This window comes from Equus caballus, chromosome 19 (assembly GCF_041296265.1).
Source record: "Equus caballus isolate H_3958 breed thoroughbred chromosome 19, TB-T2T, whole genome shotgun sequence".
Lineage (NCBI taxonomy): Eukaryota > Metazoa > Chordata > Mammalia > Perissodactyla > Equidae > Equus > Equus caballus.
This window is the reverse complement of record NC_091702.1, coordinates 5,870,503-6,005,133: the sequence shown is the minus strand read 5'-3', so window position 1 is coordinate 6,005,133 and position 134,631 is coordinate 5,870,503. Positions and strand designations below refer to the sequence as shown.

The following is a 134,631-nucleotide window of genomic DNA, read 5'->3' as shown; positions in this document are numbered from 1 at the left end:
GCAGAGAACTATCCAGTAGGAGTCAAAGAAAAACTCTACACCCTCCTCTCTGGATGTAGATGAGTTTATATAATTTGGAAGGTACAAATTCTAATCAAGTGGACGCAGGGTTACTATCCTCCTTATATTCCTGTATTTATTTTTTAAAATGGTATTGAACTTTTATTGTGTGCCGTGGACACTGGTGAATAACAGTAGGCTTGATACTGCTCTCGTGATGCAAACACCAGCAGAAGAGACACAAATATGTAATAATAATGGAAATAAAGGTAAACTGCAGCATTATGTAGGAGAGACTAAATAAAACACAAATAGTAATGTGGTGCTTTTTAATCTGAAAAGTAATTATACAGAAATCAACAACATGAAAAGAACAGCATAAAATATAATTTTGAAAGTCAATTCTAATAATCATTATATATATATTTTACACACACACTATATACACCTATATATGATATCTTTTATATTATATATAATGTAATTTATCAGACAGGATGATGCCACAAGGAAATTAATATGGATAGAAAATAAAGGAGTCAAACTACTGAGTCTTGTCACATTACAAAATTAACGGCCAGAGAGACAAGGAGGGCATATGAAGTAGATCATAGATCAGCAGTAGTTAGTAGCTGTTGGTGACTTAGCAGGAAAACCTGTCTTCTCTTGTAAGATAGATTTTTCCCCCTAGTTCACCATTTCATTGAGGGTTTAGATCTCCATGGTCTCAAGTTTATTTTGGGGCTTGGTTCACTAATCTAAATATCTCATCTTGTTTGGTCTGCAGGCTCCCTTGCCTCTGAAGTGGCTATAGAAACCAAAGCCTTTGGTCACAGTTGATCGGTGGATATTCCCACCGGAACCACTAGCTTATTGAAGCAATATTTGTTTACTTCTCTGGATTTTTTTTGCAGTTTCTCTTTTTTGGAGTGGAGGTGCAGAGAGGGGATTCTTTAATATTTTGTCTATATCACCCATTCATAAAAAAGTGATTTTTATCTGTTGTCTGAATTTTCAATTGTTTTGAGGAGTATGGATCTTTCATATACTTACTCTGCCACATTACTAGAAACATAAGCTCAATGTATATATTTTAAATTGATTTTTCTTTATCTTAATTAATATTGCAGCATCTTTCTGTTAAAAACAAAATCTTAAATACTGTAAGTCACATTAGCCTTCAAAAAATTCACTGCATAAATATGTATACACACAAATACATGCACCCACATACATGGGCTTCTGAAATTAAACTGATGCTTATATTATCTTTCATATGAGACTAGGGGCTATTCAGTTCATACTTATCGAGAATGGATACGTCAGTCTTTTACATCTCTCAGTATGGTATTAATACTCTTCAATGCACTGGCATGAGCCATATATTTCTTCAGCTCATTAAACTGAAGCATGACAATCACATTGTTGATAAGGCTGAAATTGAGAATAAAGAAAAAAGAGAATAATGTCTGCATTTAATGCATATTTATGTACCTATGACTTCATTTATCCAGGGAGATTCTTTGAATATTTATTCTGTGTTGGAGTCTGTGTTAGGATGTTGTGCTTGGGATACTCCAGTGATAAAAATAAGTAACCTCTTTGTCCTAATGGATCTTACAGTAAATATAGCTGAAGTTGATGAAAAATTGCAAAAAAAAGGATAAATAGCAGGATGAATCAAATCTCCTCTTGGCATTCTAATAAGTGACTGCATCGTCCTGTGTAAGTGAATTAGTTGGTGGAAAATATTTGGGAGACGGTTGAAGAGGAGGCTATGAGTGATTTATGGAAATAGCCATACACAAAGAGGTAAATTTTATTTTTAAGAGCATTATGATTGGCAACTTTTAGAGGAATCAGAAAAAGATATGATCTCAAAATTCTGTTTGCTTGTTTTTCTTAGCAAATCACAACTGGATGGTCTGCTGGTTAACAGCATACTGCATAAAAAATGTTTACCACGTTTTAAAGATTCCCAAATACCTTCTCCTAATTCTTGAAATTGCAGTTTTGTCTTTTTTGACAAATTTAACCCCATTTCCTGGATATGCCAGCAGCTCCTCCTTGGTGGCCTTTGAATCAGCTTTTTCAACTCAGTTTAAGCATTGTACTCAATAATTTTACCATCTGCTCTCTTAGAAATATAGTATTTTATTTTTAAGAGGTTATCCTTTGAAATAATTTCCTTTCTTTCCACAGAGCTCTTCAAAATTATTTAATGTTTTAGACCTCCCTTGATCTAATGGTTCTTTATTATGAATTTCCATTCAATATCTTCCCACATCACACTCAGTATATTCAAAGACTAAATGTGATCCTGTTGAATGTATGTATTGTATCTTGGTCAAGAGGCTGAAAGTATATGACATTATAAGGGGAAAATAAACATCGCAACATTAAGATGCACAAGTGACTTACACCTGACCCTGTACCATATCTGTTCTTTGCTGCGATCCCAAAGCAATTAAAGGAAAACAGAAACTTTGTACTTTGTACTTTCAGCTAATCATTTATTTTATTATATCCAGCATATAACAGGTCCCTATTCTTCACCCCTTAATGACCTATAGTTTGTAGAATAATACAGTAAACTTCTTTCTATTTAAATTTTTGGCCCATTGCCCATAAACTGATCAGTACCCTTGACTTGTTTTTCCTTAGATGTGCATGTTTCAGAAGGTTTTGTCATCCAGTATATGTAGGGTATTATGTCTTATTATACTTCTCTCTAGAGATTCTTTGCTAGATTAGAATATTTCTCTCGAATATGTGGTCAGAGAATGATTCTTCTTCTCTTAACTTATCCTTATGCACATAAAGCTGTTTTTTCTTGTAATTCCTGAGCAAGGGTATATTCATATCAGTGCTTTCAAGCTTATGTGCCCTAAATATCAGCTCCTTCATGTAATCAATACCTGGAAGTTTGATTTTACCCAGAATTATTATGTCTCATGAGAGTCTCAACTTTCCTGTGAACATCTCCTGAAATCAAATGAATGAGTCAGCCATCTTACATCCATTTTTATCTATGCATTGAGGAAGAATGTTATGTTTATTGGGGCACTGTCTAAAATTATACATATGCATATAAACCTATGCATAAACTGCCCCACAATTCAACTCTTGCGCTTCAATTTATTCGACTTCGCATAAAAGATTCCAATTCTAACCCTTCATCACTAGTGTAAACAGCCCTTCAGTTGGATTTCTTTTTCATTCCATTTGCACTAAGAAATGCCATGTAAGCCTAATCACAATACGTTTAGCAAAGGCAGAAACAAAGGAGAAAATCATGCTTACATGCTTTGTGAGGTGGCTGGTCAGCAACTGAGTTGTCTACCTCCATAGCCCAGTTGTTCATTCCCATCCAGAAGCCTCCTAAGAAACTAAAAATAGCCACATATCAATGACCTGCAGAGTCACTTGTAAATATCTGAACCTGAAAATGATGGGTCTGTATTTCCTGCGTTTCTATGATTCTTGATGCCATTGTTTAGAATCATGACCGCCATAATATTTCACTTTTTATTCAGCCTTTCTATATTATTTTTATCACAGAAGGATTTTTTCCACTCTAGGCCAATCTTTTACTTAGTTTCACAAGGAAAATCACATGTCTTCAAGTGCCTGCTGGATACTGAAAAATTAATGTGGACTTCAAGTCTTCTTTATGATTAGACTGGAGTACAACTTATAAATAACAATAATCTTAGACAAAAACATTTAGAGAAATTTCCCCTTCCAGAAGTGTTTCAATAATGTAGAAGCTCTTCTTTTCTTAAATACAAATACTGCTGTCTACAGATAAAAAAAGTGGAGGATTTGAGCTATTTTTTCCCTCAAACATCTGAAGCTCTGGTGGCTGCTTTAAGTTTCCAGCTTAATATTCTCTATTAAGAGAATATTAACTTTATATTAACTTTATATCTGCTGTAAAAATCAGTTCCATTTATTGTCAGAATAATAGACTCAACAACGTTTCAAAATTCCATGACAAGATTTTGTTTTCTATTTTGAGGACTAATAGTACTTATTTGGATCATCAGCATTTCTCTCAAAAGTAGAAATACATGCATCATTCACGGCAGTATCCACTACCAGATATCAGTTGTTTTCCTGTTGCTTTCCATTAAAAGATACTTTACGAGGAAATAAGTACCTGGAGCAATTCCCCAAGATAACACTGTGATTAAAGCATTCGATCTTTTTTCCTGTCTTCCCTTCATGGATAGGCTCATCCTTCTGCTTTTCCTCAGGATAAACAGAGAGAACAATTTATAAGTGTATAATTTGTAAGCAGGGTGATGACCAATGCCTATGCTGTGTGGAGCCCGAAATGTTCCTAGAATTCATGACAAAATCTTAATAACTTAGGACCACACACACACACACCCACCCACACACACAGGTCTATAATCAATGTACTCAGCAGACTCTTCACAATTTGCTATCTTATCTGCCTCTAGTTAGTGATTTTCTACTTTTAAAAGAAAAATTTTGTAATAGCCAAACTCTTTACTCAAGAACAAAATGTTAAGTGTAGATTCAATAAATGTCACGTGGCCCTGCACTAGCTCTGGTTCTCTGGTTAGAGGTGGGAATGTGGGCCAGTGATATGCCACAGCCTTCCTCCCCTTTCTCTGAAGATCAAATGAAAGCCCTAGTGAAAATAGATAAACAGCACAGCTTGAGCGATCTTGCTCTAGGTGTTTCCATGGCATAGAGGGAATATTTGAAAACTCTTCTTGATGTTAGCTTCTGTGGGAAGGGTAAGGACATTTTTATCGTTCTTGCTGTGGATTCTCCATGAAATACTCATTTCATCAAACTGGACAAGGAGGTATTGCAAACTCAAACAGTAACTAAAATGTTGAGTTTTCACACATTTTCACTGTGGTAACTGCACCATGAAAAGAATCAAGCAAATTTTTTAGTGTTAAATATTTTAAAAGAGGTTTTCAATGAAAATTTTCTTTTAATATTTGAGGGTGTGATCCTTATTCAAATACAATAATCAAAGCTTTATGTCAAACAAAATACACTTAAGTAGAATAAATTTATTTTTAAAATGAATGCTTGAAAAATGTGACATATATGTAAGTGTAAGCCAATTTGATTTCTTCAGGTTGAATTAGAGAGCTGTACGCCAAGTCAAGTGCTCAGGATGCAGTGAGGAGGTCCAGACAGAAGAATTAGGCTCAGAGTGCTGGGTGATATATGCTTTTAGTCCAAAAAGGGACAGAAGTATTGAAAAAGAGCACATGTTCAGAGCTTTGCAGTCTAATTTAGTGTTCCTGAAAATTTGAATTAAAGTATATCTTAAACTGAGGCATTTTCCTGAAGCCCATAGAACGAAGGAAGAAAAAAAGGAAGGAAGGAGGTGGGGGGAGGCAAAAACGTGGGTACGAGAATGCTTCACAATAATCTAAAAGTTATTCACAATGTGCTCTGCAGTGGGGGTTGGCAATAGCATCCAATAAAAGGAGCAGGAGGGGTGGAGGAAGAGGGCAAGAGGCGAGAAATTCAAGGAAGGAGAGAGGGGTCATAGATGCTTTATTTTCTGATTACTAGGGTGGGCATGTGACTGCGGAAAATGACAGAAGAACCAGCGAAAATCTTTCTCTGTTTCGTTTTGTTTTAACTAACGTGCTTCTGATGCTTTATATTTCCTTCACCCAGAGCCGGGTTTTCTATCCTGCAGCACTTTAGAACCACATGGGGATCTTTTAAAAATACCTAGACTGAACCCCGTATCAGATCAATTAATAGCATCTCAAGCAAGGGGAGACCCGGCACTAGCTTTTTGTTTTTATTATTTTAATGTTCCATAAGTTATTGTAATGTGAAGACAATTTCAAAACTTATCACCTAGACTGAGGCAAGGATTGCACTGAAATTGTGAAGTGAAGCTAAGCCTGTTGAGGGGATTTTAGCACCTTTGAAGTTCTTGCCTTCCGACAATGGCAGCTCTTCCCAGCACAGGGGTCACTGTTTACCTCCCTACCACAAATCCTATCTTAACTTCTAGAGATAGCAATAGTTCAGCCAATGCTTGTTTTTTCAATTCCTTGACACTCTCCTCTAATTCCAATCTCAGGCTCTCCTCCCATAGGCTGACCCTAGAATAGTTCTCAACAATGATTTTTCGCTATATCACCTGGGCTGCTTTTTAAAAATCACAGAAGTAAATCAGAACCTCAAAGTTCACCTCTGCAATTCTACCTGTATCTGTATCCATGAATCTGCCTTCTCACCTGCTGCAATGTCTTCACTCTTCAATCCATCATCAAACCCTCCATTTGAGCTCAAGCTCTATTGTCCTAATTCAAAAACATTGATTCTTGTAATTTCCCCCTATATATCACGCATCATCAGTCTTCTTTTTTTACTGTATCCTCCCCACGAGTATATTACGTGTGCTTGTGCATTAGGCACAGATCAGGCAGAGAGTGTTACATAACTAGATGGGATCCTACCCGCAGTAGAAGTGTCAGTGAGAGAAACTGTGTGGATCACCAGGTCAGTATTCTACTCACTGCAGAACACCCTGTGACTCCTCAGATCTTCATTATTTTGCTCATTTGCTGACAGTTTATAAAGGTTGGAACAAACTTGAATAAAAATATAAAACAGAAGTTTTAAAGTTCAATTTGGCCTTGCCTGAATATGTTAATCACATCAGTTCCTCTCCTACTAACATTAAAAATATAATGATAGTCAAGAAGATTTTAGTTTCCCTTGATTTATAGGTATAAAAGGTACACTGTAAGTACAGTCCTTTCAATAAGTGCTATATTTAAAATGATATTTGCATTTAACTCTCTTAGGTTACTTCTGATGGCTGTACAATGTATTTAGAGTTCGAGAAAATGAAGCCATTCATTTGTTACAGAAACAATATTTTTGCTATAACTATTATAAAGTTTATTAGTGTTTTTCTCCCCTGCCTGAGGAGTAGAAATATCTATGGAGCCTTTTATTTTACCCAAAATAAAAACTAAGTGATTTTATTTTATTTTAAAAACTAAGTGCTTTGAAAAATTAAAATTGTGACCCAATTTCAGAGATCACAGTACTGCGTCTCTATACCTCACAAATTTCTAAAATGACTTTGTTTAGATCCTGTTTTGAAAACTATATAGTTGATATTAAAAAATAAAATGCTTTTGATCAAATTAAGACGCCAATAACTTCGTGAAGCCCAACATTTTCTGGATTTTAATAGAAAAAAATGCCAAGGAGAAACAAAAATAAAAATTTTATAGAAGAAAATAAAGTTCCAGTGCCACACAAAATCTAGATTAATTGTCATAAAACAGTTTTATTACAATGTCTTTTATTTCAAGTTTATCATAACCCTTTCTGAAAACTTTAATTTAGGATAATTTATTATTTAAATAGTCAGAGAACAATGTAAGAAAAGCTCTATTTTATGTTTAAAATGTTATATTTTACTTTTATTTGAATTTTTCTTCAAAGAATACCTGAAAATAAGAGGGAATTGAGGTGAGGACATTGTAAGATCTGCTTTATGACCACATAAACCTAGATTTGAATTTCTGCAAAAATTGTAAAATTGGACAAGTCATTTACTTTCTCAGTGCTGCATTTTTTAACTGTAAAATTGGGGTGCAGTGCTTCTCATAAGAATTTTCTGTAGGGTCAGCCCTGGTGGCCTACCGGTTAAGTTTGACGCACTGTGCTTTTGCAGCCCGGGTTCGGGTGCCAGGCACAGACCTATACCACTTGTCTGTTAGCGGCCATGCTATGATGGCAGCTCACATAAAAAGAAAAAAGGAAGATTGGCAACAGATGTTAGCTCAGGGTGCATCTTCCTCAGAAAACAAACAGAGAAAAGAATTTGCTGTAAATTAAATTTGAGAGTACAGTAAAAGTGCTTTGCTCAATCTATTGGTTATGAGTCTGTGCTCTTACCGTTAAGGCCAGGTTCCTTTCCCAGTCAGGGAACCACACCACCTGCCTCTTGGTTGTCGTACTGTGGTGACTGCATGCTGCTGTGATGCTGAAAGCTATGCCACCAGTGTTTCAAATATCAGCAGGGTCACCCATGGGGGACAGGCTTCAGCAGAGCTTCTAGAATGAGATAGACTAGGAAGAAACACTGGCCACCCACTTCCAAAAGAACTGGTCATTAGAACCCTATGAATAACACCAGAGCCTTGTCTGATACAGTGATGGAAGGTGAGAGGATGGCACAAAAAGATCAGGCAGGGTTCCAGTCTGCTGTACATAGGGTCGCTAGAGTCAGAATTGACTGAAGGCACCCACAACAAACTTAATTCAATAACTAGCACATTAGCACACTGACGATTAACAGTCATGGTCTGGCACTGCACCCCTCCGACAGCACAGAGAACAAGGACTGCACCGTCCAACACTCTCAGGGCCCTTTCAACTTCTATTGTGAAGTCCACGTGCCCTAAATGAGACAAAGAAGTGTGGGAAAGTCTTAAAGAGCGGTCTGATTTTTTTATAACATGCAAAATTAAAAGTTTTTTATCTTTCACGACATAAGTCTTCTAATTAGAATGTGGATTTCTTTTTTCTTTTTTAAAGATTCTATTTTTCCTCTTTCTCCCCAATGCCCCCCAGTACATAGTTGTATATATATTCTAGTTGTGGGTCCTTCTAGTTGTGGCATGTGGGATGCCGCCTCGGCATGGCCCTATGAGCGGTGCCATGTCCACGCCCAGGATTCAAACCGGCAAAATCCCAGGCTGCTGAAGCGGAGCATGCGAACTTAACCACTTGGCCACAGGGCCGGCCCCTAGAATGTGGATTTCTTAAATCACTCATACCATTCACCCAGCATAAGGTCCAGAGCCCCAAATCACTTCAAAAAGATACCAGGACATGGGCACCTTTGGATCAGCTACAACACATAAAACGTGAGAACCTTCCCACTCACAAATTATTTGCACTATTTTTCAAGGAAACTACATAAGGACGAAATGCTCTAGGTCCCAAGTCAGATTTCTCTAATAGGAAATTCACAGTCACACTTTAGAGTATTATTTGATACTCAACAATGAGCTGGGTCATAGAATAGAAAAGAACTAAATGGGCTTTTGCCAAAATAAGCTGCAACAAAACCAAGAACTCAGCTTACCAGGAGTATCTATAATGTTGATGTTGACATCCTTCCACACGGTATAGGTGGCCGCTGACTGAACAGTGATTCCTCTTTGTCTCTCTAGTTCCATGGAATCCATGACAGCACCAATGCCATCTTTACCTTTCACCTAAACACAAGCACAGTGATTCAGATTTCTCTGTCCCTATATTCCAAGAAGGAAAGAAGTCTTTACTGAGGTGGAACTACAACACAGATGGTTAACTGGGCAATTTCCAAAGAAGCCTAATCACCAAGCCAGATCATCTCTTGAAATAGAAAACTGGTAATAGGTTTTACCCTCTGTGAACTGTCTAACCCTCTTTTCACTGCTGCTCCCAGCAAGGGCTCCCACAGAGCAATCACCTGGTCTGAGAGCCATTGTTGCTCCCTCTGCCCCGCTCCTGCCCTCCGGCCTCGTGTTAGTCCAGGAGCAGATGTTCAGAGAACGGGTTCTGCCCTGCTCTGCTGCATGTAGAGTCTGAGGCCCAGGTGGGAAGGATTCAGCTTTTAAAGCGTATGATTTAACAAGACGATCTTTTATCTGAAGAAATATTTTTAAATGGAAAGTTAAGTCACTCAATGATATAATAATTTCTTCAAGAGAGTTTCAAGATTTAAAAAAATTTTTTTCTGCTATATGTATTTAACTCAAGCTCATACTATATATTACTTAAAACCATTTTTTCCACTTAACATTATAAACATCTCTAAATAACATTAAAAATTATGTATATACTATTTTAATGGCTGTTGAAGGGTACATCATATTGACAACACTCTTAAAAGACAATCTACTCAGGATACCCACAGTGATGGTCTAGACGGATTCCTGAGAGCAACATTTCAGGCCAACTTGAGCAATCCTCTGTGTGATATGACTGACTAAAGATCCACGGTTACCATTCTTTTAACCTTTCAAGTTTTGTGAAGTTTATCAAACCATTAACTACAAAACAAGTAAAACCAAGCTCTAACTACTCTGGAGCCCACCACAACCACACACCTCATGCATCTTTGCAATCCTGCCGGTGTACTAAAGCACCCGTGCTGTCAATGTGGTTTTCCCAGAATCAGTGTGAGCTGAGATTCCAATATTTCGTATTTTCTCGTTGGGAATCACCCCTGAGGAACACCATCGGCAGACCTTCCAATTAACCTGAAAAGTAAGAGAGATCAATTCAGTGCACCTTTTCTAAGAGAGAGCATGGGTTCAGCGGACATCGCTCCTCCAGAGAAACTCAACGGACACAAAACACCATACGACACAGCTTGGAAAGGCTAAAGAGGGCACGTCTCCACCGCAACTCCCGCAACCAAAGGGAAGGCTGCAGGGGAGAGCAGAGAAGACACAGCCTGAAAACAAATACATAATCAACCAATCAGAAAAAGATGCTCGCATTAATTATGTAATTAATTAAAAGGGGACAACTACTTTTATCAAATGTTATAGGTTTGAAAGTATACACTGGGGATAATAAAATCAGAAAGATAGATCCTAACAACTACTTTACTAGGAACTAGAGTTTTCAGCTTAAGTTCTGCTGTTTCCCCTTCCCCCTTAGTCTCGTTCACAGCTGGCAAGGCCGTCCGAGGACTTCCGTGCTTCACGCGGTGGTACCGACAGCTCTAACGCAGCCCACAAAAGGTTTCCAATTCCTTCTACACAAAGTTAACGCCTTTTTTTTAAACTTTATTTTACTCGGGGCGGGGCGGGGGGGACAGGGCAGAATCCTGCATTTTATGGAATTAAGACACAATGTAAACCACTGCCCACAGGGCTGCACATCCAAGTGCACTGCGGTCACTTGTGGGCAGAGGGAAGCACAACTTGGAAGCGGCGGGTAAAACTAATGGGAACCCTGGCGCCGGGCGCCTCCAGAGTAAACCCAGGGAAGCCTGCGAGCCGCGCGCGCCAGGCCCGGGCACAGGGGGCCACCGCCACCCGACGCCCGCCACCCGACGCCAGCCCCCCGGCCGCGCCCCGCGGCCGGCACGGACAGGGAGAGGGGCCCGGGCCGCTCCGAGGGCCACGCGGTCAGGGGACAGTCCGGGCTCGGCCCCGCTCCCCGGGCACTCTACCTGCCTCCCCTGCCAGCCCAGCGCGGCGGGGACCCGCGGGAGCCCGCGCCCCAGCGCCGCGGCCGTCCCCAGCAGCCTCATGGCCGGCGCAGAACGGGCGCGCAGGGCCCGCGGCTCCGGGATGCGCAGCAACCGGCACCGCGGCGGGAGACCTTCAAAGTCACGCCGGCCAGCAGCGCCTGAAGAGCACTTCCGGGGCGAAGGACGCGAGCGCGGAGGGACGAAGGGAAAGAGGGAGGAGCTCCCGGATCTCAGGGCCGAGCAGCGCCCTCCGCTGCTCGGGCGCCCTCTGCCGACGAGGAAGAGGAGCTGCAGTCGCTTCACCGAGCTCATCCAGCCTTGCACGCTCCCAGAGCGCTGCAGCCTTTTGGGATGTGGTGCCAACTGTAGCAACCTGGAGAAACGTTTTTTAACAGAATTTAAGTGACAAAAAGAGCAGTTGTCATCTATGCTACCATCACAGATATGAAAAAATACTTATCTACAGGACACGACCTGAAAAGAATGTGGAAAAATGATGACTGAACTATCAATTACAAGTGCTTTTTCTCATCTCGAACGTTCCGTCGTTCTTCGGTGTTAGGCGTTTTAGGGCCAGTTCATATGGAAGACAGCCTCCTTGACGATTCCACTTGGAGGCATCGCGAACTTACTATGTCCGAAACGGAGCGTCTGATCTCCCTCCCAGCACCGTCTTCTGCAGTCGTCTTCATCTCATAAACCGCAGCCGGTGCCGCACTCAGTCGCTGTGAGCGCGCCGTCTCCTGGCAGCGCGTGCCTTAACCCCTCGCCGGGGGTCGGGGCCGCGCGCCAGCCCGCCTCTCCCGCCCCGGCCCCCTGCCCCCTGCCCCGCCCGGCCGCTCCTGCCCGCGCTTGCCCTCCGTGCAGGCGGCCGCTCAACGGGGTGCTCCAGGCCCGGCTCTTCCGCGCCCGCGAGCTCCTCCCCGTCGCTCTTCTCGTGCGGCTTCGCTCTGCAGAGCGCTTCTCAGACCAGACGTCTCACACACCTGAGCGCTGTCTCCTTTCCCAGTGAGGTCAATGCCGTGAGAACAGTGACTGGGCTGTGGATCGCTGTGTCGCCCTGCGTGGGCTAGGTGCTCAATGATATTTGTGGAACGAACGAGATCGAATAAATAGAAATCAGAGTAAATTACAAGGGACAAGTAAAACCAGAGACTCAGTAATGAATTTCGAATTTACTTTTTGTATATCATCCATATATTAATTTACAAAAAAAGATTAAGCTTCTTTGATGAGTAAATCCGTTAACACTGAATATACCATTAAATAAACTTTTTCATTTATAGACTTTCGAAGATTGTCTTAGAAGCCTTTATATGTATTTGTTTAAAATATATAAACACATAATTATGTAAATGGTAATAAAATTTTAAGATATAATTATTTAATAGTACATATAAAACAGTACATCTATTACACTGAAATTACCACTTTAACAGTTTCCTTGAGGAAAAATTCATACTCATTATCTTCTATGTGTGTATATTTTCATATTTTTCCGTAATTATTATACAAATTATATCTTATTTTTATTAATCACTTTTAACCAAAGGGATCAACTATTTTCTCCACAGAGGAAACTAAAAGACAAAAAACCAAGAAGTCTCTAGCTAAATTCTTATGTGTACACATTATATGGTACCTTTGTTAAGTTTTACAATGGCAAAATACACATATATGGTATCATCCAAAACATTTGCATATTCTTTTAATCCAGTCACTTTATAAATGTATAAGAATAAAGATACATTGAAACTATCTTTAGTGACCAAAGCTTTGTACCATTATTCACTTATAAATTATGCAAGTATCTAAGGGCTAATTGCACGTTTTCTAAGGTCTTGAGAAGTTACCTGAGGATTTGAATAATTACAACTTTAGCTAACACATTTGGTCCTTATAATTAATAAAATTACAATTTCATAAGGTCAAAACCCCTTTAAAGGATATCTGTATTACAGCTTTATTTAAACACCATTTTATATTTTGTAACCTTACATAATTGGTGAGTCAGTGATAACTTATTTGACCTATAAGGTGAATATAGGAAAGTTAGAAAATTTAAATCATGAGAAGTTCAACCTTAGTTTTATATAAGCTAGAATATTTTATTAGCATTAATTTTAAATAATAAAACCTGGAGAAGACATATAGTTGATTTAAAGAAATATTCATTCGTTTGCTCCAATTCATCCACTTACCGGAAATATTTCATAAACCTTTTTTAAAAATACTTTATAAACCTTATATTCATAATCATTAAATCATATTTAAAAGCTCCTCTTTTATCTTAAAACCTTTCTGCTTATAACCATAATAGCAAAGGCTATTATTTAAATTCGCTCGTCCACATTTTATGCAAAAGCAGCACAAATAGTTTATTGGCTTTTTTCTCTTAGCCATTTTGGATATTCATTTGCACCAGATAGTCCTAGATTGCACATATGACAAAATTATTTTTTTCTGAATTCATCTTTAAAAATTTTCAAGTGAGAGGAAAAAGAGAAATAGGAAAAAAGGTGAGCTAGAGCCAGCTTTATACCATTAAAAGATAAATTGAGGCATATTAAAATTTTTGACTTTGAGCAAAAATGGGTTGAAATCTGGCAGCACCAAATGGGAAGTGGTCAGGAACAGCCCACCAGCGGGAGCCAGGGGAAGACTTTGTAGAGAAGAGGCAGAGGCCAAGCAAGGCGATCACTCGGCGGGCTGCGGCTTCCGCGGGCGCCCTCTTTGGGAAGCCTGGTGGGTGGCTGGGGCCCGAGGGTTTGCGGTCGCAACTCTCAGCCCCGGGGCGCTACAGGCCTAGGCTTTGGTTTGCCTACAGAGGCTGCTAAGGCATTAAAGCCCCTGTCTGATGGGCCTCCTCGGTTACTGAGTTTGATACTACTACCGTGAAAGTACCCCTGGAAAAGGCTGATTGCCTTCCTCTTCACGGAGAAGAGAAAGTTGAAATGTTAGCCACACAGTGAAAAAGCCCTTAAGAATGACATGAAAGGTGAGTGGTCTACCTAAACAAAGTGGTCTCTTTTAGACGAAGGACACAGAGGCTCTCCTCTTGAGGGTTTGTCTGCTGTTTTTCTGTTGGTGTGTTCTTCTAAGGCGCCTCTCCAGTGAAAGTCCTGTTCATTTCAAAGTTCCCCAGAGCGGCCACTACGATTCCGGGCTGCAGCTGCGCCAGCAGGTAGCACAAGTCCGTCCGCTGACAGCCCCATGGAAAGCCGCCTGATGCTCTATCAAACGCAAACCACTCCATGTCTGCCTCGGGCTTTAACCCTAACGTTAGACCGCCTGACTGCTAACCTGAGAAACGTGGGGTTAGAAGGCAACGTGGGTGGACAGAAGGTCTCTCCCCAAGCCGACTTCTCATACACAAAGACTGAGGAAAGTTTTCACCGACAATAGAAGATGGTGGGCGGGCAGGCACAAGATAGGAGATGGGACTTAAAGCCAAATTCACCAGAGGACTCCGAAGTCTGATCAGATTCCCCAAACCCCAGGAGACAATAAGCATGACATCGGGGTCAAAGAGATCATCAGAATGCGGATGCACTGCAAAATCCATGTAATCAGGGACAGGGGGCCTCAAGAGGCCTCAGATATGTACATTACTGCCAAACGCAAGGTCCTAATTCACTGCAGCGAGGGTGTAGGTCAAACCTCAGCAGACTCCAAATTGTCCTAGCTCCGTCAGCCTAAGACCACTGTCTTAGTCCATTCAGGCTGCTGCAACAAAAATACCACAGATCAGCTAGCTTATAAACAGTGGAAATTTATTTCACATAGTTCTGGAGGCTGGGAAGTTGAAGATCAAGGTGCCGGGAAGATTCGGTGTCTGATGAGGGCCCGCTCCCTGGTTCATAGGCAGCCAACTTCTCACTGTGTCTCCACATGGCAGAAAGGGCAAGGGAGTCCTCTGGGGTCTCTTTTATAAAGGCACTAATCCTTTTTATGAGGGCTTCACCTTGCTGACCTAATCACATCCCAAAGGCCCCACCTCTAACACCATCACTTTGTGACATGCAGGGCACCATCTGATTCCAAGGTGCTCCTGCAACTGCCCTGTGACAGTAAAGGATAATGGAGCCATGAAGGTACAGTAATGAAAACCTCTGATACTGCCAGGTACCGGGAAAATCACTAAAGTGGCAAGGAGCCCAAGTATGCAACTTGGCCTTATTATCAAGGTCACATTCACCAAATTGTTAATATCCTTGCATTCCCAAAAGACCCAGGGTTCCAGAAACAACAACAGTCATCCATAAAGAAAAAGTATGTGAACTACAAGCTACAGAGAGCTTTCTTTTTTATATTGGTTGACTTTAGCATTACGGTAAAAATAAATTCTGAAGTCACTTTCAGCATCATGTAGACATAAAGAATTGACATTGAATCTCTATATGTCACCTATTTTATAAGTGGCACCTAGGGAGCACTGTGGCATAAGAAGAAATACATGCTTAATTCAATTTTTATTTGATTTCTATGGTAAACAAACTGGGAGGAAAGAAGTTTCTATGAATTCTCTGCTATATGATGTATAGATGTTATATTGTTCTAAGTACAATTATTTATTAAAGTGTGTTTTCATATTTGAATATAATGATTCAAGATACCATCAGCCTAATGATTTAGGGAAAAGGGGAATCATCACAGTGTCTATTGAGATTTGCTCTATCAAGTGAATTTATGCAAAAGTGTTATTTAAAATGTATGCCTTATGACAGCTTCCCAATATGTTATAGTATTTAGTATGCTAAAATATGCATGATTTTATATTCTCATAAACTTCAAACTAACTTTTATAAAAACATCTTTAAGTAATACATGCTCAATTACTTTCCATTATAAAAATGAATCGACACATACACATCTTATTTTAGTGGCAAATTAAAGGCATGAAACACTAATAAAATTAACAGGAGATGATACAGAAAATTAGAAGAGTATGAGCACAATCACATAGTTCTACTTCCAAAGTTACAAAAGGAAGACAGTAGCATGAGAGAGTGATAGCAGATTTTCTGTTCTTTTTCTCCTTGATAGAAACATTTTCTTGTTTCTTGTTGGTTTTTTTTGCGGGGAAAGATGCACCAACATCTGCTGCCAATCTCCCTTTTTCTTCTTTTCCTCCCCAAAGCCCCTGTCCATAGTTGTATATCCCAGTTGTAGGTCCTTCTAAGGCCCTCTACGTGAGCTGCTGCCACAGCATGGCTACTGACAGACAAGTGTTGTGGTTCCGTGCCCAGGAACTGAACCTGGGCTGCTATAGCCGAATGCGCCAAACTTTAACCACTAGGCCATCAGGGCTGGCTCAGAAACACTTTCTCAAACAACAAAGACTTAAGAGTTAAGATTTTATATTCTCATAAACTTCAAACTAACTTTTATAAAAACAGATTACCATGAAGTCTGGAATAAACAAGCTAGACCTGATTTTTATATATGGTATAATTAAAAAGGGAACAACTGAACTAACTATCTTGTTCAAACACACACATCATCTGTCTAAGACATTTTCAGATAACCAATCATTCAGGTTTGCAGAATATCAAATGCATTTTTCTATTTATTTATTTTAGTTGTGGGTCCTTCTAGTTGTGGCATGTGGGACGCTGCCTCAGCATGGCCCGGTAAGCGGTGCCATGTCCACACCCAGGATTCTAACAGGCGAAACCCTGGGCCGCCGAAGCGGATGACGCGAACTTAACCACTCGGCCACAGGGCCAGCCCCAAGAACTCATCTTTTTCAGTCAGGTAATATAATGCCTGTGGACTGAAGTGCATCGATCGCGTATTTTTATTGGTCCAAGCAGACACTGTTGGTGGGGAGGTAACAATATACACCACTAGATGAGGGGCAGAGTGAGTACTGGTCAGCCAGGAGCCCAGCAGCAAAAGTGAGGATGCTCAAGGGAAAGCAAGATTGCTTCAATATTATAGAATCAGTTACTATACATTAACAAATTAAAGGGGGAATATGAAATCATCATCACTATAGATGAAAAAGTAAATTCCATAAAATTAAATATTAATTCCTGATGGTAAACTAGGAGAAAAAGAGAACTACCTTAATAATATCAAAATTATGTTCCAGAAATCAATAGCACACATTGTACTTAAGAGTGAAATACCAGACTTAGACCTATTTCTGTTAAGATTAGAAATTAGGCACGGGTTTCTATTTCAACCTACAAAAACAAAAACCAGTTTAAGAGGCAAAGTGTTTATTTGGGATCAAGGAATTGCAATTGGGGAGGACAGATTCAGGTAGAAACCCAAATAGTGTCCCAATTACAGGAGAGGGGCTTAGGATTTTCATAGGAAAAATGGAGGAAGCTGAGGTGAGTTGTATCAAGAGGGTTAAGTGACACTAGATGAGGTGAGGTTGGGATGTCCTTCATAGATTGGCTTGAGGTTCAGCCATCAGGCAAAAAGGCTAGACTCGTACTTCGTTGATTGTTTAGTGATTCAGTCATCAGCAGAGTCCAATTTCATGAGTCGTAACAAACAAGATATTCTGTTTGTTAGTGACTTCTTGGAATGTTGATGGTTTGGTCTAGTTTGGAAGATAAAGAAAACAAGACATGCAAGGCAATTCCTCTGAAATGGCTGCTCTGGCTCTGTTTTAAAGATTTTATTTTTCCTTTTTCTCCCCAAAGCCCCCCGGTACATAGTTGTGTATTTTTAGTTGTGGGTCCTTCTAGTTGTGGCATGTGGGATGCTGCCTCAGCATGGCTTGATGAGTGATGTCATGTCCACACCCAGGATCCGAAACAGCAAAACCCTGGGCCACGGGAGCAGAGCGTGCGAACTTAACCACTCGGCCATGGGGCCTGCCCTTAGCTCTATTTTAACATAGTTCGATTCATATCATCTTTTACACTATCATTTTTGCTATTTTTTATCATTCTGTTGAATGTTCTAGTCAATGCAAAAGAAAAATAAAAAGCATAGTATCAGAAAGGAAAAGCAAAACTATTATTTGCAATGATATATTCTAGATATAGACCTAGGAATCCCAGGATAGTCAACTTAAAAATATATCAGACTGATGGAAAGATCAGATATCCAGATATAAGATGAATATTTTTAAAATATTAGCATATACATCATGGTCATATGGACTAAGCAGAGATTATAGGCAAGCCAACAGTGAGAAACTCACATAACATTCAAGGCTGGCATAACATTAATACGAAACTTGATGAAGTTTAGAATCACAACACCACCACCACCACATACACACTCGCAAACACACACACACACACACACACACACACACACACGCAGACCAATCTCATTTATGCAATAGCTTTTCTTTAGCTATAATTGGTAAGAAAGTATACTGGAAGGAAACTCTACTTACAATAATAACCTATAAAATAAGTAGAATAAACTTACCAAGGAATATCTGACACTAATATATTGAATTTAAAAGAAGACTTGAATAATTTGAGAAATATGTCATATTCCTGAATGAGGAGTTTCAATATTTTAAACATAACAATTCTCCCTAATAAATTCAATGCACTCCTAATCCAAACCTCAAAAAGAGTCTGGGTGGGTGTGGAGAAGAGATGAAAAATGCATTCTAAAGTTCCTCTGGGAGAATAAATTACTTAAAATCACCATGAATATTTTGAAGATGAAGATTAGTCATAGGAGACTTGCCCTACACAATATCAAAACATATGGTCATGTCATCAATTACAGTTATTAAATAGTGTGGTACTCATCCAGGAATCAATAAATAAAGTGAAATGTAGAGATTCTATGCATACTAATTGATTAATGATATGATGAAGATAGTGTATTTCCATATTTCCAGTCAAGGGGAGAATACACAGATCGTTCAATATATGTTAATTGAATAGCCATTTGAAATATATATAATATAATACAGGAGTATGTACATATTCCTACTTCATACCATACATTAAAATAATTATGAGGAATGTGAAATGTTTATATGTAAAAGGGAAAACATTGAAGTAATAGGAGAAAATATAGTCTTTGAAGGGAAGAAGTTTTGTTAGCATGTACCAAAACCAGAAATTGTAAAAAAAGATTGACAGCGAGTGCATCAAAAGACACCAAAAACAGCTAAAATGCAAAATTGAGGAAAATACTTAGGCATATATGACAGGAAATAAAGTTAATAGTCATAACGCACAAAGAGCCTTTGCAAATAAATTATGAAAAAGATAACCTACTTGATAGACAAATGAGCAAAGGACAAGAAAAGATAACTCAAAGAAGAAATGCAAATGACCAACAAGCGTTTGAAAAGACCTCAGACTCAGGAACAATCAAAGGAACGTAAATTAGAGTGAGATACCTTTTTCTTTTTCCTGTTAGGTTGGCAAAGATGAAAAGTCACGTTGGTGAGCATGTGAGGAAACAGACTTTGTTGGTAGCAATGTCAATCGGCACAGCTTTTCTAGAGGTTAGTTAGGCAATATGTGTGGAGATTTTTTAATGTGTAAGGCCTTGAATTCAGCAATTCCACTTAGAGGAGTTAATCCTAAGTAAGCATCATGTGTAAAGATGAACAAAGATGTATACTGCAGCATCAGAAACAGCTTACATTTTATGACAGGGGATTGGTTAAATGAATTAAGCTATATCCATAGAAGAGAGTACGTAACCATTAGAACTAACAACATAGGCTACTAAACATTACTAAGAGGAAAAGAACAAGTTGCACTCATATCTTGCTGGCAGGAGAGTAAACAGTAGGGCAGTTTGTCACTATCAAAAATTTAAATGCAGAAAAGCTTTAACTCAGCATTCCACTTTTCTAAATATATATAAAGATATATACAAGTTCTCTCTATGAAATTTGCCTTTTTTGCCAGACTTTATTTTTTAGAACAGTTTTAGACTTGCAGAGAAGTTGAGAAGATAGTACAGAGAGTTCCCATAAACCCCCGCACTCAGGTTCCCCTATTATGAAGATCTTACATTAGTACATTTGTTACAATTAATGAACCAATATTGATACATTATTAGTAACTAAAGTCTGTAATGTACTCAGATTTCCTTAGTTATTTTCCAGATAAAAAAGTATTATTTCTTTATTGAGAAATAATTGACATACAACCCCACGTACGTTTAAGGTATATGGCATGATGGTTTGATTTACAAATACTGTAAAATGATTTCCACAACAGGTTCAGCTAATGTCCATCATCTCACATAGATTTTTTTTTCTTGGTTTATACCTAATGTCTTTGTTTGTTCTAGGGTCTCATCCAGGATATTATGTTATATTTACTTGCCATATCTCCTTAGACTCTTCTTGGCTATGACAGTTTCTCAGACTTACCCTGTTTTTGCTTATCTTGACAGTTTGGAGGAGTACTGGTTAAGCAATTTGTAGGATACCCCTCTATTGGAATTTGTATGACATTTTTCTCATGGTTAGACTGCAGTTATAAGTTTGGGGAGGAAGACCACAGAGGTAAAATGTCACTTTGAACATATCATATCAAGTGTGCATGCTATTAACATGATTTATCACTGTTGATGTTGTTCTTGATCACCTGGCTGAGACAGTAGAGGCATTTAAAAAAGAAAGTCGTAAAACACTAGAGTTAATCTAAAATACCTATCTAGGTAAGGGATAATTGTACATGCACGCAGTGGCATATTGTGCGAAGATTAAGAATGAAGAGGTAGATCTATAAATGATATAAAAATAATCAAGTATAAAAAATGTTACGAATAGTATCATCTTATTAATATGAAAAAGAACATACATAAATATTTGTATATGCAAAAATTTTTTTCTGAAAAGATACAAAAAGAAATCTTAAAAGTGACTGTGTCTAGTGTGTGGAAATGTGAGATGGGGAGTACTTCACTTTTCAATGTAGTCCCGTCTCTCCTGTTTGAATTTCTACCCGGAGGATGTGTTACTCTTATAAGTGTGACTTTTTAAAGCAAGTTGATCCTATTTTTGTAAAATAAACCTATTTTTCTCTGTGCATTGAAAAAATGAATCTAGAAAGATAGGCATCATTATTGATAGGTTAATATCTCAGTAAATGGCAACTCCATTTTACCAGGTGCACAGGGAAAAAACCTAGGAATCATATTTGACTGTTCTCTCTCTCTCTCACCCACACTTAACCCATCAGCACATCCTGTGGGCTCTATCTTCAAAATATATACAGAATCTGACCACTTCTGTTCCCACCGTGGGTCCCTGGATTACTGCAATCCAGACTGGTCTCCTTGATTTCACCCTAGCTCATCTGCAGTCCATTGTCAACACAAAAACCGGAAGTCAAGTCATATTATTTCCTTGCCGAGAGCCTTCCAATGGCTTCCATCTTATTCTGAGTAAATGCCAAAGTCTTTACAGTGACTTAGAATGCCCTAGTTGATCTGTGCACTGTCCCCCACCTTCTTACCATTCACCCTGACACACTCATTCCTTTCCTTTCATACTGGCTTCCAATCCCTGGGCACACTCCCTTCTCAGAGTTCGTGCACCTGCCATTCATTTTGCCTGGACGCGATCCTCCTACCAGATTTCCCATCATCTGTTTAACTTGCTCCCTCACCTTCTTTGGGTGTCTGCTCAAATGTCAGGAGTTCAGGAGCAGGAATGGGCACTAGTAGGGGAGCAGTGGACTTGCCGGGAGGCCATGACAATGCTCCTGGGAAGAGAAGAATGGTGGCCCAGCACGGTAGCCGTGGAAGGTGAGGAGTAGATGGATTCAAGAAATACTTAGGAGGGAAAATCCACAGCGGTTGGCATTTGAGGGCTCAAGGAAGAATCTCAAATTTATTAGGAAATTCAAGAGGAGAACCAGGCTTAGGGGAGACAATGAAGACCAGGATTGCAAGAGACTTTTACTTTTTACGTATTATATGTGATGGGTGGCTGAGAATACAGAACTTTGAGCATGAGAATTGTCATTCTCCAAGGGGTTCTTAACCATTTTTGTGCCATGCACTCTTTAGATAGCCTGGTGAAACCTATGAACGCTTTCTCAGAATAACATTTTTAAAAGCACAAAATTGAATACATATCATTTCACAGAAACAAATTATAGTGAAATTCCGGGGTCTGTGGGCTCCAGAGGAGGACTCCTCTGTGGAGCAGCTCCTGCCTGAGTCTTCCTCCCTGTCTGAGTGGCCACATTCAGCCGCGTGTGTATGGTGAATGTTCACAGTGCTGAGGAGGGATACAGGGACCCTGGTGACGTTGTCAAGTGTGGCTCAGCAAGGGCAGCAGACCACCACTTTCACAGCAATCCTGAGTGGAAGCAACACAAGAAAATCAGCCAAGAAAGGGATCAGCTATTGACTGGTGACACTGTCCTGTTTGGAAGCAGCAGGCCTGGTACTTCTGCCTGAGTGAGCCCGGGGTTCTTGGCCAGATAGGGGGAAGAAGGAGAGGGAGCCTCAGGAAGGAGGCCCTGGACTTCCTGCACACAGGAGCACACGGGGCACAGGTGACGGAAGGGAAGAGAGGGGAGATGTTACTGCAGCTGTGCCGCAGCCCGACGCCGGGGGGCACGTCTATCTCATTCATTTCTGTATTTGAGAGAACTTTTACAATGACCGTATATGACTTTTGTAACAGAAAAAAGTAGACTATGTAGGGCTTTCCCTCCATTTCATTAACGATATTGTCTCATTAACGTTGCCGGGATTTAAACATCTTAAACCTTTGGGAAGATGTTGTGGAATCTGAGAAAGGACTAGCAGACCCTGGATTACACAGACCAAAGGGACATGTCTGCCGAAAGAAAGAGATGGTGGAACTCCCTAAATTCTTACTCTTTAGACATATTCCCATGACTCCGATGGTAGTAAAGTGGTAAAAAAATGCTCAGAGTATACAGTGCTCAGGAGACCTTGTTGTTATTGACCCCTGAACTGAGGGATCCCCAGGAATAACATATGCCTGGAGACGGATGTCTTCTGCTGTGTGGTCTCAGAAGAGCAGGGAGGTGTGGAGCCCCCTGGGGAGTTTTAGGTGTGGAGGGGTGAGTTTGGAGCAGGAATGAGCATAGCTGCTTTATTTAGTTTTACGTGTTAGACTTCTGCTCCTCCTTTGAACAAAGGGATTGGGGCTAAAATAAGTTTGAAAACAATGCACTAAGATCTGTTATTTATTAGAGATCTAGATTCGACTTGGGATAAGTAAGTTCTAGGTGAATAGAACAGATGTTACTGACCCTCTAATGAGCATATACAGGTCAAATTTGTGGATTCACAGAGTCCAGTCAAGGACGGGGCCAACAAGGAGCGTCCCAGGTGCCAGAGAACTCCCCGCATCACTGGATGGCATAGACAGCAGTGAAAATGAAGCAAGATGGAGAAAAGTCCATTTATGGAAACTTCTCTGGGGAAGATGACTATAGGTGGTTAGAAAGCATTCATTCACTTGTTCATTATATACTCACTGTGTGCTTTCTGTACACATAGCATTGTCCTGGATGCTGGGGATGAAGAGTGATCAGAAAGCCAGAACCCTGCCCTTGTGGAGACCACATTCTAGTGGGGGACGAGACGGTGCAGAATCACTATAGAAAATGTCAGGCAGTGACAGGGGCTACGAAGGAGAGGAAAGCAGATTAAGGGGACAGTGACAGGGGAGGAGCACTCTACACAGGATGGAGAGGGAAGGCTTTTCTGTCAAGGTGACTTTCAGCAGAGATCTGAAAAGGGTGAGGGAGCAATGGGGAAGAACATACCAGAAAGAGGAAACAGAAACACAAAGGCCAGGAGGCAGGAGCTTGCAGGGGCATTTAGGAACAGGAACGAGGCCAGCGTGGCTGCAGTGGAGAAAGACAGGGGAAGGGGACGGGTCAGAACACTTTTCTACAGTGATGGGTGGGGGATACCCGTCTCCAAGGCGGCTTGCTCAAGAAGCAGCAAATCATGGCTAAACTCCTTCTAAGATGTGTAGGTCTGTGCGGTGTGTTTGTGATGGGGCTTCTGTTTCCCCGAGTGTGTGGGACTTGCAGATTTGCAGCCTAAGCTGAACTTCTCAGAGCAGGGCCCTTCCTGCACACTACTCTCAGCCTCTCTACGTAAACGGTGAGTCAATACTGAAAGAGCAGAGGCTTGAAGTCGCTTGAAATTATTAGCCTGCCTTGGTGCCTACTTGCCCCTGAAATCTTTTCGTCTGATGACCAGATAAAATGACAAGGGTCTGAAAACTTAGAAAAAGGTCACTCCCTTGCTTGGGCCCCTTCCATCTTCAAAGCCGGCAGTGGCCGGTCAATTCTTTCTCCTGACGCCAAGTCTCTGGTTCTTCCCGTTCCCCATTTAAGGGCTCTTGGGATTACTCCGGGCCCACCCAGATGATCCAGGATAATCTCCTTATTTTAAGGTCAGCTTTCAGCACATCTAATTCCATCTGCAAACTTGACTCCCCATTGCCATCTAACATAACACGCTCACAGGATCTAGGGATTAGGGATGTGGGCATCTTTGGGGGCCATCGTTCTGCCTCCCACCATCGCCCTCGGTAGATGCAATGCAGTCTTCTTCTCCTGGCCTTGATTTCCTATTGCAATGTTAATTGTATTGTGTTTATGCTCTTTAATATAAACTGCCTCAAACCTATTTTGCAAAAGAGGCAATGAAAAATGGACCCTAATATATTTAACAAATACTGATTATGGACAGACTATATGGTGGTAGAGGAGGTCCCGCCCCGCACTCCCCACCTCACCATTGAAACAGAGGGAGTGGGGCTACTTCAAGAAGTGAGCTGGTAATCTTGAACCGCTCTTGTTTTTTCAGAGCTAACAGTCCATTTTACAATATTCTCAATTCAGTCTTTGGGGGAAAAAAGGACTAAATTGGCCACTATATTAGTTATCAATTCTTGCTTAACAAGTTACTTCAGAATTTAGAGACTGAAAACATGAAACATTTGTTACCTCACTGTTCCTCTGGGTCAGAGGTCTGGGTGCAGCCTAGCAGGGTGCCTGGGGCTCCAGTTGCAGTCAGGGTGATATCTGAAGCCTTGACTGGGTGAGGATTCACCCCCAGGCTCACTCACGTGGTTCTCAGCAGGATTTGGTTCCTCAGGGGTTCTTGGACTGAGGTGCTGCAGTTACCTGCTGGCTGGGGGCTGGGGGCCTCCCTCAGCTCTTTGCCACGTGGGCCTCTCCACTGGGGACTCACAACACGGCAGCTGCCTTCCCTCAGAGGGAAAGCCCAAGATGGAAGCCACAGTCTTTTTGTAACCTTATCTCAGGGGCGACATCCCATCACTTACTTTTGCCGTACACTATCTATTAGAAGGGAGCACTGGTCCAGCCCACGCTCCAGGGGAGGGCCTGCACAAGCTCATGAACACCAGAAGGAGGGGATTGCTGGGAGCTGTTTTAGAGGCTGCCTATCACAACCACCATCTGAGATTTTTCCAGTTGAAGCACCAATTTAAAATGTCATTGACAATTCACCTGAGATTTCTGCAGCTGCAGCTTTGGAATCCATCCAGTACATGTGGACACGAAGAAATGTGTGTCAATTTAACCCCGGTCAAGGAGAGAGAGATGTAGAGGATGTGACACTAGAAAATGATGCATCTCAGAAGCAGCAATTTACAACATATTGTCACTAAGCGTTTGATTAACAAATATAAGCTGAATTATATTAAACAAAGGGAAGCCATGATACAATTGTTACCACTATCTACCATGATAATTACAGACAGAATTTCTCTATGTTAGAGCTGTTTTTCCCCCCCGCAGTGTTTGCCAATGACATTATAAACAACAAAACAATGAAAAGGCAGGAGATGTATGTTGAAATAAGTGGGGCCTAAGAGCTTATTATAAGAAAAGTGGAAGTAATAAATATTAAGCCAAAGCCAATTTCTCCATTTCTGGAATCCATTCTAGGGTAGCAGGAGAACTACCATACTAATCAAAGTAAGAGGACTGAAGGAGAACCATAGGTCAGAACGTTACAGAAACCCACAGCATGTCTTTGATTATTGCCAGAGCAATTTAATACAGAATAAATAATATGGCATAGCAAATGTAATTCTATAGCGAGAGACTGATGATACTGAAAAACTCAAAAGAAATGAGTATTATACGAATAGCAATATCTCTGAAAACATAGATATCACTTATATTTGGGTGGTTTTTTAACGATAGCCAGGCATATATAATTTTTGAAAAATATTTTTATTACTCCCCTTGTCTATTTTCCTTTTTCTTTAGTTCAATTTCCTTTTCCTTACCTATCTAGTTTTTTCTGTTTCTTCATTTTGTCATTTCTTAAGTTGTTGTTGGTTAAACTTTGCTTCTAGTCTCAAAAATATAACTAGGTTTTGCAATAATATATCTTGAATCACAGGCATATGAAACAAATATTTTAACTCCTGTGTGGCTCTCAGCTTATTTTCCTCAAGAGAGGGTATGGAGAGGATAGTAGCTTCTACATCTGAAAGATCTTGCTACACAACAGATTAATTGAGCGTCCTCTTCTTTTAATATCTTTGATGTTGAATTCACCCAGGTCCAGGGACTTTGTGTTTTAGTATTAAAATATGGGTCAAGCATAACAGTTGTGATACCACTACTAATAACAAATATTTTAATAGCTTTATTGAGGTAAAATTGACATACAATAAAACAGACATAAAAAATTGGATTTGAAAATCACTTTTTTATTTCCACTGTATGATTGTGCTTTCAACATTTTGATAAAAATATTTCTCTCAAGGTAGAACATAAAAAGGTTTGTAACAGATATTTTTGATGACATCCTTGGTGGATATGGCAAACACTGTTAGTTGCCAATGCAGCCATGTTAAGAACGCTAATTCTTTTCAGATTATCAAACGGCAGTGTACACAGGGAAGTGGGATCCATCCTGAGCCCAAAAATATAGATTATGATTTGCCCAACCCCATCTATTTTTGCTTTTGTGTAGGTAGGTGACCCAGTCCTGGTCAATGAGATATGAGTCAAAGTCTTTGGGGCACTTCTGAGGAAAATATCTCCTCCTTGTCAGGTGTCTTGGGGCTATGAGGAACCAAGCCAAGCCACTGAGGATGCAGAGTGGAAAGCTGAAGGATCCAGGTCTTTAAAGACTTCTCGAGCTGCACATTAACCAAGCCTAGAGCAGGCCTGCTTCTGAACTTCTTGTTGAGTGGTGTTATAAACAGCCTCATCAGAGCCACTGTGTTGCATGACTCCGGGGAGAACTCTCCACGTCGTACAGCATGGAGGTCCTGGATCTCATTGGTTAAGCCACTGCGGTTGCAGCCAAAAGCATCCTAGTCCATAAAGTGGGGCAGATAGAGTTCCAGTATTAAGAAACTGCCTCTGTGTACCAGTTTATACCTTGCAAAAGACTATTATTAGAAAGTTTTAAATTGCAAGTAACAGAAGCCACAGTTCAGATCTAAACAATAAAAGCAATTCATTGGCTCATGTAAATGAGAAGTCCAGAGGGAGGCAGGCTTCAGGGGGTTTGAGCTAGAATTTCTTGATGTCATCAGTACTCTGGCTTTTTTCCCGCCTCATGTTCTCAACTCTGTCTGCCCCGTGTACTGGCTTCTTCTTCAGGTTGGCTTTCTTCATGGTAGCAAAACATTTGCTCTTGTTTCAAGCCTCCCATTTCCACATCCCACCCCTCAGACTCTGACTGAGTCATGGACTTAGCCTGTGTCACCTGCTCTATCTTAGGGGCTGAGGATAGAAACAGTATTCCGAGAACCTCATGGGTCCCTAAAAGGAAAGTGGAAGTTAAAAAGGAGAAATGAAATACTGGGACCCAATCATGAAGTGTCCACTGCATGGATGAGGGTTATAATACAAAGGCACTTTTTAAAAATATGTTTGGAATTTATTTATATTCTACTTATTCTCAAAAGAATGTGAGATAGAGAGAGCCAATAATGCTAGGCCCATGGATTACGAATAAAGCACGAGGTTTGGTGAGCTCTTGGGGAACTGAGAATAGACTTAGTTGTCCGTGAGCCTCTGCTAAGTCCTAGTTTGAACATTTGTGAGCTAGAACTTCTGTTTATTTCTAGAACTGGAAGTCAAGGCAATCAATAGTGATGAAGCAGCTGCTTCAGGAGAAATGTCAAACTCTATGCTCTTTAAAAATGTTAATGTAAAGTTTTAAAATCTGTGAACTCTTTTCAACACCTTCACTATTCTGAAATCCAAAATTACGAGTATAAAAAAAGAACACAGTGCAACTCAGTCAAATCCATAGACACTTACTGGCACAGCTGCCATTTGCACCAGAAAATGAAGCAGAACTGGCCGGATGCACAACTAGGTCTTTGCAGAGGCACCTGCAATCCACAGCCTGTGTCTGCACAGCTTCCCGGCACACGGTCCTCGGTGGTAAGCCGTGGTCATCAAGAGCCTGGCCTAGGTCCTCACCATCCTGCAAAGCTTAAATTCATTTCACACCTGCTTTTGAAACTGGAAATACTGCCAACTTATTTTCTCAGATTGATTTGGCAAAAATTCCAGCATACAGTACAAAATTATAGATCAGACTAAATGCAGTTCTCAAATTCATTGGACATCTGGAATCAGTAAAAAATGTGATATCTCCTTCAGAAAGGACCCTGATGCCCTCAAAGGACCAGGGCAGCACAGACTAGGAAGGAGAAGCTGTGCTCCCAGGATTGGCCGGCCCGGGGCCGTCTCCCCTCAGGAACATTCCTAGACAGGTAATGCTCTCCAAGCCCAAAACTATAACAACTTTGCTACTGTCTCTCAGAAAACCATTCTACAAGCTAACTACCTTTGGTATGAAAACGTATTCCCGGGCTGAACTGCAAGGGTGATGTTGAAAACTCAGTGCGGTGCAATGTGTGTAGAAACAAGCTGCTCAGGAGGGGCAGGAAAGAGGTGGCCAAGGATTGTGCTTTACTAGTGGTGTGGGATGGTTGTTCAAGCAATTAACCTTTTGGGTTTTTTTCTTCGAGTTTTAGAGAAGACAATTTGAGCACTTTAAATAACCACGGCAGTGCTATGTTCACACTGTAAGTAGGAAGTACAAACAATGGAAACATAGACACTTCCCTGACCATTAATTCCAGTTTTCTCTTTCATGTTCTAGAAAGACCGTATAAGGTAGTGGTTAAGAGCTTGCATCCAGACTTGACTGCCTGAATCCCAGCTCTGCCACTGGTTAACAAGGTGATCTTGGGTAGATTACAAGCTTTCCATGCCTGGGCTTCTTTATCTGTAACCTGGGGATCACTGTCTGTATCACAGGGCTGTTAAAAGACTTAGCGAACTAACATAGGTAGACCATTTAAAGCAGTAAGCACCATTTAAGCATTAGTTATAATTATTTGTGAGCTTTCACATACATTTACTGAAGGAAGTTTTATTGGAATCTCGAGATGACTAAATCAATATGTACTTCCATACTATGTTTTTGCAGACCAAAGTATCTGCTTTAAAAGGTCATTTATCTATCTCATTAAAAGACGAGTAGCACTATTAGTTAAAAGTAATTTAGACTATTATATTAGAAGTAGTCTTTGTTCTGTGCAAACATCCCAAAATGTACATTATTTTAAGGTTCTACAATTTATTTAACAAATATTTATTGAGCACCTACCCTGTGTAAGGCATTGTTCTAGAATGGGGTTGATGGGTATGTGTGTGTATGTTTGTGCAAAATCCTTCCTTACATGGAGCTTTGTATCCTTTCAAGAGGACATGGACAGTAAAGAAACAAATAGATGATATGTCAGGTGGTGACAAGTTCTATGAAGAAATATAAAGCAGAGTCAGGGTAGAGACTGATGGAGAGTGGCGCCCATAAGGAAGGTCTCTCTGATAAGGTCACACTTGAGAAATGACCTGAAGAAGTGAGTGAATGAGCCATGTAAATATTTGAGAGAAGTGGTTTCCAGGAAGAAGGTACAGCAAGTGCAAAGGCCCTGAGGTGGGAGAGTGCTTGTTATATGTAAGGAACGGCAATGTGGAATTCAAACCTAGGAAGTCTGTCTCCAGAACCTGCATTCCATAGTCCCACATTATCTTCTGCACTTTCCTCCATAAACTCTCTGCTTCAGACAGGAAGATTATGTGAAAAAATGGTCATCTGAGTTAAATATAAGTTATATAATCTTACATTTATGTGTTCCATTGACTTATACATGAATTCCAAAGAATCAGCATGAACAACAAATTTAACTTTTCCTTTTCAAAAGTAGCTCAGAGTGGGAAGCAAAATTAAATTCAGAGCAGCAACGAGGACATTCTGAAATGTTCCTTAGCCTAGAAAGACCCTTGGTGTAGGGTTTTTGTGAAAATTTTGCATGTCTAAGTCTTTTTCTGGGGCAATGCTGGGTCCTTGAACCCAGTAAAACTTGAGAATAACCACGTCAGTGAACAGTGTTTCAGAACTCAGAAATATTTTTGTTTTTTAAAAAAAAACACACAAAGGAACAAAAATGTAACAGAAAAATAGACGTTTTTGATTATCTTAACTTGAAAATTGAAATATAAAGGAAAACAATTGCTTTTATTTATTCATTTTTAAGGTTTTGTGGATAGGGCACCATTTAGAAAATTACTAATTAGCGGAATCAAAGCTGAGGAGTTAAGTCTGGAAGAGTTTATTTTGAGGGCAACTTGTAAACAGTAGCAGGTGACTTCACAGAAAAGCAGCCACCTGGCTAGAGGACGATTTGGAGGAACACGCACAACTGAGTATTATAAACTTTCTATTTCGGAGGCAGAGCCAGAAATTCTGGGTAAAGAGAATCTAATTCAGTGGTTCTAAACTAAGAAAGTGTGTTATTCTGGGTCTGCTGAGAATCAGCCTCCAAGATGGGATTAGAAGGCAAAGGATTTTATTAGGGGAAACATCTGTGCGAGAGAAAACGGGGAGAAAGGCAGACGAGCTGGGAGCCCGTCCAACTGCTGCGGGTCTGACTGAGGGAAGGAGCCAGGAGGAAGGCTGGGCAGCCGTCCCAGGGCGCCCACAGCCTGAGGGAGCTTCAGCGCGGCCGCCAGAGTCCCGGAGCCGCGTCCCGCGCTGGAGCAGGCCTGTCTCCAGGCCCGGCCCGTCGTGGTGCCCGGCGTCCCTGCAGCCCTCGCTCGTTGGCTGGGACCAGCCTCCCCGCAAGCCCGGCGATGGAGCTCAGCGCGGGGCCCTCCGTCAGTTGCGCCGCGGGTGACGGCGGAGAGGCGCGTTCTCGTGGCCACAGAGGAGGTAACTGGATCACCCGCGGAGCCCCTCCGCCAACTCGAGATGTCCTCACGCCGTGGGCCCTGCGGCCTCGGGGGGAAGCGCTGCCGGGCAGCCCGCAGCTAGTGAGGGTGGGACACGCCCTTCACGTGTTCCGCGTTGGTACAAGGGTTTGAGACCATGGGAAAAAGAAAAATATCTCCTGTTTTGATGTTTATTTTATGAATGCATTGTTGGGAAAGATCTTTCATAAATGGCTTACTAAGGATTTGTTACAACGTTACTCAGTAGCTGATAAATTGCTGTGTCTTCATCTCTGATTTATTGTAAAAGTTCATGGGACAAAGTTGTTTGGTAAACAGTTCCCGTGGTCATGTGAGCGTGGTTCCAGGGACGTTTCAGTAAAAGACAGGTTTAGATGTCTGCTAGTGAAGGGTAGCTCAATAAAGACGGTGCTGTGACTACACTGCGGGGAGCGTGGGAAGCACACCCACGCCCCGCCCCCAGCCACGCCCCCTCCGCCCTCAGCTCTGCTCCTCGCTGACAGCTCCTCTCAGGCTCTTCAGTGAAGCACTTCCCACCTACTACGGTGCACACGGACGGTGTCTTTTTCCAGAATGAGATCTGACCTAGAATATAGCATTTGCTTATAAATAGGCGTCTCCCTCTGAACATGAGTACTCCAGTCCTGAAAATGCAGTGTTAAATGCCACAAACACAACCGGTCCTGTTTGCCATTGTTTTCAAAGGGAAAAACTGTAATGGCTACCGGTCAACGCTTAAGCTTTTCCTAAAACGCAACACTACACAGTGAAAAGCCCAAATGTAATAAACAATGTTCATGCTAAAATGTAAATGTCTCAAATTGTGACTTTCGGATCACCAAAAAATTAACAGGCTTATTCTTGTATTAATGATTGCTTCGTATGCAGCAATGTGAACAGTTTGCACGTCCTATGTTGCTGTGATGGTTCATTTTATGTGTCAACTTGACTGGCCCAAGGGATACCCAGACAGCAGGTAAAACATTGTTTCTGGGTGTGTCTGCAAGGGTGTTTCTGAAGAAATTAGCTTTTGCTTTAGTAGACTACGTAAAGCGATGGCCCTCACTAATGTGTGCGGGCACCATCCAATCCACTGAGGGCCCCAAAGGCACAAAACAGTGGAGGAAGGATGAATGTCCTCTCTCTCTTCTTTTTTTTCTCTGAGGAATATTAGCCCTGAGCTAACATCTGCCGCCAATCCTCCTCTTTTTGCTGAGGAAGACTGGCCTTGAGCTAAGACCTGTGCCCGTCTTCCTCTATTTTATATGTAGGACGCCTGTCACAGCATGGCGCGATGAGCAGTGCGTAGGTCCGAGCCTGGGATCTGACCCAGAGAACCCCAGGCGCCAAAGCCGAGAGGGCGAACTTGACCCCTGCAGCAGCCACCGGGCCGTCCCCCACCCCCCTTCTTGAGCGAGGATGTCCATCTTCTGCCCTCAGCTCAGAGCTCCTGGTTCTCGGCCTTCAGACTCCGGGCATGACACTGGCCGACTGGGCTGGTCCCAGGCCTCAGGCCTCAGGCTGAAGGACACCACCGGCTCTGCTGGCTCTCTGGCTCTCCAGCTTGCAGATGGCAGGTGGTGGGACGACTCAGCCTCCGGAAGTGCGTGAGCCAGTTCCTGCAGTAGATCTCCTCTACTCCCTTCACGTGTTGGTTCTTCCGGTTCCGCTTCTCTGGAGAGCCTGACTCACGCAGCAGCGGACCCTGTCTGTGGCCCGGGCCTTTCCTGCAGCTGCTGAGTTCCGGCTGCCAGCACCTGAGACTCCGCCTGAGGGCTTCACAGTCCACTGAGCTCACAGTCCCCGGACTAGGACTTTGTCACAGGGTCGAAATGTCTCCAATAACGCCCCCTGGGAGCAGTTCTCACCCAATGACTGACAGAGTGGGTGGCTAAAGACCACTGCTCCCTCACTCCTGATGGAGTAACTCTGAGGCATGTGTCCAACACTGACTACCTTACCGGTGTTTCCCAGATCCTTAACCAAATAAGATATTTAAACTCGGATCCTTGTCTCTATTTTCTGCTTTTGAGGAAACTAAACCAAATATTTAACCACAAACTTTATGCACTGTGGATGACTATGATGTTTGGATCTCTTTCTTAGCTCCAGCAACGTCCCAGATGGACATCCCCTTCATTGACACTCAGCACACTTTTCAAAATATCTATGTGTGATTCTACCAATTTTATTTAGAATATAAATCATGACTTTTCTCCTTCTTCCTTTTGTTTAAAATGTTGTATTAAGTTTTCAGGATAGAAATATAAATCGTTCTATATAAATATTGCTGAAAACATTATTTCAAGAGATATGACATTGTATGGAATTGAGCATTAAAAATCAAGAAGTATCAAAAAGTGGAAACAAACAAAATGTCTATCAGCTGATCAAAGGATAAACAAAATGTGTTATATATGAACAGTGGAATCTTAGACAGCCATGAAAAGGAATGAAATACTGATACATGTTACAACACAGATAGTCCTTGAAAATATGCTAAGTGAAAGAAGCCACATGCAAAAGGCTACACATTGTATGACTCCATTTATATGGAATGTCCAGAATAGGCAAACAAAGAGACAGAAATAGATTAGATTAGTGGTTCACAGGCCTGGAGGAAGGGCAAATGAGGCTGACTGCTAACGTATATGGGGTTTCTCTTGGGATGACAAAAATGTTCTGGAAATAGATAGTGGTAATGATTGCACAACCTTGTAAATATATTAAAAACCACTGAAATCAAGAGGCATCCTCCCAGGGAAGATGTTTTGTGGGACATACCTGTCCTGCCTTGCAAGGATCTCTACTTATTTTCTAGTGGAGTAAGTGCTAGACTTAGTTATGAACCTTCCCACTTTTCCTCTAAGATGCCTTTCTGCTCAATGCTACCGATGGCCCTCTGGGAAGATTGCTTGCCATGGACCTTGTTCTTACGGCTTAGAGAGAAGGTCTGGATCATTTTTGGAGGGAGGCTCTCAACAAGCTCACCTCGGAAGTAGGGCTTACAGCACTCCGCCAGGGTGCCAGCTGGGCTCTCTGCAGCAGTTGCTCCCAGTCCCTTGTGCTCACAGAACAACTCATTAGCACCTCACCTCAGGCCTCACCCCGTATCCCTCTCATCTGCTCCCTTGGGGCCTCACGGTCACGACTGAGGCATGACACACCTCAGGACCTGCCTAGCATTCCTGACACGTGCTGGTTTGACCAGGCAAGTCCTGAGGCTGCAGGTAGGCAGGCAGGAGTGTCCCTGGGTCTTGCCCTCATCTTGCTGGCTCTCCCTCGACCTATAGCTCACTCAGAGGAAGGCCCTTCTGCTGACAAAGGCTTTGGTGTGTCCAACAGCTGCCCAGAGGGCCAGGAAACAATTAGGAAGAATGCAGAAGTGAGTGCCCCTTGGGGCTAACTTTGACCACTGAGAGAGAGTAAATGTGAAGAAGCAGAAAAATGAATACTTCTCCTTTCTCCCTGCCCTCACTCCCACGAACTGTTCTGAGAAGTAAGGTTCCCATACAGCTGCTTGAGAGCCGAATGGCGTGACTGAGCATGCCTTCCCCTTGCTCTTGCTTCCTGGTATCGCGTTTGCACATTAGTTGTGCCTCAGGCTCTGTTTTCTAGAGGACCTGGGGTAAGACAGTATATCATTTTCTCTTACAAAGAAGCATCACATGCTGAGAGCAGAGACTAACACACACTGGGGGAAAGTGTTGGTGCCAAGTAGAGCAGGCCATCAAGACACAATACATCAATCTGGACAAACAAGACTCTCGAGTTTACTTCCTTGCTGCTAGACAGAACCACCACTTGATTTTATGTGGTATGCAAATTTACATTTTTTAAAGAAAATTAAAACTTTATACCACAGCCAGCTTGCTAAATTAAAATATCCTCTTGTAAATCAGCATTTTAACCTATGTACCACAAGCACACAAGCAATAAGCATAACATAAAATTAAATTAAACACACTAGCAAACATCCAGCTAAGTGAGTTTTGTCCTTAAAAATATTTACTCTTGGGGCCCGGCCCGGTGGCGCATGGTTTAAGTTCGTGTGCTCCCCTTTGGCAGCCTGGCATTTGCCGGTTCGAATCCGGGGAGCTGATCTACACACAGCTTGTCAAGCCATGCTGTGGCAGGCATCCCACATAGAAAATAGAGGGAGATGGGCACAGATGTTAGCTCAGGGCCACTCTTCCTCAGCAAAAAGGGGAGGATTGGCAGCAGGCGTTAGCTCAGGGCTAATCTTCATCACCAAAATAGAGAGAGATATTTACTCTTGGAGGCTAATAACTTCAAAATTCGTGCAACTATTCAAAACAGTTTGGGAACTAGTGGGTGAGTTTGATGTATGGGCACCTCACATGGGCCATCAGGACAGCCAGCCCCTCCCAGTCAGCACCTTTTTTAGGTACTGCCTGAAGACCCTTGGAGTAAGACTGACCAGATCAGGGCTTCCCAAACTTTTACAGCTGTGCCCCCTGTAGCTACTCTCTTCAGTGTGTGTCTCAGGCATGGATCCTTCCACGACACTGGAGACAAGAAATACTGCATTTCTTGAACATCCTAAATTAAATGCGATTTCAGCTTTCCACTCAACAAGGCTGGTAATAGATGGAATGTTGGTCATCCTTCTAGCCCCTTCCCTTTTCCTGCAACACATCCAGGAATACTTTATCGAGTAGACCCTAGAGTCAGAGTGCCAGGACCCATGAGCTTTTCAGGGCCTTGAGAATCTCTTAGACCTGAAGATGAGAAAAGGCCACTCGTTTCAAAAAAACTAGCCAAATCACAATTGATGGATGCTTAATTAAACTTTAGAAAATGTTCTATTGTTACCTATTTATTAGTAATTAAATTTAGTATTAAAAAACTGCCACAGGGACTGGCCCGGTGTCAGAGCCATTGGGTTTGTGTGCTCCGCCTTGGAGGCCCGAGGTTCACATCCCGGGTGTAGACCTAGCACCGATGTCAAGCCACGCTGCGGCAGGTGTCCCACATATAAAATAGAGGGGGATTGACACAGATGTTAGCTCAGGGCCAATCTTTCTCAAAAAAAAAAAAAAAACTGTCAAATTCGAAAACAGTTCAAAAAAATTTTTAGGGGCCAGCCCTGTGGCCGAGTGGTTAAGTTCACACAGTCTGCTTCGGTGGCCCAGGGTTTCACCAGTTCGAATCCTGGGCGTGGACATGGCACCACTCATCAGGCCTTGCTGAGGCGGCATCCCACATGCCACAACTAGAAGGACCCACAACTAAATATACACAACTATGTACCGGGGGGCTTCGGGGAGAAAAAGAGAAAATAAAAAAACTTAAAAAAACAAATTTTTACAATACACACAATATTTTCCTCAGAAATTAGAGCCAAACATAAATTAAATGAGTTAGGCATAGAAAAATCTCGGAAGCAAAATTATGAAAACTCAAAAAAATGTTTTGGACAAAGAAATTTTATTTAATGTGGGACACAGGTGCATTTCAGTACCTTTCATGTGATGTAAGATGGGGTCTCTGAAAGTGCGTGCTTGGGGATTATGACTGTTGTAGAGCAGCGCTGTCAACCAGGGTCTTAAGGAACCCCGAATGCAAGAGACGCAGGGCTTGCTCACCCGGCTTTGGGCCCAGGTCAGCTCACTCTTGGCTGCACCCTGAGGCAGCAGACGATCCTGACGTGGCATCCACTCCCTCTGTCCCCAGCTTGGACCTCTGAGCCTGGCCTGGGCTCCCAAGGTCATGAACCTGGTGCTCCATCCTCAGGAATTCACACAGCACCCCCCACCCCAGGGTGCTAGGGTCCTACCCCTTGGTGCTCCACCTCTCTGAAAACTCTCTGTCCCACCCCCATTCCAGGCCCCTTCTCTCCACAGGCACAGACCTTCCAAACCACCGCCGGGGTGGTCTGTGGAATAAGCTCCCAGCACTGAAGAGCTGTCAGTGCCCTCCTGTGTGAGGGACCCAGAGGCCCAGAGCCCGAGGTCTGGAGGCTCTTCCTCCCCAAGAGAGGAGGAGGGAAGTTACCTTTTCACTTTGTTGTTTTGTTCTCAAGGCTACAAGAGCAAAACATAAAAAACAATTCTTTTTAAAAGGATCTACTTCTTTTTAACTCAACCTGTTACATTCACATTTCATTTAAAAAGGGAGCTTGAACAATACGCTTGGTCAAACTACATCTCCCTCTTCCTCTGATCTAATTCTCATAAGTGTTCTTTTCTCTCCTCCTTGCCCTCATCCCCGGTGAGAATTATCTGTGTGAATGACGAGGAGGCTTTATTGTTCAGTATCTGTTACTCTTTGGGACTGTGAAGATTGATAAGGGAAACCCTCATTGAAAATGGAGTCAGGAGGCCAGAAGGGTGAGCCCCCAGGAACACCACTGGACCTAAATTACAGGAAAGATAGTCAATTACAGACCCCAACGGAAGTCGTTAAAAGGAAAGACTCGTTAATTACAGGAAGAAATGTGCCTTGTATCCAAAACAGAAATTGGCTACCCCAACAACACTCAGCATGAGAAACCATCGTTGAATGCTTGCTTTTCTCCAATGGACTTTCCTGCAAAACAACCCCTCCCAAATTTCTCCTTTTTCTTTATAAAATAACGTCCCTCTCCCTTGTTCATTGGATTTGCCGTGATTCCCACAGCATGCGTAACCTGAATTGCTATTCTTTGGCTATTCCCAAGTAAACTTGTTTTGAAGGTAAAATAATTGGCTGTTTTATTTTTAAGGTCAACAGGATGAATCTCAAATAAAAATGTACTCCCCTCTTAAGCTACCAAACCACAGGATTTTTCTGTTGTAAGGTTCAGGATATTTTAAAATTAGATTCAGACACATAATCACTGCAATCAGGTCTTTTCTTCAACTTCCAACTGGGTCTCACCCAGCAAGCCGACTTACTTTATGTCTGCTCACAACTTCTCCGCCCAGAAGTGTACCCAGGATTTCAGCATGTGTCCTAAATGCAGTCACTTCACGTTGTGGCTGTCCCAACCTCTGAGACCTACTGTTTCTTAATGTCATTCTAGATACTCTGGCTCTAAAGTTGCATTGGTTTGCACTCACCTTCCCTAGGACTGTGACTGTGGGGCCACCAAGTCCAGCTGTGATGAGCCCGTTTCAAAGGACGACTGGGGAAAAGAGGCACCTGACACTATTGATTCCTAAATGAACGTTGATAAGGCTGACTCTTCTTTCAAAAAGGACTCCAAATCAGCTTATTAGTGGCAAAAGCTGAAGTCACCAGCAGCAAATCTACGTTTTATTTTTATTATTCTGGTAAAAAACATAAAATTTACCAGCTTAACTATTTTTAAGCGTTCAGTTCATTAGGTTGAGAATGTTTACATTGTTGTGCAACGAATCTCCAGAACTTTTCCACCTTGCAAAGTTGACACACTATACCCATTAAAGAACAACCCCCCATTAACCCCTCCCACAGCCCCTGACAATCACCATTCTACTTTATGTTTCTAGGAATTTGACTACTCGAGATACCGCATAGTGTAAGTGGAATCATACAGTGTTTGTCTTTCTGTGACTGGCTTATTCCACTTAGTGTAACATCCTCCAGGTTCATCCATGTCGCAGCATGTGACAGTATTTCCTTTCTTTTTAAAGCTGAATAATATCCCATCGTGTTATGTATATACCACATTTTATTTGTCCCTTCATTCGTCAATGGACATGCGGGTTGCTTCCACCTCTTGGCTCTGGTCAATAGTGCTGCTATGAACATGGGTGTGCAAATACAATGTGTAAGTTCTGAGGAAACGTTTCCTATTACCATGATGGATTTGAGTAGATTTAATCACATTCTAGTAACCGGATTCCGATCTTGCTACTGTTCCCCTTTCGAAAACTGCCAGCCTCTCTGTATGACCAATGAAGTAATATAAACTTATTATTCAAAGCTCTTCGAAATACAGTGCCATGGGACCAATCCTGCTTTCCCTCCTGCTAGTCCTCTAAGCTTTCCTCTTTTTGAAACACAGTGAGCAAACAGAATGAGTGCCATTCCTTCCTTCTGGAAGTCTATACCCCCAGTCCTACCCCCCTTTTTCTGCACGTCCAAACCCTGCCATCCCAAATGCCCCATCCCCCCTTCACGAGGCCTTCCTGATCCCTCTAACCAGGTACGATTGCCTCCTCCTCAGAATCCTCATGGGTCTTCTGTCAGGCAGGGTCTTATCATACCCTGCTCTGTATTTATGAGTTGCCTATAAACTTATTGTATCTATTCACGCCCTTCAACTAATAATAATTCACTTCTATTGGGTGCTTACTATGTGCCAGGCACTCTTCTAAGCGCTTCATGTATATTAGCTCCTGTAATCCTTAAAATGACCTATAGATTAGGTGTGATAAGTATATCTATTTTACTGATGAGAAAATCGAGGTACAAAAAGGTTAAATAACTTGAGTGGTGGAGATGGGCTTGTGATTTGGGGTGGACGTGACAAGAGATCAACATGGTGGAAGTAGTGAACTCTGGAAGAGGGAGGGCCAACCCGAGAATGGCAATTCCTTCCATTATAGAAGGGCCCTCAGCCCCTTAAGCATGACTTTACAATCAGCAAGTTCACCACAGGAATTAATACTGTACGCGTATGCTTTTGTTAATGACATTTGTCTATTTGTAGTATATTTATGATTGGTTCTTCTCACTACAGGCTCCATGAAGATAGGCATTGTGTCAGTTTTCCTGGTTCCTGGTGCTGAATAAATGACAAAGTTATAAATAGAGGAATGAGTAAATGAATGAGTTATACTCTACATTTTCTTGGGGGTGGTGGGAAAAATAGCTGGAGAAAAGTACCCTGGGTGCATTGCAGATTCTGCTGTGCATGGAGGAATAAAAAGCTTACTTGCCCATTCTAAGCATGACATAAACAGCACAAATTTTGAAGGAAAAGATAGAATTCTCCTTATAAAAAGAAAATATAAACAACAAAAATGAAATCAAATAAAGCTCCTTATATTTCAAAGCATTGTAAACAATAGAAAGGTAAATGACAAGATGGGAAATATCTTTACAACTGGAATGATAGCCTTAATATATTAAAAACCTTTTACACTGTAGAAGTAAAGACAAATATCTTAGTAGAAAAATGGACACAGGACACTCATTTTGAAAAGATGTTTGCTCTTGCAAAGAATTTCCCTTTGTAATGAAAATATAATCTTAAGAGAAGATGAGCAAAGATGTAAAAAAAAAAAAGTAAAAGCATCTGAATGGCCTTTGATGTTTTCCATCTGTTAGTAAAATCAATTTTCAACTAACCAATGGGTGAGCTATTCTTTGACTTCTTTTTTTTTATTGTTATCTGGGATTCAAAGGCACATTAATGTGTTTCATTTATCACCAGCAATAGTAGAGAAAATTGGAGTTGGGCTGAAATAATGATTTCAGAATAACTTCATTCATTCATGAACAGACATTTACAGTATGCCTACTGTGTGCAAGGCAGTGTGTTAGGTGGTGGAGTTACCATGGAGGACAAAACAGACACATTCCTGCCCTCATGGAGCATATAAATCATAGTGAGAGTGGGGGGGAAACAGATGTTAATTTGTAAAAACTCACAAAAAATATGTGTTTACAACTTTGATGAGCACTCTGAAGTAAAAGTACACGTTGCCATGAGGCGGGGCAAGAGGCAGCTGACTCAGGTTGCAGAGTCGGGAAGGCTCTAGGAAAGGATGTGTGGGCTGAGGCCTGAGGCACACCAGTTAGGAGTGTGGGTGGGAGAGTGGGCCTGGGAAGGCCAGCGTTCCAGCTAAACGGAACTGCAGGAAGAAAGGCCCGAGGCAAGCGGGAGCTTGATGCTTTACAGGAAGTGCGAGGAGGCAAATGTGGCTGAAGTGGGTGGGCTGAGGGAGCAGGGGGTGTGGAATAAGGCTGAGAAGGAGAGGAAGGCCATAGCTAAGACTCTTGTCTTTATTCTAAGAGCAATGAGAAGTCATTTAAGGGTTTTAAGCAGGATTATTCAACTATTCACAATGTTTCATATTATAAATTAGCTAGAATGTTGATGTGTGTTAATTAGGATAAAAAAATTTAGGTGATGATTTAGATTAAGATTATAATTTAGGAAGCTTGTTTGAAGGTTCTCCTAGAGAAGCCTAGGGCAATCAGATGCAAGATTCTTAGGATAAGTTGGGTTTATGTAAACACTTGGTGCAATGGTATAAAAATTTTATTCGGAAAACAACTATCCTTGATCTATCTCTGTAATTATTTATTTATTTTGAGGAAGGTTAGCCCTGAGCTAACATCTGCCGCCAATCCTCCTCTTTTTGCTGAGGAAGACTGGCCGCGCCGGCCACGCTGGGAGGCTCCCTGTCCCTCCGGGGAACGGCAGCGCCCAGGGGAGCCTCCGTGCCGGAGTCCCCTGCTCGCGGGCGGCAGCTCGCAGAGGCAGCCCCTCCTCGCCCTCCGGGGGCGAGAATCTTAGCGACCTCCAGGCGCCCCAGTCCTCACTTGCTGTCCTCCTCCAGAGGGTCTTGGCCCGTCGCGAGGAGGCTGCGAGGCCCCGATCCTCCTCGCCTCGGGGGATCCGGGCAGGCCCCCGCCACCGAACCCCAGCGGCCGGCCCGCTCCGCCCCGCTTTCCGAGGCGGCAGACGTGCGTCCCTTCTCGCTTGCCTTATGCGGGCGACGCGGGGACGGCGCTACCGCGCGGCCTGCCGGAGGGGGGCGCTCACGGCCGGGCCTGTGCTTTCCAGCCGGCGGCCGCGGCTCCCGGGCAAGGAGCGTGACGACGACCAGGGTCAGTGTCGTGTTGTCCCGGGAGCCCGCGCGGGAGGAGGAACCAGCGTCCGCTCGAGCTCGGTCGTGGACGCGCCCCTCGCCTCGCCCTCGCTTCGCTGGGCCGCCCGGGGCTGCGTGTGCGCCGGCCGCCGCCGAGGCTCCCTGGCCTCGAGTCCCGGCTCCGGGGGCGGGGCGAGCGCGCGGGGGGCGTGGCGAGCGCGGGGGCGGGGCGAGCGCGAGCCGGGCCGAGGAGCGGGCCCGCGGGCGACGCCGAGCCGAGTCAAGCCGAGCGGAGCGCGAGCTGCCGGGAGAAGCACGCAGAGCCGCCGGCCGCCTGCGGCTCCGCGCCCATCGTGCTGCGTCGCCGGGCTCCGCGGACCCCGCCTCTGCCCAGGCTCCCGCAAAACTTTTTTTCTCTGGGGACCGGCGTCTGAAGGGATCGGCGGGCTCGCGGCTCAGCGCTCCCTTACAGCGGCGCCCGACGGGACTCGCCTCGCTCCCCGCCGGCTCTCGCGCCCCGCGCCGCCTCACCTGCTGACCGCTCCGCGAGCGGCGAGGGGCCCGCGGAGGGGCCGCGCGCGCGCCGGCGCCCCTGGACTCTCCCGCCCGCCGCGGCCGAGCCGCCCGGCGCAAATTTCGCTTGACTGCCGCCGCCGCCGCCGCCTCACAAAGGGGCGCAGGAAGGGGCGGCGGCGCGTGCGGCGGGCGCGGGCGCCGGTGCGCAGGGCGCGGGCCTCGGGCCGCGAGGCCGGGAGACAAAATGGAGGCTGCCTCTGCTCTCCGGGCCGCGCCGAGCCGCCGGCGTCCGCCCCCCGCTCGGCTCCGCAGCCTCCTGCTGCCCCTCCCGCGGGCCGTCCCCCCGCGCTCCGGACCGGCGAGCCTTTGGGGCGCGCGCGTGCTGGTGGTCGGGCTCTAGCGAGGATACAATGACTTTGCTGTCTCTGCTGGGTCGCCTCATGCGCTACTTCTAGCTGAGACCCGAGACGCTCTTCCTGCTGTGCATCAGCTTGGCGCTGTGGAGTTACTTCTTCCACACGGACGAGGTGAAGACCATCGTCAAGTCCAGCCGGGACGGCGTGAAGATGGTCAAGGGCAAGGTGGCCGAGATGGTGCAGAACGAGCGGCTCGGGGGCCTCGACGTGCTGGAGGCGGAGTTCTCCAAGACCTGGCAGTTCAAGAGCCACAACGTGGCGGGGTATTCCATCCAGGGCCGGAGAGACCACATGGAGGACCGCCTCGAAGTTCTCACGGACCTGGCCAACAAGTCGCACCCGTCCATCTTCGGGATCTTCGACAGGCACGGGGGCGAGGTAGGAGTTCTCCGGGGCTTTGTTTGACAGGGTGTGCTTGTGTGAGTGTGTGTGTGTGTGTACACCAGGACGTTGCCTGCGCCGCGGGGTAGGACCTGGGTGCGAGGGGCGTGGTGATGACCTGGTGCCGGCTGGACAAGACCACTCGTTCAAATGCGGCTCAAGTTGCCCAAAACACGGCTGGATCCCGTTTGGGGGAGGGAGGGCCGTCCACAGCCGGGTTCGTGCCTCCTGACTTGTGAGGTTCCCCAGGGCCGGAGCCCAGCGGTGTCCGTGCGGGCTTCGCGGGAAGAGTGAGTGGTTTCTGGGGTGGCCTTTGGCCCGGGGCCTCAGAGCTTCAGTTCTGAGGTTTGGGCTGAGCTGGGCACAAAGACGGAAGAAAGTGTCTGTGATGCTTCGTTGGGGAAAGGGACAGAATCTTCAGAGGCGAGTCAGGGTGGGTGAAGGAGCTGGGACTCCGTGCCGTGCCTGCGCCCCGAGGAGGCGCCCGAGGGGCGTCTCTGCGCTGCTTCCCGGCTCCATTAACTTGGCGGGTGCAGTGCGGCCAGGTGACAGCCGGCCGCCCGCGTTGGCTGGATCGGGGAGCGGGACCGAGCTGCCTCCGGCCTTTGCAGGGGTGGCGGCGCTCGGAACTCACCCCCACCCCCTGGCTGGCGTGAGCGCGAAGAGGTGTCCTTGCTGCTAAACCTCTTTATTTGGGGTTGTCTCGGAGCCAGAGACGAAGGTAGAGGCCGAGTCAGGTCTCTCTCCCGCATTTCTGTGGCGCCTTGGTTGTGCGCGGGCCTCGGATTCCTGGAGGTGGAGGCGGGGCTTGGCTCTGGTCCTCGGGCATGGGCTCAGGCGGGGTGAGTGGCACAGGTGGCCGCAGCGCCGCGCTCCACAGAGCCCCAGGCCGGTCCCCGTCTCTCTCAGTTTGGCAGTTTGTGACAGTTTATTGCTGAATACTTTTTTTTTGTTTTTTTGCAGCATAATTTCTTACTCATGCTCGCCCTCCTTCGCCATTTCCCCCTCCCCCACACCCCCATGCTCCCATCCAACTTTTCCCCCACCTCTCTTCTTTGCCCTTCTGGCATCTGGATGGGCGGTAGGGCATGTCACTCCTTTTCAAGGGCTTGCTTGTTCTTCAGTCTTTGTTTTGGGTGGACGTTGAGAAAGCTTTCAATTGGTTAGCTTATCTGCATCTTCGACGCAAAATCACTTCACCCATTGCTCTGCTCCTCTTTCCAGGACAGTGTGTTTTCCTGCCTTGTAGAACCAACTTTGCCAGGAGTGACAAACTTAGTTGGAAAGTGTATTTGGTAGAGCTGAAGTCAGTTTCTCCTGTTTCCGCCCGCCCCAGCCCTTTCTGTATTCTGGCTTTGCTACTCAGGGTTTCTCGCTGGTTGTGATTCGCAGCCTCTGGTGTAGTGTGGGCTTCCTTTCCCCTCACAGGAGGAGGAGGATGTGAACTTGATTGACAGACGTGCTGTGTACTTGAGGAAGACACACCTTAATGATGAGGTCGCCAGTATAATGACTGATTTGTTTCCTTGGTTTGAGTTAGAATGTGCATATTTTCATTTTATGTGCCTGGACTGTCGTAAACCATTCAGCAAAGCTTATATTTACTGTATACGTTTTACATTAAAATTGTTGGCAGATGATAGTCTGCTTCTGGCCTTAGCACAGTTTTGTGTTTAATTGAAAGGTCTGGATATACTATTAATGTTGTGGAACTTTGGGTTGTACTTGTTTGGCTGTGCTATATTGACATATTTTGAGCCCGCACGTGTAAGTGAATGGGTATTTTAAGTTTTCTATTAAGTTGATATTCTAAAACCTGAAAGTTTCAGACCCAAGCAGATTTCAGGTTCAAAAATTTCCAGTACTATCCTCCAGTAAATATACCATCCAGAAAAGGGACATGATAAATGCTCTTATTTAACCAGGAGTATTTTACATGTACAGGGCTTTTCATTAAGTTCTTAAATGCTAAACAAGAAGATGATCATTGTTAGCCAAACTATGAAATGCTTTCCGTTGTGCCTTACATTAGAAAGCCTGCTGTTTGCAAAATAATTAATATTATCAGTACCCTTAAAAATAAAGTAATTTTCTATTTCTAACCTCCTGCAGTATGGAGCCAGTTCATTCATTTTGGCTTTGTTTTAGAGCAAAATGAGGAAAGTGCTGTAAAAAGGAGTGAGTTAGTTGCTATTGGGAATATGATAATAACAAAGAATATTAGGTGCTAATTTCTCTCTGATTTTTCTTTTATTCAAAGAAAATCCCACCATCAAATTCTTGCCTTTTGTGGTGTTCAGCTCCTTGAACAGTCACCAGAGGAGGGTGCCACTGTTTGATTTTGGTGTAAATGATAGTTATCTTCTTTCAGAAAAGAGGAAGCTTTTTCTGAACTATTATTTATGTATATGCTTCCTGTTGAGTGGTACAGAAGACCAACGAGGTTAACTTATTTCTAATAATTCAAACTGCTAAGATAGGCTATAAAAAACCAGGGCCCATCTATAGTGCTAGTGCTTTTTAGATCCAGAAGGGACCTAAGCCACCTCATATATCCATTTCATCCCATGTTTTAGATGAGATGTTTGTTGATGGCTGGAGAAGTTGTGACCTTCCTAAGCCTACACAGCGAGTTCAAGGCCTTCAGTTTGGTGACCTTCATATTAAACCACTGACAAATTAGTTTGCATATTTATCTGGATAGATGGATAGCACACGAGGGATACAGAGATGAGTGAGCTATGATCCCCATCCTCAGAACGTTTCAGTGGAGTGAGAGATTTGTGTACCAGCACTTAGTGCCATGGGTGCTTAGGGTGTTAGGGGACCCTGAGGAGGGACATTTCAATCAGGCTGGGAGGTGGAAGCCGTGGGAAGACACTTGAAAGCAGTCATTTACTGCAAGCTCGAAAGGGGGCTTGGGCTTGAGATCTGGCTTTGAATCTCTGCTCTGCCTTATCCAGCTGTGGCCTCGGGTGGGTGGCTTGAGCAGCTTTATCTGGGAGATTTTGATCTGAAACAAGGCTAATGATGCATGTACGGCACCCCCTCATCAGTTGTATTGTACCCTCTCTAGAGAAGTTCCTAATGGAGAGAAGGCTGTGGAGGAAGAAAGCTCACAGACCAAGAAGCCTGCAGTGTTAGGGCGATGATGTCCAAGGGAAGGAGACCTGCGTGTGAAAGGGACAACTTTGTCCCTAAAAAGGTGTAGGTTGGATAATTCATTGGGTGTTCCCCAAACTCTCTGTCTCTCTGGTCTAACTTCTGGTGAATTGACTATCAATCCAGGATACCTCGTATCCTAGCATTAGGCAAGCAGCGTTGTGGCTTCAGATGTGAATTTTCTGATTAGTGAGAAGGGATATTCTCTCTGATTAGTTAGTAAATTGGTATTCTCATTTGCATTTCAGTCCCTTCTAGTTGGGTTAGGATGAGTTAGTTCTCTTGAGTCTACTCAAGTGTGTATGTTTGATAAAGATATGTGTTTGGCCTTGTTATGCTGAGGACCAGACTCTGGATGCCTGTGACTTCTAGATGGGTGAGATCTTAAAGGGCCTTGTCTCGGTGGCCCTACAGGCCAGCTTCCTCACTTGATGGCCTTGGGCCCTTGAGACATTCTAACCACGATACTATGGGTGGATGGTTGACTGTGTGTGTGTGTGTGTGTGTCTAAGGCTATGGCAGTGCTTGTGTTGCGGTATAGCAAAAGATGAAGACAACAAAAAGGCAAAAAAGAACATAGCTCAAATTGTATCAACTGACGTGGGAAGGTTATCTTTAAAATTAAAAAATAATGTTTATGTAGGAAAATGATTTTTTTGTGCTTACCTGTAATTTTTTATCCGCAAGCAAAAGATGGGTTTTTGTTTTTACTTTTTATGTTATCTAGAGGAAATATCACCAGTCCTTTGAGGTAACTTTGTGAATGCTTATAGCGGAAAGCTGCCCAGAAGAGCAGATTGTTAGGTGCTTCATGTGCTTGTGGGCATTATGGTCTGAAAGGTCACGTATCATTGTCTTGTACGGCTGAGACACAGCCTCGCCAGTGGTTAAGCTCAGAGTTCCACATTGACATCAGAGAGGAGCACCCATCAGATGCTTGTCAGGAGCTGCGGTCTTGAGGCTCAGCAGTTCTCCAAATCTCCGAAGAGAAAGTGCTTGTGGAGGGATGCCTGAAGGATGCACACAGTCTAGTGCTGTAGATCAGGGGCTCTTATCCTTTCTTGAGTCATGCTTCTCTGAGGATGTTATGAAACTACAAACGTATCCCTCCGAGAAATGGACTTGTGCATCAAGTTTTGTTTATAATTTCAAGGTAAGTGGATGCATGAAGCCTCTGGATTTTAGGTTAGTGTAGGTGGAATGAAATCTGTTTCTGATAAAGCTAGACCTGCAGGGGCTGTGTAGTGGACCCTTTCCTTGGGTGGGTTGCCTTCCTCTTCATCATTTGCGTTGATTTGACTTGTGTGCTGTCATGTGCCTGGGAGGGTCACTAAGAGGGATGGTCTTCCGAAGCTGTGACAAGTCAGCTGCAAGGGTGTCGTTGAGTATTTGATTTGTTACACGATGTAGTTTCCTCTTATGAGGACCAAGGGGGAGAGAGTTCTCTGATAGCTTTTATTTTTATCTTAAGGATGCTGACTCGTGTAACTGATTGTATCGTCCTGTTTTTGTTGGCTGCTAGAATTCTTAGAGCCAAACCTCTGACCTTCCTCGAGCAAATGTGCAGAATTTTATAGAATACATTGATTTGGTGCATGAACCTACTCCCAGGACAGCCTCTCTTTCCTGCATTCAGCGTTCTTTTGTCCCATTTTTCTCTTTCTGCTCTTAGGTATGTCATTTTATCTTGTTGTGGTATATGTACTTATGTACGTTTCTCTGGATCCTTTCTGAAATTAGATATAGCTCTGAATAAATAAATAACGAGTGGCACGAGTGATCTGCTCTCAGACGTTACAGCTGCTCTTAGTAAATGTTGGGTTCCCACATTACTGATGTACAAGAGGCCTGTGGATTTAGTATGGACAAATGCCTTATGGTTTAAGAGAAAATTCACATTATTTTCATTTAAAGTGGCACATTAAGATTTCTGCCAAAAGGCAAGGAGCACTTCCCCCTTAATAAGCCCCCTCCCCTTGCCCCCATCCTGTGTTTAGGAACCTTTTTGAGCTGACTGCTGACCTTGGTGCCTCTTCTGAACGGATTATTTAGATGTTCAGTTCAGTTAGACCAGCATTTTCTATATAGTCTGCCACGTGTGGAAAACAGTGTTAAACTCTCTCTGATGCCTGAAGATCAAGCAGTGCATTCTCTGCCCTCAGGGAGCATTCCATCTACTTGGAGAGATGAGCCCGCCCCCCGCCCCCCCCACTTTTTTTTTTTTGGTGAGGAAGATTAGCCCTGAGCTAACAGATTTGGACAATAGTGAGTTTGGTTAGAAATTTGTTTCCTTCCTCCCTTCTATTTAGATATTTTCTGGAATTCATAAAATGTTCATCGACCATTTCCTCCCCAATTTGTAAAACATTATTTCTGTCATACCTTATCTAAATGGACTCATTTTAAAACAATGAAAAGATATGTTATATATAAGGTCTGATTTATTCAATGGAAAGGCATTTATTACTATGTTACTTTGTTACCGAGACTAATTTAGGTTTTGTTACAGGAGATAGCTTTTCCAAGACTAAAAAACAGCGCAATGTCTTCATTTCTCTTAAATCATTTCGTTTCCCTGACAGTCATTTTACAATAAAAAATATGTCTATCATTCAGTCTCAGATGTAAGTGGTCCCTGGACTCTGTCCAGTTTAAATACTGGGTAACTCATTAGGGACTCAGTTTTTTAAATAATATTTTAATTTTGAGTGTTAATATTTCAAGCACTTGTTTTATTCTTAATTTCTACTTTGATTCTTAACCATTTCAGTAATATATTTGTGGTTTAACTTTTGTTACCATTTTCCTAACCCTATTTAATTAATATTAAAATAAGTCTGTAGCAAGTTAAACATTTAAAAATAATCTTAAAATTATAAAAGTAATATGACTATGTGATAGTACAGAAAAGAAAAAAATTCACCCCAAATATTATCTTCACATCCACTGTGATGATTTTGGTGTATTACTTGCTTAAGTTTTTTAGTATGCATTTTAAGTATAATTTTAGATTGTTATAATGATGTACATATAGTTTTAAATTTTGGCTCTTTTCGCTTTGTGTAATTGTATAAACACATAGCCATTTTGCTCCATAATTATTTACTGTGTTTCTAATGTATTCTTAGTTACGGACCAATATTTTGCTGGATGGATATTGGATAAATGACTCAATTGCTTCCTTATTAGTGTACCTTTAGGTTTCTTTAACTTTTCACCATTGTAAATAACATGGTACTAAGTATTTTTGTGCCTCTACTGTAGTTTGGATTATTTCTCCAGGGTAGATTTCCAGAAGTGGGATTTCTGGATTGGAGGAGAAGTAAAGAAACCACTATTACTGGTAATAATAATAATGGCTGACATTTATCGACTATGTATAAAATGCCAGGCAGTGTTTCCAAGTACTTGATATATATCACCTAATTTTCATTGTCGTAACAGCTTTTGAGGTAGGTGCCATGTTGTCCCCGTTGTATCTCTGTAGAAATAAAGGCACTGAGAGGTGAAGTGATTTACCCAGGATCTCTCACAGCTCACAGGTGGTGAAAGGAGGCTTTGAAACTGGGATTCAGACTTGGAGCCGCCTGTCTCCAGAGCGTGTGCTATCAGTTTCTGGTTGAAGCTCGCAGATGTCATCATCTGAGTCATGAAGCGTGCACGGCCTTGTTAGGTGCACGCTGCCTGGTCTTCTCATGTTGCTCAGTAGGACTGGGAGTTTCTTGTTTGATTCTGATGGTTGTGTCCCTGCGACTTGTGGTGGTGGTCTTGAAAACTCTATGCTGGAAACCTTAGTCGGTGGATCTCGCAATTACTTAAGAAAGCCCTTCAGTTAAAAACATAGTGGGGTCAGAAGTCAGAGCAGACGGTGAGTCACATTCAAACAGCTGTTCTCACCCACTCCCCTTGTTCGCTGGCAGAATCTCCGTCCCGCTACAGAGAATCTCTAACATTTTTGCCTGTTGGCTCGTGAAAGGCTTGCATAGAACTTAGAGTGGCATTAACATAGCCATTCTCAATAAGCAATAGTGATTTATGTTTTATTTTACTTCTAAGTACCAAAGGCTTGACTTTAGGATAAGTATGTAGGGGTATGTATGTATTTGTATAATTTCTTTTATGCTGAAGCAGTTTTTTTTTTTGAGGACCAAAATAATTTCCTAATATATAAATGATTGCCAGTTTTAAACAACAAAATATTTTCTCATTCGTTTGTAATACTGAGTTGGTCTATTTAGTAGATGCTAGTCTTGTATTTCTATTCCAGAAGACTACTTATTACGTTATTCCCTCAATTAACCTAAGTGAAGTTCAAGCTTTGGTGATGGTTAGTTATAATATTTTTGTGTGTGTGTGAGGAAGATTGGCCCTGAGCTAACATCTGTGCCAGTCTTCCTCTATTTTGTATGTGGGATGCCACCACGGCATGGTTTGCTGAGCGGTGTGTAGGGCTGTGGCTGGGATCCAAACCCACAAACCACGGGCCACCGAAGTGGAGCACAAGAACTTAACCACTACACCACTGGGCTGGCCCCAGTTATAATCTGCTTTTCATATAAATCTTCAAAGGCAAAGTTTAAATAAACAAATAAAAAACAAATAAAGCCATCATTTAAAAAAATCATTAATGGCACATTGTACCTTTTATAGCTTCTTTTATAGTTATAGGCCCTCCTTTGAAAAATACAAAGCATTTTAAGTGAATAATCATATACAGAAAAATCATAATACAGATATATTAATATCCTCTCAATAAAGTTGAAGTGTGTGCTGTAAAAAGCCTTGCTGAAAAAGTGAAGATTTACTTTACATCTGAGCAACAAACCTATAAATCTTGACTCCTTGATCTCGTTGGAGAATTCTTTCTTTCTCTGTTTAGTGAGAAATAGGGCCCAATTTAATGGAAACTTTGCTGCTTCCAACTTTTCTAGAATGAGGGAGGGCTTTGGTGGTTGAATTTGTTAAGAATGAGACTTCCTTTCCCCCATTCCTAAAAGACCTGGGAGTTCCCGTCTGCTGCCGGGCATGGGGCTCCGGAAGGTGAGTTTGGGGCCACTATGTATGATGGTGCAAGATGTGCATTGTACAGCGATACCAGATAGAGTCTCCATTGCTAACGTGTGCAGAAGAACTGTCTGCTCCCCAGGCTAGGCATCTCTGGGTCTGTAATCACTTGGAAAGGGTGCCTTAATGTAATGTGTACAAGCGGGAAAGGGACGATAGCAGTAGGCTGTATTTCTGAGACTCACGTTCTTTCCCATACCATCACTGCCCTCCTTGTCCTGCGCCTGTGTGAGCAGCTGACACATAATTTATGTCTTAGTTGCTGAACCGAAGACCAATTATCCATTGCACATGATGTCGGCAAACCTTACTACTTCCCTGGAGAATGAACACTTATTTGCAGTTGCTTTTCAATGTTCATATTCTACGTTTTGGTCATTATAAATGTGAGTGGGGATTTAGTGCCCTGGAGCCATAAATCTTAAATATTTCAAGCTATTTTTAACAGGACAGTCTATAGTCAGTACTACTCTTGGACAGTAAAGTTTTTAATCTAAAAACATTTAAAAAGGTGTATTCACTTAGTTATCGAATTGCCATAGGGCGGAAACTGATTCTGATAAGTATATATACCATTTCTTTTTTAATCCAGTAAGTGCTTCCATTTCTCTTTTTAATTAAATAAATTACCTTTCAGTTAAATTAGTCACTGGACATTTTCTGGCTGAATAAGGCACTTCCTGACACGGTCAGGATTTGATGGAAATTGAGACATAGTAGGAGTTTTGGTCATACTGTTTGCCTTTTTTGCTCCCTAGAATAATGAGGTGCATTTGCCATAGCAAATGGTTTGCATAAGTATATATAATTGTCGTAGAGTTTGAGATTAAGAAGTTTTTGCTTTTATTTTAACACTTAGATGTTTTTCTACATTACTGTTTAGAAAGAAGATAAATGTTCTCTTTAGATCAGCGTGGCAGGGATCTTGAATTGCCGTATGATCCAAGTATAGTGCCTAAGGCTTCACAGCTGCATGAATCTTCTATTTCTACAGGCTTTCATCAAGGAGATTCCACGTTGTCCCTGGAGAATATTTTCTCCATAGTCCTTTCTCTCAGGGAATTCATCTTTATGTGTGAACTCGGTCCCTTTGATTTAGGCCTATTTCTTAGTCTGGTCTCAATAGAGATAAATTAGGATTAGGTTGTTACTGTTTGTAAATTAGTAAGATTATAGTAATCAAAATCTCTTTCCTGCCTCCTCCCATATTAAATAGGGACATTTGATTTATGGGAGAAGCACTCATCTCAAAAAAAGGAGAGAGAGGGTAATTGCTACCAAAGACAGAATAGTTTCCAGGTGATCAATAATAGCTCCTCTTTGTGAAGAGCTAGTTTGGCCGTAAAGGACAGATCCTCTTCCAGTTTTACAGATTGGTTGATTTTGTCTTTTCTGTCCGCTGTCAGAGGCTTCTTCTACAGGTGGAGTAATACTAGCTAGAAGACTAGATGGTGCTTTATTTGGAAGCTTTTGGGTGTAAGTGACAGAAAACTCAACAGAAGCAGCTTGAACACCGGGGGCATTTCTTATCTCACATAACAAAAGGTCTTGAAGTGGGAGTTTCCAAGGCTGGTTGGTCCAGCAGCTCAGTGACTTCAAGTCTTTATGTAACTACACATCCAGAGACGTGAAAAAGAGACTGTACCCGTTCTGTGTTCTTAAAGCCTGAGGAAAACTTTCCAGAAACTACCCCTCCCATCTCCCAGGCCAGAATTGTGTCCATGCCTAAACCAGTGGCTTGGTCATGGAAATACCATCACTGTGATGAACTCTGACCCAATGTAATTCACCTTGAGCTGGGGAGGAGTCTAGCCTTCTCTGGAGGTCATGACAGCCCAGGAGCTATCTAGGAAGATGAGGAATGGTTTTTGCATGGGCCACACAGGTGGGAAGGGAGTTCAGAGAAGATGGCCTGGAACATTTCCTGTCTGCACGTTAGCAACTGCATTGAAGAATGTTGCTGTAAAGTATATACCACTGACATGGGGAAAAATTAGCTTAACAAGGCTGTAGAAAAGAGTAAGCCATCTTATTTTTGGATTGGCTTAGAGATGACTTTGCCTAGGAGCTGAGATGTAAATCTGGTTTTTTAGGGTCCCAACAAGTTTTAAGAAGCTATTAGTAGGTAGTTTTCTCACTCAGGTTTTCTCTCAGTTCTGTGTAAACTAGCACAAGCAGGGGCCTGAGTGTTTGAGAACAACAGCGTGTGGTTTTTCTCTCTCTGTAACTCAGTTTTCAGCACAGCTAATGCTACTGATGAATGTGGGAGTGTCACAGCAGTTCTTTTGTTGGCTATTCATTTTGATTTTACTATCTTCTTGTTTTAGACAATGAATTTGCTGGTCAAACTTAGAAGGAGTTTTATTTCTTAATGTTTACATATCATAAGTTTTTTTTCTTGAGGAAGATTCATCCTGACCTCACATCTGTTGCCAATCCTCCTCCTTTATTTTTTGCCCGAGGAAGATTAGCTCTGAGCTGACATCTGTGCCAGTCTTCCTCTACTTTGTATGTGGGATGTCTCCACTGCTTGGCTGATGAGTGGAGCAGGTCCACACCTGGGATCCGAATCCACGAACCCTGAGCCGCTGCAGCGGAGGGCACGGAGCTTTAAGCACTTGGCCACAGGGCCGGCCCCTACGTATCTTAAGTTCTATTATTTTGTTTTAAAAGATTCAAATCTCCTCCAAGCCAAAGAGAAGAGATTCCTGGAAGGTTCAGAATTTTTGTACCCGTTTTGGAGGGGGACAGCCTGGCAGTGGTCTAGGCTACAGTGGGAGGGGGAGGATGTTAAAGTCTTCGGATTTTTCTGTGGGCCAAGTGAACGCACTTGGAGTAGATTCTGCGTGTGAGGATGAAGTACTCGTCCTGCTGCTGGTGCTGTAAGTGGATGAAAATGAGGGCATCTTTTCATTATGTTGTCCTCACTCATTATTGGCAGACGATAGCAGTGCTTACTGACTGAATTCCCATTTAGTTTTAGTAGCTTTTCTGGCGATTCAGTCTGTCTCTACTTTTTTTTTTTAAAGATATGCTATCATGTTGTGTACAAATAATGTGATTTTGTCTCCTCCTTTCTAGTTAGACTTTTTGTTTTCTGCCTCACTTCATTAACTAGAACAGAACAATGTTCTGAATTCTCATTGATAATGAGTGTTATCATGTTCCTGTATTTGAGATTAGTTAGAAAGCTTGACATGAGGGGACTATGAGGTGGCTTCAGTTTATGGATAATAGGGCTAAAGTTTCCTTGCTGATATAATGAAAAATGGAAACCAGTGCTAAAGTAAGAGCCAAAGAAGAAAGGATATTCAAGATATAGTAATATAGAGAATTAATGATCACGAGGATGGACTAGAACATAATGGAGATGAGCGTGCATTGATCACGTGAAAGGAAGAAGCAAGTCTGTCTTGTCTTCTTTGGGAAAAAACTATCATCACTAGAGCCATCTCATGGAAATGTCCCGGAAGCATTTATCTGAACAACAGGCAAAACATCTGACTCGACAGGATACGATTCTGCAGGCTGGGGAGGCGCTAGTGAGACACACACAGGAATCTGTCCCTCTGGCTCCAGAGCAGTGGGAGGTGTGGAGCCTTCTTGCTGGGCTCTTCTGCCAGTTTTGGTGAAGGTTGTCCTTGTGGATTTCCCGTGCATAAATCCTTGCCCTAATTTCAACTACCTGTCCTGTAAGGAAACTGCAGCTGCTTCCAGGAGAGTCTCATACTGTGGGGTCGGGTCCTAGGTTGGTGTATAAAGACAGAATCACATATGGCCACAATTTCCCTTGAAAGACCCCCCAAATCGCCCATAAAGAATCACGTATGGGATTTTGTACGTCTTATTCTGTAGAGCAATACGTAGTTATAGATGTGTAGTATCCGAACTAACGTATAGTACAGAATAAAGTATGTGCATGTAAAATACAGTTTTATAGTGTTTCAAGTGATGTAAGAGAGTATCTTGAGTTTGTGTCAACTTGTGAATGGTATCATTTCACTGTACCTTCTGTAAGATACTAGAATAAGAAATTGAAGAATATTTTGAAATTTTCACGTGGCGACAGGAACTCTTTTATGTTTTAAATAGAGCATATTATATATTTCTGTGTGTGATTACTTTGAGAAAATTTAGTTTCTTAAAGTTTTAAAGATAGAAAGGAGAATGAACATGTGGCTTTTTTGGAGTTAAGATTTATTTATCTTGATTATTTTTACAGTCAGTTTTAGAACGATAATTATAATGCCATATTGAATGCTTTATTTATTTATTTATTTATTTTTAAAGATTGGCACCTGAGCTAACATTTGCTGCCAATCTTCTTTGATTTCTTCTTCTCCCCAAAGCCCCCCAGTACATAGTTGTATATTCTAGTTGTCCAGGTCCTTCTGGTTGTGCTGTATGGGACGCCACCTCAGCATGGCCTGAGTGGTGCCATGTCCACACCCAGGATCCAAACCGGCCAAACCCTGGGCTGCTGAAGCAGAGCATGTGAACTTAACCCCTCGGCCGAGGCTGGCCCCTGGATGCTTTGTTTTTAATCTAAGTGCTAGCCATATCTTTTTGACACCGGATGGGAACGTAGAGATGGGCATTCAGCCTGGTAATTATTCTCATAAATACGTAGGAAAAGTTCACAATTGCTGTTTTTTTCTTGCGTGTGGCTTGAGACCTGGGGGATTTTATCCTCCAGTCATTTCCGAAGAGAGACTAACTGGGGATTCTGACCTTTCCTGCTTGCCTGGCACCCCTCCTGAGCGTCCAAAATGGGACCTTCAGGCCTACACTGTTTGGTAAATGTCTGGTTCTGGTTTGTCTTTGAGCAGCAAGGACTTCTCGGAGAGGAAGTTCGTCTTTGTAATGTCTGGGGGATCCACGCGGCTGCTGATGAAGAAATGACGCAGGTAAAGAACTGGAATCCTGACATTGGCCAGAGAAGCTCTCTACACCTTCCTTTTAGGGCCACAGGCCCTGCTCTGGTCTGCGGAGCCACAGGGAGATGGAACTTGTTTGTCCTCGGAGGATGACGTAGTGCAAACAGTTTTAGACATGAAAGAGTACAGGCAGGCATGTACTTTGGAAAGATTGCTTAAGAGGGCATTCTTTGATGAAGGGCACAGCTGGTTGTTTTTCTCTCAAAAATAGGATAGCAGTGGGAGTGCGCAACTGATGTTCCCACTTTATCAGAGAGAAGCCCTTGTCCCCAGCCTTCATGGTGACTTTATATTATGGGGATTTAGGACATCCACTTTCTTCATTTTTAAAAATTTAACTTTGGGGCCGGCCCAGTGGCGCAGCGGTTAAGTGCGCACATTCCGCTTCGGCAGCCCGGGGTTCGCTGGTTCGGATCCCGGGTGTGGACATGGCACCGCCTGGCAAGCCATGCTGTGGTAGGCGTCCCACATATAAAGTAGAGGGAGATGGGCAAAGATGTTAGCTCAGGGCCAGTCTTCCTCAGCAAAAAGAGGAGGATTGGTCGCAGATGTTAGCTCAGGGCTAATCTTCCTCAAAAAGAAAAATTTAACTTTGCTTTATAATACGATACACAGTCCTCATTCAAATTTTGCCAATTGTCTCAACTTTTATTTTTTAAAAACAGCTTTACTGAGGTATGATTGGCATAAAATAAGCTGTACATATTTAATATATGCAGTTTGATCAGTTTGGTATATACCTATAAAACCATCACCATCAAGATAATGAACATATCTGTCACCCTCAAAAGTTCCTTCATGCCCCTTTGTTTTTGCTTTTTGAGGAATATTAGCCCCGAGCTAACTGCTACCAATCCTCCTCTTTTTGCTGAGGAAGACTGGCCCTGAGCTAACATCATGCCCATCTTCCTCTACTTTATGTGTGTGACGCCTACCACAGCATGGCTTGCCAAGTGGTGCCATGTCCGCACCTGGGATCCGAACTGGCAAACCCCGGGCCACCAAAGTGGAACGTGCGCACTTAACCACTGCACCACGGGAACAGCCCCCATCATGGCCCTTTGTGATACCTCTCTTATGTCCTTCTCCAATCCGTCCGTCCATCCCCAGGCAACCATGAATCTGCTTTCTGTCACTGTAGATTTAGTTCACATTTTGTAAAATTTTATATAAATGGAAATATGCAGTCTGCATGCCCTTTTTTCTGGCTTTTTTTTTCCAACTCAGCATACTCATTTTGAAATTCATCTATGTTGTTGGACCTATGAATAGTTCACTCATTTTTATTGCTTAGTAGTCTAATGTATGGATATGCCAAAACTTGGTTATCCATTGACTTGTTATTGGACATTTGAGTTGCTTCCAGTGTTTGGCCATACAAGTCTTTGTATGGACATATGCTTCCATTTCTCTTGGTAAATACCTGGGAGTAGAGTGACTGGATCGTAGGGTAGGTGTATGTTAACTTTTAAAAAAACTGCTCAACTGTTTTCCAAAGTGGTTGTATTATTTTACATTTCCATCAGCAGTGTTTGAGAGTTCTGACTGCTCCACATCCTGGCCAGTCTTTTTAATTTTAGCCATTCTAGTAGTTGTGAAGTGGTTTCTCAATGTGGTTTTAATTTGCATTTTCCTAATAACTAATAATGTTGAGTATCTGTCTATGTACTTTTTGGAAAATGGCCTTCTTTTGAAAACATGAAAGAGAAATGTTGATCAAATCTTGGTTTTCTTGTAAAATCTGACATTTGTCCTTGCCTATATGATGTGAGTGAAAAAAAGAGAGAGGTGAGAAGGGCAGGCGTGACTAGACCTGGCCCTCTCTTACTGAAAGGAGATTCAGAAGTACAGCCTAGAAATAGGGTTGTCGAGAGGCTACACAAGGTAAGGAAATCAGATGAAACAAGGAGAGTGGAAGGGAAAGATTAGGGCCTGTGACCACTAAAGGAAGTTTGTAGTATCAGATTCTCTCATTTGCTTTTTTTTTTCTTTTTTGGGGGGCAGTGAGGAAGATTCACCCTGAGTCAACATCTGTGCCCATCCGCTTCCATTTTATATGTGGGACACTGCCACAGCATGGCTTGATGAGTGGTGTGTAGGTCCTTGCCCTGGATCTGAACCTGCAAACCCTGGGCCACTAAATAACCACTGTGTCACTGGGCCGGCCTCTCATTTTCTTAAAACCACATGTTCTTTATTCCAGATTACAAATCTGAATGAGACTTCTACTAGGAAAGTGCCTTTGAAAGTATAGAGTATAGATACTGCTCCTGCTTTCTTCCTACTTCCTTATTTCTTCCTGCCGTCTGAGACTTCTTTGAACCTGGTTTTTTGAACGTCTGCAGGGGCCTCATAATTGTCATGTGTGATGACTTGTTTTCAAGCTCTCATCTTAGATTTTTCTGTGGGATGTGGCTTTCTTGACCTCCTCTCTCTTCTTGAGACTCATCTCCTTGGCCTTAGTGACACCACTAAATTTTGGGTTTTTTTTTTGCTGCTTCTCTGATTTCTTTGAGGATTTCACTTGTTTCATGAACCTGGGTTTCAGGGAGGGCCATACTCAGTGTGCTGGTCCCATTTTGTTTCTTTGCACTGGAATCTTTGGACCTTGCGTGGATTCAGCCACGCTTGGTGAGCAGAGGGCTTCCCTTCCCATCTAGAACTCAGGTCTTTGTGTGCTGACTTTTAGTATTTTTTTTCTGGGTATCACCTTGGTAACAACCCATCTGAAACCACATTTGCCTTCTGTGTCCCTAGATGACTCCAGACTTGCCTCTTCCTCTCATGGTGCTGCCATTCTCTCAGGCTCCCACTCTTGAGTCTACCCTGTCATCCATGCTTCTTCCCTCTGCGTTCAAGTCTGTGAGACTTTGTATTATACCTCTCATCTCTGTCTCCATCTTTACCGTCATGCCACCATCATGCCAATTCAGGTTTTCATCACTCTCTGCTAGGATTGTGACAGTGGCTTCCTAACTGGTCACTTAGTCTCTGTCTCTCTCCTCTCCTGTCTACTCACTCACATCTCTGATCGATCGGTCTTGTTAGCTCACTGGGTTGTTCATGGTTTGTTTTGAAAAAGTCTATGATTTCTGCCAAACATGATTTATTTCTCTGAAATTTGTTTTTTGGGTTCTCCTAATGTCATCCCTGACTACTTTACGGTCTTATCTTCTGTCACTCACCTACACAAAACTCTGCGCTACAGCAGAATTGGTCTCTTTATTATTCCCTGACTACCTGATGGATACACATGCCCACTGCTGCTACTCTGTGAAATCTGTTCCATTCTCTGAGAGATTTCTCATTCCTCCTCCCCATAGCTATGTCTTGGCCTTATTTCAAGGTTTTCCTGTTTCCAGTTCTTCCCTGAAGTCTTGCTTGGTCGTGTCATCTTTAAGTAATCATTCTCTCCTTTGAAATTATGGTCTGTGACAGGCAGTTGAACATTTTGTGTTATTGTTCATTTTTAAGGAACTTTTTTTCTCTAACCAGAATTTAATTTCCCTAAGTTCGAAGTCTCTAAGTCCCTGTGGTGTGCATGCACTCTTCCAGATGCTTGAGTTCTAATCATAATGATGCCTTACAATAATTCTAGAAATAATGATGCCTGACAAAGGAAGAGGAAACACCGGGTTGTATGACTGCATTTGCTACCACTGATATCTGGTGGAAACCAAAAGATTTCACTCATTCTGACTGTTGAGTGCCTGCCATGTGCCAGGTGCTCTCACGGATTCCCTCATGCTGAATCCTAGTGGTCTTTTGAGGCAGGTGTTGTTATCCCCATTTTACAGTTGGGGAAACTGAAGCTTACACCCGTATATGCCCAGGGCTACGCAACTGCTTAGTGGCCGAGCTGGGATTAAAATATTTCCCCTGTCTGTCTGACTCCCAAACCTTCTCTTCCCTGTACCATAGTCTTTGCAGGCCTGGTTGGTGAGGCCTTCATATGGGGGTTATTCTGAGGTACTGTTAACACTCCATTTCTAAGACGTCAGATTATCTGTGGTAAATGTTTCAAGTACATGGGAATGGAATTAAGTTGAGGAGATAAAGCAATTCATTTACACCATTCACTCGTATTTACTCTGTTTTTCTCATTGACTCTCACGGTTTGTGCAATGTATAGTCCATTCAGAAGCCCTTTAAATAATGGCCAAGGAAAGTGCAGATTACATATATAGGTTTCTGAAGGTTAGCCTACGCAAGTGGTTTTTGTCAGTTTGACAGGTAACTCGATTTCTGGTTGTAGGGCAGGAATTTTGAGAAGTGAGGCTAGCTTCTCAGAGGAAGCTAGGCAACATTCTTAGGTTGAACTCAGTCTGCCCTTGAAAAGGTGGTTCAGTTATTTGATTAGGGGTATATGGATTATAGGATGTTAGACATGCCTCAGTTTCCAAATGTAAGTACAAAAGAACGTGTCCTAGACTCCCTTGAAAAAAAGTTCAATCTGTAGCTTCCCTCCCAAAAGCGTCATGTGAAATAAGATTATCTGTAGTATTTAGTGAGTATCAAAGAGTGAGGAAATATAAGTGAACAGTTTCAGCTGCCTGGGGGCAGAAACAATGATTCATATATTTGAGATCTGCACCCCAGAGCTTCCTGGTTTGTACTCAGTCAAGAAGAGAGGCATCAAGTAGGTTTCATGACAGAACAGAAAACAGTTTATTGATGGTGTGGGAACACCTTTGAAAGGAATAGAAATCATCAACTTTAGCACCCACTAGGGTCTGTGTGTCAGCATGCCCGGACCAGTTCAGAACAATGGCCCCCACCAATGTCTCAGTCTCTGGAGACGTCCCTCCTCTCACCAAGATGCCCCCAGAACCCACCAGAACAGAAGGACTCCAGTGCCTTTAAGGGAACTCCAGCCCACGAACCCAGAGTCTTTCCAGACTGCATGCCCTCACCTTCTCGCTCTGCCTCAATGGGCTCTAGATGCTCCAGCTGGAATCCAGAGAAGATTGGCATGGCTCTCCATTTCTACGCCAGACTGAAAGCTCCTGGAGGACGGAGACCACTTGGCCATTTTCAGCACTCAAATTTGACCCTCTGCGTCACCTGGCGCAGGAAATACAAGTGGCCACATATAGTCAAGACAATCTAGAAGAACAACCCCAGAGAGCTTCCACTACCAGATATGAAGCCTTAGTATAAAGCTACAGGCATCAGGGCAGCGTGCCGTCCTACTGCAAGGACAGCCACAAGGAGAAGTAAGAAGAAGAGAGAGTCCCCCTGAGACCCACAGACGTGAACATTTGTATGTGACAGAAGAGTCAGGCCGAGCACTGGGGAGAAGACAGTCTTCTCAGTCAATGGTCCAGGGTCACTGGCTATCCAGACGGGAAGGAATTCACCTTGACTTCTGCCTCACACCATAAACAAAGGTCAATTCCAGATGATTTTACATCCAAATGTGGATGTTTAAAACAATGACATTTGTAGTAGATAATACAGGGGAATATTTTCATGACTTTGGGGCAAGCAAAGATTTCTTAGGCAGGTCAGAGGGTACACTAAACATAAACACAAAAATGTATAAATTGGACTTTATTATTAAGAACATCTCCTCGTCAAATGATATCTTGGAGAGAGTGAGAAGGCAAGAACAGAATGGGAATAAACACTTGCCATATTTTATCTGGAAAAGCCTCATGTAAGATACGTAACTAACTCCCATAAATTATTAAGAAAACAGACAACCTACCAGAAAAAATGGGCAAAAGATTCAACTAGGCGTTTCACAAAGAAGAAAATTAAATGCCCAACAAGTATTTGAAAAGTTGCATAACATTGTTACTGGTGGGGAAAATGTAAATTAACACCAAGATGTGATACTAATGCACAATGACTAAAACAAAACCACTGAAAATATGAAGAGTCGGTGAGGATGGAGAGTAACTGGGCCCTCACAGACTGCTGAGGGTGTCAGCCACTTTCAAAAGCTCTTTTAAGATCTCCTGAAGATGGAGCTTCACATACTCTAGGTCCCCAAAATTCCTCTCTTAGATAAACACCCAATAGAAATGCCTACATATGTTCCTCACTGCAAAAGAACATTATCACTTAGTTTACCTATTTCCAAGTCCTCAGGACCTAATTCTGTGTTTTTATTGTTTTCCTTCTGGTCTGGGGCTTTTATACATTGCTGGGTGGTAGAGGAGTGGTTTTTTCGCATGGTGGTAGAATTCGGTTGCAGTTACAGCCTGTCGCCACTAGATGGGGGTCTAGTGCCGCGTGTTCTGAGCTCTCTGCCTTCGGGCAAGATGGCGGCGCCCAGTGCGCTTTGCTGGGTGGGGGTGGGGAGGTGGGTGCGGTTTCTCTTGCGCACCAATGTGGATTCATCAGTTTTGTTCCCTGGTCTCCCGGGGCCCTGGGTTTATGGGGTCCCCGCACACGGAGGCTTTCCCTCGTCAGCGGGTTTCCACTGTACTGGTGGACGGGAGTCCTAGGTGATCCCCCGTCATGCGTCCCCACCCCTGCTCCTTCCCGACCCGTGCAGCGATCCCGGTTTCTAGTTGAGGGAGCAAAGTTCTCTCCCTACCCCGTTCCAGCTCCTCCGAGGTGGGCAGCAGGGGGTCCGTCCTCTGTCTTTTGATACTGTAGGTCTCTGAGTCCTGGCATTAGGTTCATTAGCTGCAATTCAGGGTTTTTTTGTCAGTCCTTTGTTGTACTTTGGAGGGGAGAGAGTCCTGGGTCAGCTCACCCCGCCATTTTACTCAAATCCTACCTGAACAGACTATGTTGTTAACTAAACAAGCTTCCAGCTGACGCCCCCACTGATTCTGAGGGGGCTTCTTTCTCAAACTCTCAGAGCCACCCTGGCCGGAATGAGACCGCTCTTTCTACTGATGGACTTACGCCGACTCTTTCTGCCTCCAGCGTCCCTCATGTGTCGGACAAGTGGGCGGGCAGTTCGTGCCTTGACTTCCCTCCGGACCACGAGGCTGACTGCGTTCTTCCTTCTCAGCATCACCACCATGAGGAGAGGTCCGCCCTGAGCCAAGGTGAAGGGCGCGGCCCCGCACCTCTGAGACCTGACTGCCAGGTGTCCCCCACACAAGTGCCAGACCCGCCCTCCCCGAGGCCTGGCCCCCAGGGACCGGCCACCTGCTCGCTCAGGGTTCCTCTGCAGGATGGCTAAGCCTGTCCCTAACCCTGACCCCAACCCCTAATTAAGGATGGTGCATTGTGCTGCATGTTCTAGATATCTCACTCTGTCAATTATTTGGGACTAGGAGAGACTAGTTCTCTTCCTATTACTTTTCTGTTTGTTCGTTTGTTTTTCCAGCAAAATCTCTATAAAATAGTCAATACGCTTATGCAATGAAGTTCCACCTCATATTGATCAGAGAGAGGCTGGGTCCAGCCATCTGTGCCTAGAATAGAGTCTGGGGCCTGATAAAGACGTGTGAATGAATGGGACCTAAAAGTGTGGGGGGAGCACACACACGGGCCCCCAATGCCCAGGAGGTTCCAGGCAGACACAGAGCAAGGTCAAACGCCACAAGAACAGGCCTGGCTTGTCTGAGGACTGCTGGGAATTCCGTGTCACTGAAGCCAAGTGAGCAAGGGAGAGACTCCTGGGGGATGAGAACACTTGTCGGCCATTGTGCAGCCTGGTTTGACTCTGGGTGAGATGAAGAGCCAGGGTAGGGCTGGAGCAAGGAGGGGCGCCATCCCACTTACTGTGGCCCTGGTGCTGTGAGTCAGGGGCAGGGGCCAAGTCAGAAGCAGGGCCAGCCAGGAGGCCACAGGAGTGACATGGGGAGCTCAGGCCGGGGTGTGAGCGGTGCAGAAGGCGACACGTGCTCAGGGCTGAGATGTGCATTTGCAGGGAGAACCAGGGCTGGCTCTGCAGGCATGTGACTGTGCTGTCATACGAGGCCCCTCGCTCAGGAGAGCCTGGTGCTTGCTCTCATGCTCTCCTGCTGCCATCCTGAGGTGCCGTCCCCCAGCTCTATCGTGTTATCATTGACATGTAACATTGGGTGAGGTTAAGGACTGCGAGGCCGTATTTTGACACACGCACATTTTGTGAAATGAATTCGACAGTAAGCTTAGTGAACACCTCCCTTTCCTCCCATATTTACCTTTGTGTGCGTGTGAGGTGGGAACATTTCAGATCCGCTGTCTTATCAACATTCTAGTGTATCATAGAGTATTGATAACTGCAGTGATCATTCTGTCGAGTCGATCCCACAATTTATTCATCTTCTAAAGGAAAGTGTGTACCCTGTGTCCTACATCCCCCCACTGCCCCCACCTCCCAGCCCCCGGCAGACATCATGCTGTTCTGTTTCTATGAGCTTGGCTTTTTTAGAGTCCACACTTAAAGAAAATGTAAGGTAAGAAAAACCCACATACTTACGTTTCAAGTCCTCTCCATAACGGGACTTTGGCTGACTTCTCAGGGGCTCTGATTAGGGTCATGCTGCTCCCCAGGCACTGGGAGACTGGAAGGAGAATTCCTCCTCACAGTCAAAGGACCACTTTGGCCACTTTCTCACTCACCTCGTGGTTGTACATCTGGAAGTAAGCCGATTAAGTGTTTCTTCTCAGGAATATCTATCAGCCTCTTGTACATTTTGTCAGGATTAATTTCTGTGAAGGTAGAGAATGTAACCTGTGTGTCCATGCAACGGAGGACATGTAGACTGCAGGGCAGCGCGAAGTGCTTCAAGCACAGGGATTGAGTCCTCTGCCCAACTCTCCGCACACTGAGTGACAGCAACACAGACCATCCTGGATGCATAAGACGTCTCGTCGCGACTGAGTGATGGCACTCACATCAACCCACACCTGCTACTACAGCTATTATCGTATCTTTCTGACATTTTAGAAAACAATGGCCCTTTGATAATCAATGGGAATCACCCTTTCAAAGAGCCAGTGATGCCATGAACTTTAATGAGTGACATCCTTGTCCTGTTCCATCAGTTTGTTCCCTGTGATTAGTTTGGGTAATCAGACACTGAGTCACACTTTTTACTGAATAAAATGTGTGCAAGCAAGAAAATTGGTTGTTTGTTCTAAAAATAGCATTTGTGAACATATTGAAAAAGCAATAGCCAGCCTGGTGGCATAGTGGTTAATAACGTTCATGTGCTCCACTTCAGAGGCCCGGGGGGGTTCTTGGGCTCAGATCTGGGTGCAGACGTACCCATTTCTCATCAGCCAGGCTGTGGCAGTGACTTGCATGCAAAACAGAGGAAGCTTGCAACAGATGGTAGCTCAGGGACAATCTTCCTCATCAAAAAACAAAACAAATAAAACAAACAACCCCAAAAGAGGCTTCTAGACCAAAGTCTCTCTTTTTCCACTAGTACCACAATAATATTTCCTTTCCAGCCTCTTTGCTCTCTTCACTCTGTGCCCATGTGAAGTAGTGTTCAGCAAGGAAATGGGCTGGAAGGGCTGTTTGCATGTATAGGCTCAGTCCATGAAAACGTGCCTCAGGATGTGCCATACATTTCCCCTTTGCAAAGTTATGGAAGGAACCCAAGGACACGCCCAGAGACGAATCCACATGTCGAAGAGGGCAAATCCCCCAATTGAAGGTAGCTGGGTCCTGACCCTCTGACTGGAGGAAAATCAATAGGCAGAGTCACTTGCTATTTGAAAGCTTGTGTTGAGATGCTATATGCAGGAAACAAATCTATATAATGTTCCAATAACTGATATTTTCATGTATCTGGGCCAGCAGATGACTTGACTTGACTTTAAAGAAGTCTGTAACAAAAATTGTTCTGAAGCAAGTTTTCCATGAAAAAATATGTTTCCAAATCTGGAAACAGTAAATAGCCCTTGAAGAGCTGAAAGGGTAAATTAAAAATGTAATTCTTAAGTTTATTTATTTTTTCTTATTGTATAAGTTTCAGGTGTAGAGCATGATAATTTGCCGCCTGTGCATAAGTTTATTTAAAAAACAAAAATCACATTCTCTCCCAACAATTTTTTGATATTAAAGATGTATCACATTTTAAATATATTACCATTCTTTTGTTTTCAGATAGTTTGTAGCTGGTAGGAGTGCAGATTACTTTCTTGTGCCTAAAATTATAATCGAACAGAGACAGTCAGGACCCGAATATTCTTCCTCACTTCATCAGTTTTGGATGCACTTGCTACACAGCTGGATTCCCTCCCCGACAAGCTCTCAGGCAGACCAGCTGTCCTCCAGGGCTTCAGAGAGCTGCGGATTCCTCGGAAGCACCTCTGGACCACAATTCAGGACCACAAATGAAGACGAGCCAACAGATTTTCAGCTCTCATCTTTGGCTTCAGTTCTCTGTGACTGTGATCAAGTCTGTAGGGCAGTTTATCAAAGAGGGTCTGATCACAAGCAGAGCTGCAGTCCTTTGAGTCTAACACCTAACATCCTGTGGAGACTCTGATGATGAAAATGGGTGGCTGTATTCTAGGGACTTGAAATGGGTGCTTTCATTGTGCCGTGGCATTGAGGCGGTCTTGTTCAAGGACTCCAAAGCCTGGTGACTCCCTTGTTCTCCAGGCCATGGCTCCAAGGGGTGGGGCATGTCCTGGGCAAGAGAGCAGCGCTGGCTGCAGCAGAGCGTCCTCGGGACCATCGGCAAAGAGACTAGGGCACTCGGGTTTGAGGAATTTAGCACCATTTCCGGAAGGGGCGCCCATCCACCTCCAGCTGTGAGTTCTGGGCCTCCTGCTCTGCCCCCGGTGTCCGGCAGGGGGCGCATGGACCTCCATTTGTGAGCAGCGTGGGGTGCCTGCGGGTTCTGCCAGAGGCCGCAGGAGCTGCATCCTCAGCGGGGAAGGTGCTTCGCTTGTCAGGAGGATGGAGGAGACACAGCTGCGGTCATGTTGGGGTCTCCTGCTCAGAAAGAACACACCTCCTGTCTGGCCCTCATGGCTGACGAGGGGGCTGCGTTCGGGGCCCCGCGACGTTTTTCTTAAACGGTCAGCACAGAAGCTTTATTTTCTGGGCTGTTCCCTCGTGGTTTATTCTCTACTTTCTCAGTCATGTTTTAAGAAGACTTACTTTACAAAAGTATCTCTTCATTGAGGTGTTGGAAGGCTCAGAATCACAGCATGCTGGGTATTTGTTGCATATTCAGGATTGTTTCTGGGGAGAAATTCGGATACAAATTAAAGGAGAAGGGAAACCTACATGACCGTGAAGTGAATATGCCAGATATTGGAACTTTTCAATCATCAGTGATGGGGACTGGCAGATGGCAGCCTGGGGTGAAAGGGGAAATGGTTGCAATCGTATAGGTGTCTTCTTTATTTTTAATGCTTAATGTGTCTTAGGATGTGAAAGTGATCGAAAAATGCCGTGTGTGGTTGATGGTTTAACACCGCCTTACTTTCCAGCTCTGCAGGACTCTGCAGCATTGTCTTGTGCATTCTCAGCCTCAGCCTGGAATCAGCCTTTTCCTCAGGGAACGCTGGCTCCTTGTATGAGACAATGGCATTAAAAACGTGGATCTGTGAGCTCAGTGTGCTGGTTGCTCCTGGGTGTCCTTGCTTCTTGGCTCTCTCGGTGGCAGGATGCTTAAGTTAGGCTGGTGTGCTGACCTTACCGTGTGTACACTGCTATAAATGTGTCTATATGGAAACGGCCATGTTTAGATTAAGGTCAGCATCAGTTCAGAGCACGGCTTCCCACTCGAATGCATGGCCACATGGAGCCCTCCAGCCCACGCCCTGCCCTCCCCGAAACCTGCCCCTCCAGTAGTGGAACCCTGTCTCCTGCTGTCTGGCGACCACTCAGTCATTTCTCCAATCCCAGTCTAGATGCATAGGGGCCTCACAGTTATTAACCAGTAACTGTTGAGAAAGAACTTTATCAAGTAGGGTTCTTTGCTTGGTTGGTTTCTTTTCCTGTCGTTGTACAGATTCCAGTCATTTCCAAAGGTCCTTAGGTCAACACCACTTCCCCCACCACTTGCTGTGTGTTTTTTCCATTCTCAATATAGTTACACTCTTTAGTTTCATTTGCATTCCATCCAAGGATCCACCCACCTAAATCATTTTACTAATTTGTGTAAGTCAAGATTTGCTCTTTCTACTGTAAAAATCTGGGGATTTTGTCAAAGGCAGAGAGGCAAGTATCCGCCATTAAAAGCATCACACAGATTTCCTGACCTCTCCGCCCACACCATCCCTGCACAGCACTGGGAAGCTGATCTGCGTATCAAATTGATTGCTTTGTGTTCGCAGAATGCCATATCAATGAGATCATACTCTACCCAGCCTTCACAGATGCTTCTTTCAGTTATAAAGATGAGTTTGAGATTCCTCCATGTCTGTTCATCTTGATAGTTCTTTCAGTGTTGGCACTTGATCGCATTACATTGAATGGATGTACCTCATTTGGGTGTGCTTTCATTTATTGAAGGTTATCTTTGTTCATTCAAGTTCCCTGCCCCTATAAATAAGGTGCAGCGTACATATGTGTGCTGGCTTTTTTGTTGACCTTCTATTTGAAAACAGTGTGTAAATACCTAGGAAGATGGTTGAGGGATCACGAGTTAAGATGATGTTTAGCTTTGTAATAAAGTACCCAAGTGTCTTCCACAGCGGCTGCACCACTCGGCATGGGCAGCAGCGATGACAGAGAGTCTGTGCTGTCCTGCCCCCCAGCCATGAATTGATATTGTCTATTTGTGTGTAAAGGTTGTCTCACTTTGTTTCAGTTTTCTTCTCTCTAATGATAAGTGATTTTGAGCGTCTTCCTGCATGCTTAATTTATGCTTATATCTTCGTTAGTGAGGTGTTTGTTCAGATCTTTACCCATTTTTAATTGGAATGTTTGTTTTCTTATTGTTGAATTTATGATGCTTTGTACCTTTTAATACAGCCTTTTCTTAGATATGCTTCTTGCAAAGATTTCTCACTGTCTAGAGTTGGTCTTTTTCTTCTCTTAACAGTATTGTCACAGAGTAGAAAATTTTAATTCTAACAAAGTCCACCTTAACTTGATTTTTCTTTGAAGACTCATTCTTTCAATGTTGAGGATAAAAGGTCCTCATGAAAACCAAGGTCATATCTTCTCCTTTGCTATTTCTTGAATTTTCATAGCTTTGTAGTTTACATTTCCATCCATGAACAATTTTGGTGAATATTTGTGTCATGTGGAAAGTTTGTGTCTTTGTTAATTGTTTTCCATAAGGTCACCCGATTGTGGCATCACCATTTGTTTAAAAGACTAACTTTTCTCCATCAAATTGCCTTTGATCTTTGGACAAAGATCAGTTGACCATGTTTGTGAGTCTATCTATGGACTCTGTGTTCTTTTCCATTTATCTACTGGCACATTCTTACCCCAGCATCATGCTCGCTGTACCTTTCTAAATCCTGGAATGGGGAAGTGCGGCTTACTCAACTTTGCTCTTCAGTGTTGTGCAGGATATTCCAGGTTCAGAAACGGTTTGTAGATATCTACAAAGTGTCTGACTGGGACATTGACTGGGGTTGTGTTGACTCTGTAGGTCCAGTCGGGAAGAGCTGACGTCTTCATTATACTGAGTCTACTGATCATGGAAGTGAAATACGTCTCCTATTAGGTAGGTTTTCTTTGCCAGCTTTCCACAGCATTTGGTAGTTTTCTGGGTACAGATTTGTCTTTACTTGTTTATATTTTTACACAAGGATTTTATTTATTTTCCTTTTGTACCCTTTTGTGAAGGGTATTTTCTTTTCTTTTAAGTTCCCCTCATTCATTGGCAGCACAGAGAATACGCACCGCGTGTTGCATTTTGACCTGTACTTCTTGTTATCATAATCCACTCTCATCAAGGCCTGGGATACTGTGCCCATTTCCGTTTGAACTTCAGAAATTAAGGGACTGAACAGTGTGACCACTGAGCTGCTGTGCCTCGGCTTAGGAGTCCCTGCTTAGCGGTAGCCAGCTTGCTCCCCGGCCGGGGCACAGGGCTCACACCGCCACCTTGTTCTGACCAGGGCCCCAGAGACCAGGGTGTGGCGCTGGGTGTGCTGCCCATGGATGCTGGTTCTTGGCCGCAGTGAGACAAGAGCTTCCTGTCCCCAGGATCGACGTGCCGCTCCCTGGGGAGGAGGATGCTCCCTGCCCGCTGCCGGCCCAGCAGGGGCCTGGGTGCCTCCTCTGAACTTCTCCTTTGGTCGTGCGCACAGAGCTGCATGGTCTGGACTGTTCCCGGGGCTTGTTCTCTACTCCCTCAGGGCGTGTGTTCCTGAGGCCTCTTGTGCACAGGATCGTCCTTTACGGGGCTCATGGGGCAATCACAGCCCGCTGTGCTGTGTCACAGGCTCGCGGGGTTTGTGGGAGGAATCGTGCACAGATTCAGACACACAGGTGCCCTCGTGAAAGGATGTGCGAGATGTCGGGCCTTCCCGGGGAAGGAGCTGGGGACACAGGACACGTCTGGAGACTACAGAATTCCTGGGCAAAAGGGAAAAAGTGTACAGATACGCACTACGTGAATTGTTGATGGCTAATTTTTCCTGTAACGAGAAAGTAGCTGAAAAAATATTGCAAAGGTAAAGATGACGTATTAATACACATTGTTTCAATATTTTAAGTATATCAGAGTGAGGAGTTACTACAGTTTTACTTTCCTGGCTTTAAAGGAAGAGAAATTATCTATAATATATTTAAAATACACTTCTTTGCTTATCTTGCTTTCAAATGAAAATATTACCATGATTGGCATTTTCTCTTAACAGAGCTACAATCTTAAATATTTTTAAATATGAGCTCGTTGAAACATTTTTGCAGGATTCCAATGTGGCCAGTATTGTTAAACAACAATAATGAATCCAGGCCCCGACCAAATTGTTGGTAAGAATCTCATAAGAATATATCATGAATCAGTTTTCGACAATCCAAGCACAATGGTGATTTTTAAAATAACAGCATTGCATGCTGCTTAAAGCATTTAACATGAAATATACTAAACTTAAAGCTTCATCATATTAAAGACCTAAGACAATGACAGTTTTGTAAATTAGATACATTCATTGCAAACAGATTTTCTCCTTTAAAAATGTAAAATCTGAAGACATCTTCTTTAAGTTTGTATATGTCCATTCAAAAGGTAAAAGTAAGATATCTATACCTTATTTTTATTATAAACGTCTTTCCCAGCAGAATTGATATTTTTATCTGTAGCATCTTCCTTGCTCACTCCTTTATTTTCTTGTTGTTTATTGTGTAAATCAGAAAGTATGTTTCTGCGTCTCTCTCGCAGATTTCAGTTCCTTTCTCATGGCGGCCGTGGGCAAGGGGTGCGGCCTTGTACTCGGCGCGTCTTCATCTGGATCAGGAGTTTTCGCTGAGAGCTCCCTGGACAGTTTCCACTTGCTGCACACAGTCATCCCGTCATGGGAACTGCGTACAGATCTGTGGTCTCTTTGCACCAGGACACTTCTGCTTTCAGCCTGGGGTATTTCCCAATTTCATTTTACATTACATCTAATTCTAATAAGATAATATGTGATTTTCAGGTATGTATTATAAACTAACATGTTTTATACATATGTGTACACATATTTCAGCATTTGCTAAATGTCGTTAGTTTTCCTGGGACGGTGGCTGGTTGCATTTGATCTTGATGACCATTGGGGCACCAGTAGTAACCCTGGTGGGAGCACAGGCCAGGTTGTCAGCAGTGGAGATGGCGACAAGTGCTCAGATTTTAGATGCATTTTTGCCAGATTCACAGGTGTGACACCTGTGCTGTCATACAAGGTCCTTCGTGCAGAAAAGCCCTTCCTTGATTTCCTGCTCCATTGTTGTCATCTTGAAATTCTTTTTACTTCACAGTTTTATTGACATATAGTTGATGTAATATAACATTGTTTGAGTTTAAGGTGTACAATGCGATGATTTGATACACATGTATATTGTGAAATGATTACCACTGTGAAATGATAAGGTTAGTTAACACCTCCATCACCTCCCATAATTACCATTTATTTGTGGGGAGAACATTTCAGAGCTACTCCCTTAGCAACTTTCAAGTATACAATATAGTGTGTTAACTATAGTCACCATCCTGTCCATTAGATTCACTAGAGCTTACTCATCATGTAACTGGAAATTTGTAGCCTTTGACCAACATCTCCTCATTTCCTCTGTAACTAAGCAAAAGGGGCGCCTTCTGCTCACCACAATCTCATGCCAGTCAATTGCACACAGGCCTGTGGCTGAGAAAGGAAAATTTATGCAGTTAGCTAGCATAATCGGAAGATGGCAGACTAGTGTCCGAAAGAACCACCTTCCAATCCTACAGAACCTTGAGGCAGTTTATGGAGGGGAGATGGGTAGGGAAAGAGAGGGTTTAGGGATGTCGACCATCTGGTGTGACAAACTGCAAGGCGCCGATTTATCTCTTTGGTCTGTCATTCATGATGGGTAGCAGTGCAGGATTTTTCTTTCTGGAGGTTGTCATGTTCCTGGGGAACTCAGAGAACAAAGTTGTCTTGTCACAGCTGGAGGATGTACATAAGCAAGAGTCTCAGAATGAGCAGGTGATGTATTTTGCACCAGGGAGAGGTGCTTAATCACGTAGGCTGCGTGCAGGCGAGAAGGTATTCCCAGAGACTAGTGAGTCAGGGTCCTGGTTACAGAATTGCTTCCTTTCCTAAGCTGGCTTCCCTCATGCTAGCTTCAGATCTAGCTGTTAGACTCCCACCACCAGCCCCTGGCAAAAACCATTCTGTTCTCTGTTTCTCCGAGTTTGGCTCTTTTAGATTACACATATAAATGAGATTTTACAGTATTGGTCTTTCTCTGTCTGACTTATTTCACCCAGCATAATGCCCTCCTGATCCTTCCTTGTCACAAATGGTAGGATTTCCTTCTTTTTTATGGCTGTATAATATTTCCTTTTCTGTATATACCTCATGGTCTTTCTCATTCATCTGTTGCTGGACACTTCGTATGTTTCCAGGTCTTGGCTATTGGGAAGAATGCTGCAGTGAACATGCGAGTGCAGAAATCTCTTCAAGATTCTGATTTCGTTTCCTTCGGATATATACCCAGAATGGGTTTGCTGGATTACACGGTAGTTCTGCTTGTAATTTCTTAAAGGTGTCCAGTGTGTTGATTGATCCATTTATATATTTCATATGATTACCATCATAGCTGTAGATAACACTTCTATCACATCACATGATTATAACTTCTTTTGTGGTGAGAACATTTAAGAACAGATCTCTTAAGAATTTTGAAGTATATAATCTAGTGTTTTTGCCTGTAATCACTGTGCTATGCACTGGATCTTGAGAACTTATTCCTTTTCTAGTTGCACGTTTTTACCCTTTAACAACATCTCCCCAATTCCCCCACCCCTCTGCCCCTGGTAACCACCATTCTACTCTCTGTTTCTATGAATTCAACATGTGAGATTCCATATATGATGATGTCATACGATATTTGTCTTTCTCTATCTGGCTTATCTCACTAAGTATAATGCCCTCAAAGTCCACCCATGTTGTTGCAATTAGCAGGATAGCCTTCTTTCTCATGGCTGAATAATATTCCCTTGTGTGTGCATACACCTCATTGCTTTATCCATTCATCCATTGATGGACACTTGGGTTGTTTCCATAGCTTGGCTATATTACTCGCTGCAATAAATATGTGACTGCAGATATCTTTTCCATATCCTGTTTTCGCTTCCTTTGGATGTATAACAGGAAGTGGGATTACTGGAGCATACGGTAGTTCAACTTTTAGTTTTTGAGGATTCTCCGTATTATTTTCTATAGTATTTGAACCAATCAACATCCTCACCAACAGTGCACAAAGCTTCTTTATTCTCCACAATGTGGCCAACACTTACCACTTGTCTTCTTGATGACAACTATTTGAACAGGTGTGAGGTGATAGCTCAACGTTGTTTTGATTTGCATTTCCCTAATGATTAGCGATGTTGAGTATTTTTTTAATGTACCTGTTGGCCATTAGGATTTCTTCTTTGGAAAAATATCTATTCAGATCCTCTGCCCATATTTAAATCGGATTATTTTGGGTTTTTTGCTGTTGAGATGTATGAGTTCCTTTTATATTTCGGGTACTAACCCCTTCTCCACTCTACAGTCTGTGAATTGTTTCTCCATTCCATACGTTGTTTTTACATTTTCTTGATTGTGATTATGCTGTGAAGAAGCTTTATAGTTATAGTTTACAGCTATATAGCTTTATAGTTCCAATTGTTGATTTTGCTTTTGTAGCTTGTGCTATCGATGTCATATCCAAAACGCAATTGCCGAGACCTGAGTCAGGAGCTTCTTCATGTATTCTCCCAGGAGTTTTAGGATCTCAGGACTTAGGGTTAAGTCTCTAATCCACTTTGAGGTAATATTGTGAGTGGTGCAATTTAGGGGTCCAATTTCATTTTTCTGCCTATGAGTATGCAACGTTTCCACCACTATTCATTGAAAAGACTATCCTTTTCCCATTCACAATAGCATCAAAAACAATAAAATTTTTAGGAATACATTTAAGCAAGGAAGTGAAAGAACTGTACAATGAAAACTACCAGACTTTGGTGAAAGAAATTGAAAAAGATAGAAACACGTGGGGAGATATCCTGTGTTCATGGACTGGAAGAATGAATACTATTAAAATGTCCACAATCCCAAAGCCATCTCCAGATTCAGTGCAATCCCTATCAAAATTTCAGTGGCACTTTTCATAGATAGATACAGAAAAAACAATTCTAAAATTGGATGGGACCACAAAAGACCCCAAACAGCCAAAGCAATTTTGAGAAGGAATAAATCTGGAGGCATCACACTTGCTGACTTCAAACTATATTACAAAGCTATAGTAAATTATGCCAATGGGATAGTGGCACAAAATGGGCCTAGAGAACAAGGGAGCAGAATAGGTAGCCTAGAAATAAACCTCTGCATGTGAGGTCATGTAATTTTTGATAATGGAGCCAAGAACATGTAATGGCGGAAAGCATATTCTCATCAACAAATGGTACTGGGAAACTGGGTAACTCCTTCTAATGTTTTGAGGAACTTCTAAACTGTTTTCCATCATGGCTGTACTAATATATATTCCTAGCAGCAGTGCAAAAGGATCTCCTTTTCTCCACATCCTTGTCCACACCAGTTTTCAACTATAGCCATTCTAACAGGTGTGAGGTATTATTTCATTGTGGTTTTGATTCACATTGCCCTAACGAGTAATGATGTTGAGCATCTTTTCATGTACCTGTTGGACGTTTGTACGTCTTCTTTGGAAAAACATCTGTTAAGCCCTTCTATCCATTTCTTACTCAGACTGTTTTGTTTTTGTTTTCTTGTTATTGAGTAGTATGAGTTATTTATAAACTCAGAAGATGACTTGCTAATATTTTCTCCCATTTTACAAGCTGCCTTTTCATTTTGTTGATTATTTATTTTGCTGTGTGTAAGTTTTTAGATAGTTGTAGTCTCATTTGTTTATTTTTGCTTTTCTTGTCTTTCCTTTTGGGGTCATATCCAAAACGTCATTGCCGTGACCGATGTGAAGGAGCTTTTCTCTTATGTTTTCTTTTAGGAACTTGATGGTTTCAAGTCCTACATTTAAGTCTTTCATCCATTTGGAGTTAATTTTTGGGAGTGGTCTAGTTGGGGGTCCAATTTCCTTCTTTTGTCTGCGGTTGGCCAGTTTTCACAACACCACTGACAGAAGAAATTATTCTTTCCCCATAGAGTATTCTTGGTTTCCTTGTGAAGGATTAGTTTACCATATATGCATGGGTTTCGCTGAGGGCTCTTGATTCTGTTCTGTTGGTTTCTGGGTGTGTTTTAATGCGGGTATTATACTGTTTTGATTACCATAGCTTTGTGGTATAGTTTCAAATAAGGAAGCGTGATGCCTCCAGATTTGTTCTTCTTTCTCAGGATTGCCTTAGCTGTTATTTGGGGTCTTTGTGACTCTATAGATATCACTGAAATCTGGTTGATTGATGGTGCTGTTGAGGTCAACTGTGTTGTTACTGATTTTCTGCCTGCTGGATCTGTTCATTGCTAACAGAGTGATGCTGAAGTCTCCATCTATGATGGCGGATTTGTCTATTTCTCCTTGCAGTTCTATCAGTTTTTGTCTCACACGCTTTGATGCTCTGTTGTTAGGTACGTAGATAGTAAGGATTATTACGTGTTGGAGTATTGACACCTTTGTTATTATGGAATACCTTATCCCTGATCATTTTTCTTGTCCTAATGTCTGCTTTGTCTGAAATAATATAGGTATTCGAGGTTTCTTTTAATTTGTGTTAGCAGGATATATCTTTCTCTATCCCTTTACTTTTAATTTGTGTTTATACTTAAAGTGGGTTTCTTATAGGGAACATATAGTTTATTTTGTGTTCTCTGACAGTCTCCATCTCATAATGGTGTACTCAGACCATTCACATTTAGTCTGGTTATTGCTGCATTTGAATTAATATCTGTCACGTTTGTAATGGCTTTCTACTTCCTTCTTTTCTTCTTTTCTCCTTCTCTGCTTTAAACTGAACATTTAATTTTATTTCATTTTGTCTCCTTTCTTAGAGTATCAATTATAGTTCTTTCTAAAACGTTTTTAGTGTTCGTCTTAGACTTTGCACTATATGTTTACAACTAACCTAGGTCCACTTTGAAATAACGCTATACTACTCCATGGGTCGTGCAAGTCCCATGTAACAGGATATTCGCAATTCCGCTCCTGCATTCCTTATAAAATTGTTGTCGTTCATTTCACTCATGCCTATGCTGTAATCACATCATTACTATTAATTTGAACAAACTTTTACCTATTAGGTCAATTAAGAATAAGAAAAAGAAAAGATTTATCTACCTTCATTGATTCCTTCACCAATGCTCTTCTTTACTTTATATAGAGTCGAGTTTCTGACCTATATCATTTTCCTTCTCCCTGAAGCACTTCTTTTTTTCTTCTTTTTTTACTTTTTATTAAGATGATGATAGTTTACAACCTTGTGAAATTTCAGTTGTGCATTATTGTTAGTCATGTTGTAGGTGCTCCGTTTCACCCTTTGCGCCCTCTCCCCACCCCCCCCTTTCCCTTGGTAATCACCAATCAGTTCTCTTTGTCTCTATGTTCACTTCCACGTATGAGTGGAGTCATACAGAGTTTGACTTTCTCTATCTGGCTTATTTCACTTAACATAATACCTTCAAGGTCCATCCATGTTGTTGTGAACGAGACGATTTTATCTTTTTTATCGCTGAGTAGTATTCCATTGTGTATATATACCATAATCTTCTTTATCCAATCATCTACGAGGTTGATGGATGTTTAGGTTGCTTCCACATCTTGCCTATTGTAAATAATGCTGCGATGAACATAGGGGTGCATGGTGCTTTTGGAATTGCTGATTTCAAGTTCTTTGGATAGATACCCAGTAGTGGGATGTCTGGGTCGTAAGGTATTTATATTTTTACTTTTTTGAGAAATCTCCATACTGTTTTCCATAGTGGCTGCACTAGTTTGCATTCCCACCCGCAGTGTATGAGAGTTCCTTTTTCTCCACAACCTCTCCAACGTTCATCACTTTTTGTGTTGGTTATTTTTGCCATTCTAACAGGTGTAAGATGGTATCTTAGTGTAGTTTTGATTTGCATTTCCCTGATGACTAGTGATGGTGAGCATCTTTTCATGTGTCTATTGGCCATCCATATATCTTCTTTGGAGAAATGTCTGTTCATGTCCCCTGCCCATGTTTTGATTGGGTTGTTTGATTTTTTTGTTGTTGAGCTGTTTGAGTTCTTTATATATTATGGAGATTAGCCCTTTGTCAGATAAATAACTTGTAAATATTTTTTCCCAACTCGTGGGCTGTTTGTTTTTTTCAATCCAGGTTTCCCTTGCCTTGAAGAAGCTCTTTAGTCTGATGAAGTCCCATTTGTTTATTGTTTCTATTGTTTCCCTCGTCTGAGGAGTTATGGTGTCTGAAAAGATCCTTTTGATACTGATGTCAAAGAGTGTACTGCCTATATTCTCTTCTAGAAGACTTAGTGTTTCAGGTGTAATCTTTAGGTCTTTGATCCATTTTGAGTTTATTTTTGTTAACGGTGAAGAAGAAGGGCCAATTTTCCTTCTTTCACATGTGGCTGTCCAGTTTTCCCAGCACCGTTTGTTGAAGAGACTTTCTTTCTCCCTTGTAGGCCCTCAGTTCCTGTGTCAAAGGTTAGTTGTCCATAGATGTGTGGTTCTATTTCTGGGCTTTCAATTCTACTCCATTGATCTGTGCACCTGTTTTTTGCACCAGTACCATGCTGTTTTGACTACTGTAGCTTTGTAGTATGCTTTGAAGTCAGGGATTGTGATGCCTCCAGCTTTGTTCTTCTTTCTCAGGATTGCTTTAGCAATTCAGGGTCTTTTGTTGCCCCATATGAATTTTAGGATTCTTTGTTCAATTTCTGTAAAGAATGTCATTGGGATTCTGATTGGGATAGCATTGAATCTGTAGATTGCTTTAGGTAGTATGGACATTTTAACTATGTTTATTCTTCCAATCCATGTGCATGGAATGTCTTTCCATTTCTTTATGTCGTCATTCATTTCTTTCAGGGAAGCCTTGTAGTTTTCGTTGTATAGGTCTTTCACTTCCTTGGTTACATTTACGCCAAGGTATTTTATTCTTTTTGTTGCTATTGTGAATGGGATTGAGTTCTTGCGTTCCTTTTCTGTTATTTCGTTGTTGGAGTATAGAAATGCTACTGATTTATGAATGTTGATTTTGTATCCTGCAACTTGCTGTAGCTGTTGATTATTTCTAATAGTTTTCCCATGGATTCTTTGGGGTTTTCTATATGTAAGATCATGTCGTCTGCAAACAGCGAGAGGTTCACTTCTTCATTGCCTATTTGGATTCCTTTTATTTCTTTTTCCTGCTGAATTGCTCTGGCCAAAACCTCCAGTACTATGTTGAATAAGAGTGGTGAGAGTGGGCACCCTTGTCTTGTTCCCGTTCTCAGAGGGATGGCTTTCGGTTTTTGCCCATTGAGTATAATGTTAGCTGTGGGTTTGTCATATATGGCCTTTATTATGTTGAGGTACTTTCCTTCTATACCCATTTTATTGAGAGTTTTTGTCATAAATGGGTGTAGGATCTTGTCAAATGCTTTCTCTGCGTCTCTTGAGGTGATCATGTGGTTTTTGTTTCTCATTTTGTTAATGTAGTGTATCACGTTGATTGACTTGCGGATGTTGAACCATCCCTGTGTCCCTGGTATAAATCCCACTTGATGATGGTTTATAATCTTTTTAATGTATTGCTGTATTTGGTTTGCCAAACTTTTGTCGAGGATTCTTGCATCTATGTTCATCAGTGATATTGGCATGTAGTTTTCCTTCTTTGTGTTGTCCTTGTTAGGTTTTGGGATCAGGGTGATGTTGGCTTCATAGAATGTGTTAGGGAATGCTCCACCTTCCTCAATTTTCTGGAATAGTTTGAGAAAGATAGGTATTAAATCTTCTTTGAATGTTTGGTAGAATTCTCCAGAGAAGCAGTCTGGTCCTGGGCTTTTACTTTTGGGGAGATTTTGGATTGCTGTTTTGATTTCTTTGCTTGTGATTGGTTTATTCCGATTCTCTATTTCTTCCTGCTGAAGCACTTCTTTTAATATTTTGTATATGGCATGTCTGCTGGCAAGCAGATCCCTCAGTTTGTTTGAGAAACTCTTCAGTTCCTCTTTCCTTTTGAAGGATGGCTTCACTGGATGTAGAATTCTCCTCTTCTCCTGCGTGTCTTCTAATGAGAAGGGCACTGTAATTCTTACCCTTTTTGCACTAAAGGCTTTAGCTCCTCTTGGCTCTTTCAAGAGTCTCTCTGTCTTTGGGTTTCTGCAGTTTGAGTATATGCCTAGATGTAGATGTTTTGGTATTGGTTATTTGTGGTGATCTCTGAGCTCCCTGGATCTGTGTTTTGGCATCGGTCATCCCTTTGGGAAAGTTCTCAGCTATTGTTACTTCACATATTTTTCTTCTCCTCTCTCTTTTTCTTTTCCTTCTGTTATTTCCATTGTGGATAGGTATTACTTTTGTAATTGTCCAAAATTTTCCATATCCTGTTTCCCCCCACACACCCCCATTCTCTCTTTTTGCATTTCAGTTAGGAAAGATTCTATTGGTATATGTGCAGATTCCAAGATCCTTTCTCCAGCCTTGTCCATCAGAGGCATTCTTCACTCTCTTACAGTGTTTCTGGTTTACAGCATTTTCTTGTGTTCCTTTCTTACCACTTCCTCTCTCTTCTTACATTCCTCATCTGTTGTTGCATGTTGTCCGTTTCTTCCGTTATTGTCCTTAGCATATTAATCACAGTAATTTTAAATTCTAAGTCTGATAATTCCAAAATCTCTGCCATATCTGAGCACGGTTCTGATGCTTGCTCTGTCTCTTGTGACTGTATTCTCTCTTGTCTCTAGCATGTCTTGTTTTTTTTGAAAGGTGGACATGATGTACCAGATAATAGAAACTGAGGTAAATAGGCCTTTAGCTTGAGGTGTCATGTTAACCTGGCTAGTGTTCTGGCTGTGTCTCTAGTCTCTACTGTAGTGGCCACTGTACATGACAGGGCATCAGATTCCTCTAATGTCCTTATTTTTTGTCTCCTCTCTTGCCCTGAGCTTCTTTATGAACTTTTTCATATGGTCTGTACCTTGTGGCTTTTCTGCTTTCATTAGTGGGTCATAACATATTGGAAACTATCAATCTAAAAAAAAAAACCTCACTCTTGGCTCACTGGAATGATGATAAAAACCACCAGGGCATCAGTAAGAACTTCTTTGTTTTATAGCTGCCGTGGGATTTATTCCATCAGGAAAACAGGTAGCGCTAAACTGGAGTTCGGTAAGGGTTCAGGGTGTATACAGCACGTATTTCTGTTTAAGAGCTCTGATGCTTTACGTGGGCTGGACTGAACTTTCGGAAGTGTAGTCTATGTAAAGAATATTACAGACACGCCAGGTTTAGTCTATAGTCGCCTCCCTCACTTAACCGTGGACTTCATGTCTTCTTTGCCATAGGAAGTGGAGAGGCTGCCGGTTTTTAAGCCTGTGCCTTTGTCCTCACAAGCCCTGGGTGGGAGTCAGGTACACAGGTTGAAGATGCTTTATCTGGGACTCCTCTTAGTATTGTCATAAGTGCTCCTTTATCTTTCTCATTCCTGTTTCTAATGTGGATACTCCCAAATTAGTTCTAGGTGATAATGTTTTACTTCTGCTGAGAATGATCTTTTATTTCCCTGACCTCTTTCTTTATTTAGGAGATATTTTCCTTTTTAGAGTATTTGGAAAATACTGTATATTTCAATGAATATTTCCCCATATATAAAGCCTGCCATCTAACATTGCTTAAATTGGTACCTCTGCAATAAAGAGAAAATAAATCTTTCTTTAATTTGTATGTTCTACATGCGCTTTGCTGCTCCTTACTTTATTCCTAGGAGTTACCCAGTAGAATTGAACTAATTAGCCATTTTTATTTCTATTGAAACACTAGAAAAAAGTGTTTGTGGCACATGGAATTTGTAGTTAACTTGGTCCTCCTAAGCATTTTTATAAGAACTGCCTAGCCTAAGTCCGGGCTCTGCAGTGAGGGTGGTCTCTGCCCAACAGGGAGAGCAGAGTCCTCCCTTGTCACCCATGGGGAAGAAACGGAAAGAGCCAGGTGCTGCTGAAGAAGCTGGAACGTAATTTCCAGTTAAACGTCACTTTGTAATTTGTATTTTAAAATCACATGAATCAAGTTAGACTATGACCAAATATGGCTTATTTCAGCAATGAGGCTAGTCAGATATTAGAAAATCGATCATCGTAATCCATTGTGTCACCAAAATGAAGGAGAAAGTCCCACGATTACATAAATAAATAGAGAAAAGTAATTTGGTAAACTTTAGCCAGAATTTCTAATAGAAAGTCTAAGTAAAATAGAAATAGAAAAAAAAAATACCTCAATGTAGTACTCGGTTTCCAAAAGACTGACAGCAAAGGGTATGCTAAGTAGCAAAAGACTCAAACTATTTTGAGTAAAGCCGGGACTATACAGACTTTCCTACGATTTCATTATTATTTGACATTGTTTCAGATATTCTAGATCTGACCTGTTCAGTAGGGTAGCTATTAGTCACATGTCGCTATTTACATCTAAAGTAATTAAACTTCAATAAAACTTAAAGGTTTCTCAGTCTCACTAGGCACACTGAAAGTGCCCTACAGCTACGTGTGCCTAGTGGTTACTGTGTCAGCACAGCTGTAGAACATTTCCATCATCAGAAAACTCCATGGGCCATGCTGTTCTAGAGAATGAAGTCAGAGAAGAATATCTGTATGTATAGTATGAAAGATGAGATTAAATGATCCATCTCTTTTGGTTAACATATGTTTATATACGTAGACAACCCAGGAGATTTTAGTAACCAAAATGTATAATGAACGAGCCAATTTAGATCCAACATAAACACACAACAATGAATAATTTTCTGTGTTATAGCTGTATACACCTAGAAAGGGAAATGAGACAAACATTACATTTACAAGAGCTGAAAAAACAACTCACAAGCCAGACACAGAAATATATCTACTGCCTGATTTCACTTATGTGTGGAATCTAAAGTAGTCATACTCATAAAGGCAGAGTAGAGTGGTGGCTGGGTCTAGGGGGGTTGGCGGGAAATGGGGAGACGTGGGTCAAAGGGTACAAAGCTCCAGGGCTGTAGGATGAACACGTGCTGGTGATCTAATGCCTAGCATGGTGACTGCAGCTCACAATCCTGAATCGTGTCCTTGAAATTTGCTGAGAGTTAATCTTCAGTGTTCTCAGCACAAAAAAATCACAACTGTGTTAGGTGTGGATATGTTAATGAGCTTGATTCTGGTAATAATTTCGCAAAGTATACATATATCAAAACATTGCCTTGTACTCTTTCTAGTGAAGACCACGTACCCAGAAGCTCCAGAAAAGAGAGACTTATTCCACTATAAAAATTAAAAGTGTATTTTTAGAAAGAGAAATATAAATCAATTTATTCTGATATTTCCACTTCAACATTAAGACTAAAGAGTTTGTTCTCAACTTCCTTAATTTTATATTCATATCTCTTTTATGCTGAAATCTCAGTTGCTAGTTACATTAACATAATTATTTCTTTACTTTCTTCTACGATATATATCTTACAGTTTAAAAATAACAATTCCAGTATTATTACTAACAAATATGATTATTGAATGTCATTTACAATTTCTTTTGGATTCCTTTTGTCTTTGGGGTATCTCCTACCAGTTTTGTGCAATTACTGTGCCTTAAGAAACCTGGAATAATTCTCTCTGTTGCTCCTGCCAACAGCTGATTTATATTTAAGAGTCATTTGTTGTATTTTTTTCATGTTTTAGGAATTTTTTGGTGTAATTTTTATAATTATGAAAATAATTCCAAAGTGAAAATGATGAAACACATTCAGAGAAGTCTAGCTTCCCCTCCTGACCCCCAACCACCTGTTCCTTCTTCTTAGAGGTAACCATTTTTATTAGGTCTTAGTTTGTACTTCCATTGTTTATTTTGAAAACATAAACAAGTAGTCATATCTGGTCTTATATTGCCCCTTTGTTTCGTGAAAAGTACCTCCTGTAACACTGTCCTGAACCTTGCTCGTTCCCGTCCTGGTGTGTCCTGGAGATCAGTCCGTAGCAGTATATGGAAACCTTCCTCATTTCCTTTGACAGCTGCATGGGGTTCCATTGCTCCAATGTACCATATTTTATCCAGGAAATCTTTTATGATGGACTCTTGCTGGCAAAAGTGATTGCTGCTGGGTGTGTGGGAAAAAAGTACTCCGAAATAATAGGAAATATCTATTTTGGCCTCTGCTCCCAGTTCCTGGCACAGAGCTCCTGAAACCTTGTGCTCTCCTAAATGATGGAAGCACCAGTAGCATCTTCTGTTCTAGCATTTGTTCTTTGAGCCTGGGTCCTGACACAGAGCTCCTGAATCCTTTGTAATTTCCTGGGTGATAAGAGCATCAGTTGTTCTAACGAGGTGACTCTTCGTGGGCTCCTGAATAACTTCAGGATCTGAGCTCATCACCAGAAAGGCCAAGGGGTGATTAGAAGTTTGGCACTTTCAGTCCTACCCCATCCTCCAGGAAGGGCAGAGGGTCAGGAAATGGAATTAGTGTCCCTCAGACCTATGTGATGACGCCTCCATAAAAATCCCACTAGTACAGGGTTTGGAGAGCTTCTGAGTTGGTGAACACGTTTACACACCAGGAGGGTGGCACATCCCAAACCCACGGGGACAGAAGCTCCTATGCTCAGGGCCCTTCCTGACCTCGCCCTATAAATGTCTTCATCTGGCTCTTTATCCACATCCTTTATTATGCCCTTTAATAAACCCGTAAATGTAAGTGTTCCCTGAGTTCTGTGAGCCATTCTAGCAAATTGTCACACCCAGGGAGGGGGTCATGGGTGCCCCAGTTGATAGCTGGTCAGTCCGAAGTGCAGGTGACAACCTGGCCCTTTTCAACTAGCGTCTGCAGTGGGGCCAGTCTCGTGGGACTGAGCCCTTAACTTGTGAGCTGTGGTGCCCACTCTAAGTAGTCAGCGTTAGAACGGAGTTGAATTGGGGAAGCCCAGCTGGGGTTGGAGGATGGCTTGGTGTGTGGAGCACTGCCGGGGTCCAGCCTCGGCAGAGTCCAGGTTCCCGCGGGAGAGACGGCGTCGGCGAAAACCTGAGGGAGGGGGAAATAAAGAGGACGTGAGACTTGGGTTGGTGTTAGCAAGTCTGCCTTTACTGTGCACAAGTGTCGTTTATATATTTTTCAGGATTAGTACAGAAATGGTTCTACAAATATTCTCAGAGAGATAAGGAAGTAAAAAACGAGCACAAGAATATTTATTAGCATTCTATTCTATAGAGCATAAGGTTAATGGTAGTCTTCTCCGCAATTAACTAGTGTTTGTTGTCTCTAAGCTAAAGGAGATAGGTACCTAGACACCTGTTGTAATTCATGGCAAAGTTAAATCAAAGAGAGAAGGTCCAGGCCTCCGGACAGGACAGCAGTCCTTCTGGTTGCATCCTGGTGGAGCCATCACTGCCTCCCTCAATCATTTACGCCATTAGTGTAGATGGTTAATGGGAACAAAAGGCGACTCCAGGGTGTCCTATCCCCAGGGCTAGCTGCATTCTCAGCAGGCAGTTAAACACCTTTACTTTTTCCGCGCCCTTTAGGGGGTGGAAGCATTCCTTTGTCTTTTAGATTGTAGAGCTAACAGTCCCTTAAGCACACTGCCGGAGAAAGTATCATTTTGTTAGTAAAGTAAAGGGCTGAAAAGTTAAGCTAAACTATATATCTTCAGGAATAAAAAACAGAAATAAGTATAAACATAACCTTACTAGAAAGCGTGCATATAATTCAGAAAATATCAGGGGTGTCGGCCGGCCATTCTTCACCGAGGGGCATTCTTGCACCCCTCGGCCATTCTACTCATCAATCATTTATTATTTATTGCTTTTAGGAGAAAACCTCTATAACATTTTAACAGAAAGCAGAAGGTCCAGAATAATATGTAGATACTTCTTGATCATCCAATCAACCAACCAACTTAGAAGGACGATGCATATATATTTAGACAAAGAACTGGAGGGAGAAGGAAACATTAAGCAGACAGAGGCCATAAACCTAATTCGACATCTTATCTGGGCAGGATTCCTTTCTGATTGTCTCAAATGGGACTGTGTGCTCCTCCAATAATTAACTGAAAAATATCTTGAAAGTTACCTGCAGGTGGTCACATTCTCTTACTATATCTAATTTTCCCAGGAGGTAGTGCCTCCCAAGCAGCCACCCAAAGGAGTGAAAACTGGAGGTTAAGAAAGGAAAAGGAATGAAGGGCAATTAGAAGCAGCACAGGTTTCAGAACTATGTGAGGGGCTGGCCAGTTATTCTTCACCAAGGGGCGACCCTGCACCCCTCGGCGTTAATCGGCTGGACCCTGTCAAACAGCCGATCAAATGATGTAGCCACGGCTCCCAGCAGAGCACCCACACATCTGGTGTCAGGAGTGCTGTGTGGCAGTGGAGTGAGAGTCAGGAGGCACCCGGGAGGAAGAGTGTTTTTTCTGTGCAGGCACTCTCACACATTGATGGGAGAAATGTTTAGTATTACAGCCATGGTAAGCAATCTGGTGAGAGGTATTGAAGATTTTAAAGATGTATATAATAATGTCTCATCTTTCCAAACAGTCAATGATCAAAAAAAGTAACTACTTTATGTGTCTATCTATCTATCCATCTGTCTGTCTAGGTGTATCTCTGTATGGGGAAAATAAAAAGATACGTATTAGGTTGTTGAGATGTGGGGCGGGGGTAGAAGTGGAGAAGACTTAGGGTAACCCAGAAAAAGCAAAAGAAAAAAAGGCTGTGGTTGATCAGTAAAGCACGCGCATATTCACACTGGTGCATCTAGGAAAAACTGTGTGAATATACATGGAATATTTTAAAAATTATTTAGCAAATGTAATGGGGGAAAAGTTGCCATTTAATATAGCAGTGTGAACTTTTAGGTTGCCCGGGAATGAGGTGGATGTAGAGGCCTGTGTGTAGAGAACTTTGCGTCTTACCGAGAAACATAAAGAAGGCTGGACAGAGGCATTGCGTGTTCCCAGGAGGACACTCAATACTGCAACACTGTCTGCTCTCAAATTATTTTTCCCTGGATTGCAGCTCCCGTAGGATTCTTATGTTGCAATTTGGTGAAATATTCTGTATTTCATGAAAGAGAAACAGCCCATTTTGGGGGAGCACAACAGGCGCACAACAGTAAGCAGTACAGCATGGCAGTGGTGCAAGGCTGGGTCGTGGGTGGGTGACCAACTGTCCCAGTTTGCCCGGGACTGAGGGTGCCCAGAACCGGGGCTGCCAGCGCTAAAACTGATACAGTCCTGAGCACACTGGGGTGAGTGGTCAGCGTAGCCGTGGGAAAGAGCGGGCAGTTCAGAAGAGCAAACGTTCACAGGGAACAGAGGATCACACATCAAGGGGCAAAGGAAGGACTCTGTAAGAGGTGGTGCTCAGAGGAATGGTAACTATTTGGAAAAGAGCAAATCAGACCCCCCTCATACCATATTCCAAAAGAAATCCCGTATGGTTTGGTGAATTAGATATACATAAAAAATGAAAATGTGAAACAGTGAGAATTTCTATAGGTAAACATTTCTGCCATTCTGATGTAGGGAAGAACGTTCTAAGAATAAATCCAGCAGAAGATACCACAGAACAAAACACTGATCCATTCGAATATAGAGTTTATTTTTCATATACATCAGGAAACAGCACACACAAATGAGAAAGGGAGATTATAAATTGGAAGGAGGATTTGCAAAAATGAATGCTAGGCAAAACCCGCCTCAGCCAGAGGAGCCCAGGGAGCCCTGGCGGCTAACCGTGCGGTGCATCCTGGGTGGGACCCTGGGACGAGGGACTTAGGTGGGAACAAGGAAACAGAGTGACGTGTGGAGTGTAGCTCGCAATAGCGCGTCAGTACTGGTTCACTACTACCGGCAAACGTACCATCCCACGGAAGGTGTTCACAGCGGGGAAACTGGGTGTGGGGCATGTGACAGCGCGCTCTACTATCTCCCAACTTTTCTGCAACTCCAGAGCTGTTCTAAAATCAAAGTTTATTAAACATATTCCTGATAAAACTGGCTAATATCTATACTATATAACTATATAAAACCTAATAGACAATATATTATATGTAACATATATGCATATATACACACATAACATGTAATACATATACCGTAATGTATAACATAATGTAATATATAACTATACAACATAGAAATTAGAAAAATGAACATGTCTAAAGAAACATGGACAAAGCACATAAATAAGGAAATAAGTGGAGATGAGCATCACTCGGGGCCTCTCGTGGTCAGCTTCACAGTCTGTGCGTACTCGTACTCTGAGGCTGTTCAAACGTATGGAAGAAGAGTGTGGCATCAAGGGCGCAGGTTTTGCAGACACATCTCAATTCAAGTCGAAGCACCATCAGCAGCCGTGTGATTTGGGGCGAATCACTTCACATTCTTTCTAAGGCCCAGTCTCTCGTCTGTAAAATAATGCCAATAACACATGTAATCCATAGGGGTTTTGTGAAAATCAAATGGGATTATTCAAGTCTTTAGCACAGTGCCTGGCAGATAGCTTAGTAAATAGCAACTCACACTAATTTACAGATGAGAAAATGGGAGCAGAGAGAGGACCAGTAACTTACCCAAGGTCACACAGCTGGTGAGTCGTGAGCTGGGACTCAGACACAGAACGCTTGACTTCACATCCCACGTTGGTAACCACAACTCAACTCTTCTTCGCTCTTATTGATGCAGTTCCGCTGCTGCTGCATAATGACCTGGGAAAATGCTCATGGGAAAACGCTGAGTAAAAAAAGTACATACAAAATTATATGTATTGTATCAATCTTATTTTCCCCTGAAATTTTTGTATGTGTACTAAACATGCATAGATGAAAGACTGGAAGGAAATAGGCCAACATATTAAAAGGATGATCTTTGAGTAAAGCGTTGAGCACATAGGAGATGCTGTGTTCTCGCTGTGATCACTTGTGCTGGTGTTCTGGTGACTCACCTAAGTGCCTTGGGTGTGAAGGCAGCTGTGTTCTTCCTGCTCAGGACTCACTTCCTGAGCTGAGCATTCGCATCGCACTCCATCTGTCTGGGAACACTCTCCCCATTGCTTCTGTGAAGGTGACTTTTTTCCCTTAGCTCTCTGTGTCTCTTTCCCTCTCTTTCCTATTTCTGTTTCTCTCTCTGTGCTGTGTTCTGTGTCCGTATTCCATTTCACCACTTTTCTCCTTAGCTGTGCTCAATCTGTGGTTTAACCTCTCCATTGAGTTTTTAACTTGAAAACGTTTTTCTTTTTAATTTCTGGAATTCTCTTTCACAACCACTTGGTCTTTTTCTAAAAACAAAAGTCTGTTCTTACTCCCTGTTTTCACTTACACCGTTAATCGTGTTAACACGGCCGTTTTAGCCTGTGGGTCAGATGATTCCACTGTCTGAAGGGCTGGTGTCGAATGCAGCTCCTGGTTCTCACAGGGGCTCGTGGTGGTGCTCTCGTGTGCTCTGTGAGTTTTTGTTGTGCATCGTGCTCGGGGCGGCTTTGCCTGTGTGGATCCTGTGGGAAAGATGACCCTCTAGAGCCGTCTTTGTTGCTTCTGCCTGGATTCGAGGGAGACCAACTGCGAGGGGTCCTTCATGCTGACTTTGACCTGGAGGATCACTGGACCTTGCAGGAGAGACACATCCTGAGGCCCAGGCCCGCGTGCAAGCAGGCTTGGAGCTCCGCGTCCTCATGGGGGACCTTTCCCTCCACCTCACCAGGCCGAGGCTGTCTCCACGCTCCTGAGCTGGTTCTTGTCTAGCTCGCCCTCACTGAAGCTGTGGGCCTGTGAAGGCTCCAACTTTCCCCAGGGGTCTCGATTCCAACCCCGGCCGTACTGAGGTCCAAGGCTCTGTCTCCTGCCTCCACATGGCCACCAGAACCTGAGGACCTCACTAGGGAGATGACCAAGCTGCCGTGGCCCAGCCTCAGAGCTGCTGAACTCCACGTCTGCTAAATGCTCTGGGCGTGGACCCCTAGGAGTTTCTTCAATTACCTGCAAACTCAGCTTTACTTAAAGAGGCTGACGTTTTTTAGTCCTTATTTCTAAGTGTGTCACTCTGTGGGAGGAGTTTCAGGTGATTTTGGCCCCCATGTTACTGGAAATGGACCCCAAAGATTATTTTTAAGGGAAAATAGTCTTAGGGTGTCAGGCAACATTGGCCTAGAAATTGTTTTCTTTTAGAAGGCCATCCTGTTTCTTTCATAGGAGAATGTCAGTGGATTTTTTTCTGCTCTATTTCTTCATCTTTAAATAGTTTTGCTTGCCTAAAAACGAAAACAAAACTGTCAGCCTTCCGGTTACCTGTGCTCTGCTGTGTCCTGTTTCGTTTTTTCATCCTAATCCCGGCACATTTGGCAAGAAGCCAGGTTTCTTGCCAGCTTCTTGCAAAGGACTCTAGTGAGGGTGAGGACAGGGATGCATCTCACATCTGTGCTTATAGATACACTATGAATGGGTCTATTTTTCTTTCTTTTTTGCCAAGGAAGAGTCACCCTAATCCAACATCTGTTGCCAATCTTCCTCTTTTTGCTTGAGGCATGTTAGCCCTGAGCTGACTTCTGTGCCAGTCTTCCTCTATTTCGTGTGTGGGTCACCCCCACAGCATGGCTGACGAGTGGTGTGCGTCTCCACCCAGGATCCAAACCCCTGAACCTGGGCTGCTGAATCAGAGCACGTGGAAGTTCAACCACTCGGCCACGGGTCAGGCCCTGTGAGTCGTTTATAAAATGAGGAAAATGACCAGAGTAATGATTCCAAACTTTTTTGATGAGCCCTGCTACAAACGTAAAAGCTGTTTGGCATGCTTCTTAGAAAGGAGAGTGTAATTAATTTACTTTCATGCCTTTCAGAAACAATCGTGTACTGTGATGCAGACACAGAGCAGGTTGTAAGTGGTTGGTCATCCCCGTGTTTTCCTCTTGCTTCTCTGCCTTAGTCGTCGACAGGTAGCCTGTCTCCCTCGGAATGACGTTGTGCAGTGAACATCGATCTTGTCCTTGCGTCTTGTCCTTTCCGTCCTGGGCACTGGTGTGGTCGCATCTTTCTAAAGCCCCTCCTTATGATTCCCTAGAGCTTCCCCATGGCCTTCAGAACCACATCCAAACTCCTTAGCACAGCGTCACTGAATAGTCCGTGTCTAGCTTGCGATTCTCATCTCCAGAGATTCTCCAACGTCTGCCTTGCATTGAAGTTGCACCAGATTCCTAGGACTTCCACCAAAGTCTACACTTTCTTAGGATAAGCTTCTGGTTGTTTTTTGTTTTGATGAGGAAGATTGGCCCTGAGCTAACATCTCTTGCCAATCTTCCTCTTTGTCTTTAAGAAGATTGTCCCTGAGCTGACGTCTGTGCCAATGTTCTTCTATTTTGATGTGGGATGCTGTGATGACTGGTGTGGAGGTCCACGTCTGGGATCCGAACCTGCAAATCCCAGGCCGCCAAAGCAAACACATGAACTTAAGCACTACAGCATCGGCGCGGCCCCAGCTTCTGTTCTTTGTTCTGTTTTGTTTATTGTTTTTACTGAGAAGATTGGCCCCGAGCTAACATCTGTTGTCAATCTTCCTCTTTTTGCTTGAGGAAGGTTGTCGCTGAGCTAACACCTGTGCCAGTCTTCCTCTATTTTGTCTGTGGGACAGTGCCACAGCATGGCCAGATGAGCAGTGAGCAGGTCCAGAGCAGGGATCCGAACCTACGAACCCTGGGCTGCCAAAGAGGAGCCCACGAATGTAACCACTGCGCCACTGGGCTGACCCCACGGTCTTTCTTATAGCTGGTAGGAACATTATCGCGCAGAAACAGTATTTAAGCACTGTCTTATTGAGAGACACGTGGGTTGTTTCCAGTCCCTTTGTGTGAGAAGCAATGCTGTCAGTCACCTTGTTTCTATGTCATTTTGCACACGTGAGGATATCTGGAGGGTGAATTCCTGGAAGTCAGATTTCTGGAATGGAAGGTTGGTGCATCTGTAGTGTGGTGGATATTGCTGGACAGCTGTCCGTGGAGGTGATGCCAGTCTACACACCAGCAGGAGTGTAAGAGAGCACGTGTTTCCTCACACGCACACACACAGAATGTGGCCGGACTCCTGCTTTGCCAGTCTAAGGGGTGAGGGACATCTCGTGGTAGGGTTTTAAATTTCTCTTCAGTAGGAACACCTCACATGTTCAAGAGCCATCCATATTCCCATTTCTCTGCACTGCCTCGTTATATCCGTTGCCCGTTTGTCTACTGAATGAGTGGTCTTTTGTTATTGCTTTGCAGGAGCCCTTTATATACTAAGGAAATTGGTCCTTTGTAGGGAAGTTTCAGTTACTTGTTCCCCAAGTGTTGTCTTTCTTTTAAACCTTGCTCATGGAAGTGTTTGCTGTTTGAGATTTTTTATGTAGACAGAATGAACACGCTTTTATTTTATGGCTTCGGAGCTTTGTGTGAAGTGGGGAAGCTGGATGAGACCCCACTCGGGAATAAGGCCCAGGGGGATCGTAGTAATCGCCATATCACTGAGGATGGTAATGTGAATCAGAGGTGCCTCTTAGGAATTTATACAGCTCCATGACCTTCGCAATTCCCCAGATTTATTCTTTGTGTTGTCTTCTGTCTGTCTCCCCAGAGTGAGTCAAAGCAAAACCCTCACCGTGCAGAGGGCCCTTGTGCTTGTCTTGAACAGGAGAATGGAGCACAGGGGGAACAAGAGTCAATCTGATGGGACGAAGAATCCCAGCGTGGGAGCAGTTTTCAGAAAAGAGAGCATCCTGGACCTGCCTGAGGGAAGGACAAGGAAGAAAGTGCTAGAGAAATGGGGATGGGCACTTTCCACCTGGTGGGACATCCTGCCACACAGCGATGATGCAGGACAGCTGCTCAGAACCAGCGCCAGGCAGTGCTGATAAGGTCCCTGTGTAGTGAGAAGGCGCCTCTACAATAGCTTGACCACATGGTACTTCTAATTTGAATGACACTGCTTGAGGATACAGGTCAGTCACGTTAGGAAGCAGATGGCCTGAGTCTGAAGCAGTTGACTAAAGGTCTGAAGCCCAGTTAACAAGTGCTGCTGAGTCCCTGACCCCACTCCGTCCTTCTCGTTCCTTTTTGTCTTTCTACTCCTTCCTCCTTTCTTCATCAAAGTCCAGTGTTCAAAGCCAAATGATATCTTAGCCTTGTTTCTCAATTTTTCTGTTAAAACTCATAGAACATTGCGTTTGTGAGTAATCTTTTAAGTGTTTCTGACTGTAGGTGTGTGCTTATGGTCCTTGAATCAGCAGGTGGCAATAAACCATTCCCGGGGTCCCCCAGACACTGGAGCTCTGGACCTGGGATACCCATTTGCATCGCTTCCACTCCGCAGCCCGTTCAACACCAGCAGGTCTGTCATCTTCCTCTCTTCCGGGTCACTTGTGCGCCCTTTGAAGCCCAAGGCTTCCTCTCATTGGCACGTGACTCTCCATCTGACCTCCTTTCCTAGCATCGCATTGATTCCCTCTCCACTTGACTGCAGACTTCTTTCTCACAGCTCCCCCACGAGCTCCTCTGTCCCCTCCTGCCCGGCCCCACTGCCACCCTCTGAGTTCAGTCCTCCTCGGTCTCCTGCCTGGACTGGAGAAGTACCCTAACCACTGTCCTCTGCCTCAGTCCAACTCCCATGTGGCTGCTGCAGTGACATTTCTAAGTGCTCATGGGAGGGTCAAGGGAGCTCTTCCTTCTAAGCAGCTCTATCTTGTTTGCAAGTTTCAAAACAGGCATGTAGCACTTTTATCACTAAAAAGTACAAATATTACTATATTACCCTATTATTTAAATCATCCAATAGCTTTCCATTGATTGCAGGAGGAAACTAAATTCTCAATGTTATATGCTCCGTTAGCTCTGCCACTTCCTCAGTCTGTCAGCTTCCTGTGCCTTCTTGGTTTTCTCTTGTTCTCCCAGACAGAGACTCTGCCAGGGTTCTCAGAGATGCTCTGTTCCGGTTAACAACAAATAGCAGCTACCATGAGGCCTCACCAGTGAGCCCAGTGCCTTCCATGGGATCTCATTTTTCAACCCTGTAAGGTAGGCGTGACCATCTCAGTTTTCAGATAAAGAAACTGAGGATCACAGAGGTGAAGTGACGTCTCTGTGGTCACACAGGTGTTGGCAGAGTCGGGATGTGAACCCAGTTCGGCCTAACTCTAAGACTTCTGCTCTTCGCGCTCTCCCGAATGGAGGCAGTTTACCATGGGAGTTCAGACCATGCGCTCTGGAGTCAACCTGCCTGGGTTCCAATCCTGTCCCTGACACCTAATAGGTGCGTAACCTAGAAGAAGTGAATTTCTCTGAGCCTCAGCTCCTCCAGCTGTGAAACAGTGTGGTAGCAATAGTTCCTCCTGCATAGAATTGTAGTTTTTAGAAAGGTGATCCCTTGGAAACACATAGAACAAGGTGTGGCAGATAAAATACATCCCCTCAATAAGCACAGCTCTTATCATCACTATATTGCAGACTCATCTCCAAATTCTGTTGCCCCTTTTCTTCATCTAGAGTTCCCGATCAGTACATCGGAATCCCGGTTTGCTGTATGCTAATTGTCCCTTGTATGCATTCCTGTGTAGCAGAAAGTACCGTAATTATATTGTGTAGGCTTTGCTGTTCTGAGTGATTTTTGCAAAATGGAGCTTTAGATACACAACACGAATTTTACTTGTTCGTACATTAAATGATGAACGGCTCAGGTGCTGCTCGCTCGTTCAGCTGTTACAGATTGTAAAGATTCAATGGTCTCATTGCTTTAGCATTTTTTGTAAAAGTACTAACAATAGTAATTCCATGCTTTTATCGCAGGATTCATCTTTCTGGCCCCGTGTGTAGTGATCAGTCCCAGTCGCTTGTGTTCATCGTGGGACCTGGAGATGCCACAGTGACCTCCCGGTGTCTGTCCACACCCACTCCTCTGTTGCTCACCTTCTGTGTCCGGCATCCAGTTTGGGCGTTGACTTGAAGCAGCTTTTTTAGGGAAGCCAATCATGAACGCAGCCCTGGGCTGGAACCCTGGGTTTGCCTGTGACTTGTGTGAGCTTGATTCAAATGCACAGTCTGAGCAAGGCCTTGGGTGTTATCTGTCCCTCTGCAGTCATTCCCATGTCATCTTTCCTTCTCCCTACTGCTGTCATGACCTGCTCTGCCGTTGTTTTCAAGGAATGGCAGCTTATGGCCCTCCACAACTTTAGTGGTACCACCTGTGGTTTCCTTTCCGTCATTCTTGGAAGTTTTTTCTCCGTTCCCTTTGAGATGCCCCTTGTAGTCCATACCTGTTGCCCTTTGACTTGAGATCAGTACATCTAAAGAATTCTCTTCCTCCTGCATGGAATGAAAAGGAAGGTTGGCAGGTTTTTCTCCATCACCTTTTTTGAGTCCGGAAGATGCCCATAGAAATGAGGCTTGAGGAGAGTATGAAGAGTCTTAAGGAAAGCAGTATTTGGGTGGTCTTTGGAATAACATCTCCCTAGGCCAAGATTTTTTATGAAGGTATTGACATGAGGGAAAATGGGCTTAAAGAAATAAGGAGCATCAACTGCTTTCCACGTAAAAGGCTATTTTACATGGGGTTCATGGCCTTGTTATGTTTTTTAATTCAAGCTCCTTATAGAGATCTGTTTTTTACCATCAATAAATATGAGGATCTTGCTTGATTGCCTTGTGTCTCTCATCCCTCGTGTTCTCTCATGGATTCATGGGCGGGGGCCTGAGGGACTGTCTTTTTGATAACTTCCTTTTTGAGAGTTTTCATGATTTATGTGTAGAAATGCCATTGAGTTTTGTGTGCCATCTTTGTATCCTGCTAGTTTGCTGAATTCATTTATTAGGTTGAGTAGATTTTCAGTGGTCTCTATAGAATTTTCTCTGTATAAGAGTATATCATCTGCAAACAGTGATAGTCTTACTTCTTCCTTTCCAATTTGGATGGCTTTTATTTCTTTTTCTTGCCTAAATGCTCTGGTCAGCACTTCCAGTACTATGTTGAATGAAAGTGATGAGATCACACATCTTTGCCTTATTCCTGATCTGACAGGAAAAGCTTTCAGTCTTTCAGCATTGAGTATTTTGTTCACTGCGGCTTTTTCCTATATGGCTTTTAATATGTGGAGGTCATTTTCTTCTATTTCTATGTGTAGAATGGTGTTATCATGAAAGGGTGTTGTATTTTGTCCAGTGCTTTTCTGCATCGATGGAGATGATAATGTTTTTTCTTCCCTTCCTTTTTGTGATTGGCCTGTTGCATTGATGGATTTTTGTATGTTGAACCATCCTTGCATTCCAGGAACAAATCTCTCTTGGTCACATCGTATACTCTTAATGTGCTGGTGAATTTTGTTGGGAAATAGTTTGTGGAGGATTTTGCAACTCTAGTCGTCAGAGGTAATGGTCTGCAAATTTATTTTCTTTAGTTGTCCCTGTCTGGTGTTACTATCAGGGTAATGCTGGCCTCAGAAAATGAGTGTGGAACTATTCTCTTTCTTTCACTTCTTTGACGAGTGTAAGGTTTGTTGTTAATGTTTCCTTATAAGTTTGGTGGAATTCATCAGTACGTTATCTACTCCTAAGTTTTCATTTGTTCGGAGAATTTTTTCAGATTTATTCAGATGTTAGTGACGTAAAACATATGTCAGTTTAAGGTGTGAAAGACGATGATTTGATACAGGTATGTGTTGAGAAATGATTGCCCCAATAAGGTGAGTTAGGACCTCTATTCCATCACATAATTAGCTTTTTTTTTCTAGTGATAACTTTTAAGATTTACTGTCTTATAAGCTTCCAATTATGTAATACAGTATTGTTAATTATGGTCACCATGCTGTACATTAGATCCCCAGAACTTACTCATTTTATAGCCGGAGGTTTGTACACTTTGACCCACATGTCCCCATTTCCCCCACCCTGCAGACCCTAGCAAACACTATTCTCCTGTCTATTTCACTGAGTTCAGTTTTTTTAGATTCCATTTAAGTGAGAACTTGTAGTATTTTTCTTTGTCTGTCTGACTTATTTCACTTAGCATAATGCCCTCAAGGTCCATCCATGTTGTTGCAAAAGGCCAGATTTCATTCTTTTCTATGGCTGAATAATATTGCATTCTATATTATATTTCTAGTTACATATCTATATATCACATTTTCTTTACGTATTTATCCATTGGTGTGCACTTGGATCGTTTCCATGTCCTGGCTCTGTGAATAATGCTGAAATGAAGATGGGGATGCAGATATTTCCTCAACTTATTGATTTCAGTTCCTTTGGATATACACCCATGAATGGAACTGTTTGATCCTAGAGTAGTTCTGTTTTTATTTCTTTGAGAAGATTCCCCACTACTTTCCACTGTGGCTATACCCATTTACCTTCATGCCATCAGTGCACAGGGTTCCTTTTTCTATGCAGCGTCACCAGTGCTTTCTGTCTGTCGTCTTCTGGATAACCAATTTGGTAGGTGTGAGGTGATAGCTCATTACAGTTTTGATTGCATTTCCCCAATGATTAGTGATTATGAGCATCTTTTCATGTACCTGTTGGCCATCTTTATGTCTTCTTTGGAAAAGTATTCAAGTCCTTTGACCATTTGTAAATCATACTTTTGGTTTCTTTGCTCTTGACGTGTAAGAATTCCGTATATATTGTGGATATTAACCCCCTTTTTTTGGCTGATTGTTTCTTTTGCTGTGAGGAAACTTTATGGATTGATGTAATCCCACTTGCTAAGTTCTGCTTTTGTTGCTTGAACTATCGGTGTTCCATCCAAATAATCATGGCCAAGACCAATTTCAAGGGGCTTTTCCCCTATGTTTTCTTGTAGTAGTGGTACCGTTATGGGTTTTACATTTAGGTCTTTAATTCCTTTAGAGATAATTTTTTAGAGTGGTGTGAAATTGGGGTCCAATTTCATTCTGCATGTGCTTACCCAGTTTTCCCTACACCAATTATTGTGGAGACTTTCCTTTCTGCCTTGAATCTTCTTACCTCAGATGTGAACTGTTTGCTGAGTGTATGTGTGTGGTTTTACTTCTGGGCTCCTGATTCTGTTGTGTGGGTCTATGTGTTTATTTTTAAACCTGTACCTTACCATTTTTATTACCATATCCTTGTAATAAAGTTTGAAATCAGGAATTGTGATGTCTCCAGCTTTGATTTTCTTTCTTGGCATTGCTTTGGTTATTTGAGGTCTTTTGTGGGTCCATAAGAATGTTAGGATTGTTTTTCCTGTTTCTGTTAAAAATACCCTGGGAATTTTAATGGGAATTGCGTTGAATCTTGAGATGGCATTGGATAGCATTGGGTGGTAGTTTTAACACCGTTAATTCCTTCTGATCCATGAACGTAGGATGTCTGTCCATTTCTTTGTGTCTTCTTCAATTTGTTTCATCACTGTCTTATAGCTGGCAGTGTATAGATGGTTCACCTTCTTGGTTAAATTTATTCTTAAGCATTTCATTGTTTGTGATGCTTTTGTAGACAGGATTGTTTCATTCATATCTTTTTTAGATGGCTCATTGCTAGCGTGCAGAAACGCCACTGATTTGTGTATTTGTATCCTGAAGCTTCACTAAATTCATTTATTAGTTCTAACAGTTTAGGGGAAAGTCTTTAGGACTTTCTCTAAATAAGATCATACCGTCTGCAAACAGAGGTACTTATATTTCTTTCTTTGAGGTTCGGATGCGTTTTATTCCTTTCTCTTGCCAAATTTCTCTGATTAAGCCTTCCTAAGTCTTGTTGAGAGTGGGCACCCTTGGCTTGCTCTCGATCTTTTGCAAGAAAGCTTTCAGCCTTTCACCGTTCAGTATGCTCTTACGTGTGTGTTTGTCGTGTACACCTTCTATTAAGTTTGTGTATGTTCCTCCAATAATCAATGTATTGATAGTTTTTATCTTGAAGGGGTGCTGGATCTTGTCAAATGCTTTTTCTACATCTGCTGAGTTAATTTTCTGATTTTCACCTTCATTCGATTAGTGTGGCATGTCACATTTATTGATTTGCAAATGTTGGACTTGATCATGTTGTATGATCCTTTTTTGAGTTCTGATAGTTTTATTATAATCTGCCTTGGAGAAGATGATTTGAGTCTGAAATGTTGGGGTGACGTATTAGCTTCCTGAACGTGGATGTCTAAATCTCTCTCCAGATTTGGGAACTTGTCAGCGATTATTTTTGTTAATCAACTTTGTTTTCCGTTCTCCCTCTCTTTTCCTCTGGTGATCCAATAATGCACAGCTGTTTTGGTTATGGGATCCCATAATTTACATCGGCTTTCCTCACCCCTATTCATGCTTTTTCTTCTTGCTCCTTTGACTGGATGATTTCAAACGTCATGTTTTCTTCTTCACTACTTATTGCTTCTACCTTGTTGAATCTGATTTTGAAGCTCTTTATGGAATTTTTCAGTGCAGTCTTTGTGTCTTTAACTCTAGTATTGCTGTTTGTTTTGCCTTAATGATTTCTATTTCTGTGTTGATCATCTCATTTGTTCTTGCACGATTTTCCTAACTTCCGTTAGTAGGGATCTGAATTCAATAGCTGACTGAATTTTGCAAGAGCAGTGTTCTGAAGCGTTGGTCAGATAGTTCTTATATCCCCATTTCTTCTTCAGACATTGGAGTTTTATAATTCTCTTTGGTGGTGTTATGGGTCTTTGATTATTCACAATCTTTGTGGCGTTGCTGTGAGGTCAGAAAATTTGAGGAAGTGGGCGCCTCTCCCAGGCTTTACTGACGGGCTTGGGCACAGTGAGCCCATCTCGGGGTTCCATGTGGGCCATCTGGTGGGGTCCCGGGGCAGGCTTGCTGCTGGAGTCCTTGGGCAGCCCGGTGCTGGGGTGAGTGGAAAGCTTGGTGCATGTCATCCAGTCTGGTCCTGGGCACAGCTGGGACCTGAGTTGGTGAGTACCAGCCCTGGAGCATGGGTTTGCACGTGGTGATTGAGAACCGGGGGTGGCAGGAGTCATCCGGGGCCACGGGAGTTGGTTGGTGCTGAGGTGAGCTGGGAATCTTTGTTCACGGGAGTCTGGCAGAGCCAGGTGTCATGAGAGACAGCATGTGCTGGAGTGGGTCAGAAGTCTGGGATCCTGGGAGCCAGCTGGGAGCCAGGAGCTATGGGATGAGCCAGGGGTCGCAGGAGCCAGCAGGTGCCGTTTTAAGGTGGAAGCCTGGGTTCCTGGGAAGCTGTCGGTGCCTGGTGCCTTGGGAGCTGTCGGGGGCCACCTGAGTCAGCAAGCACATGTGTTAGTTGGGGACCTGGTTTTGGAGGGGCCTGCCAGGAGCCTGTTTCCCTGGGAGCTGCCTGGGGCTGCTGGACCTGTAAGGTGCCCTGGTGAGACATGGGCCTGAGTTCCCAGGAGCCCATCGGGAGCCTGGTGCCCTGGGATCTGCCTGGGGTCGCTGGAGTCAGTAAATGCTGAAGTGAGCTGGGGTCCTGGTTTGTCAGAACCCACTGGGAGCCCTGCCATGGAAGCTGCCTGAGGCCACGGGAGAAGGCAGGCACTGCATCAGCCACAGTGTGGATCCTGCACTACCCACCAGGAGCCTGGTCCCAGGGACAAAACTTGGGGTCACGGGAGCCACCTCGGGCTGCTGAAGATGGCAGGCACTAGGCTGAGATGGGGGCCTGGGTTTCTGGAGCCTGCTGAGTCCCTGGTGCCAAGGACTCTGCTTGAGGCCACTAGAGCTGGCGTGAGCCAGGGTGAGCCAGGGGCCTGCGTCTGCAGGAGCATGCAGGGCGCCAGCAGGTGCATAGGAGTCAGCCTGCTGCTGGGCAGGCCGGCTCTGCGTCTGCGATGAAGTCGGGCCCTCACTCCCTCTCCTCCTTGTGGGAGATTTGTGATCACTGACTCAGCCTCCTTCTCTGTCACTGGTCTCTTCAGTTGTCTGTTTCCTCATGGGTGAGACTGGGTAGGTTGCTTCTAGGAACTTACTCAGTCGGCTGGGTCACCCATTGTGTTAGTGAGCCAGAGCTCAGAAGCATCTCTATGATCTTTTTATTTCTGATGCATCAGTTGTAAGACCTGCTCTTTCAATTCTCATTTACTTGCTTCTTCTCTCTTTACTGAGGCATTCTATCTTCTAAGCATTGGTCCATTTTCTTTTTTCAAAACATTAGCTCATCCTTTTGATCTTTTGCCTTCCTCCTCTACTTCCTTTTTTCTGTTCTCACCTTTGTGACATCCATCTCTCTGCTAACTTTGGGTTCAGTTTTCCCTTTTTCTAGTGCTGTGTGTTGTCAGTTAGGTTGTTAATTTGAGATCATTCTTTAAGATGTTACAAGTTAATCACTGTAAACTTCCCTCTTAGTATTATTATTGCTGCATCCCGTAGTTTTGTTGTGTTTTTAATTCTTTTTGTTTGTCTTGAGCTATATTTAAATTTCCCTCTTGATTTCCTCCTTGACCTAATGTCTGTGTAAGAGGCTGCTGTTTAATTTCCATCTCTCAGGAATGATGCAGGTTTCCTTGCGATGTTGATTTCTAGTTTCATGCCATTGTGTTCAGGACAGATACTTGGTATAATTTCAGTCGTCTTAATTTTGTTAAGATTTGTTTTGTGACCTCAAACATGATCTCTTCTGGAAAATATTCTGTGTGCTCTTGAGAAGAATGTGTATTCTGCTGCTCTTCAATACAATGTTCTTAGTATTTAATGTCATTTATTTCTGCCGTTTCCTTAGTTTCTGTCTGGATGTTCTATCCATTGTTGAAAGTGGGGTCTTGAATTCTCCGACTTTTAACTTGTATAATGTAGTCTTCAGAATACATAAATATCTCTTAGAAGTCAGTAATAAAAGAGAAATAAAACAATTAAAATAGGCAAACGGTTGAAATAGACATTTCTCCAGAAGATATCCAGATGGCCCATAAGCACAAGAGAGATGCTCGATGTCATTCATGATTAGGGAAACGGAAATTCAAACCACAATGTGCTACTGTTTCGAACTCAGTATGTAGGCTGTATTCAACATAAAGGAAAATCACAAGTGTTGGTAAAGATGAGGAGCAAGGGGAGCCCTCATACATCACTGGTGAGAATGTAAAATGATGCAGCCACTGTAGAGAATAGCCTTGCATTTCTTAAGATCTTCGAGCAATCAGTACCATTGAGCTGGATAGTCCGTTGTGAGGCAGCTCCAAAAGAACATGGAAAACATATGGTCACTCACAGGAAAACCTGTCCATGGACATTCAAAGCAGCAGTATTCGCAGTAGTCCAAAAGTGAAAGAAACCCAACTTTCTACCAAATTATGAACACATAAAGCAAATGTGGCATATTGATACTATGGGATATAACACAGCCCTAAAAAGGAACAAAGCACTGCGACGTGCTCAGCCCTGGATGATCCTTAAAAAAAGTGTCTAATTGAAGTGGTACACAAAGCCACGGGTTCTTTGATTCCATTTGAATGAAATGTCCAGAATACCAAATCCGCAGGGAGAGGAAACAGATGAGGTGCTTCCATGGCCTTGGGTTAGGGCAAAGCACAGAGGGAGTGAGTGTGGTTTCTTTTCAAGGTATTAAAAATGTTCTGGAATTAGATAGTAGTGATAGCCACACAACATTCTCATTGTCCTAAACCTCACTGACTTGTGTACTTTCAAATACTTAAAATGGTGTATTTTATGTTGAGCAGATTTTCTTCAGTGAAAATTTGAAATTAGGGTAATTCATGCAGCTATTAGGGGTAAGGCACGGTGTAGCCCTGAGAGTAAACAGCTGATTAGGGTCTAGAGGCAAGTACGAAAATCACACAAGCAACAGTCTGAGATCCAGTCCATAGTCATGGTCTCCACCTTGAAAAGACCAGCCAAGAAAATAGCTCAGTGGTCTTGGGGGCCCTGGGAATCTGTTCAGAGATCTCGGTTATACTCGACAATATTCTCACCTCTTGGACCCTCTGGTGTAGGTAGGTTTGAACTTGTCAGTTGTTGATGTACATGCAGGTGGTAGACCATGGGAGGGCCCCGACCCCTCCTTCCTTGGCCAGTAGAGATAGTCTGAGGCCAGGTGGTTTCCTAAAACCATTTGGCAGAGACTTAGGCGACTGTCCTACAAGGAGTAGAATAGAGTCTCATGGAGCTGCTGTCCGTGTTGGGTTATGTTTGTCCACACTTCTGGGTGGCCTCAATTACCTGCTTTTCTGTGGCTAGGGCCACTTCTCTATGCTAGTCCAGTCATCCTAGTAGAACAGACATATCTCTTTGGGTCGGTGGTAGCCTGTCAGGGCAGGAAACTCAGGGACTTGTGGCCTGTGGGGTGCACCTCTAGGGGCAGGTCGGTGGAGACAATGATGTACTGCAGAACATCGCCTGGGGAAAGCTGGTCAGAGGATGTGGGGGAGAGCGGGGTACCAGGGAGCGCCTTGTGACGTGCGCCCACAGGAAGACCCGAAAGTGGACGTTCCCACTTTAAAATATTCACCGGCTCTTGGTGGTCAAACCAGTGATTGGTGCCCATCCACTGGCTCCCTGTGCTCTACGATTCCAGGTGATACAATCAAAGCGTGTGTGGGCCAAGAGCTGCTTGTGCCCGGGCACAGAATCACCAAGGTGGCCTCAAAGGCTCCCCCAAAATGACTCCTCAAAAAACAGCTGGGGCAGAAAATGTGTGGAGTATTTTGAAGGGAAGCTTGGGGCAAAGATGCTGTTCGATGGAGCTGGCTAAAATTGAGTTTCTCATCAGGGCAGGCACTTCAGCTGGGGTACCGGTGATTGGAGGCCATGTGACAGGCCCACCAGTTTCTGAGTCCCGATGCTGGGCAGCCCGCTCAGCCCACTGGACTGATGAAGTGGTGCTTACGAAGCCTCTTGCTGGCCTTGTGGAAAGCAGGGCAGTGTGGTGGGAGAAGTGACAGTGTCAGAGGGAGTCATGGCGGGGATTGCGGTGTGGAAGGGGGAGAACTGGAGGCAGGGGCGGTGGATGTGTGACCAACAATGGTCAGGAAGGGAAACCCGGGTGTACCTGGGGCCAGCAGGGGGCCAGCAGAGTCATGTGTCAAAACCAGACGGCGGGCCCCAAGAGGAGCCTCTTACCCACCTCACCAAACTGAGTCTTGACTTCATTAGATTTTCGACTCTCCCGGACACAGAATCTTAAACCAGTGGATTAGGAATCCCCCAATCAGCACTAGGTAGGTATTCCACGTCATAGACTGCTGCTGTCCCCTGAGGAAAGTAACCTTGCAATAACCGAGCGATCTTCCCGCCTGCTGTGACTTCTTTTTCTTCTCCCTTCTGCCTTTCAAAGTCTTTCATTCTGTACAGCTCCTTGGAGCTGCTTTCTATCTGCTAGATTGGATGCCTCCGGATGCAGGAATTTGTGAATAAAGCAATGAAGTTCTTTAGACTTACACAGTTGTATTTTCTTTCTTAACAGCTTGGTGGCAGCAGCGGGATTCGAAGGAGACTTCTCATGGCTTCGGGGATGAGAAACACATGCATTGGTACCCATGAAGCCTTTGGATTCTCCGTCTTTTTTGCTGTCTCTGAGGGCTGTGGGTAAGTGTCTCGTGCATCTCAGCTCCACTCTCCTTGCATTGAGCTCCTGAGCTAAGTGACTTTCCAGGCGCAGGTTAACGGGCCAGTGTAGTCTGACAGGATGCTCTAGCAGAGCATCTGTCTCAGCCCTGGGTTCGTCCACAGTGCCAGTCAAAGTGGTAGCAGGCAGCTGGAGCTGGCAGATGGTTCCCTGAGACACTGAGTCTCTAGCCCTTGGTTAGTCCACAGTCCCAAATTTGGTGGGGTCCGCTGGTTCTGCCTGCAGTGCCGACTGTTAGGGTCTGCTGGTTCCGTGCGTAGTTCTGGCCAGGGGAGAGGGTGGCACAGACGTGTGCTACATCCACACCCAGTCCTTGAAAACTTCCCACATGCATTTGACACGCATTTTTCTCTCCCTTGACTGGATGCAGATGTCGATGAGTTCTGAGGAAACGCTGAAGGCACAGTGTGGAGGAATTCTGGGACCCTGCGTGACTACTTGGAAGAGTGCTGTCCCCTCCACCTGAACAACCACCCGGCACTACCAGAAATGAGAGGCGTCCTGTGATCGTGGATTGGAAGCCTCCTTGTTGTTAAGATGTCAGCTTCCTCCAAAGAGATGAACCAATTAAATGCAGTCCTTATCAAAATCCCAAGGACATTTTGTGCTGAAAGACACCCATCCTAAAATTCATATGGAATCTCAAGTATGCCCAGATGTCTAAAATAGTCTTGAAAGGAAGTACTAAGTTGGAGGACTCTCTTTTTACTGATGTAAAACTTGCTGCAAACCTACAGTATCAAAACAGCATTGTAACGGCATAAAGACAGACACATAGAGCATCGGAACAGAATAGAGAGCCCAGAAATAAGGTGGCCAAGGTTGTTCAACGGGGAAAAGACAGTCTTTTCAACCAGTGGTTCCTGAAAAAGTGGATATTTTCATGCAAAATCTAAACTTGGATTCTGACCTCACACCAGATATAAAACTTAATTCTCAATGGATCAAGACCCAAATGTAAGAACTGAAACACTTTGAGGAAAACATGGGACAAAACGTTTCACAATAGGACTTGGCGATGATTTCATGGATATGACACTCAAGGCATGGGCAATAAAAAACAGAGTACACACACCAAAATTCATGAATATTAAAACCTTTTCTGCCTCTGAAGACAACCTCAACAGAGTAAAAACACAACCCATGCAGCATGGGAGCCCATATTTGCAAATGATCTATCTGACAAGGGCTGAATATCCAGAATAGACATAGAACTTCTCAACTCAACAACAAAAAAACAAACAACCCAAATCAAAAATGAGCAAAGTACTTGAATAGACTTTTCCTCCAAGAAGATACGCAAATGGTCAACAAGGATCTAAAAAGATGCTTAATGTGGCTAATCACTGGGGAAATGTAAGTCAAAATCTCAATGAGACACCACCTCACATCCATGTGACGGCACCCCCAAAAATCAGACAGTGAAGAAAGGCATGCTGGCAAAGATGTGGAGTTATTGGACCCACGTACACTGTGGCTGGAATGTAAAATGGTATAGCTGCTGTGGAAATCAGCATGGCATTTCATTAAAACAATTAAAAATAGAATCACTAAATGACCCAACAATTCTACTACAGGATATATACACCTCAGAGCTGAAAAGTTGGTCTGAAAGACATATTTGAACACCCATGTTCACGGCATCATTGTTCATGATCGCTGAAACGTGGAACAACCCAAGGATCCATCCAGGGATGAATGGAGAAGCAACATGGGCATGTATATATATACAATTGCATGTTATTCATCCTTAAAAACTAAGGATATTCTGAGATATGAGACAACATGGATGAACCTTTAGGAAATTATGCTAAATGAAAACCAGTCCCAAAAATACTGGCCTTGTGTGACCCCACTTATATGGCATTCCTGAAATGGTCAGATTCAGAGAGGCGGACAGCGGATGCTGTTGGCCAGGGGTGGGAGCAGGGGAAGGGGAGTGACTGATGAGTGGGGACAGAGCTTCAGTTCTGTGGGGTGACAAGAGTTCTGAAGATGGATTGTGGTGATGGCTGCACCACCGTACGACTGTGGCCAACACACTGAAGATGCGCGTAAGGAAGTTAATGTGCCTGATGGCGTGCACACAGAAAAATGGTCAGGACGGTAAGTTTTACATTATGTGCGTTTTAAGCCAATAAAAATAGATTTTCTGTTAAAAGTGCAAATACAAAGAAATGAGCAGAGGATGATTTAGTGTTTCCATTCGTGCCCTTCCATTCTGACCGTGGTGTTTGTCTCAGCCCTTGTACCTGAGGCAACTTTGATCAGACAAATGTTTTCATTCTGGGCCTAAGAGAACCTTGAAATCAGAATTATACAGAACTCTGCAAAATTTTTGTGACCATGTATTTTTCAGAGAAAACATAGTAAGACATTTTTAATATTAAATTTAAGTTTGTTTTATATCAGTTTCAGGTCTACATCAGAATGATTCAATATGTGTGTATATTGTGAAATGATCACTATAAGAAGTCTGGTTGACGTCTATCATCAAGAGTTACAAATGTGTTTCTTGTGATGAGAACTTCTAAGATTTACGCTATTAGTGACTTTCAAAATGCAATATAGTAGTATTAATTCCTTGACTGCTATAAAATAAGCACCATAAAACAATTCCAGTGTATCCATTTTGTTATTAATTCACTGAATCTATTTTTTCTCAGAATCAATTAATTGTTATGCAAATGACTGAATTTCTTTTAATCTACCTCATAATGTACTGACTACAGGTTCTGACATTTTAAGTTTTGTTTAGGTGTTATTCTTTCTAGCAAGTAAACTTTCCTGAATCTTATCAGTCATATCAAAATATATTCGGATGTATTTCTTCTTCCATCGATATTTAGTCACTGATAAAGTTCACCGTGTGCCATTTTAACCATTATCAGTTTTGTGTGCTGAGGGTGATTTTACCCAGTAATAGACACCGTGTAGGTTCGAAGTCTCCTTGGAGGATAAGCAGTGGGGGGAGGTCAAAGCATGGAACTTGTTTCATTTGCAGAGGGTCCATTTTGACTTTGCTCTTACAAAACGTGTTCTTTGTCCATTTGGGAATCTGAGGCCCAGAAAGTTGGAGGGACTGACCCAGACCTCAGGAGGGGGTCAGAATCCAGAGAATCCGGCAGGGCTCTGGCTTCCTCGGCCAAGGCTCAACCCCTTCCCTTCGGGTTTTCTTTGGAAACAGGGACCTCATGGTCCTAGGGGAGCCCTGCCCACCCCGTCCATGGGGGGGCCATCTTCCTGTTCGCATCCAATCATGCACAGGCACACTCACACCGATTTCTCCTGTGTGGACCATGCAGGGACCCCAGGAAAGAGCAGACACCAGGGAAGTGACAAGAGGCCGAGGAGAAGGCAGTTGGAGGCAGCTCTGCCAAGAACAGTAGCATCCGTCCTCCTGGCTACATGACCAGAAGGCCTGAGACGGACCGAAGAATCCCTGAGGTTTCTAGGTGTGTACCTGTTCCAAGGGCATCCCTGACCCAGCCTGGAGGGCACAGGACTGGGGAGCTGGAGTCCACTTCTGTGGGCACCTGCTACTCTGAGGAGCCGTTCTCCTCTTGTGTAGACATTGGGTAGAGGAGAGAAGACCTTGGTGTCCTCCTGTGTCAAGTGGAGTGCGTCCAGCGGGTGACTCCCTGGGTTCCGTATGATGCTCACGAAGGGTCTGTGGCCCTTGGTTCTCCATCGATGACGCCCTGTGCTCTGAGCACCTGAGAAAATGCTTTCCCACCTGCAGGAGATCCTTTAGAACTGAGAGAGGTTTGGGGGTTCGGGTGGATGAGAACTTGGGATAAGGAAGAACATGCCAGAGCACTGTGAACTAAGGCCAGAGTCCAGGGACAAGACCAGTCCTTGTTGGACTCCCGAGGTCCTCAATTGGCTGGAGAGGAGAATCATTGCCTTGGTTGAGGTCAGGATGCCTCCTGAGAAAAAAGGACACCCAAGTGGAGGGACAGAAAGATGAGGGAGAGGGAGGCTCCTGAGGTTCCTCCCACGGCCTGGAAGCCTGCAGGTCCTGCTCCTTTACCCCTGGGACAGTGGGGAGCCTCTGCCTTGAGGACACCCAAAGAGACTTCCTGTGTGGTGGCTTCTGCCAGGGCTGCAGTGCTGGTGCTGGCCACCAGGGGGCAGGCAGCCTCCAGCGTCAGTGGTGCCCAATGAGGTTGGGTTTTCACTGTTGTCACTTCTATTGGGATGTAATTGCCACACAGCACTGCCTAAGTTAACACTGCTGTGTGGTACATTTCAAAATTGCTAAGAACCAAGAAGCTAAACTTCTCATCACAAGCAAACACTTACTTTTCTGTTTTCGGTGACGGATGTTAAGTGAACTGGTGGTGTCATTGCGCAGGCTGTGTGCATCCAGTCCCTGTGCTGACTTCTTAAACTTACACGGTGCCCACTCAGCCTGCCTCAGCTGCTGGAGCAGCGAATAGCCGTGCAGAGGCCTTTCCGGCTGTGCCCCGCCTCAGAGAGAACTCACTCCTCCTGGTACTAGCGCTCCTCTACACAGTCTGACTTGGTGAAGAGCAGGAGGAGGGGACACGGGTTTCACAATTCTTCACTCAGCGACTGTGCACCGAGCGCTCACCCTGTGCCAGGTGCTCAGGTGGGTGTAAGTGCAGGGCTGACAGTGACTGAGTGGTCCCTGCCAGTCAGGAGCTCACACTCTGGAGGGGACAAGGACAAAAGCATGAAAGCAAAGACATGAGAGGGGAAAGAGCCAGCGCTGAGGGGACATTCAGGGGCCTGTGAGGGAGGGCCGGGGGTAACCGGGTAGGGGTCTGAAAGGCCTCACTGGGGCGACATTTCCTGGGACCAGAATGACAAGAGGGAGCCAGCCCTGCACAAGTCTGGGAGCGGCGTGTCAGGGAGAAGGCACCCCTGCTGTAGACACTCATGGGCAGAAGGGGGTTTGGCCAGAGGATGTGAGAAAGGTGGCCAGTGTGGCTGGAGGGAGCCTGGGGGGAGAGAGGAGGCGGCGGAGGGCAGGGCCAGATCCTGGGGCCTGAAATCACGGTTCCAGTGCCTTGCATCTGTAAACGGCAAATGCCTCATATATCACAATTTTTGTGGTGGAGGAATCAGACATAGATTAGCTTGGTTCTTCTGCTCAAGATGCCTCAAGGCCGCGGCCGCGGCCTCAAGTGATGCTCGACTGGCAGAGAATTTCCTCTCAGGTTCACTCAAAGGAGTCGAGGTGCACTTTAGACTCAGAGCATGGGTTCCTTTCTGTCTGTTGGCCTGGGCGCTGCCTCGGTTCTCTCCCATGTGGGCCTCTGTGTATGGCAGCTCAAAACGTGTGTGCTTGATTCCACAGCTCAGGGACAGGAGAGCGAGAGAGACACGGGAAAGAGAGAGAGACGGAACTTAAGAGAGGGAATAAGAAAGAAGTGAGAGACTTTCTGTGTTTAAAATTTAGACATGACACTCGTCCACATTGGCTGTGTTCTATTGGCGAGAGCCAGTCACTAATCACTCAGTGGTCACACAGGAATCTGTGAGGGATGTGTGTACCACGGGTGGGGATCTCTGGGAGCCACGGTGAAGGCTGCCCACCTCACAGATCAAGATGAGGCTCTTGGGTCTCTTTCTAAACAGAAGAGGAAACAATGGAGAGGTTTGAATCCAGAGGATGACAGTGTCTGGATTTCATTCATCAACCCTCTCCTTGTGCTGACATTGAAATGAGGCCAAGAGAGGAAGTGCCTGTTGCAATAGCGCATTGCTGAACCCAGGCCTGGTTTGAGTGGTGTTCATGCTACATCCCTTCTCGTAATTCTTTCATCTCTTTGTGCATTACTTGCACTTGACACCACCTCACAGGTGGTATGGATATTATTTCATATACACCTGATGATGTCCCTAGCAAGTAGATTCTAGGCGGATTCCCCTTGGGCAGGTTTGGAGACTGGGGAGGCCCTGAGAGGCACAATGAGTTTTCCAGGACAGAGAACTGGTAAGATAAAGGAGGTCTGAATTCTGCTCTGCCTCCTCAAAGCTGGGACCCTCATCACATTCCCAGGGAGCTGTGGCGGGGGCTGTGGAAGCTCCTCATGTAGAGTTAAGAAGAAGACATGGGGGTGGTTTGGGTAGGTCCGATTACAGGAAGCAGCCCAGGTAATGGAATCTTGAAAAAGTGACCTCACTTCCTTGGCGATAGACCCCAACAGATTTAGAACTCTGGTAACCAGGCAGTTAATTCTAGAGACAGACCCCTAGCCAGTTCATCTGACTGGCGACACTTCAGAGTACAACATGTTTACTTGTTGTGTACCAGTTTTCAGAGGCTCTAGGCTCAGGAAAGCCCAGAGTGTGAGACTGTTGTGTTGTTGTGGACATCGGATCAAGCCTCATGGCCAATTTGGCAGGAGGTACCCAAAGGTAATGTGGGGCAGCCCAGGGCAGCCCACTGTAGGGCAGGACACAACTCGGATCCCACCTGAGCAGCCCCATAGCCCTTGCACCTTGTGTGAGGGTTTGTGTGTGAGTGTCGGTGTGTGTATGTACGCGTGGGCGCTGTGCGGGAAGGCAGCAGGTGAGGAGTCGGTCCCTCCTGGGCAGGAGGAGAGTGTTATGTGCTGTCAGCCAGGTGAGTCTGTCATATTGATACTCCGGGGCTTGGCTGGCAGCCTGAGCAGCTGGGTGCTGGGATCAAGCTGCTCTGCCCTTGTGTTAATCCTGAGCCGTAGAAGTTTCATCTAGTTCCCTCCCTGGTCAGATGTCTGTGCAGACGTCCCTCTGTGCCTGAATTAGGGAACAGAATTCCTCATGGGGGTGTCCCCCTGTGGCGATGTGCAGGCAGGCCCCTGATGCCTCCTGGCCCATCTGCCGGGCACTGTCTTTCCAGAACTCCACGCAAGAGATCTTTGAAGAGCTACATGATGGGTTCGACTTCTCTCCCTCCCTAGTCAAGGGGCAGGAGCAGCAGGCCGCCAGCAGCATCCTGTGCTGGTCTGAGGTGAGAGCAGGAGCAGAGGGTCTCCCCGCCCACCACCCCAAGATGTTCAGGTTGGGCCTGGAACCCAGGTCTGAATCTGAGCACACCCCTGGTGCCCTCACAGGGCTTTCCCACTGAGTGTCCTACGGCCTTACTCCCAAAGGAGTCTGGGCCTCCTCTCCTCCCCAGCCAGCTGAGGGCTCGGGTGGAAAGACACTCTCCACATGTTTCTTGGAATCGTAGAGGAAAGGTTTACTGTTGTTGTCACTTCTCACGAGGCCATGAGGACCTTAGCATTTTGCTCCTGTTTTGATTGATGTAACTTCCCGGCTGGGAAGCTGTAGCACTCAGCGCCACTGTCCTTGCAGACCTGCTCCAAGCCTCACAAATCATCACACTTGCTAGGCTGATTACACACAAAGAGCATGGGCGTGGATTACAGGATTCTATACATTTCTCTGCACCTTGTCATCTCACAAAACACTTCGAATCAGAGCAGTTTGTTACGTGCTGTAAAACTGGTGTGTCTGTGATATTCATACCCCAGGCTGGCAAGCTGAGCAGGTGGGTGCTGGGGATCAAGCTCCTCTGCCCTTGTGTTAATCCCGAGCCTTAGAAGTTTCATCTAGTTCCCTCCCTGGTCAGATGTCTGTGCAGATGTCCATCTGTGCGTGAACTAGGGAACAGAAATTCTCATGGGGGTGTCCCCCTATGGCGATGTCCAGCAGGCTCCTGATGCCTCCTGGCCCGTCTGCCGGGCATTGTCTTTCCAGAACTCCACTCAGGAGATGTTTGAAGAGTTATGTGTTGGGTTCGACTTCTCTCCCTCCCTAGTCAAGGGGCAGGAGCAGCATGCCGCCAGCAGCATCCTGTGCCGGTCTGAGGTGAGAGCAGGAGCAGAAGGTCTTTACCCCCACCCCCCCAAGATGTTCAGCGTGGGCCTGGAACCCAGGTCTGAATCTGAGCACACCCCTGGGGCCCTCACAGGGCTTTCCCAATGGAATGTCCTACGGCCTTGCTCCTGAAGGAGTCTGGGCCTCCTCTCCTCCCGAGCCAGCTGTGGGGTAGGGTGGAAAGACACTTTTCACATTTTTCTTGGAATCATAGAGGAAATGTTTACTGTTGTTATCACTTTTCACGAGGCCATGAGGACCTTAGCATTTTGCTCCTGTTTTCACTGATGTAACTACCCGGCTGTGAAGCTGTAGCACTCAGGCCACTGTCCTTGCAGACCTGCTCCAAGCCTCAGGAATCATCACACTTGCTGGGCTGATTTACACACAAAGAGGATGGCTGTGGGGTTACAGGATAATATACATTTCTCTGCTACTTGTCATTGCACAGAACATGGCAACTCATTGTAGGCCGCTCAGGTCAGGAGCTGAGGCCTTAAGTGACTTCATCATATTCCACAGAGGAGGACATTTTGCACAGTGATTCAGCCTTTCGATGCTGTTGGACCTTGACATGACCCAATTCTGTTGCCATTTGAGCCAACACTACAGGGCACATTTTAAGCGTGTCCGAATGGACTCTAAGTTTTCCAGGTCTGCCATGACATAGAACCGCAGATTGGCGGAAGGTCACTAATCATCTCTTTGCTCCTGTCTGTGGTGGGGATGTTCATTGATGACTCCCTGGGATAATGCTCTTAACACAGGCTCTTAATGCACAGCGGTGCGATTGTTCCTCAGGTCACAGAATGCCTTGAAGGTACTGAGTGTTTGTCATTCCCCTAAAAATCAAATTGTACTTTTAAGTCCAAAACCATTTTCAAGGCGGGCTCTCGACCCTCTTGCACAACTTCCTGAGGTGCTGGGAGGTTCTGGTCTGAGCTCCAGACCCTGATGCCCCTGGTGGTTCATGGTGACTCCACTGACTCTGTGCCCCTCCTTGTCCACGTGCTATGCCAAGGAACCCACCCTGTCCGTGGCTGAGGCCCGCACGATGCTGACCCTCAAGGCAGGCGCAGTGCAGAAGGTGGTAGGCTGCCTGCAACCATCTTTCCACGGCAGATCCATCTCCGTCACCACCTTCCCGTGTGTGTACCAGGCCTTCTACCCGACCCCACAGGTCCTGGACCAGCTGCTCCAGAGGTGAGTGCCCACCCCTCCACAGCACAGCGGGAGTCTCTCACCTAATAAACGTGTGCCTTGGGAACGTCCCCACACCTCTCTGAGCGTCACCTTGCTCATCCTAATAGTGGGGTGGTAAGAGGGTAAACCTCACAGGGTCACTGAAGGAAATCACGGGAGAAAGCACGGCAGGCGCTTGCCTGGTGCCGGACTCCACAGAAGGGGCTGCTGCTCATGCTGCGTGTCCTCACGCTTACAGCTTCCGTCCCCATGAGGAGACTCCCTGCCTCTCCCCTCGCTGGCCTGTGGCCTTCCTGAGTGTGGAAAAGTACATGAAAGCAAACTGTTTTCCTATTGGCAAGACAATTTAGCGACTCCATCTAGCTGATCCTGGTCCTTGTCTTCGGTGCGGCCAGAGCAGTGGTCTCTGTGGGCAGCAGAGGAGGCGCAGGCCCACTCAGAATTCTGGGAAGGCTCTGGATGGGGTTCATTCATTCAATACTATATGTTAAGCTCGTACTACATTCATACCCTTTCCTACACACTAAGGATGTCCAATGAAGGAAGCAGACACTATCCCTGGGGCTCAATTCTAGCCTGAGAGCTAGAAGCCCACTTCTGGGCATCGTGAGTATTCATGCTCAGAGGACGTTAGATGTCACACCCTCTTGGCCTCCTCTAGATATGGACGCATCCTCTCATAGTCAGACCACGATGACAGACTTCAAGGACCAACTAAGACCATGAGTGGTGTTGGGTCCAGAGGGAGGGCCTCCTGCGTCCACAGAAGGGGCTAGGAGACCATGGGGACTGTGGCTATGGATGGACTGGCAGACCCTGGATCTCACACCTCTTGGGGTTTCTGTGGGAGGCCTGAGGTCTGCGGTCTTCCCTACAGGAGGAAATGAATCAAAGAGACCTGTTCATGGGGTGCCAGTCCCGCCATGGGAAGCAGAGGAGAGGCTGGGCTGAGTCGGCCACTGAGAGACTCCTCGCTTCCACAGTTCCCTCTCCCTCTCCCTGCCCTCTGCACATGCACCTCTCTTAAGCACCGCCACTGGGGCCCAGAACAGTAGGTGGTGAGCAGCCTGGTCACAAATCTGCCTCCAACCTCAGTCCTGATGCTCGAGCGTGGAGGATGGGGCAGGCTATGTCCAGGCCCTTTGGGAAAAGAGTGTCAGGTGGAAGACCAGACTCACACAGGCTCTCTGTTAGATTGGCTGATGACCAGGCCTTCCAGTGCAAGGACAGCCACCCAGGGATTGGAGTGGCTGGTCCACCCTCTGGGGCTCAGGCACAGAGAAGGTGCTGTGGGAACACAGTGTGGAACAGTAGGCCAGGCCTGTGACTCTCTTCACACATGCCTCTCCCCAGTGCCCTCTCTCCCATCTGGGGCCCCCGGCCTCAGGAGAACTCCCAGGATATGTGGCAGATGCTGCGCCACTCCAGGATCAACCTGACGTTGGCGTATCTCCAGGACCTCTTGCCTGGCTCGGTCCTGAAGCACCAGGCCACCCCTCTTCTCATCCAGGTGGACCTTTTCCAGGCCACTGAGTTGGAGACAGAGGGTAAGGGAGACCGTAGGCTTGGAAGACTACCCCAGTGGGTGGGTCACGACTGGGGATTCATTTAAAGACAGTGGGATCTTTCCTGTTTGGGGAAAGGCACATGGAAAGCAACTTATGTAGCTGACCCTTTCTCTTTCTCCAGCTCCTGCCCCAGCTCCAGCACTTCTGCCAGGTGCAGAGGCAGAAAAGGGGCCACATCTGGAGCTGGACGGAACTCCAGTTCTATTTCTGCCATCACTTCTAGCGCTGGAACCGGCAGCAGCGCCCTCAGCTGCTCCAGACCCCGAGCGAGTGCCATCAGCAACCCCAGCCCAAGTGCCAGGTCCTGAACTGGACTCAACGGGACCAAGGGGTCTGCTGGGATTTCCACCTCAGGCTCCAGTAACAGCCGCAGACTCAGCTCCGGTTCCAGAGGCTTCCCACCCCTGTCGAGTGACCGGGAAGAAGCAGCCCGATGGGAAGCCTAGCCTCATGGCCTTCTCCCCAAGGGACGTGGCAGAACAGCTGACAGCCATTGACGCGGTGAGCATTCGGGCTCTCAGGGCGGGGTGGGGCAGGCCACCCCTATGCCATCAGCTGGCCCAGACCTGCTTTTCCCTGTGGCGGCTTCTGTGACCTGGGTCCCAATCCCAGCTCCACCACTTCCCAACCATGGGATCTGGGCAACTCCCCAGCCTTCGTGTTCCACCCTCACACTGTAGAGATGGGGACCAAGAGGCCCTGCTGGACAGAGGGGCTGAGCACATGGAGTGAAGTAGAACACAGAGGAAGCCTGGTGGGGCTTGGCCCGAGAGGTCGGGGAGGAGAACTCACTGTGTGCAGCCAGGAACTCAGGCGGCCCAGCCATCTGCTCGGGATGCTCAGCAGCCTCAGCATTTGTGATGCACCAGTCGTGTACTTCACTAAAAGGGAGACAACCTGACAAAGCCCGTGGGTGTAGCTGGCACAGGGGAATGTGCAGCGGAATGGGGCCTGGGACCAAGGATGCTCAGGATGCAGGGAGATGCCCCCTTGGGAGGAGCCAAGCGGAGCAGCCCTCTGGAGCTTGCAGTGTGTGGGGGTGGGCTGTGTGTAAATGCTCCTGTCCTTTCCCCACCAGTCTGGAGTCCCGGGTCCTCCTGTGCTGGGTGCTCTCAGTGGAAGAACAATGAAAGCGAGGGGCTCCCACCACGCTGAGAACACATCCTCAGCTTCCTGAGCCCCTCCTTAGACCGGTGACTCCTGCTTGGACACTCAGCTGGGCCGTGGCAGGGCTGAGTGACACTCCCCCTCCTCCCCAGGAAGCGTTCAAGAACGTCGAGCCCTCTGAGTGTCTGGGCTCCACCTGGGGCAAAAGAAACCGGCCCGGACATGAGAACGTGGCACCCACCGTCTGGGCCACAGTGGTGCAGTTCAACAGAGTAGTAAAGTGTGTCATGACGTCCTGCCTTGGGGACCCAAACGTGACGGCCCGGGGCAGGGCCAAGGTTCTGGAGCGGTGGATCGAGGTGGCCAGGGTAGGCGGGGGCAGACCCTCTCCAGAGCCGTGGAACTGCCCCTTCTCCTTGATCAGCTCTCAGGACTGAAGGCTGCACTCTAAGCCCCTGCACAGTCGCTAGGTCCTTCCTGTCAAGGGCACACTGACCTTGACTCGCATGTCCCAGTGGTGGGATGCTCACTTCCTCCCTGGCTCCTTCCTACTTTGAGCGAAATTCCTCCTCCTGGAAGTGTTACTCTTTGGTCCACCTGTGGCCACCCTGGCGCCCTGGCCATCTGTCCCACTCAGGAGGGGAGAGTGGAAGGGAGGGGGACTGAAGCCAGAGCAGACAGGGCTCCTGCTCCCCCTCCCAGCTCCTCCTCTCCCTCCTCAGGAGTGCCGAGCCTTGAGGAACATCTCCTCCCTGCACGCAGTCCTCTCGGCTCTGCAGAGCGTGCCCATACACAGACTGAAGAAGACCTGGGGGAAGGTCTCCAGGTGGGGAGGCCTCTCCGCAGGAGGACCAGGGGGAGGAGGGAGCTCCCACGTGTCTGCCATTGCCCTCTCGTCGGCTGGAGCTTCCTGGGTGGCAGTAAGCCCTGGGCACAGGGCCTGGGTGGGTGTGCAGTGTCCCTGATCCTCACTGGCAACTTAGGCCCCCAGTTCTGCTTCAGGAATCAGGTTCCCTGGATGTCACATAGTAGGTTGAACCAAAGTGGAGATTTTCAAGTGTTTGCCATATAGCAACAGAACTCTGTGCCCAGTGGGAAACCAAACTGGTCAAAATACAGCTGCTGCATAGAAAAGGCAGTGGCAGCCCCAGGTGACCAACATGAGAGCCCCCTCTGCAGTCCCATGGTGACGTCAGTGCTCAGAGGACCCCCACGAAAATCCTCATTCAGGCAGTTTGGATTTTCCAGATTCTCATCGAGAAGGGACTTGCACTTATGCCCCCTGCCCCATTGTTCCTGAGTTTCTCCTTCCTCCTTTCCCCCCTCAGGAAGAGCTACCGAAAATTTAAAAAGCTCTGTGATGAGGACAACTCCCTTAGCTGGGAGCTGCTCATCAAGGTAGAGTGGAGGCTAGCATGTGGAGGGAGAGGCGGGGTGTGGGGAAGGGGGACGGGGCAGGATGTGGACGGTCATTTCTCACTTGAAGTTTCTGTGTACAATTCCAGTCTTCCCTGGATGAACAGGAAGATGGGGTATGTTTGTTCCAAGGGCAGGTGGGGGAGGTGTTTGTGGGGTGGGAAGCCCCGGTCATGGCAGGAAGTGGGGGTGTCTGGGCTGATCCCGGAGGGGATGCTGAGCTGGCCGGTGGAGCAGGGGCTGCCTTCCATTTTGGTCCACGCTGTCAGCACTTAGATTCTTCCAGGCTGTTGCGTGCATGGGGTGGACGGGCGTATGTTCCTTCCGTGAACCAGCTCAGTGTGTCTTTAGGAAGCCAGGCCCCCACTGCTCCTTCTGTCTTCACCACTTCTCCACGAGGAGGGCACCCTGCCTGCCCTCGGGATGGGCACTGCCAGGCATTCCCCCAGGCCAGGTGGACAAATGGGCTGCCCAGCCTTGAGTCTGAATGGCTGGAGCCTGACAGATGTTTGTACATGTGTGACTCCCCACTGGCCCTACCACGGTCCCTGCTAGTCTGTCCCTGTCAGGAACACTCACCTGGGTCCTAGTCAGCAGTAACTGGTGCCCAGGTGGCTTATGGGAAGTGTCCAGGAAACTGGTGGTGCTCGGTGGATCTTTCCTGAGTGGACCTCATAGGCTTCACATGAAAGAGAAACCGAAGTGTCCTCTCAGCCCCGCCCCATCCTTTCACGCCGGGTGGGGTGAGAGCCAGAACCATGTAGACCGTCACTGACGCTGAGTCCTCAGGAGACCCTGCGAGGTAGGGGGTGTTGTCACACTTTCCAGATGAGGAGGCTGACTCAAGGAGGACAGGCGTTCGGCCCAAGGTCACACAGCGAGAGTGTTGGAGCTAGGATTGTTCTAGAATCAGAGTGTGCTGGAGGATGGAGTAGCATGGGTACCAGCTGACTTGGTTCAGACGTCCAGGGCTGAGGTCAGAGGGGCTGAGGAGAAGTGGGGTGAGGGGAGGATGGCCTCCTTGACCCTGTCCTCAATCCTGGCAGAAGCAGCCCTCCAAGTTTGCCACCCTGCTGAGGACCCTGCAGAGAGGCCGGAAGAGGCAGCAGCAGAAAGTGAGTGCGCCTGTGGGGAGGGGCTCCAAGGTCAGAGGAGGGGACTCTGCCCTCCCAGCTGGGGGCTCCAATCCAGAGAGGGGGCCTTCCTCCTGCAGCCCTCCTCCTGTTGCCGCAGAGCCTGACACCCGCCCTTAGAAGTGACCAGGAGGAGGGCCTGGGGAGCTGCAGCAGGATGGGTCGGGAGAGTGGAGGGGCCAAGGATTAAAGGCCCTGTGACCAGCCAAAAGCAGGCCCTGGGAGGTGACCAGGAGGAGTCTGGTGTTCTTGGAGGGTGAGGGGTGGGGATTGAGGGCCGGCTATAAAGGGTTTGAGGCTGCTCCGTGTGGGGACCCTGGGCTGGGCCAGGAGGCTGAGCATGAGGAGTTTTCAGGGGAGGGTCATGGGGACACCTGAGACCAGGGCCTCATCCCATCTAATCCCAATGGCACAGGGCATCGTCCCCTTCCTGGGCACCATGCTAACTGACCTGATCATGCTGGACACTGCCATGGAGGATTACGTAAATGTGAGTGAGGCCGGGGGCCAGAAGGGGATGACCAGGTTGGGACTTGGGAAGACACAGTCCCAGTACCAAGACCTGAGTGGTCAGAATGTGGTAACTTCCTGTCGTGACAGCCTCCCAGGCTCCCCTGTGGGCTGGGACAGTGTGCCCCTCTTAGGGATGAGGGAACGAAGGCTCCACGTGGAGCCCGTCCCGGGTCCCCAGGCTGGCGAAGCAGCAGAGCTGCCCGCCTGCAGAGCCGCATGGGCTTTGTTGGAGGCGAGAGAGAAGTCAGCCTCCAAGTCAGGCAGCACACTGCTGGAGCTGTCCCTTCCTGCCTGAGGACTCAGCCTCCCTGTCCGTCATCAGAGGGCCTTGGGCTACAGGGTCTTTGAGTGTCGGCCCCCATGTCCTCCCTTCTCTGGAGCCCAGAGCCTGGCCTGGGTCCAAGTCCTGTTTTCTGTCAGGCCCAGCCCCCTCCTGGACCTGGAGCTGGGCACCATGAGAAGGGGTGTGCACGGGGGCTGGTCATAGCTAGGGGGCTCGTTCTGATGGACTTTTGCTGTCTGCCTTCCAGGGCAATGTGATCAACCACGAGAAAAAGAAAAAGGTGAGCAGCTGTGGCCTTCCATGTCAGGGAGGAGAGGGGCGTGGAAACCAGAGACGCTCCTGGGCGGAACTCTCCTGGGCACCACCCGCTGCATCTTACATTTACTGAGAGTGTTGGATGACAGAGAATCAGGAGACCCATCCAGTGGGGGGGTGGGGGCAGCGGTGGGCATCAAGCAAAACTTCCTGCGGGAGGGGCTTCTACCCATCTCTGAGAACAGGTAGGTCCTGCGTGGAATTGGAGGGAAGGAGGGTCCCATGTGAGCAAGGACCCAGGACCAGCCCCTTGCCCCACTCCTCACCCCCTGAAGACCCTGCAGCATCCCCAGCATGCTCTGTCTGCATCCTCTCCTCCCTCTGGTGCCAGGAGCACAAAGTGATGATGGAGATCGTGCAGCTCCAGGAGGCTGCAGAGAATTACAACCTAGAGCCCCAGGAGCGATTCAGGGCCTGGTTCTGGGACATGGAGCAGCTCAGTGAGGACGAGAGGTGAGGCTGGACAGGACATGGGGAGGAACAGGTGCACTCTCCCTGCTGGCCAGTCCGGAGAGCCTGAGTCCATGGCTCCCTTGTCAGCCCTGACCTGTCGCATGGCGATGGCTGGGGAAGCTGGGCTCCAGCTGCTGGGCAGATGCCGGGAGGGACACCAGGGCTGTGGATTGTGGGAGGCTCACAGGTGCCACTCTATCCTGTAGCTACAGCCTGTCCTGCCAGCTGGAGCCCCGGTGCTAGTTGGCCAGCAAATCTCTCCAGGCCCAGAGAGCACGGCCATCATGAAGCTGAGGAGGGAGTGAGCGTCCCGTTGTCGTATGACCTCTTCCTTAGCAGCAGGGGCCCAGCTGGGGCACTGAGGGTACAAGGGCCCCACCGCCTGCCACCCCTTCCTGAGGCCAATTTCCATCTCTGTAGGGGTGAGAATCACTGCTTGTAAATAGTTCATGCCAGATTTGCAGACTGTTGTATTAAAGTCCTGTTTCTCTTAGAGCCTGGGAGTGGTGGTTCTTTCACATTCTTTGCTAATTTAAACGCTGTCCAGACTCTCAGATCCCTCATTGGAGTAAGACATTTTGCAGTCATCCGATTATTGTGTGTGGGAGAGGGGGGAAGGTGCAGCCCCTCCCTGGCTGCTGAAGGAGACCCCCAAGTGCCCCTCCTCAGAGGACAGGTCCGTGTCAGCATCGTGAAGCTGGGCCAGGAGCAGAGACAGCCCCTCAGACCCCTGAGATGGGAGGTCGAGGTGTTTTCTCAGGCTGAGCATCCACCACGGAAATGTGGGGGGCCCTAAAGCCACCACTTGCCAGGCCCACTCTGTGCCCCAGGAGAGGGGCTGCCCGTCCACACTCTGGAGGGAGAGGAAACATTTCCTGCGTCTCTTGTGGACGTGTCTCTGGACCCCATGTTGGGAACTTGTAGTTTTCTAGTTCAGCCTCTGGAAACGCATCAGCTCTAAGTGGGGAAAACACGTAAGGAGATCAAACCGTGCGTGTGGAGAGGACAAGGCCAGGGGAAGGTCATTTGTGCAGGGACTTTGGGCAGGCAGGACCTCCCCTCCTCAGTGTCCCCCTGGGGCTCCATGCTCACCCTTTCCCTGGCCTGGAATCCTGCTGGGAACTTGTCCCCGGCTCCGAAGTCCTCTCCCTGCTCGTCTCCTCTCCAGGGGAACACTTGTTGTGCAGCTGTCCAGGCTCCAGCTGGGCCCCGTTCCCGACACCCTCCTGCTCCCTGTGACCCAGGACCCCAGCCCCTGCACTTCCTTCTTCACTCTTGTCAAGTCAGAAGTCCCCTCAAGGCCCCACCCTCCCTCAGGTGCCTCACAGGCACTCCTCCCTGGCTGGCCTGATGGACCAGGATGGGTTCTGACAGGCGGGATAAGGGTCCATGTACCTGGCCAGACGAAACCCCCACTCAGTCCCTTGCTGACCAAGGTGACTTCCGGGTCTGTGTGGTGCTGACGTCCTTGGTCTAGGAGATCCGTCCGTCACATCCTGAGTCATGTTATTCCTGACTTGTCCTACGTTCTGGCTGGGCCCGAGCCCATAGACCTTTGCCCCTGCGATGGCTGTGCTCTCATCCGCAGTCTTGTGCTGTGGTTACCTCCTGGGCTGTGTGAGCCATTTCTGTTGGGGGCTTTGAAAGCTGAGGCTGAGAGGGGCAGGTGTAGGGAGGTCCTCCAGGAGAATGCCGCCCAACTATGATCTCTGGGCATCCATGGACACGGCCTTGCCTGTTTAAATCCTGAAGGGCTGGCAGTATGGGTGGACAAGAGCCACTGCGCTGAGTTCACACAGAGTCCCCACCCGGTGATCAGCAGCTCAGGGGTCACCGCCGAGTATTGTGAACGTGCTCCCACGGAAACACCCAGTCACAGCAAGACCCAGATGACTTGTTTAGCGGTTCAGAGCTCTCCCCTCTGGATGGAGGCTGCCAGTGGCCCTCAGACACACAGGGGGCCTGGCCTCTGCCAGCGTGGCCTTCAGGCTGCGGCAGGGACGGAGCACACATCCTGGTTGCCCACGGCCTCCCTGACAGGGCACAGCCATCCAAGAACGTGACTGGCTACACGGTAGACCATCCTTTACCTCCAAGAGCAAGAGAAGCGCCAGGACCCAGGGCTGAGCAGGGCCGGGGAAGGCAAGAGGTCTAGGTTAAGAGTCTTTGTGCGTATCCACTCATTTTGCCCTCAGAATAATTTGGAGTGTTGTGGGTAATATCCCAGGTTTTTAATAACGTAGAGGAAGCACAGAAAGGAGGAGTAATTGGCCGTTGTCACCCACACCATCTGGCCTGTCCTCCTCAAACATTCCTGGGCTCTCTTGCTCCCTCACCTCCGCTCTTCTTGCCCGCACCTAGAATGCCTGCCCACCGCATCTCCGCCCCCTCAGACAGATGGCTTAGCCAGGGACTCCATCTTGACACAGGGAACCTGTTGTCCTCGATGTGACCAGGGCCCAGGTCAGTTCTGAGTTGGTCCCCCTCCCTTGGCCGTGAGAGACAGAGAGAGCTCAGTGTGTGCCTGATTGTCCTACCAGATTAGAGGCTGAAGTCATGAATTTCCTTCTATCCCACCCACCATCAGGCTCAGAAACGAAGGAGTAACTGGAATCTTGTTGGATTGGGGGCACATTTTGTGCCAGAGAAGAATAGCGTCACACAGTTAAAGGGTCCTGGTGTGAGACTTTACGACGTTCTTCAGTGACACAAAGTTCTGCCCTGTAGTCTCACTAGCTGTTTCTTAACAAGCATCCCCCCAAGGCTGCTCCTGACCACAGAGAGTGGGAGTCAGAACTGGGCAAAGTTTCATCATCAGAACTCTTCACTGGTCTGTGGTCTTTTTGCCAAGAGAGTGAAATAGACCAAGGGAGACGTCCCTGCTCCCCGCAGTTCTCGTGCCATGAGTGCCATCCCACCCCATTGCAGGGGACAACTGCTGGGTAGTCGGGCCTTCTCTCAGGGGCAGACATTTTGGAATGGCCTGGGAGCAGATTTGGGAAGTCAGCGTCAGCTCTCCGACCATGTCTCCAGAATCTTCACGAGCTCACAGGAAGCAGGACCTGGTTTTGAGTTTCTGAGCATGACTACACTAAGGTGGTCACTCAGGGCCTTGCCCAGGAGGCACCTCCTCCTGGAAGCAGCCGAGATGCAGGGACCTAGGCTAGCATCAGAGCAGGTGGCCTGGGGGAGTGGCAGCTTGTCTGTGGTACTCAGAGGCTGCTTAAAAGCATCCTGGATGGTAGGAGGTGTGAAAGAAGGAGCTGGACCAGGACTCCTGGGGAGCTGAGGATGGCTGGAAGGATGTGAGGTTGTCACACAGAGCTGGGTGTCCACCGTGATGGAAACAGAGGTGAACAGAGGCCAGGGCAGTGCTGAGTGTCCACAGACCAGTCAAAGCCAACTGGTGGGCTTCCCAGCAGAAGGTAGAGCCCAGTAACAGGGGTGTGAGGGGTGGGAGCAGACAGTACACAGCCTGGAGCGGGCAGGAGTTGGAGGCCCAGAGAGCTTGTGGTGAACAACAGGGCACGTTAAGGAAAACGGGGCCCCGTCTCAGAGAGCAGCAGGCATGCAGCCTGGGCGACAGATGGAGCCTCAAACAAACAGGGCTGGAGCCCTCAGCCAGCACGACTGGAGTTCATTTCCAGAAAAAAGAGAGGCTCCCTGCCAGGAGGACACGACCACGAGGCTTCGGGGGTCCCATAGCCAGGCTGGAGGGGCTAAGCCTCCTGATGTCCTGGCTGGAAGGGCTCCCAGGGCATGGGGTATGGAGCAAGGGGGCAGGGAAGGGGCACCCGAAACACCTCAGGAGCCCAGGGGAGCCTAGGGTGCTTGTTCCCTGGTGTCCACCCCAAGCGTGGATTCAAACGGGAGTGCTGACCTGCTGAGTGGTTCAGGCCCCAGGCCCTGCTGGCCTGCTGCCCCTTCCTCGCCCTGTGGCCTGGGACCGGGATGTGAGAAAAGCTGCTGAGCACGGGCTTGGTGTGACCACGGCCCACAGAGGGCATGCCAACCACACTGAACCCTGCATCCAGGAGGCATGTGAGGCCCGGCAGCACCTCTCAGGAGGGCCCAGGATGCGTTTTTCGTGTCCTAACGACGGCAACAATAGTTCCCTAGTGGAATGTGTCCTTATGTGAATGTAGCAATGAGGCAGACGGAGCTGGAAGGAGGCACAGAGATCCCATGCTAACCTGTGCATTGTATGGGGAACCTGAAGTGCAAAGGGCCCAGGAGCCACTGCAGCTCATGTGGAGAAGCTCAGTCACTCAGCGAGTGGATGGGGGCGTGAGCGCACACGGGCCAGAAACCAACACCAACTACCTTTGCTCCATGCACATCGCTCTGATTTTGAAGTGTTTCAGCTGAATAGACCATTTTCTTAACTAAACAAATGTCCAACTGATGCCCCCACTGATTCTGAAGGGGCCTCTTTCTCAAACTCTCAGAGCCACGCTGGCGGGCATGAGACCGCTCCTTGTCCCGACGGAGCTCCGCTGCCTCTTTCTGCCTCCAGCGTCCCTCACATGTGTGGCAATCTTCCTCTCTTTTGTCTGTGGGACACCTACCACAGCATGGCTTGATGAACAGGGCATAAGTCTGCGCCTAGGATTTGAACCTGTGAATCCTGGGCAGCCGAAATGAAGCATTTGACTCAGCCACTACACCGCCGGGTAGGTTTTAATGCTTAAATATTCTTACGACATAAATGTGATGGAAAACTATGGCGCCTGTGTATTTTAGTTGGGGATATAACGCCTTCTTACTTTTCTACAGGATTCTGCAGCATTGTCTTGCGCCTTCTCAGCCTCAGCCTGGAATCAGCCTTTTCCTCAAGGAGCACTGGCTCCTTGTATGAGACCATGGCATTAAAAACGTGCATCTGTGAGCTCAGTGTGCTGGTTGCTCCGGGGTGTCCTTGCTTCTTGGCCCTCTCGGTGGCAGGATGCTTAAGTTAGGCTGGTGTGCTGACCTTACCGTGTGTACACTGTCTGCTGTATATGTGTCTATATGGAAACAGCCATGTTTAGATTAAGGTCAACGTCAGTTCAGAGCACGGCTTCCCAGTCGAACGCATGGCCACATGGAGCCCTCCAGCCCGCGCCCTGCCCTCCGCGAAACCTGCCCCTGCAGTAGTGGAACCCTGGCTCCTGCCGTCTGACGACCACTCAGTCCTTTCTCCAATCCCGGTCTAGATGCATAGGGGCCTCACAGTTATTAACCAGTAACTGTTGAGAAAGAACTTTATCAAGTAGGGCTCTCTGCTTGCTCGGTGTCTTTTCCTGTAGTTGTACAGATTCCAGTCATTTCCAAAGGTCCTTAGGTCAGCACCACTTCCCCCACCACTTGCAGTGAGTTTGTTTCTTCCATTCTCAATACGGTTAGACTCTCTAGTCTCATCTGCATTCCATCCAAGGATCCACCCACCTAAATGATTTTACTAATTTGTGTAAGTCAAGATTTGCTATTTCCACTGTAAAAATCTGGGGATTTTGTCAAAGGCAGAGAGGCAAGTATCCGCCATTAAAGCATCCCACGGATTTCCTGACCTCTTCATCCCTCTCCCCCGACCCCAGCCCTGCACAGCTCTGGGAAGCTGATCTGTGGATCAAATTGATAGCTTTGTGTTTGCAGAATGCCATATCAATGAGACCGTACTCTACCCAGCCTTCGCAGATGCTTCTTTCTGTTAGAAAGGTGAATTTGAGATTCCTCCATGTGTTTTCATCTTGATAGCTCTTTCAGTGTTGGCACCTGAAAGCATTACATTGCATGGATGTACCTCATTTGGGTGTCCTTTCATTTATGGAAGGTTATCTTTGTTCATTCAAGTTCCCTGCCTGTATAAATGAGGTGCAGTCTATATATGTGTGCTGGCTTTTTTGTTGACGTTCTATTTCAAAACATTGTGTAAATACCTAGGAAGATGGTTGAGGGATCACGTGTTAAGATGATGTTTAGCTCTGTAAGAAAGTGCCCAAGTGTCTTCCACAGTGGCCGCACCACTCGGCATGGGCAGCAGTGACGACAGAGAGTCTGTGCTGTCCTACCCCCCAGCCATGAATTGATCTCGTCTATTTGTGTGTCGAGGCGTCTCACTTTGTTTCAACTTGCTTCTCTCTAATGATAAGTGATTTTGAGCATCTTCTTACATGCTTATTGTATGCTTATACCTTCATTAGCGAGGTGTCTGTTCAGATCTTGACCCATTTTTCATTGGAATGTTTGTTTTCTTATTGTTGAATTTATGATGCTTTGTACATTTTAATACAAGCCCTTTCTTAGATAGGCTTCTTCCAAAGATTTCGCACAGTCTAGGGTTGTCTTTTTCTTCTCTTAACAGTGATTGTCACAGAGTAGAAAATTTTAATTCTAACAAAGTCCACCTTAACTGGATTTTTCTTTGAAGACTCGTTCTTTCAATGTTGAAGATAAAAGGTCATTATGAAAACTCAGGTCATACCTTCTCCTTTGCTAGTTCTAGAATTTTGATAGTTTCACAGTTTATGTTTACATCCATGAACAATTTTTGTGAATATTTGTGTCATGTGAAAAGTTGGTGTCTTTGTTAAGTTTTTTCCATATGGTCACCCGATTGTGCCATCACCATTTGTTTAAAAGACTAACTTTTCTCCATCAAATTGCCTCTGATCTTTTGACAAAGATCAGTTGACCATGTTTGTGAGTCTACCTGTGGACTCTGTATTCTTTTCCATTTATCTCCTGGCACATTCTTACCCCAGCATCACACTCCCTGTACCTTTCTAAATCCTGGGAATGTTCATCACCATTCTACTCACAATAGTGGAGAACTGGAAACAACCTCAACTTTCCATCAAATAGGATAGATAGGTAACTTGAGTATATTTACACAATGGAATACTACACAGCAACAAAAAGCAATAAGCTCCTGCCACCTGCAGCAACAGTGTGACTCTCCCAGACATCATGATGAGTGAAAGAGCAGGACAGAAAAGACCACCCACTAGGATCCTACTTCTATCTCTGGTGGTAGACCTCAGCATAGCCATTTCCCAGGAGGAGGGTTGTGACAAGGGAGGGGCACAAGGGGTGGAGGCATGGGAAATATTCTACATCCTGCCCTGGGCGGTGGTACACAGGTTGTATGCTGCTGACTGAGTGAAAGGTCCTGGTGACATTAGTGATGGAGTTCATTCAATACTCGGGGTGAGGAGTGGGACCCCGAGAACCAGTTCCACAGGGTGCTCTGAGGGGACTGCTCCGAGGGTGTGAGCAGTCAGTGTACTGTGCAGGGAAGAGGAGAAGAGGGAAAAAATTTGTGACCAAGTTTCATCTATGTCAAAAAAGGATACGGTGCATCTGGGTGACATAAACAAGCATCTTCAGTCACACACCAAACAAGTTCAGAGACGCTGACGTTATCTGCGTGTGGAGGGAGACGAGGACCAGGGTCGTTAACTATTCCCACAATCTCTAAGCAATGCAGCGGGGGAGGGTGAGAGCGAGCTGCCCTTCACCTCTTCCTGCTCTGCAGAAGTCCAACTGGCGTCTTCAGTCATGAGACGTGGGGACGCAAGGTCGTGTGACACAGGCTGAAGACGGCCTGCACGGCTCCTGCGCAGCACAGCGTGGGTGTTATCGGACTGACTTAACGCCTATGCAGTTTGCGGGCGAGATTCACCCACTGGGCCAGGGAGAGGGGTTCCAGAAACCTGTCCACAAGACATAAGTGACACTTGTGCAGCTGCATACTTCATATTCACGCAATTCTCTGAATGTATGTTATAACCCAATGACACATTTTAAAGTCAAAAATCAAGTAACAAACACACAGCACAGAACGTTATCACTTGATATCCTAGAACACAGAAAGCATCCCCAAGTCATAGGAATGATCAACAATAAACCGGAAAAATGATGTGATTCTGAAATGTAAATGTTCCAGAACCAGGAAGATCACAGGACAGGTAGAGATCGGCTTGGGACTGACCGCAGGCACAGCCTGTGACTCTGGGCGACAGCTCCCTGGACCTCACTTCCTGCTGATTAACACTGGTGTTAACAACAAGGTAATTACATCTGAATTTGTCTAATATGGTGTCTGCACATACACTTTCATCAATAATTGTTACAGCAAGTACGTCAGTCTTTTCTACAGTGACTCCCATGTTTTGAAGCGTGAGCACCTACTTCAGTTTTTCCCAGTGAAAGTCTTTTTAGTTTTAAGTAGAAACATTTTCAAGCACATGGAGAAGTAGAGAGAAAAGGGCAATAACTACCCTAATACATCCATCAACCTATTTAATAATTAACATTTTGTTATATTTGGCACATTATTTGTCTGAATTAGACTCTTTTAAAATCCATCTTATTATGGAAAGGCTGAGTATTAAAAAACAGAGGAGTATAAAGAATTGGATCCTTCTTCATTCATCACCTGGCCCATTTCTATAAGGAGACTTTCTCTCGTCAACTGTTTGAATACCCTAAGGTAGGGTTCTTACAGAAGTCAGGATAAATGCTTGAATCTCTCTTTTCATTAACCCATTTTCCACAGACGATGTTGGTTCTCTGGCATCCTGAGCCACCAAAGGGATGTTTTCTGTTTGCCTTTTTTAATCCATGCTAGTCAATTCCTGAATACAGTCACACCTGGCATAATGACATTTGGATCAATGACAGACCACATATACATCAGTGGTCCCAAAAGATTCGTACCGTAGAGCCTAGGTGTGAAGGAGGCTATCCCACCTAAGTTAGTGTAAGTACACTCAGTGATGTTCACACAAGGGCAACAATGTCTAAGGATGGATTTCTCAGAACGTATCCCGTCGTTAAGTGATGCATGACTGTACAAATATTTTGGTGTCTTTCAAGTCACTGTTATTAGTTTTGATGCTCAAATTGCTGCATCTTTGACTAATGGGAGCCTAGTCAGGTTAGATCCTAAGACCTTTTCACAAGACTCGAGTTATGGTTGATGGCTTCCTATCTTTGGATACGACAAGATTTTCAGGCTCACCTGCTACATTGCTTGTCCCAGACCTAGAGTCAGCCATTTCTCCAAGGAGCCCTCGTTGCAGTTAATGAGAAATGGTGCTTGGAGTCCACAGTCTCGTCACTAGAAGCTTTCACTAGTGCTGGGTTGGTCATTGTTTCTGTATTATCATAGATTTTTCTCTTCCCATCACGTATGTCCAAAGTTTTAAAGACCAAGAAGAATACATAGAAACCATAAAGGAAGATCATGAACAGATGTTATTTTTAAAATATCTAGCAAAATTGAAAAAAAAAATAAAAATTCTATAAATGAAAAATTAAAGGTATTCAAAAATGCAAAGTAAGTCTATACAGAGTTTAAACAGCAATTTAGTCACAGCTCAAGAAAGAACTGTGAAATGGCATTTAGACTTGGACACATCACCTGGAATATAAAGCAACGTGATAAAGAGACAAAGAGACGTTAAAAACAGGATGACTAAATGATAAGGTCCAATTTTGTATAATAAAAGTCCAAAGGAGGCTTAGAGAAAATAAGCACAAGACAGCAATTGAAGAGATAATGGCTAAGAACTTTCCATAATTGGTTGTATTTAAGAAGCCCCACAAAGCCAGATATACATAAATTAAAAATTAATCTACATCAAATAACATAATAAAACTACACACCCACAAAAAAAACAAAGAACAATCTTAAAAGCAATCAGCGAATAAAGCAGGTTTAGTGTGAAAGAACCATCCTTAAACTAAAGTCTTCTCAGCAGTCACAGCAGAGCCCGGGATCCCGCAGGTCATATCCGCCAAAGGAACATAACCATCCCCTGGAGTTCTGTATACACTCACGAGAAAGAGCGAACAAACATTCTCCCAGCAGACAAATACACAGAATTTGCTACTCATAGACCTCAATGCAACACTACTTAGGTGAGAGGCAAACTGAATCCAGAAGGCAGAAGAGGTTTCCCAGAAGCCATGGTGGAGAAGAGGAGCTTGCTACACGGGATAAATCAAAACAGGCCTGGACCATGAGAAACAAAAACAGAGAGCACCACCAGTCCAGTGTGGTTTTTGATGAGATACGTTTCAAAATGGTAGAACTAAAATGGTAGCCAACAATAATGATAAATGGCAGGAGCAATAAAGGCACTCCAGCATGCTCAGCCTGTAGAATGGTTTGGGGGGAGGCCAGAATTATTGATTACCTTTAGATCTGTTACCTGAAGTGCAAATGTTAAAACTTTAACAGTGCTACTGAAAATGTGGAGACAGAATAGTTAACCTCTAAGCTAATACAGCCAGAGAGAAGTAGGCATAAATAGTCCTTCAGTAATATAATAGGAGATAGAAAAAAGAAAAGTTATTTAAAAAGAGCAATGGTAAATAGAGAATAAAATGGAAGAAGAATTCAAAAATATTAAAGGTCACAATAAATGTGAATGGATAAAACTAGTTAGTTAAAAGGCAGTAATTATAAAGATTAAAAACTCCAGGCCTATTTTGTTTATAACAGACACATGGGAAATATAACACCATGGAAAATTTGAAAGTAAAGATATAGGAAAAGATATACCAGAGAAGTACTAATCAAATAAAAGCGACACAGCAATATTTGTCTTAGGCAAATCTGAAGCTGTATATAGTTGAATGGAGTCAACAAGCCAGCCTCAAAATGTATAATGAAAAAGCAGACAGATTACAAGGAGAAATGGAAAATCCATGATTACATTAGATTTTTAAAGCCTCTCTTAGAAACAGAAATATTGAATGAAAAATATTCATCATGATAGAAGATTTGACATCAGGTAACAAGCTTAATCTAATTGACATATGTAGAACTCTAGACTCAATACTTAGTGCATATACATTATTTTCAAACACACATGTAATTTCTACAAAAATTAACCATGCATTAGCTCATAAAGAAAACTTCAAACATACGAGAGTCAATAGGACACAGATCACTTTCTTTGACAGCAGTGCACCAAAACCAGAGATCAATAACAAAGATAATTGACCTTATTCCAAGTATTTGGAAAGTGAAACACATACATATACACCAATCAAAACGTGTCTAGGGGCCGGCTCCGTGGCCGAGAGGTTAAGTTCACTCGCTCTGCTGCGGCGGCCCAGGGTTCGGATCCTGGTTGCGGACATGGCACCGCTCGTCAGGCCACGTTGAGGCAGCGTCCCACATCCCACAACTAGAACGACCTGCAACTAAGATCTACAACTGTGTACAGGGGGGCGGGGTTGGGGAGATAAAGCAGAAAAAAAAAAAAAGATTGGCAACAGTTGTTAGCCCAGGTGCCAGTCTGAAAAACCAAACCAAACCAAACCAAAACGTGTCTAAATAACTTTATATCGTAAAATCATATACAGTTTATAGACTATTTTGGACTGGATAACACAAAACTAAAAACAAAATGTGTGCACCAGTGACAGCAGGAATTGGAGGGAAAATGTCCCCCTGTGTGGATATAACAGAAGAGAAGGGTGATTGAAAATGACAGAGATAACCTTTCAAAAGAAGAAAGGAGAACTGGAAACAGAACAATAGTATAAACTCTAGGAAAGCAGAAAAAAGGGACACACTTAATGACATAGAAAACAAAGATAAAAGAGATCTACAAAAGAAAAATGCAACAAAGTTCTTTCATAAAGAAAGAGAAAATATGAATAGCACTGTAACCATGGAGGAGAGTGAATCAAGTGTCAGGTTTCTGATGAAAGAGCACCACACTCCAATGATAGTTAGACAAGTTCCAACCACTGTTGGGAAAACAATCACCTCTTATCCATAAGCTGTCCTAGGAACAGACCAAGAAGGAACCTCCCTAACTCACTTTATGAGGCTAACAGTATAGCTTTGAAATGAAAACTAAACAAAGACAGTTGGAGAACGGAAAATTAGAGACCAACGTTGTTATGAACATTGCCCTATAATTGGGCTAAAATCTGAAACGAAATCTTAGTAAATGGGATCCAACATTGTATTTTAACAAAGCATCCAAGTCATGGAGGATTTACCTTAACTATTCAGGATGGCTTAACGACATGAAATCCACTAACATAAGTGCATTACACTAGGAACCCGGGCGGGTAGGGAATCAGCACCAAATGAACAAGTGCTCACACCTACAGATGGGGAGGAAAAGTGCGAAAAATTAACCAGCAAACATTTTACCAAACTTGCAGTACAGGGAAATGGTAAAATGATAAAACGCATCAAACAAAATGTTGCAGTAAACATCTTGATCAGTGGTGAAAGGAAAAGTTATTTTCATTAAAGTTAAAAGAAGCCCCAAGGACACTTGGAATCACCACTTTTGTTCATCATTGTAGTGGAGGTGCTAGCCAACAAACGAAGAAAAATAGAAGAAGTAGAACGCATAAGAACTGTAAAGGGAAAAACAAGATTCACTGTCATTTTCAGGTGATTGTTCTCTTAGAAGCTCTATGAAGCCAATCCTCAAACTGTTAGAACTAACGAAAATGGAGCAAGGCTGCTGCAGTCAAAATCAAAATACAGAAATCAATAGCACTCATTTATACTGAAAAGATAACACCAACTAGAACTTTTAAAAAAGATACAATTCCACAGATAAAACAAGAATGGCTGGGAGCTGGAACTTGTAGAAGCTGAGTAATAGACACGCGTGTTCATTATTCCAGTCTGTCTCCCTCCGCATAAACCTAAAATTTTCTATTTTTAAAAGTTAAAATCTAAAATAGATCATGACCCACTCAGAATAACAACAAATCTATCAGGTACTTAGGATACCTCGAAATGTATCTTACAAAGATGTGCAAGAATTTTAGAGAGGAAATTATTTAAAACTCATTGAGTAACATTAAAGGAAACATATAAATAAAGAAATGACCATATTCATGACATGAAGCTTTTTTTAAAAGTTTTTTGGTGAGGAAGATTGGCCCTGAGCTAACATCCGTTGACAATCTTTGCCTTTCTTTTCCTCCCAAAGCCCCAGTACATAGTTGTATATGCTAGTTGTAGGTCATTCTAGTTCTTCTATATGGGATGCTGCCACAGCACGGCCTGATGAGCAGTGTGTAGGTCCACGCCCAGGATCTGAAGTGGCAAACCCTGGGCCGCTGAAGTGCAGCAAGTGAACTTAACCACTCAGCCACGGGGCGAGCCCTGACATGAAGCTTTGATGTTGTGAGGATGTAGTTTTCCCCCAAATTATAAGTTCCCACAGGGTATTATGGAGAACTCAGCAAGAAGATTCTAAAGTTCATACGAAATTCTATCAGTTCAAGAACAGTGAAGACAATTTTAAAGAGGAGGAAGGGAGAGGAGGAAGGGAAATGAACTTTTTTCAGCACTTAGCCCAGGCCAGGTGCTGGTCGCGGCCCTTTCCCTGTATGACCTCACTAATCCTCCCCGCAGCCCTGTGGGGCAGATACTAGTATCATTGCCATTTCCTAGAGGGAGACACTGGGGGAAAGATGACATCATTTGTCTGAGGTTTAGGGGGACAGATCTTTACTGTGTGCCCAGCACTGATGGGGTCCTGGGACATGGGATTCTCAGTGCTCACACCGGGGAAGTCCCCACAACACAGCCTGGTTAATCACCTCCCCAAGGCCCCATGTCAGGAACCAGCTGGTAGAGCTGATACGCAAAGCCTGGCAAGCTGACCTCAGTGCCTGTCCTCGACACAACAACGCATCTAAACCCTTAAGGCTTAGGTTAAATTACAGAACACTGAAACCACATGAGTGGGGGAGTGGCCGCCAGGGCTGAGCAGCGCGGCGGGTTGCCAATTTGACCCACTCTGGGGGTCGGTCGTCTGAGTGGGTGGGGAGGGCCCCAGGGCTGAGCAGCGCAGCGGGCTGCCACTTTGACCCACTCTGGCCGTAGGCCGCCTGCGTGGGGGGGAGGGCAGCCAGGGCTGACTAGCG

General features: G+C 44.8%; 1 protein-coding gene across 16 annotated transcripts; it reads left to right on the top strand.

Annotated features, from left to right (window-relative positions):
• The first annotated feature begins 42,461 nt into the window (after positions 1 to 42,461).
• On the top strand, positions 42,462 to 121,218 carry LOC138919055 (ral guanine nucleotide dissociation stimulator-like). 16 transcript variants are annotated; one of them, XM_070243060.1, is made up of 18 exons: positions 42,462 to 43,519; positions 104,732 to 104,853; positions 105,264 to 106,999; positions 108,199 to 108,348; positions 111,750 to 111,860; positions 112,613 to 112,723; positions 113,754 to 113,935; positions 115,289 to 115,482; positions 115,625 to 116,004; positions 116,763 to 116,978; positions 117,333 to 117,436; positions 117,939 to 118,008; positions 118,116 to 118,142; positions 119,073 to 119,141; positions 119,575 to 119,649; positions 120,203 to 120,235; positions 120,602 to 120,723; positions 120,930 to 121,218. In XM_070243060.1, the coding sequence occupies exons 6-18, from the start codon at positions 112,628 to 112,630 to the stop codon at positions 120,964 to 120,966; spliced, it is 1,605 nt and encodes a 534-aa protein (XP_070099161.1). In that variant the 5' UTR covers positions 42,462 to 43,519; positions 104,732 to 104,853; positions 105,264 to 106,999; positions 108,199 to 108,348; positions 111,750 to 111,860; positions 112,613 to 112,627; the 3' UTR covers positions 120,967 to 121,218. The 16 variants fall into 16 exon arrangements, with proteins under 16 accessions (XP_070099161.1, XP_070099165.1, XP_070099155.1 ...); XM_070243061.1 differs by lacking the exon at positions 42,462 to 43,519 and adding an exon at positions 70,021 to 70,235; XM_070243052.1 differs by lacking the exons at positions 42,462 to 43,519; positions 108,199 to 108,348 and adding an exon at positions 70,021 to 70,235.
• Positions 121,219 to 134,631: the final 13,413 nt, after the last annotated feature.

Excerpts from the sequence above, each read along its gene's own strand:
- LOC138919055 (XM_070243049.1), top strand. Across the intron at positions 111,861-112,612 it reads GCATCCTGTGCTGGTCTGAG|AACTCCACTCAGGAGATGTT; the intron begins GTGAGAGCAGGA and ends TTGTCTTTCCAG. Across the intron at positions 112,724-113,753 it reads GCATCCTGTGCCGGTCTGAG|GAACCCACCCTGTCCGTGGC; the intron begins GTGAGAGCAGGA and ends TGCTATGCCAAG.